The sequence below is a fragment of the Sardina pilchardus genome, chromosome 18 (assembly GCF_963854185.1).
Source record: "Sardina pilchardus chromosome 18, fSarPil1.1, whole genome shotgun sequence".
Taxonomy (NCBI): Eukaryota; Metazoa; Chordata; class Actinopteri; order Clupeiformes; family Clupeidae; genus Sardina; species Sardina pilchardus.
This window is the reverse complement of record NC_085011.1, coordinates 19,763,256-19,891,849: the sequence shown is the minus strand read 5'-3', so window position 1 is coordinate 19,891,849 and position 128,594 is coordinate 19,763,256. Positions and strand designations below refer to the sequence as shown.

General features: G+C 45.6%; 1 protein-coding gene across 1 annotated transcript; it reads right to left on the bottom strand.

Moving 5' to 3' along the window:
• Positions 1 to 8,866: 8,866 nt before the first annotated feature.
• On the bottom strand, positions 8,867 to 104,500 carry dst (dystonin). Its single transcript, XM_062519954.1, has 92 exons — positions 103,231 to 104,500; positions 100,909 to 101,075; positions 98,361 to 98,473; positions 97,873 to 97,979; positions 96,797 to 96,916; positions 96,143 to 96,238; positions 95,852 to 95,979; positions 93,882 to 93,975; positions 93,544 to 93,698; positions 92,841 to 93,297; positions 92,330 to 92,458; positions 92,165 to 92,242; positions 91,812 to 91,973; positions 91,212 to 91,316; positions 90,778 to 90,873; positions 90,511 to 90,636; positions 90,057 to 90,209; positions 89,610 to 89,764; positions 89,227 to 89,353; positions 88,469 to 88,652; positions 87,447 to 87,604; positions 87,088 to 87,260; positions 86,568 to 86,706; positions 86,256 to 86,449; positions 85,761 to 85,923; positions 85,486 to 85,569; positions 85,196 to 85,303; positions 84,861 to 84,959; positions 84,196 to 84,297; positions 77,731 to 77,871; positions 75,499 to 75,587; positions 74,969 to 75,086; positions 65,382 to 65,543; positions 64,035 to 64,268; positions 63,392 to 63,658; positions 61,721 to 62,269; positions 61,238 to 61,414; positions 59,934 to 60,057; positions 58,963 to 59,171; positions 58,254 to 58,571; positions 57,835 to 58,001; positions 57,411 to 57,567; positions 56,235 to 56,361; positions 55,956 to 56,012; positions 55,206 to 55,444; positions 54,614 to 54,743; positions 53,864 to 54,063; positions 52,324 to 52,819; positions 50,203 to 51,671; positions 42,588 to 42,749; positions 42,130 to 42,300; positions 41,722 to 41,888; positions 41,053 to 41,212; positions 40,493 to 40,819; positions 40,200 to 40,284; positions 39,832 to 40,073; positions 39,211 to 39,417; positions 38,365 to 38,484; positions 38,003 to 38,110; positions 37,251 to 37,469; positions 36,507 to 36,710; positions 35,233 to 35,464; positions 34,584 to 34,810; positions 33,640 to 33,762; positions 33,122 to 33,223; positions 32,123 to 32,224; positions 31,196 to 31,369; positions 30,657 to 30,812; positions 29,832 to 30,029; positions 28,680 to 28,808; positions 27,828 to 27,998; positions 26,596 to 26,751; positions 25,919 to 26,125; positions 25,403 to 25,522; positions 24,103 to 24,272; positions 23,272 to 23,431; positions 21,858 to 22,052; positions 21,230 to 21,358; positions 20,017 to 20,160; positions 19,354 to 19,542; positions 18,928 to 19,069; positions 18,535 to 18,698; positions 17,954 to 18,116; positions 17,599 to 17,753; positions 17,415 to 17,489; positions 16,427 to 16,444; positions 13,577 to 13,694; positions 13,036 to 13,143; positions 11,600 to 11,793; positions 11,197 to 11,301; positions 10,318 to 10,441; positions 8,867 to 10,081 (listed from the first exon to the last, which is right to left on the bottom strand). The coding sequence occupies exons 1-92, from the start codon at positions 104,020 to 104,022 to the stop codon at positions 9,819 to 9,821; spliced, it is 17,079 nt and encodes a 5,692-aa protein (XP_062375938.1). The 5' UTR covers positions 104,023 to 104,500; the 3' UTR covers positions 8,867 to 9,818.
• Between the last annotated feature and the right edge of the window lie 24,094 nt (positions 104,501 to 128,594).

Here is a 128,594-nt window from a genome sequence, read left to right as displayed (position 1 = left end):
ACTCTGGAGTGGAAAGACTCATGTCTGCTGCCCAGGGGTGGCATACAAACATGGCCGTGTTCGCCGAGTCATATGTACACAAGTAATTGCATCCCGATGTTGCGTGCCACGCTTTTTTAATGAGGATGATCGGTTGGGACATACTGACTGTACCTAATGCCACTTCTCAACCTCCTGGGGACCGTCTGGTGTTTTACGGGGTTTCAGTCCATCCTATTTATGTGGTACACACACAAGTGTGTTCTTTCCTTTTTCTCCCCTTTTGTTCAAAACCTCAACAACACCCAGGCTACTGGAGAGGCTCAACGTGAGGTTACAGGACTGTGAAATATGAAATCCCTTGGCTGTCCATTAGAATTACACACTAAAAATGAAAAATGCTGTTTTCGTTAGTGCATCATCGAGAATGCTAACCGTTCCCAACAATGTTCAAGGTTTGCCATTCAAAATTCATTCCTGAGTGGTTCAAGCATAATTGAGTGGTTACCCCAGCATGAGTTCAGTGTGTGTGTGTGTGTGTGTGTGTGTGTGAGAGAGAGAGCACGCGTGTTGGGACACTGAGCAAATGGGAGTGAGAGACAGAGAATGTTTTGGAGAGAAAAACGTGCAACCAAAGAATCTCTTGGTGACGAGAATATTCATTTCACGTTCCTGGAAGTCCGCTTCTAAGTGTTTTATATAATACCCACCAAAAAAGGTGCGCCCTGCATAAAGCAGTTGGAAACGTCTGTTATATGGGAAAAGCCTGTTTATGGGTTTCACAATCGGTGACTTCCATTTCAATTGAGTCAATTAAGGTTCTGTATCCTATCCTGACAGAGGCACTTCAGACAGTTCTGTTGCTGCAGTGCACCAGCACAACGACAGAGAGAGGGAGAAGGAGGGAGAGAGAGAGAGAGAGTGATAGAGAGAGATAGAAAGAAAAGTAGAGAGAAAGAGAGTCCAGAGTGTTTACCATCTCAAGACGGCCCTGCCTGCAGCCCTGTTTCCATCATGCTGTCTCACAGTTATGCGTCCACTGCCATTTTCCACAACTTCACTTCTCTCTCTAAAAAAGGGGGCTTTTCCAGTTTCATCCCCACACACACACACACACACACGCACACACACACACACACACACACACACACACTTTAACTCTTCACTCTGGTCTGAGTCTGGGCCTGTTTCATTTGAAATAGGCCATGGAGGGGGACCCTTTCTCCCAAACCAGCCACAGCTCTGTTCCCTCCGCTCCGCTCCGCTCTGTTCCGTTCGTCTCTCTGCCTCATTCCTGCCGTTACCATAATCACTTTAAATTAGTGCACCAATTACCCTTAACAACTGTGTACAAGTCTGCCTGTGACAAACATCACTCCAGCCAACAAGGAAGAAAGACTTTGGTGTATGTGATTATGCGTGTTTGTGTATGTGTGCGTTTCTGTGTGTGTGTGTGTGTGTGTGTGTGTGTGTGTGTGTGTGTGTGTGTGTGTGTGTGTGTGTGTGTGTGTGTGTGTGTGTGTGTGTGCGCGCGTGTGTGCGCGTGTGTGTGTGTGTGTGTGTGTGTGTGTGTGTGTGTTTTGGCTTTACCCAGTTTCCCACTCTTCCTGGATCTCCCGTATTTCCTTGGAAACCTCTGTGTCCCTATGGATGTACAGATGAGATAAACAGCGTGACCACCAGAGCACATGCATGTGAGCGGTTACTGTACGATACTGTCTGCTCTTGTGGGTGTGACTATGAATGCTGTGTGGCTATCATGCGTCTGCTTGTTTTTCATCCTGCCTTAGTGTGAGTGTGTGATTGAGCATATGCGTGTCAAGTCTTCTTATACGAGCATTTGTGTACTCGTCGACTATATGAGATTGTTTTTTGAATGAGCATGCATGTGTGTGAGTGTGTGTGTGTGTGTAAGAGAGAGAGAAGAGAGAAGAGAGAAAGAGAAGACAGAAAGAGAGAGAGAGAGTGTGTGTAAGAATGTGAGTGTGTATAATGGTAGTAATAGTGAAGAATGCCCTACTCAGGCATGGTGAGGATGTTACCTTTGGACCTGGTTTCCCCTGAACACCTGGTTGTCCATGAACACACTTGCATGTGGCCCTGCCTGCGGTCAGGCCAATCTCTGCATACCCACCACACTAGGAGAAGAGTTGAAGGTACAGAGGTCAGTCTATGTAACATAACACACGCATGCTATACCACATCATAATATTCACTTTAATTCACATTTGATACTATTTCCATTATTTCCATTATTCCACTGTTCTGTGTGATTTCTGGCAGATAACAGACAGAGAGCTGGACAAACAGATCCAACTGGATTAGTACAGTCATCCTGGCGGTCATTCAGACCACACTGGCTACATGTTCTTCTGGCGCTCAACGGTCACTATGGCAGACTGAGCCCAGCAGGGGCTGTCCACTGCTCACCACACTGGAGAGCTCGCAGCAGCCCTCGGAGTAGGCCTCGTCCGCGTCACACGACACCTGCATCTTCTGAACGTCCACCTGTGGTCAGATAGAACACTGTGAGCTGGACCACAGTCGTGCTACCTCGTAGGGTTTAAACACCTTCATACGAATGTATCATAGACAATGGCAGAGGTGGAAAAGTCCAGCTTCAGAAACTAAAAATCCAACCATGCATTGGTTCTTCCTGAGCCGTAACACAGATGATCTCACTAATTAAGTGCTCTACCTAGCTGGTTTAAATGAATGGTTGGCAAAGATATGTGGTAGGACAGTCTAGGACTTTCACTCTCTGAAGCTGGACTTTTCCACCTCTGGACAATGCTTCTTATCCATATGCCCAATGTGCTGTCTCACTTTCCCATACTTACTTGGACTTTGCGGTCCCTGGTGCGGTCCCTGGCGGCCCTCTTCACGATGGACGTGTACCCCTGACGGATGACGGGCCTCTCCTCGGCGATGGCCTCCGCGCTCACCTCCTCGCAGTCCACCAGCAGCTTGACCTCGCCGCCCTTCACGCTCATGGCCAGCTTGTGCCACTCGCCGTCGAACAGCTTGGCCACGCCGTCGAAGGTGCGTAGCATCTGCCCGCCGCCGCGCGGCCCCGCGTAGAAGAAGTCCAGCGTGCGCGAGTCGCCGTGGAAACGCAGGCCCACCTGCTCGCGGCCCTGCGGGTCGCTCACCTGCCACAGGTTCCAGGAGGAGCGGGCGGCGTCTTTGGTCATCTTGAACGTGGCGATGACGGAGTAGTCGGCGGGCAGGCCGTCGGGGTAGACGTCACTGCAGCCCCGCGGGATTATGGGAGGTGACGAGGTGTCGCATGTCGAGAACATAAAAAGACAGAATGGAGTCAAGCCCCCCTCATTAACTATCACAACCGTATGTCGAGCAGATCTCAGCACAGCCTCGAGTTGCGTAACAAATCTTCAATGACTCCGCGCACTAAGTGAAACCAAACTGCTTGACTGTTTACTGTTATGTTTTTTTTTTTGTTTTCAGCAGATCCTATTTGTGGATCAGAGGTCCTGTGTAGTTCCTTGCCCGTTTTTATGTGGAAATAAAAGCCCTTCCAGTTCAAACAAAAAGAGGCGCTCGCAAGAACAATATGCAACGTTGCTCAATCTAGCCCCTTCATTGTTTCCCATGTGTTGTTGCCCATCACAATTCTCCCCACAATTTGTCGTTGATTTATGACGGTGTGGTTCCCCCTGCTCCGTACACAAACACTGCCTCGTTGTCAGGCAGGGGGAGTTCAGTGAGGACAGCCTGGTTGGCCGAGGTACAAAAAGGAAAGACCCAACACATGGATTAACCACTCACAAGCCTCCCGAACAGAGACACACACGGCTACGTGCTCAGGCCACCCTCCAGCAGGAATCCATGCCGAAATTATACACACCCGTATGCCAGCCACTCTCTATGAAAAACATTAAGATGCTAAAGTATTCATGCTAACTTTAGCTTATCACTGTCTTGGTGGTAATAAAGCATTTTTGTTGGTAAAACATCTCGACAGTATGGTTTGATTTCCGTGGTGTGGTTCAGCTTTGTTTTATATGAAGGTACACAGAGCTTCTATTAAGCAGACCCATTCCCAACCTTCATATTAAATCTCTAAACAGCCAAAGGAAAAGAATATGCCCTGTCCAGAAAATGAGATGAAAGCTGTTGTTTAGAGGTGGGCATGATTGTTCTCAGATGAACAGCAGAGGTGGTGGAAAGCCTGAATCCTCTTAACAACACATTAATACGATGAGGGTTTGAGTGGTGAGTTAATTACTCTTCAAATAAGCACATTCGACTCTGAAGAGTCTGTCATCTTTAGTGTGGTCTGTGTAGTCAGTCAGTAGTTCCCTCACGTACTGATCTGTGTGCAGTTCTGTCAGTGACATAAGTCTGCATCTGTCTGTACAGCAGTCTGTGGAAGAACAACGTGCTTGAAGCATTACGCATGCTTAACAGGAGCTATTTTTTGGTGCGCGAGTTTTTTTTAATATATATATATATATATATATATAAATATTTTCTCTATCAGTGTCATCAAGCTGCTAGGGGATGTGGATGCACTTAAGCATGAGGCTGCCAAGCTATCTCTCAGCTCTGTTTCCTCTGGGAGTACAGTCTGGAAATGCTCGACAGGAATGAGTGTATTCCACGGAATTCTTGCACAGCTGACTTGGGTGATGATGACAAAAAGGAAATATTTTGTTTTGTGAAAGCACTCCAGCGCTGATTAGATTACAAGAAGATCATGGAAAACTGAACAGAGGATTATATCGGCCCTAATTGAGGGAGTTGGTATTATATAGCCCATGTCCCTGCTGAGCTGTGCCTCTAGTTAACCTGATGCTGCCTTGAGCAGCTCTTAATGTGGGATACAGGTTGATCCCATAACATTCCATATAGGAAAGACTTTAGTCTCGTTAGCTTCACCCTTACCCAATTAGATTCTAATGGAATGTCTCCAGACCACATTGAAGTGGAGTGAGTGTAAACAGGCTGCGCTAGGCTAAATGCGTTCCGCGCTGGGTTTTGGAGCGACAGGGCCGTGCCATACCTCATGGTCTTCCTGAGGTGGAGGGAGGGGTTGATCCTGTAGGCCACTGCATCTGGTTCGGATCCGTCCACCACCCTCACCCCCGTCGACTCAGACAAGCGGAACTCCTCCACAAGGTCAAAGCCTAAAAATAAACGGTCCAGGTGTTAGTGATCTGGGTGATGATGGCGTTGGCCTGTCTTGCTATCAAACAGTGCTCACACCTAATAGGGGGTGTTAGTCTACAAGGATTATGATAGAGATGTTGTAAACATAGAGATTTTTTTTAAGACTGGGCATCATAAAAGATCCTTAAAGTACAAGTCCAGGTCAAGGTCATTTATTTATATAACACATGTTAAACAATAAATGTTGAGCCAAGTGCTTTGACTATACTGAAGTAAAACAGAGGGGTAGGCCTACTAAATTAAGTGTTGACACCTTAGACAACAATTCTTACTTAATGTAGATCTACAGTACATTAGCTTTTCTGAAGTATTGCAAAAGTATAGCACCTATCATCACACCTTAGATTTTCAGAATGTAATGTGATTCCACATGACAGTTTGGTTAGGAACATATGTAGCCTACACTCTTTCATCTGTACAATAGAACACACTTTGGTATCTCAATGTAAAAATATGGATGGATAGGTGATCGATGAAATCATATCCAATTTATGACGTGTCAGTATACATCCCACAGTGAACATGGCTTTCCATAAGATGTTCCAGTAGTTAGTTCCATACTGCCACCTAGCGGCTATACATATAACTGCATGTTAAACCCATCCATGATCTCCCTATGGCTCCTCAAATGACCTCGGAGTGCCTGCTAGTTCGTCACAATCCTACCTGCTCGAGAAATTCAGATGTGTGTGCTTTGTTTTGAGATGCTAATAGCAGGGATCTTTGGTAATAGGCTACACAGGGATTGTGATCCACTCACTTGGCAAATCCTGGCACGTGATGTATCCAATGAGGACGAGAAGGACCTGAGCCACCAGCATTTTGTCAAAAGCTGGCATTTTCAAAATGTTGACAGTCAGGAATTAAATGTGCCTAGAAGAAACACCATGATTAGGGGTTGAGAAAACAACTTCCAGAAATGTTAGTTTTTTCAGAAATAACTCGTTTAGAAAGGTTTTGGCAATGTAGGCCTATTGCTGTATGGTTATTGAGCACTGCAGTGAAACCATTATGCATTTAGTCTGGAAATTGTGACCAGAGTAAAGGCCTTAAAAAAAGTAACTTTCCTTCTAAAAGGTCATCCATCGCATTGATTATGGCCACGGACCCAATAAACACTAATAACGTTTCCATGGAAAAAATAAAACACCAGCGAGCTTCTGTCAAATGGCAAAGTTATCCAGCAAAAGAGCAAATGTTTGTGACAAATAGGTAAACATAAACTAAATAGAGCTAAATCGATTCCGTGAAGTTTAAAGAATGTGTTCACATGGGACAAATCATTACCACACGACTGAATGACAAAAAAAACACCCAGAATGAAATTGCATAACCATAGCTTTCATAAGAAAATAAATGTTAATAGGCTATAATGTAGGCCTATATTGGATTTACTCATTCACTCACTTACTTACTTGAATTCCACCTATTATATTATTGTCAAATGAACTTTAGCCTACTAAATATAGGCCTACTACACCAAAATGATTTGATCATGTAACATATATCCTGTTCTCATATAGGCTACATGACTGGATGCACCCTGAAACAGTGCAATATAGGAATAGAACAAGTCGAGCAATGCGTTTGTGTTTCAGCTTTCAAAATAATGCATCACGGATCACAGTTGAAAATCAATCTGAAAATGAAACGGTAAGGGAACTGTAAATTAGCCTATTTAACCTTTTGCCTAAGATAATGTGAGTCGGTTTAACATGCAATCAAAGGGGGCACCCGCAAAATTTCCCATGCCTGGCATCTATCCACATTCTGATATTCATATCCATATTTGATACAAGCATGTGCAAAATGTTGCTTATAAATATTGCAAAGCACCAAATTATCACTTACATATTCTTGAGAAGGAGGAATCCAGTGCTGACTGCAGACAGTCCCTTAACAGTTCCCGCAGTGAGGATAGGATATTGCCAATTTTTAAAGTGCCATCCTTAGGCCGAGCATTCAACACCAAGCCTACTGTGTGAAGTGAAGGTAAGTCCCATGGGAACCTAACCCTTGCGCTCCACTCCACCTTCGGGCCCAAGGGATCTGCCCGCTCTCGAGGGTCTTCTTCACCAAAGAAATATGAGAGCTACCAACTTCAAACTGAATATACAAAACCCACGAAATGGAGTGACGTTTAACTGCACCTGCTACTCAAGTGGACCAAGTCTCGTCAGGTTTGGGCGGCAACGTTCCCGTTATTGGGAATTACATCGTTGTTTTTTTGTTTCATTATTTTGTTGTTGTTATTCTTGATGCCACTGTGTTCATGTGCAAATATTGTGCATATAGTCATAAACAATTATTTCAAATATTAGGCTACAGAGGTAGATTATTTCATCCATGCACCAATTCAATGAGAAGCTGTGCTCAGAAAGACTTCATACCAAGGAGGAAATAGTTACATTTTCATAGTCAATGTGAAAGTTGAAGGTTAAACTTTTAAGGCCAAATAGTTTCATATGGAATAGATATGTAGGCCAAGGCCAATTAATTACGTTTCTGTTAATCGTGAGCTAACACGATGCTTTCAGGTTGCTTTTAGCCGCTATGTCTGTATTTCTCCAAGACAGTCGCTTTCTGTTCAGGTATTCTGGGAGATAGATGCAGTATGTCACGGATAAGCTTGAGCTGGGTTATGTAAACATTCCTCCACCCAGAGAGCGTCTCTTCAGGGGTAATTGCCACATAAATGCATACAGCTCCTCTGCGTTGTTCTGGAGTAGTCGTTTGTTTATGCTTCTGAATCTAGATCATAAGACAATTATATCATTATTTTTTAAATACTTAAGACCATTTAGCAGCTGACCATACGGATTTCCTCTAAACATAATAGGCTAGTTTGTATGATGAAAAGCTGATTGTCTCAGTGATTTCACTCAAACGCTTAAACATGTTTAGCTTTTAAATATTGTGTATTAGCAATGAATGAAATGAAATCAAATGTCATGTTAACAAATTGTTATGAAACAGTCCTTATAGAGTTAGGGTACTATCTATTAGTGGTGCTGCGCGCTTCTTAGCGCTGCGCTTGCGCAGTAAAGTACAGTGAATGAAATGACAGTTAGCAGGTAAGAAGGCATTCTTTTTTCCCCTATCCGATTTAATGCAAAGAAAAATGCTGGTAACAATTCTTTGTAAACAAAAGAGTTTTTCGGTATTGTTTGGAGAGGATGTTAATGATCTTTGATTTGGTTCCATATGTGACCATCTCTATCTCTTGGGGATTAAAGTCTCTGACCTCTCTCATCTCTGCTGATTACTTTCCCCCTCATTCCCTGACATGCTGACATTAATCCATAGGGCAGTAAATCCCATCTGTCCCACCATGCCTGCAGTGCTGTGTGCACCTCTCATCACAACCCACAAACCCTCCCCTTTAATGCAAAACGGTCACATACACGATTCCATACACATCCCTTTAAAGAAATACAGCTATCAGATCTGACTTATTTATCGGGATGTGTCTCAAACCTCATACTTCCACCAGCACACTGCATTGAGCACTTACTTGCAATGTGGGGTGCCCACTTTTTGATAGTGAGGAAGGATTATCCCAATATCTGCACTATACTTAAACTCAGTATTTGAACTGTGGAAGTAGGCGGTTTAGTGGTCTCAGAGAAATGCTCGGTGTGGATCTGTACTGTGTGAATGAATGGAAAAGTACAATGGGCAGGTCACCCTCATATATACCACTGTGGCTTTCTCCAAGCAGATTTATTTATTACAAAAACAAGGTTTAAGGGTAATCCTTTCCACTCAGGCAAAATGAACCATACAGTACACCAACATGAATGCACTTATGAATGTCTACTTTTCAGAGTCTCGAGAGACCCCTGTCCAGAGGTTCATGGTGCGCACGCACGCACACACACACACACACGCACACACACACACACACACACGCACACACACACACACACACACGCATACACACTGCGGTAAGTTAATCAAAAGAAAATGTTAACTGCAGGTGCACAGAGTGAGTATGACAAGAGAGTAAAGGCCATAAGTTCAGGGTTACTGCTGTGTTTAGTAGCTTGCACAGTTTGCATTATTATTTTTTTTGTACGTTTTCAGAATGTATTTGCTGTGGTTATGATTTTTTTTGTACATTATATTACGTTTTGCCCTTTATATGTGTATCGGCAGCACTTCATTGCACTTTTAAATAGATGAATAAATAATAGTGTTGCCTTAGCAGAGTACAGTGACGCACTGCCTGTCCCGCGCATGTCAGCTTGAAAAAAAAAATACAGTACATTCAGCATCTCTTTCAGAGCACAACTCGTGTAAAATTGTTAGTTTAACTCACAATGTACAGTTTTTTGTTCATTTTTTGCCCCACCTTTACAGGAAAAGCGTCAATAAAATAATAACAATCAACATAATAATAATAACACAATAATCTGACAGGACATTATTCACATGAAATAAAATACAGTCAAATACACACAAGGCCATTGGCATTCCATTCACGCTCGACATGAAACCACATTCTTTTCTCCCATTGGAATATTTTACATCTTGCTACACTTTTTTTTTAAGTTACTAACTAGTACAGAGTCCTTTTTTAAGTGTCAGTCTACGTGTCTCCAGTCTGTGTGTTGATGCTGAGTGAGTGTGTGGGGAGGTCCTGACTATCTTTTGGAGGTCTTGGCCAGTTTGCTCGTGGTGGGGGTGGACCTCCGTGGTGTGGGGATTTTGGAGGGCTTGCCCCCGTGCGCTCTGGGGGCCGAGCGTGGTGTGGCCTGCCGGCTGCCGGAGTCGGGCACGGACTCGGACGCGTCCGAGCACACTGACTGGATGTCGGAGATGTCGAAGTCCGATGCGTCGCTCCCCCGGCGACTGCTGCCGCGGCTACCGGCTTTACTTCCGGGTCGGCTGAAGCCCTTTTTGGAATCTGAAGACACCACATGAGTTACAAATGTTATAAAAATATATTTACTTACTACAAAGGAGTTATAGACAACGCTACAAAGAAAATTACACGTCACAGAGAAATTATTAGAGATTATATTTCCAAGTAAATCACATAGTACACAGTAAGCACTATTCTCACATTCTCAAGTCATGTGAGTCATGTGAATAAGAGCAGTGTCAGTGGATTGTGTTTTAAGGGTCACTGAGTACACTCACCAAATCCCTGACCCCTTGCTTTCAGTACTGCAGCAGATATCAGGGTGCCTTCCTCTGCGGACTGGAAGCCCTTTCCTGAAAGGTACCCTGGGAGTCGGAGTTTACTGCCCTGGATGGGAGTACCCTGTAGACGTGATAAGTACATGTATGAACAAAGAGCATTTCTGAGAGCACACACAAACTCAAAACATACAAGTGAGTATGTGTTGAGAACCTTCATATATGCTTTATTACAAAGACTTCCACCGGGTGCAAAGATTCAGGAAGAATGCCAAAAGGAGCTGGTAATATATGACTATATAATATAGCTTGATGTTTATTATAGCATGTTAATTGTGAGTGGAAAAGTTATTTTTATATCATATAGTGACGTGCAATCATTGATAACCATGATTAGTTAAAAACCCAGAGTCCTGAGAGCAGACGTGATTGAACAAGATAAAATATTTGTTAGTGAAAGGACATATTAGGAAAGGAAGGAGAGCTGGCTGTAATCACTGGCTAGTTGTTTAAAAGTCGACTGGAACATTGAAAGAGAGCAGTATGGCTTAGAGTTGTTCGTTTTCCACAAAGATACTGTCTCACACACACACACACACACACACACACACACAAACATAAACAAACCGTGTGGTTAGTGTGTGGTATTCTGAGGCTCAATACCCAACTGAAATCAGTCTAGGACTGCACAGTCTAGGACTGCATTGTGTGCGCAGCAATCTTCTGTATGTACAGTATGAAGTATACACAGTAACATCAACAGTGACGACCGCTGACAGGGCATGCAAGAGTGAAGCTGATTTCAGTTGGAGAGCGTTCAGCTGGTTAGTTTGGCGTTGCTAAATCAGGCTTTTCTCCACGCTTGCTTATGCACTATACCTCTGAGGACGACCCCTGGCTTTCAAAGGAGTCGGATGATTTAAGAGGGGAGGGTTTGCTGTTTGTCAGCCAGGGTTTATCATAATTGCGGGTTATGTGTTGGGTCTGTGAGGAACAATGGAAAATCAAAAGAAGACACAGGCATGGACAGATCAAAGATACTAGGGGAGAGGAGGGGGGCTGGGGGACACAGAAACACAAATCATAAACTGAAGTAACGCTACTTGAGGAACAACAAGAACAGGTAAAAGAAATGACAAAATGACAAAAAAACACACACAACTACAGAAATGGCACAAATAAAAAAGAATGTTTCATGTCATGATGTACTTGTTTGGAATGTGCAGAGAAGACCGTACCAGAGAGAGTAGCCTGCGTAACAAACACGCCAGCGGTCACTCACCTTAGGGGTACTGCTCTGCGGTGGTTGGTTGTGCTGTGCAGGACAGCTGTGGCTGGAGTTTGACCTGTTAGGGGACGCGGCCCTGGACGACGGCCGCGACCTCCGACCCCTGTAGCGGAAGCTGGCCATCATCTGAGTGGTGCCCTCTGGGAGGATGAACTTCTCCCGAAGCTCCACATTCGTCCTGCCTTTCGCTACGGGACGAGATGCAGAACAATGAGCCCAGTGCAGGACAAGAACGGAGGGAAATCAAATGAAATATTTTGGGAAATATATAAGGAATTCATTTCCAGTGATTGAGAAATGAAATCAATGCAGGTACCAATGAACCGATGAAATCAAGTCAAACACAGTGATGGGTGTTGTGGTAATGTTTGGTGCTCATGAATAACATGCAGATGGCTCACAGAACTGGTGCACAGTTGGCTTAAAAATGCACACGACAAACCAGCAAATAAATATAATTCATTCACAGAATGAATCACAAGATTGGCAAAAATCACTTTTACTACATCATGGTGGAAACTACGAACACTGATGCCACTGCAAGCTAAATGCAATTAAACATTGTAATGCAATTTGACTGCTTGGGAACATTAATTTTGACAGAGGTTTGGCATTATGATGCAATATAAAAACATGATTGACACTGGGGAAATGGATTGTTAATTCTGCTCCTATCCACCCACTTCACCACAAGTCTTGTGTCTGTGCCTGTCCCAAGTGTATCTGTTTAAAGCTAGTGTCGTTATCAAGCTGTCCAAGATGTGTTGAGCTCAGCTTCACCAAGGGGGGTGCAGAAGAGGTAGGTGAGGATAAAGGAAAACTTCAGCAATTTTTCACATAGATCTCTGTTTCTCTAGAAGCTAGAGCGGTGCTGCCTATAGCTGTTGGCGGCAGCAACTTGAGCTTGGGAACATATCTTAGATTATCGTTTTTTTTCCCTACCAACAAAACCTGGAGAAACAGACATCTATGTGAGTCCTCCTTTAAGCCCATACAGATGAAAGATACTGAGGGTGTCTCGAGTGTAGTTATGTAGTTCTGCTTTCTACCCACCCTAACTAATGATATCTGCATATCTGAAGAGATTGTCAAGCAACACTTCACTGCACCGTAAGAGTAACAAAGAGGCACTCTAGCTCCATGGTGTAAGAACCAGAGAGACCACGGCCTGCAGCACATAGAGAGGTAAGCTGGCTGGAGAAAAGCGAAGAGAAAACAGCATGCCAACGAAAAGAAAAACAGATCAGACACACTGAGAGTGAGAATGCCAGCGTGACAGGAGGGGGGGTGATATCTTTAGGTTAGGATGGTACCGTTCAGCATGGACACTCCAGTGCATGTCCACCACACACACACGCACACACACGCGCACACACACGCATACACACATGTGCACGCGCAAGCACACGGAGATGCAGACTCACACATACCACTGGGATGGACCAAGGAGAGAAATTGTGAGAGGTGCCAACCTATAGGAGACTGAGTAATTGACGAGTTTGATTCCGAGCGCAACATTTTACTCCCGTGGTGATGAACTAGAAGAAACGACAGAGGGGGGGGGTCAGGTGACAGAGGAAGCAGGAGGAAATGTTTAGCAGGAGACAGCGCAGAAAAAACAAAGAAGAGACACACACACATACAGACACACACACAAATAAGAGCTGTCCAGGGCAGTACAGGGATACGAGCACTCAGAAACGGCCAACAGAGAGCACAGAGAAGAACATTATGCAACACTTCATGACAGGAGAATCAGAGACAGAACCAGACATTCATCTAATGTGAGGTTTCAGTTGCATATCTATTGCATCTGACTACAGGCTGTACGTTCTAATACAGTACATCTAGCAAGAAAAGAAAGTAAGGGAAAGAAAAAAAGTCATGTTTACAGTGAAGCAGTATAAGAAGAACAGACCGACGGCAAAAATTGAGAGAGGGAATAGACACGTTTGTCGACCGAGTTTGTACCTCGACACGGGTCGTTCTTGACCAGGAACTCGTCCAGCGCCATCCAGCCGCCTCCCACCCGGACCATGACAGTGCTGCGGAGGATTCGGACCAGTCGGAGCTGCTGGGAATCTCCAAACTGAGTGGAGGAGGGAGGGGGGGAGAGAGAGACCATGAGGATTCCAGGGGGTAAGACAGAACATCAGAATCAAAACAGCACCCAGCCCAAAGCCAAAAACTGAGACCGGAGAAACCAGAATTCTTAGAAACTGCAAGTATTACTATTAGACTAGAACTATATATACAGTATTAGACTATAACTAATATAGTTATAAATAACTTATTTAAATAAGGTTTTGTGTTTTGACGATTTTAACCAGATTCAGTGAGGAGACTTCAGTGTCTGTTGCCTGTATTATGCTTAAATCTGGATATTGGATGCATATCTTGAGTGTTCTGGTTCTGGTTTCTCTTTCCTGGTACTCAGCTAAGACCACTGACTAAGGCAGAGCAACAACGCATTCAGCGAATGCTTCATTCCCATGAACACAAGCAAAAGTGAATGGTCAATCCAACTGGTTGAACCACGTGATGTGAGCAAGTGTTTTCATTTGAGTTTAAGTGCCCAGCAAAAGTGATTTCACTGAATTGCTCTGATTAAGCTTGTGATCAATCAGTTGTGAGAGGTAATCAAAAACATCTGTTCAAGATTTTTTGGCTTCCTCATTGCAACTTATAATTAGACAGTGTCAAACCACTAGGGTGTGCTACAACATAGCCTGGCCCATCGCAGAGCCAGACTGTAGGCTCCCACTCCACAGAATGGCAGTAATAAAGCTGGTGCTGTACTAATGGTGTGAGACTGTATGGCTTGCCAGTTGGATATGGCCACGTGGCACTACGGTCACGAAACAACACGTAAGGCCTCATGCTCACTGTAATAATAATAATAAAGAACAAAACAGGGGTCAATAAGAAACCAACAGAAAGAAAAAGCAGACGCACACATATAATATGCCGCAAACCAACCAACAACAAGAACCAAGAACACAGTCGCACTCCTCTAGAACTACAGTCAAAGTGCACGCCACCAGATTTACAGAAGGATGTGTAGACACTGATGCAAACCAATGCAGCTAAAGCTCATTTGCACACACTAGGGGCAGGGAGGGGTCATGAGGGGGGGGGGGGGGGGGGGCACGTGGGGTGGGGAATGATTGGTATCCACTCTCGAGCCAACCACACGGTAACACTCAAGATGACCAGAAGGCTGAGAGCCCTCTGAATAGACTATATCTTTTTTTTTTTTTTTTTTTTTTTTTAAGTGTAGTTCCATCCATTCAAACATAGCTCTGAATGATATCCCATATAATGATTCAATGCCACTGGTGAATTTGGTGATCAGGTACAATTAAAAAACAGACATGATTTTTGAAGAATGATCAGGATAAAAAAAGTGACAACAAATGGCTTAAGAATGACCATTTACCAGGATACAGCTTTCCAACACTGCAACGTGTAGTTGGGAGTTTAGATTTTGATAGTCCCTGTTTGTTAAAGTCTCATCGGCGGAATAGGTGTCATGTAAGCATTGAACCAGACCAAACTGTTAAAAGAAGTGTTTCAGTTGATGTGTAATAGCAAGCTGAGCACAGACTCACGCACATGACAAAAGAAGCTTGAGTTAGAAAAGAAATAATAAAGAAAGGAAGTAAAAAATAAAAAAAACTTAAAAAACACTTTTTAAGCATGGATTTCGTAACAAACTCAGTCAGGCATGAGCAAATTGTACATTTTTTCTAGACAAAAAAAATGAGAATCAGAAATCATCTCACAGCCCATGAGATCATGTGACTTAATGACACCTGAAATGTGACTCATACGTTTCAATTCAAGCCAGACACAAAATAAACCAATAAATAAAATGAAAATAAATAAAAAGCTCATCCCACTGCCACAGCCAACCAAAACCAACTGAAAGGAATAAGAAGATAAACACATTCAACAGAAACCTTTAGCCGAGTTTAAGCGAGGGGGGTAACTGAGAAAGGCGATGGGATTGGGGGTGCACAAGCCGTAGTTAAATCATTCCAAGAGAAGTTAGGGAACGTAATAATAAAGGGGGGAACGTAAATCAACACGATGTGCACAGAAGCTGAGCACACACCACTATATATGGAACTGTTATCATTAGGGAGGGGAAACGTAAAGGAACTCAAAAGCAGATATGCCATTCCTGCACTAATGCTGTGTTGCTGTATATCTCCTCCTGATCAACTCCCTTCTACTGCATGTAACTAAAGTGTTCACGACTGTTATCTAACCACATTCCCCAGAATTCAATATAATATACTAGGGTGACATAAAGGGGTTTGGACACAAGGGACATATTATCTTCCTTCTGTTCAAACCCCTTTATGTTGCAGCCACATAGGGGCCCTGTTAGCCTATAGCACATACAGTAAGTGCGGTAAAACTGGGGGAAAATGCCAGAATAATGACTAATGTGGCTGCATTCACAATGAACACTTTCTCCACTACATGAAAGAGAAGACTGTGGCCTGGAGGGGGTGACACAGTCATCCATAACACATTCCCCCACCATCGTCTCTCTGCCCTGCCCTGAGCTCTTTCCCACACCGTTCAGACTGAGGCTGCTCTTTCCAGCACGGCGTGTACAGGGTTAGAACTCTAGTCCCCTGACTGACTCAGCCTGTCCCAGTGTCACTACGGATCTTTCCACCAGCCAATCCGCTTCTGAGCTCGAGATCAGGGTTAACTATTAGCGGATCTGAAAAACGGGATTAAGTTAAAAGGCACAAACAGAAAGACACAGGGAGCAGCGTTGTACCAGAGAGAGTGTGTATATACCTGATTTCCAAGGTAGAACTGATGAAGGAGGGAACAAAGAAATAAAAAAAAGATAAAAATTAGTCATCTGTTACAATACGCACTCAAGGCAGCACTTGACATTTCAATTTATGTACAATAGGCCTGGAGAACAACAAACATGTAAACATGTTTAAACAATTATATGTTCGCAGTGAATTCAATAAAGCTATTTATCATGATCACTAAATCCAATTGCATGGCAACAACATTAAAGAGCTCAATGGCTTGTTTGGAGGTCACCACATGTTGTATTGTTTCTGTTCACGTTCCTCTGGAACTACTGATACCAGTGAGAATGGCCTCTAGGATGAACCCAAAACAGCGTCATAAAAGAATAAATGTACTTTGTATCGCTATAAAGGTCTAATGCCAGAATTGAATGGCAAATAACTCGGTTAAAGTTCATGTATTTCATTTTTTCAGAGGCTATACAAGGTCGTCTTCTGATAAATCCCCCATATCCTATTTCTAAAAGGATGAACAAAAAAAAAAAAAAACAAAGCCCACATTCAGTTGTGCTGAAGTCACTGTTTTGGCAGCCTTTCCGTGTGGGGGCATACAGGTCCTGCTTCGTGAGATGGTTAACAGGGGTCAGTGGAAAAGTGCCAATTTTCCACACTTAGGGTTTTGCCTTCCCGCTTTCACTAAAAAACAACCCCCTTTTCATCACCGTACGAGTCAGCGTGAGACACGGCATGGCGTATTTGTGCTAGCCGCCCCCTGACACCCTGAATGAGGCAGGCGCCACATCCACCCCCACATTAATATGGCACTTCTCTTTGTAAAAAAAAAAAACGTGAAAAAAAAGAGCTGCGAGTTCTCATTTTGCGCTTTGCTGTTTGGCACTGACTTGTCTCTATTCTGGTAAACTCAGGTTGCAGAGGTTGAAAGCATTGTTGCTACGAGATCAAAACATATCTGAAACGCAAACCATGAGGTCATGACAGGTGTTTAGCAAGACACGTACCCGGTACTTGTTTGCTCCGATTTGTTCCACTTGGAATCGTTTAGGGCATTTACATTTCGCCACTTGACGAGTCACCTGCGCAAATTGAAGAGCAGAAACCACAGTGAAAAACAGATTCACTTGAAACGGGTAATGACGAGTCACTCTGTGTTGCCACTTGGCTGTGAGGGAAACCAGAACGTACTTCGTCTTCTATTTTGTCTGCGTCTGTGAGGGGTTTGTAGGCATCTTTGTTTGGATGAAGGGCGGCCACAAACTCATAATAGTCGATGTAGCCATCGCCGTCCCGGTCGAAGATGTCAGCTACGGCGCTCATCTCCAAGCGACTGGTTGGAAATTCTGAAAGATTTGGAAAGCAGTATTAGTCATTCAGTGGCTTTAGGAAAAACCTACTTGTTTGATTAACCTCTGCTGGCAAAAACCCTTAGCAAGGGATTTTCAAACTGAAAGCTGCTGTGTTGGAACCATTTTTACAGAGAGGGTCAGGAAGTTCATCATCATCATCATCATCTGCGTGCAGTGAGGCGTCACAGACTTACTGGAGGAGAGGATGCCTTCGATGAACTCCTGCCGGGTGACTTTGCCGTCCTGGTCTTTGTCGATGCGTCGGAAGAAATCCATCACCCGCGACTTCTTGTGGTTCATCCACCTCATGTAGCGTTTCCGCCACACGTCAAAGTCAAAGTTGGCAAACTCCTTCAGCTGAATGGAAAGCAGGAGAGAGACAGTCAGCTTTACAGAGCACACATCACTAAGGCCTTAGTCATGACTACTCACCCCTTACACACGGTTAGCCACCATAATAAGAACTTTAGAACTTGACAAATGTGTAAACACAGAAAACATTGTGCAGACAACACCAAGTGTACATAGTTAAAGCCTAACCTAATATGCACAGATAATGTATTCTATTATAAAATATCAGGTCCTGTCAAACTATTTCTTCATTTCTGATTGGACAAGAAGGCATTCCATGAGTGCCCAGACAGTTCCAGACATGCCCACATCAATGCCGATATCTGCTATGACAGCCACTGTCACTTGTGCATTAGAGCTTAAATAGTGTACTCTAAGTGGCAGAGGATGAAAAGGTCTGACACTGTGGATGTAGCTCACTGACCTCCTCCAGCCGGTCCAGAGCATCATTGAGTTTCCTCCTCCTGTCCAGAGCCAGGAGCCACACCTGCTGCCACTTGCTGACCAGAAGGTTGACCCGCGGGTTCTTGGTCTCCACCTGCGTCTGGGTCGCCGCAGTGTACATGGTTTGGGTGGGAGAGCGTTTCCCTAGAGAGAGAGAGAGAGAGAGAGAGAGAGAGAGAGAGAGAGAGAGAAACAAACAATAAACATCAAATCCCCATCACATACAACGTAAAATATCTACAGTAGCACTGACACCTCTCTCTGTAGCATACAGTAGCTAATACGGATAGGTCAGTCGATCACTGCTATATGTTGAGGACATGTACTAAATCTACATGCAGATGTATCAGGAGAGTACAGAGAGTAAACTTACTTCCTGGGGTGCGTCCTTTCTCCAGGACAGGTATATGGGACTGTATAGCTGCAGCAGCAGTCTCTGCTGTTGGCTTTCTCTTGTGGGTTTTGGTGACTTTATCCACATCAGGTTGCTTCCTGGTCATTTCCTCCATGAAGGCCTAAACATGCAGCAACATTGGAGTTTTTACCTCATGTATTCTCTTGACAACAACCTTCCAGATAGCAAGTGTTACTGCCAGAACTCAGATCAGTGTCAAAACTCAGGGTTGATCCTAGATCTGTCTCAGAATTAGTCGCAGTCTAAGTGTGAAGAACCACACTCCAGCCACTTCTACAGGTTCCACAACTGACACAATCAACACCAACTGACGCCGTTTTCATTGCGAACCCCCCAGCTGAAAGGTTCTTTGAGCTCCAGCAGCGGAGAACCATCCCACTGTACCTGATGTTCGGCGATGAGCGTTTTGACCTCGTCGATCTCCTGGGGCATGGGCTCCTTGTCCTTGGTGTTGAGCGTGGTCTCGGCCCACTGGAGCCAACCCAGCAGGTTCTCCACCAGCTCCTGGGTGCTCTGCAGCTCGGTGAGGGCGGCCGCCAGCCTCTGCTGGTGCTGCCGTGCCCAGGCCTGCACCTGGAACACGACGGCAGAGCAAACACAACAGGTCAACATCTGGAGGACAACACAGGACAACACTGCTGTCGCAACCGAAAACTGAATAGAAGGGACATAATAACGCAACCAACCAACCAATCAACCATCACAGTGATTTTGCATTCACAGAATGCAGCTCAGTTTGGCTGAACTGGCCGAACATGTACAGACTTGGAAAATGAACAAATTTACTATGTGGATCTCAACACAGTCTATTGAAGCCGATCAGTCAGGTGCAACAATACTGCTTTCATCCAGGTGAAAAGCCATGACAAAATAAATATTTCTGTCTCCCATCATATTTTTTTGAGACAAAAGTGGGCAGGAGTTCCAGCAACTTATGGCTAAGTGCAATTCTGCGAACCGATCTGACCGCTGCAGGTGCGGGCCGCACTGGAAACCATATGCCCAGCAGACAGCGTCACGAGCACGAGCACCCGAGCGTGCACTGACCTCCTCGAACCGGGCTTTAATGATGGTGTTCCAGTGTTTGATGGTGGTGATGGAGTCTGGATGGCAGATGGACAGGATGGCTTCCCCCATGCTCGTGGCTTTGGTCAGGGCGACACGCTTCTCCTCTTGCTTCTTCATGAACTCCTGCAGGGGGAAAGGAAAAGAAACCAAAGAGAGGGGAATGGTCTCCATTAGTCCTCTGGCAATACATACAGTAGAGGGAGGGGGGGAGGGAGGGGGCGGGGGGGTTACCCTCATCAGCCAGCGAGCTTTACTTCTGTCCGGCCCAATTACCCGCGCGCAGAGCAAAAACATACAATGTGCGATGACTAGTATGTGCAAAGCCGTGGCCGACTGGTTTTGATTCAAAATATGAGATCGTGCTTTGTGGAATGTAACATCTCGGAGTCCTGCTTTTTGGCAGGCAATAGTTAATATGCCTGGAGTCAGAGAGCCATGTATGGCATTTCAACTCGACTGGCAGGCAGGAGAGAAAGAGAGAGAGAGAGAAAGACAGAGAGAGAGAGTGAGTGAGAGAAAGAGAGAAAGAGATGGAGGCTGTCAGAATGTCTGCAGTTCATTCTGCATGGATCTAATCTCAAAAGAATGACACTCAGGGGAAACCGCACACAGATATTCTCTGTAAGTGCTATTTATGTAAAGGAATATAACGGCATGGTACAAAAGATACCCACTTTTATCATACTCGTGTCTTGGACAATGTTGCAATAACAGTACAATATACTTTACATTACAAGATAAATGAAACATAATCTTAACAGCATATAAGTTATCCTGACAGGAGCAGCAAAGTCCTATGGCCAAGCATGAGGTTAAACATACTATCTTGATTGCTTGTGATAGACTACATCTCCCCAAAGGGAGCAGATCGTCTCTGATAGTTCTTTTCGAATAGAAAAACGATGGAAGCCGACACCAGCACGTAAGTGCCTGTCATCAGAAAGATAGCGAGGGGGATCAGCTTGGCTTCACAACCACTGACGCTGACCGCTAAGTTCACCGAGGTTACACCCTCACTCTGTTAGCCTCACTTGAGGGCCTCTGGACTCCCCGGTGGAGAGCGCTTTTTCTGGAATCTTCTCCTGGCTCCTGCAACTACAGTATGTCCCCACCACCTCCCCGAGTCTCCAATCTATCCCCCCCCCCCCCCCCCCTCCTCTAGCCGTGGAGAGTCATGGACCGCTGCCCTTGCCTTGTGCTGCTCGATGAGAGCTTGCAGAGCCTCCTCGTCGTCGGGCAGGCTGCCATGGAAACGCAGACTCTGCTCAGCCTCGGCCAGCCACTCCAGCAGGATGTGGACACTGGAGTGGAACTCCTCGGCCTGCGGGGGGAGGCGCGCACGCACACACACACACACACACACACACACACACACACACGCACACACACACACACACACACACACACACACACACATACGCACACACGCACACACACACATTTTTGAGATGAAAAAGGATTGACTTCTACAGAAGAAATTAACTACCTTGGCTAAACAATAAAGGTTGAATAAATAGACAGAAATTGTGAATAGATCAACAGTGAACCAGACAACAGTGAACCAGTAGAGTACTACTGAACACACACACACACACACACACACACACACACACACACACACACACACACACACACACACACACACACACACACACACACACACACACACACACACACACACACACACACACACACACACACACACACACACACACACACACACCAGCTGACATACTCCTCTATATTATATCTAAAACTATGAAGTGACCCATCTGGTGCCATGTCTGGCCAGTTTGGGTGTTGAGGGAGGAGGGTGTTACCTGACACAGAGACTGCTCCAGCCGGGTCTGTTTAGACACAGAGAGGGCGCACACCGTGTCCCAGCGCGTGCCCAGCTCCTGCATTTGAACTTTGACCCAGGACGAGTCGTCGGTGCTGCTCTCCATGAGGTCGCGGGCCGAGCGCTTCAGGGCCTGCACGCTGCCCGTCCTCTTGCCCAGCTCCTTCTGAAAGACCTGCACACACACACACACACACACACACACACACGATATTACAAACGAGCTCACAAGAACTCACAAGCTGACTCACAAGACATTCACTCACTACGGTTCCTGTTATAGCCCTGGACAGTTTATGGGTCCGTGATAATAGCCGGGGGCCAGAAAGTTCCTTGTAAAAGATCTGCAGACAATCGATGTCATTACTGCAGTTGTGCAGTTAATCAAATGGCGACGAGGCGAGAAAGCCCTCCAAGAATCACATTCAGCTAGTTTCAGTACCGAGGACTATGCTCTGCCGCGGGAGTAGAAAAATGGCCTAAATCAACACTGATAGTAAAGAATTTGCATTAATAAGCTCAGACAGGCTGGAACGTGTTTCCCCCAGAACCCCCAACACAGAGCCAAAACTCCAACACACACCCCCCCCAGGGGTAGATGAGTTATGATACCCCATGAGGTCATCCTCACAGCTCAGCGAGGCTCTAGTGCCGGGTGACTAAGGCGAGGTCTGGTTTCGGCCGGTGACTAAGACATCCTGCCAGTGCGGCAAACACCTCTCCTCTCCCCCCTCTAATTGAAACCAGCATGTTTGTCACACTATCCACTCTCTATCTCTCTAACAGCCGGAGGGGAGCAAATGACCAATCTGGCCGATCTGTTTTTAGACCCGGTCACTCTGCAATTTTTTTATATGTCCGCTTTCCTCTTGCCTATGGACATCGTATGGAAGAACACAATAAAAACTAAATGGCTAGTCCAGGCCAGCATAGGTCTATTTGTGTGTATGGGGAAGGGCTGCAGGGGGGGAAATGCTTCCTGTGGTTGACTGGAATAGGAATGAGTCTGATCTGGCGTGGGTGGCCCTGATGTGGCCCTGAAGTGGCCTTGACCTGCTCAGTGGACAGCTGCTATCTGGCCATCCTGTCCGTCCATCCTGTGTCCTGTCTGCTTTGCGTAGCGGTTGTCATGGAAATGCGCATAATGCTTTCACAACGCACATAATTCTTTTTTATAGTCAGGATGGGATTGTTTGCGCAGGAAGTCACGTCAACATAAACAGTATTCTCTGCGGTACCGAGCTCCATCAGTGCAGTCAGCTGTGCTCTGCGCTGCGTTCAACTGGACCACAGAGACCCGAGCTGCCAAGTCCGACCATCAGTCCAACAGACTAGCAGTCCACTAGACTAATGTGACCGGAGATTCTCGGATTCCCGGCCGCCCCCCACCGTACCTTGTGGCTGTCGATGAGATTCAGGACCAGGTCGATGTCTCCGTGCACTGGTTGGTCTTCAGCGAGCTGGGGCTCCACTTTGTAGAGCCAGTCGATCAGAGCCTGCAGGGCATCCGTGAACTGACCAGAGAACAGCAACGCCTCCTCCAGCTTGTTTTGTCTGGAAGATAAGGGAACACAGCATTAACCCTACAGGGCTCCCACAGCGGTAATGAGATTTGAGGGGACGTCTTCTAACGCTATGCGGTGGCACCAAACTTGAATCTCATCTCAAGACAAAAATACATTCATATGTAGATTTTGTTAATCTGGGATCAGATTGACCATGCAGCCTGTGGTGAATTAGGTTAGGCGGAGTAATGAAAGAAGCCTGAACAACACCCTGCAGATCATCAGCACCCTGCCTGCGAGCTCGTGCGCTAATGTGGGTCAAATCACACTCGTGTGCAGGGCGCAGCTCAGTCTGCTCTGGTAAACAATGCCAGTGAAATGTCAGCTGACAATGGAGCGAAGGCCTGAACGAAGGCCACCAGTGTACACATTGGTGTATACATTATGTAGTTTAAAGAGAGAGGAACGTCGTGCAACTACTCTTCATTAGTAAACAGTGGCCAAACACCAGAGAAAAGCTACCGTGGGACACAACTGCATGATTGATGTGTAACTGTAATTTACTACTAAGGCCTTCTGTACATATGCCAGAGACTGTAGGGGGGGTATTTCAGTGATTCATTAAGATCCACAAACAGGAATCTAGCCAGGACCTGACACGGCTCTGCCAAACGCGGGAAATGGACCGGACCGGATCCGCTCTCACAGCCGTCTCCTCACCTCTCCACGGATTTGCCGCACACCGTGTCCCATTTGTCCCGCAGCTCGCTCAGCATGTCGTCCAGTTTGGTGAGGTCATCCTGCTGCGTCGTCTTGTCCTTGAGGGCGCGGCCCGTGCGGGTGGTGGTGTCGTACACCGAGTGCTTGCTGCCCACGGCCTTCTGGAACTCCTGTGGGACGGCACGTAAAGAGAAAAAACAAGATGGTCAGTCAGTTCACCTAGGAAGATGGCCAGTCAGTTCACATAAGAAGAAGGTTAGTCAGTTCACATAGGAAGGTGGTCAGTATATCTTTTTAATGCAACAATAGCGACAACAGGGGCGCAAACCACATTTTGCAACTGCGCAGGGAAAACAAGAAATCCATGTGTGTCATAAAAGGTTCATGTCGACTTCCTGCTGCCCTTGGATTCATATTCTAATGTCTGGGATAGTTCAATTCCTTTGTGTTAGAGGAGAACATTCCAGAGGACAAAGGCAGAGATGAATCTCAGAGAATTTGTTGATGGAGTCGCGAGTGAAAACCGTGGGGGGTGTAACGTTTTCGCCATCGCCTCTAATCTGCCCGGATTAGAGGTATCCGAAATCGGAAACGTCCATTACTCATTCTATACATGCGAGGGATTACAATACGGATTAGTGAAAGCGCCGCGCCAAGTGCTGAGACATCATTAGAGGAACTCCAACTCACTGCCGTCTCAAACATCACAAACACCGAACAGAGCGCTGAAGGCCCTAGCGGCCGTCCCAGAGGAGAGTAGGGGATAGAACCGGGGGCACCTGCTTTATAAATCAAACGCCAGCGGATAGGATCCCAAATGGCGTGGCTTCCAACAGCTGCTGCAGTCGTGATTCACAGCTCTGACAAATGACGGTGGTACGCGCAGCTGTCTTTCACATGCTCGCAAGGAGCTGCTGAGCCCAGCACATGAGCCAGCTTTCATCAGGACCTCAGGAGTCTGGATTTTATTTATCACCTTGGATGGGAAGATTGGGGGGGTGGATGTTTGTGTGTGTGTGTGTGTGTGTGTACATGTAAGTATGTGTGTGTGTGTGTGTGTGTGTGTGTGTGTGTGTGTGTACATGTAAGTATGTGTGTGTGTGTGTGTGTGTGTGCGCATATTTATGTAAGAGTGTGTGTGTGTGTGTGTGTGTGTGTGTGTGTGTGTGTCTGTGTCTGTGTGCGTGTGTGTGTGTATATGTGTGTGCGCATATTTATGTAAGAGTGTGTGTGTGTATGTGTGCTTGCGTGTGTGTGTTTTGGGAGGTGGATACGGATCTAATTGGGTGGCTTTGGTCACCTTGTGTTGGGCCAACTGCGTCTTGATCTTGTCGGGATCGTTGGCGATCTCCAGTTCCGAGTCCAGATTCTTCTCCGACTCCTCCAGCCACTCCGTCAGCTTGTTCCAGTTTTCATGGAACTGGAGGGGAAAGGGAAATGAGACTGTCAGGTTTATTTATTAACCGCCACATTATGCGGTATTCTGCTCTTTTCTGGCATATATACTGAGCTCCTTTCATTTTCTCTCTCTTTTTGTTTTTTAAATAACCCACAAAACTCCACGATTCTGATGAAATACCTTTAGCAAATCCACCGTCGCTCAACGCAACAAATAACAGCTGAGAAAAGCACTTCGGATTTTCACTGGCAATGAAAATGGGGTGTAACACAAAACCTACAGCTAGTGGAGGATGCTGTCTCCACCCTCCATGTGACAAGATTTGTACATTGATGGTGACCTTTGACCCCCCCCCCCCCCCCCCAACTACCCTGATGCCCCACGATGCCAATACCACCCCCATGCCCGCTACTCCACCTGTTTGGCGCGCTTCCTGGCCTCATCCAGTAGGCGTCCGCGCTCCACGGAACGCTGGACCACCTTCTCCCAGCGGCCCTGGACGCTGAGCAGGAGGTTCTTGATCAGCACCACGTCCTGCTTCTGGCTGAAGTACTTGAGGTGTGTGCCCGTCTTGTCCAGCTCGATGATCTGCTCGCGGTGGGAGTTCACCTCGGTCACAAACACCTGGTGGAAGACAAAAGGTCACGGTTGGCCATTCGACAGCCCACAGTGCAAATTTGGCAAGTGTTTAATCGAAAATAAATCCCAAACCAATTAGTTTACTACACTAGTAACTAAGAAACGGTTGTCATGGCACCCAATTGATGTGGAGGACATGGACAGCACGCAAATGGTGCGTGAGTGCTAATCATCAGGAGTGGGAGCGCTAATCCAATACGAAATGCCTCTGGAATATGATCAGGTCATTTACAGTTGCAGATTGCTAACCAAATTAGCCGACATAACCAAATCAAACAAGACAAACTCCAGAGGGAACACATCCGTCCACCCCTCTCCTCTGCAGCGCTTGCAGGACTGTATGATTAAACCCTGGTGGTGCAGTGTAGCTCTTATTAATCTATTTCTTTTTTTTCAGCGTTTCCCTCCTTGGCTGCTCCATATGATGCATGTGCATGTCAGGGGCGCATACATACTTTGTGCTCGTCGATCTGGAACATGATGGTCTCCAGGATGAGGGAGGCGGGGGAGGCCATGGTGAGGGTCTGCTCGGCCTGCGTCAGCCAGTTGATGAAGTCCTGCAGGGAGTTATGGAAGTCCGTGGCCATGACCAGAGCCTCCTCCAGTCTCACCTGCAACCAGAGAGAGAGAGGGAGAAAGAGAGAGTCAGAGAGAGTGAGACAATCAGAGAAGAGAGAGAAAGAGAAGAGAGAGAGAGTCACAAAAGAGAGAGAGAGTCAGAGAAGAGAGAGGGGGAGAGAAAGAGAGAGAGAGAGAGAGGGAGAGAAAGAGAGACAGAGGGAGAGAGAGACAGAGAGAGAGGGGGGAGAGAAAGAGAGACAGAAAGAGAGAGAGACAGTCAGAGAGAGAGAGAAAGAGAGAGAAAGAGACAGAGAGAGAGAGAGAAAGAGTCAGAGAAGAGAGAGAGAGAAGACAGAGAGAGAGACCCATCATGGTCTGGGCAAGGCTGGCCGCCACACGCTAGCGCTAGCGTCTCCTGCTGGCCGGCTGCTGACCCCGTGGCTCTGGCAGGGGAGCGGCGCGTCTGCTGCGTCCAGGCCCAGCGCATCCGCGGACGGGAACGAGGAGGAGCGACGGGCCCGCGAGGGGCACATCCCGTGCAGCTGCCATAATTGGATCTCGGCGCTTTGATTCAATATGCGAAACCGTAACTCATTCTCGTTTCGCGGGCCGTTGTCGGGGTAAACAGCGCAGGGTTCACTTGGAGCGCGAAGCGAAGAAGAAGAAGGGGGATTGCGTAGTAATCCCATCATTTTTAACTGACAAGGAAGGGAAAAAAGTCGCGCCGAAAGATGCAATCCAACATAAGCACTGCGCTGATGTATTTAGCCGACTCTAGGATTAGGTTTGGAGTGGGTCCCAAACCTCGGTAAGTACATGTTTTCCTTTACGTGCGGCGTCAAGTTCTCCTTCTAGGCCGCCCTGCTGTGGCGGACTCCAGGATGGCCATTGGAGAATGCACTGATTCACATCCCAGCACTCCCTAACACACACACCCACCCCCTCCACCCACCACCACCCTCCAGACCCAGCCCTTCAACTGAGCACTAATCCCCCGGGTGAACAGACGTAAGTGCCATCACCCCCTCACAAACCTCAACGACAGCTTAGAGGAGAGAGGCTGCATTAATAGCACGGGCAATGTGAGGGTCACTTTTCCTTTTCGGACCCTCCGGCCACTCCTCACCTTTTTCTCGGCCACTTTGGCCTGCACGGACTCCCACTTGTCCTGCAGGTTGCGGAGGTCCTGTTCCGTGTTGCTGTCCTGACACTCGGGCGCCATGGCGACCAGCTGCTTGCCTTTCAGCATGAGCTGCTGGTAGACTTCTTCCTTGGCCTCCAAAGTGCCGCACAGCTCCTATGGAAGACGATAAGAGCAAAGACCCCTGATTAGGTCGGACCGGCCTTTATGCGTAAACCAAACAGTTTCATCTCAGTCAAATCAGCGCTTGTAAACATGGGCACTGGACGTTGGACGGCAACTGCGTCCAACACTGAGTCTGTGATTTAAACAGTGATATCAGCAGCAAAATAAATAATCTCTGCTCTGAGGCTGGACCGTGATGTATTGTGTTTCAGCACGTAAGACAAGAGAGGACATGCTCGGAGTACTAACACTGGCAGGCCTGTCCACCCACACGCACGCAAACTGGGACTGTGAGACTTCCAATTCTGCGATAGCTGCTCCACTCGGTCCATAATTGGTGTTAAAATGGAATCTACCCATGACTGTCTTATATTACTGAGGCTATAGCGTGGGTGGAGGGGGGAGAGGTGTAAACACTGCAGTGTGCCAAGAAAATTTAACACCGAGAAGTTCAGCTCTAATCATCCATATCTGTGACTTTTTTTTCTTTTCTTTCTTTCTCTCATTCTTTTTTTTTTTTAACTCCTGACAGACTCATTAACGGGACCTGCTTTCGTTTGTGTAGACTGTGGTCGGTCATCATCAACCACAAACACAAACATAAACACAAACATAAACAGCGGCAGCGCCTGCCATCTGCACGCCGTCTTTCATATTCCTTAAAACCCGCACCAGATGGGCGGTAAGCTGCTCCCGCGCCGTCTCTGGTAAGCCTCCCACCGCCTTTGATGCTAACAGCTGACGCTCCGTGTCTTTCAGCCACTGCTGCATGTCTTCAATCTCTCCATGGAAACCCTGGGCCTGCAACACAGAGAAGGGGTGGGGGGGGGGGTGGAGAGGGGGGGGGGGATCAGTGAGGATGGGGGTGGTGAGTCACAACAATGGGCTTCGGTCTCTCATTGTGCAGCCTTGAGGGATGATGAAAAAGACTCTGCTCTTAAAAAAATGATGTATGTTCGAGGTGTTGGCTCTGCACGTCGAAGTCGAGGCCTAAAAAGGTTGGATATGTCTGAGTGGTGCTACATTAAACAATAAAGTCCGCTCGAGACTGTTTTCAATCAGAAAATGCACTCAAATTGCAAATGTTCTATGGCAGCGTGCATGCATGACAATGTTCTATTTTAACCCTGGGCTGGTTGCGTTATTGAATCTGTCTTCATTGAGAAACTATTTGTGCTGCAACATTCTCCATCAAGTGAACTACAGGACATTTTAAAATGGATCTGAAACTTGTAAATCATCTTCTGACTCAGTAATTATAATTTCTGGCAAACTCGCCACATAGATCAACATCCCTTGCAAGATTTTGATACTTCGATTTGGACTCTCATATGCTGTCAAAACTGTCCTGTTTTTTTTAAAAAAAAATAATAGCGGCACATTCTTGATAACAATCCCCTTTTAAGGTTTTTTTTTCTCAAATACCAGAAAATGTCTGAAAAAGAGCTAATATCGCTCATCAAGTTTACATCAAAAGCATTCCATTCATTGTCAAGGTAGTGAATCAACAGTTGGGAAGAGGCGTTAGGGTGCTGAGGGGAAAAACAGCCGGAGACAAACTCTTCTTTTCCCCCTAAGTATTCTTCATCATTTTGAGACCCAAATTCTTACGCTCCTGTGGTGAACAGCATCAATCACAGCTCGGTGAGTGTAAGTAAAAGCCATGCTGTCAGATTCCTCATGGTTTGCCAGCAGTGTGTGTGTGTGTGTGTGTGTGTGTGTGTGTGTGTGTGTGTGTGTGTGTGTGTGAGTGTGTGTGTATATATGTATAAGTGTGTGGGAGTGCAAGTTGGATGCTTGTGGGCTCACGGGAAGTTCACTGACCTGAAGTAAGGCACCGTCCAAGAGGTGCCTCCTCTGCTCCGTCTTTTCTAGAATGTTCTTCCAGCGCTGGTCGAGGTTGTCCAGTTTGCACTGGAGTCCCCGGGCTTCCTCACCTTCGCTGGAGGCCACCAGGTCGTTGCCAGCCTTGTTGACCGTCTCCACCGTGCTCTGGTGAGCCAGGACATCATTCTGCAGCACCTGAGATCAATAACGACAAAGGCGTCAATACAAACATCAGCCACAACCTCCATGACTTTAGCACTGTCCATAAGACACCATCATCACACTATGCATTACGTAGGTCTGGTGTCCATGGGATGGGCTACCACTTCAAAGGGTAAAAAAAAGCTTAGACTATATAATAAGCACACCAGCTAGTGTGCTACCAAGCTTTTAGCAGTGCTAAGTTGTTGGTTTTCTCATGACTTTATTAATTCAAAACAATTTACTGTTGCTTTTACTGAGTTTATAGGTTTTTAAAATGTTGAAATGATCCACTGCTGTATATGAGCATCACTATCTACATTCCGCATGGTTCAAATCCAAAGTCCTCATGCCAGTCAGATTGCTATCACTGTTTAATACTTAAACATGATCTACGGTATTTATAGAACTGAAGTTGATGACAGAAGCCATACATAATTGGTCTCAATTCATTCCTCGGGGACATCGTGCTATTAGCCGCTAAATTCAAGCCAACCACTCGAAAGCCCAAACCCCAAACCGTCTGTGAGCAGTAACAACATAATTGCCCCGAACGACATGAGGCCAGATAAGCTGCCGGTGATGGATGAGTGGTCCTGATGGCGGAGACGTGGTGCTTACGTGGTGCTTGGCGAGCTCGATCTCGATGGCCTTGGGGTCTCCGCTGGCCTGCCGCTGTTCGCCGAGCAGGCCCTCGGTGTGCGTCATCCAGGCCAGCAGCTCGTCCAGTGCGTGCTGGAACTGCCCCAGCGCCAACAGCCCCCCCTCCAGTTTGTGCTGCGGAACAGAAAAGGGACCAATAAACTCACGCTTTGGATCATTGGGTGGTTTGATTTATCGACAACTATTTGAAAAGCTAGCTGATGTCATGCAATGCGTTATACAGAAATAGAATGGAAACAAAAGTAAAATCCATAAAGCCCAGCGATGGCTGAAACATGTGATTTTCATCTATGACAAGCTTTTTTAAGAAACAAGACGTTTCTTGATATATTTAAGCAATAAGCCACATGACCTCAGCTGTGCTATAGTCACGATATAGAACGGCCTCTCGTGGCTCATTGCTTAAATATACAAAGGCATCGAACGTGATTCAACCAATCATTATCAAGGACCGGAACTATCCGTTTTATAGTTGGCTTGAGGGACTGAGCGCTAACCTGGCGGTTGATGACCTTCTTGTCCAGGTTCTCCCAGAGCATCTTGAGCTCCCCCATGGGCTCCTGGATGGCACTGCGGTCGGCCTCCTCCACCACCTTCTTCAGGAGCAGACCCGCCTGGTGGTTCAGCCGCTCCATCTCAATCTGGAGCTGGTACGCTTCGGACTTGAACTCCTGTGACACACACGCACACACACACAGACACAACACACACACACACACACACACACACACACACACACACACACACACACACACACACACACACACACACACACACACACACACACACACACACACACACACACACACACACACACACACACACACACACACACACACACACACACACACACACACACACACACACACACACACACACACACACACACACACATACACACAGAGAAGCACCCACACAGACATACATACACATTGTCATGCCAACATAATGACTGCAGACCACAAGGCTATGACCAGGTGGTAAAGTGTTCCGTGCAACCTGCCCACTGTTGTTAAGAGGCTCTTTTAAGCAACGCACAATAGCCTTCCCCCATACAGACATCAAAGGGCACAATATAAATGCATCTGCCTTTTATCGCTCTCCAAAAGGGTTCTGACACAGCCGCCCAGTTACGAGACCTTTCTGATATTCATCAGGTGCAGAACATGAATTGGATATTCCTCATATAAACACAGCCCACTTTTCATCTGCTAACTGCCTCTCCTAACCAAACAAGGGCACTCAAGCCAGTGCATTTCAGCTCACTAAAGCTATACAGTATGTCCTGTCACACTGGGCTAAATAACTCCAAAGTCCTCATGACATCCTGGTCAAGAACTACTGTGCAAAGACAGCTGTTAAGTATTAGGTTCCTCACGTATTCAGTAAACACGCACACAGACACAAGAATGATAATGATGTACCTTGAGCTCATTAATCTGCTGTTTCACTGTCTCCAGGTCAGTGCCCACTGGTGACATACTGTCCAGTTTGCTCTCCAGGATATCCACCCAGTCGAACATGCCCTGTGGAGGAGGTCAGAGGGGGGAGAGAGGAGATGAGGAGGAGAGAACACCGGCTTTACAAAACACTCACATGTGCTCTTCATGACCCTCAGAGCACACCTGTATGGCTAACAAAGGAGGACACACAGAGCTGAGACACACCTTGCGCTGTTTACACAATCAGATTGGTACTGCTGTTCCAATGGAGTGTATAGTATTTACTTAAGGCTTTTGTATGAATATGGTCAGCAAACAGCAGGTGATTAATAAAAAACACAAGAACTGAGCATGAGGGAAAAAGTAATAGGACTAATAACAGCAAAAGGCTCCCATCAGCTACAGCATAGAGCATAACAAGCACGTTTGGGGCTGTCAGCCTAACAGGCTGCACCCTCTTTATGATCAAAAGGGCCCATTCTGAGGCTATGACGACCTGTCTGTGACATTACAATATCAATGACATCAGTAGGCCAGTGGGGGGGCCAAAGCTTACAAAGAGACACACTTGCGTCCCTCCCTAAAGACCTCCATTTGTTCACATTATAAAAATGCAGACAAATTAGTAGCCATTTCCCTTTTCCGGTGACTAAGATTGAATCAGGACACTCTGACTAAGAGAAGTCAGCCGACATTACATCGTGGAACGTAAACATCATAGAACACCACGAGTGCTGACACAAGCACACACAAGCACACACAAGCACACACAAGCACACACACACACACACACACACACACACACACACACACACACACACACACAAGCACACACACACACACACACACACACACTCAAACACACACACACACACACACACACACACAGTAGCACTAATGGTGGAAAAACACCCCTCATCATGTCTGCTAATGGGCCCTTAATGTCTGCTGGATGACTGCTGGCGGGAGGGCGGGCCGTACCTGAAGACCGTCCTGGAACTGCACTGCAGCCTGCATGGCCTCCTCCAGTTGCTCCATGTGCTCTTTCCACGTCTTATTCAGAGTCTCCCACGCAGAGTTCACCTGCCACAGACACACACACACTCGTTAACTCGTTTACTGAGAAACCACTACCGTAATTTCCTGACCATTAGCCGCGGCTTGTACATTGAAATTTCTTCAGCTATGACATTACAGTAATACATGGGAGCAGTTAATATGGCATTAATATGGTTTTGTTTCTTTTAACTTGCATAAAATACTGTCCTGCCACTTATACACAATGCGGCTAATACACAGGAAATTACTGTAGAGAGCTTTCAGTGAAACGCTATCATTGATTCCTTAGAAAACGTGATACTCCAGTGAATACATTTTAAACACAACAGATACAGATACAAATATAAATCTTCTGCATAATGATAGGATTATAAGAATATCTGGATTCTATTTGCAAGCAATTGTCCGATGTCCTTTCCCAATATCCCAAGGATCCCTACCTCATCAATGCTCTTCTTGATCACAGGCTTGTCCGGTTCCCCACAAGCAGACATAAGTTCTGCCCCGAGGTTCCGAACAACATCAAGTTCTTCCTGCAGTGCATCTATTTCCTCTTTGAAACCCTGTAGACACACAAACACAATACCATGAACGTAAGAAATAACAGTATCATACCCTGCCTGGCCCAAAAAAGGTCACCACCTGGATTTCACTAAGCGAATAAGGTCTGGGGTTGCTGGAGTTGGTCATGTCTAGGTTCAATAATGTGCCCAAAGAATGAGGTCAGCTGACTATTGGAATATACTGAATGACCTGGTTATTCCATCAATGGATATTTTCTTCCCTGATGACACAGACATATTCCAAGATGTCAATGCCAGGATTCATCGGGCTCATCGAGGGGTTCAGGGAGCATGAGGCACCATTTCTACACATGGATTGGCCACCACAACCCCACTGAGAATCTTAGGGATGTGCTGGTCTAATCCCCCGTCATCAATTCAAGATCTTGCCGAAAAATTAATGCAATGCTGGATGGAAATACATGTTGTGACATTGCAGAAGCTTGTGGAAACGACGGTCCAACGAAATATTAGAGTGTGTGACCTTTTTTTTGGCCAGCCAGTGTATCATATCAGCAGGCACAGAATTATATGTGGACAATGGACATACTGTATTTGTTACATTCTGTACTTTTAAGTAAGGACATATTATGAACCTATTAACTGGTCACTAGGGACTATGGACTTGTCATCTAATCAACTTCTTCATTACACCAATATTGCGTACAACATTCATTCAGTTAAAAAATAATATCTATAACATATAATATAATAATAAAATAATCTGCAAGACAAGTGCCATCGCTCAACAGAGGACCACAGTACTCCAAAGAGAGACCAGGTGTGACCGAAACACTCCGTAGGTGAGGTGTTTTTCTCACCTCCACTGACTCCTGCTGCTGTTTGACGATGGACGGGTCGACCCCCGGCTCCTCCTGCTCCCGCAGCAGGTCCTGGGTGTCCTTGATGGTGACAATGAGGGCGCAGTGGTCGCACCAGAACTTCTCGGCCAGGTCCATGACGTCCAGGAGCTTGGCCTCCCTCTCCTCCACCAGGGCTTGGATGTCGTTCCAAAGGAACACCATCTGGTCCAGCTTGTCTTGCACCGCTTCAAAAGGACGACCACAAAAACCACAAGCATTTCACTCCCGAGCTCACGTTCGGGGACACATAATCGGTGAAATTGAATTTAGCCCCCCTCTCCGATTACACATCATTTGATCTGGGTCTGTGAGCCGGCCAGAGCCAAGACACTGTATGAATGAAAGGCACCCAAATAACGTTTGCAGACTAATATGAACGGACACTAGCTGCGGAGTTAAGAGTGTTCCAAGTTAACTGAGGGACCCTTTTATCCAGAAGGGAGTATAACTTTCATCAGCTCTACCGTTCACTCAGAATCAAAGCCAAGGCCCCAGCACTTTCTACAAATGATCACAATAAGCCAGCCAGACAGAATCCACACACACACACACAGAGTAAGTTGTTTTGACACATTCTGTAAGAGGCAGCAAACACACTCGGACGTACCTTTGGCGGAGATGTCCTTGTCGGCGCCCTCGGAGCGAGCGATCATCTCCTCGCCGCGCTCCTTGAGCGTGTCATAGGACGGCTGCAGCTTCTCCAGGTCCACCGTCAGCGTCTTGTTCTCGCCGAGCTGCTCGCGGATCTTCTCCACCTCCACCGAGATGGACGGCGGCTGCCGCAGGCGCTCGGCGATGCGCTGCAGCGACTCCAGCATGGGGTCGATCTTGTCGTGGAACTGGAGGGACGAGCGAGGACAACGTGTCACAGGTCAGTCGACGGCAAGAGACAGGACAGTGGACGGGACACAATGCAGTCACGGTTCCACATGCATTGTATATGTTTATATTTTAAATGCATTATGTTAACAAGGCCATATGTCTCTACAGGCTAACCTTTGTCTTTCACATATCTGCACTTGAAGTCATGAATTATCTAACATCCTTTCACAAACACAAGAAGGCAAAGCAAGCACTAACCATCTAATTTGTACAATTCATTCAAACACACCATGACCATAAAGATTTAACTGATCACATTGTATGGACAATTATTTTTCTATAGAGTCTATAGTCTACAGACTATAAAGCTTCACTGCTCTATTGGGTTAAGGTTTTATACAGAACCCAAGAGCAAGTTGGAGCGAAACCTACAAAGTTGGCATGCACTGCTGAAGGCCAGGGTTTTTCTTCACTCTTTTCAAAGGAAGGATATGACAGATATTTCCTTTTTGCACTCAAGCAAGAATCTGAGAGTCAATGGTCTATGATAAGGACACTCCATCAGGGGTTTTTTTTTGGCAGCGGTTATCACAAGGTGTTGTCATTATGTTGGGTGGTCATCAAACAATCCCACCAAAAACTTGAATGGAAACTTTTTAACTTCACTCAGCTGTCCTACGATAAAGCGCACTGCCCTTTGAGATGTGAGCTCGCGGACTTGGAGGAAAAGCAAGACTTGATAAGAATCCATGAACACACCGCATGCCAGAGACAAGACTAAACAGCTCTCTAGCCAAATGCCCAAATCTCACCTGTTTGGTCTTATGTTGGACATTAATCCCAAACAAATTTACAGGAGATGGACCAAAAAAAAAAAAGAATAAAAGTCAGATAAATGACAAAAGCCAAAAAGTCAATAAAACATATGTGATGAGCAAAGATCACGCCATCAAGTGTCCTAAAATGAACTCAAAAGTAAAATGGCTGTGACTGCAGTTAAGTTCAAGTTAAAGTTACATTAAGGACAACTTAAGGACAGGTCGGCGGAGGTGTGGGCACCTGTGTGGACTTGGAGATGGCCTCGTCCAAGGCTCCGGCCCTGTGCTTGACGTCGGCCTTCAGCTGGGCGTACAGCTTGTCCGTGGCCGTGTACTTCTCCCTGATGGGGACGCCCTCCACTGGACTGAGCTCCAGCAGCTGCGGGCCGGTCTTGTTCATCTTGTCGATGTGAGGCTTGTGCTCGGCGATCAGCTCACGCATTTGCTGAGGAGCAGGTGACCGTCGTTATCATCATCGTCATTACCGCCATTACCATAACCACAAACGCTGTCATCAACATGTTGCCATTTCAACAAACACTGGCTTACCCACCCTCCCTATACATTCAAACACACAATGGCACACAAATTCCCACACAAGAATTACCTACAATAACATTAATTATCCCCATCTTATTTTTCCTTTGTATCTCCATAATGCTCAGTGTGCATACTATAATTGTACTGTCTATACTGACAAATAGGGAAAAAAAAGATCTGTATGTACAGTAGATCTGATGTCCATCAAAATTATTTGTAAGCTCATGGGACCATGTCTGATCACTGGATCTCCCTTGAGTTTCTTTCATTCCCAGCACCACCTGTTCACTACCCTCTACCGTATCATTAAATTAAAGTGTTACCTTAGCGTATAATGTCTACCTTCATATACTGTCTGCATGATGCCATGCTATTCTCAACCCTGGCTTGCTTCCCTCTGTGTCTTAAGCCTGAGGCTGTTGACCCTTCCGGCGGGTTCTCTTACCCTCAGCTCCTCCTGCTGCTGCCGCAGGGCCTCGTACTCGATGGCGGGCGCGGGCAGCTGGGTGAAGCTGGCGCGCGTCTCCTGGAGCCAGGGCCACAGCTCCTCGTAGGTCTCCCAGAACTGGCTGGCCAGCGACTGGGCGCGCTCCAGCTGCAGACACCTCTCCGAGTTCAGCTGGCTCACCGCGCCGTACTGGTCCAGCAGCGTCTGGATTCTGGCCTGTCGGGACAGCGGACAGGAAGACCGTGGCTGGAACCGTCATCATTTCTCACATTTTTTACGCTCTTCGTAAAGAGTCGAGGCAGGAAACGGAGCGCGGCGCAGACCTAATAAAAGCCCCCAGACTACTGTTACACTGTACACTCTGAAACCTTGAGCATCTGTTTGGATCCATAGGTTAAACGGTGGACATGTCATGTATGCTTTTGAGTTTCATCCTTGAGTGTACAAAGGCACCTTTCTTGTGGAGCCTTTCAAGTGCAGTCCTTGTAAAAAAGTCCTCAGGCAACTGTCTGTATGTGTATGAATATGCATATGAACAGTATATTCATGTCCTGGAACCTTTTTGTGTTTGATCGGATCTACTCTCACTTTGTCTTCATACAGTAAAACCAAACAGGTGAATAGGAGAGGTATAATCTGTGAAGTCTAAAGTCTAAACTGAAACACCTCTCTACAGGCTGTTGGTTGAGAAGAGTGGGCTTTTATTCTCAGTCTGGCTTTGTCCGTTTATGTGACAGGGTGAAGCGTACCTTCAGGGCTTGCTTTTCCATCTCATCCTTGCTGCTCATAATGGCCTCTCCTGTTTTGACAATGTCGTCCACGGAATCTTTGTGTCTCATAATGTCCATGGAAAAACCCTGGAGAATCGGAGAAGGGAGATCAGGCGAGGGAGTGAAAGGAGGATCGGGGGAGAAAGAGAGAGAGAGAGAAAGTAAGAAAGATGGCGAGACTGATACATCAGCTGCGCTGCAGACCACACACATCTGCGGCTCACACTTATTTACGGTCTGGCTTGTTTGTGCTTGCAGCGGAGCCGGTGATATGTCAGAGTAGACGCAGAGAGCCGATGTGGCGTACTGCAGGGTAACGTGGCGCGGGGCGGCTGACTGACCTTCTGTGCCTGGAGCTGCGCTGTGGTCTGGTCCTGTTCCAGCCGGATCTCGCCCAGAGACAGCAGCTTCTTCTCCGCCTCGTTCAGCCAGGTGAGCTCACTCTCCGCCGCCTGCTCAAACTACAACCCAGGTTACCCCCAGGAGGGGGAGGGAGGGAGGGAGGGAGGAAAGAGAGAGGGGGAGGGGGAGGGGGAGGGGGTGGAAAATGATACTTTAGACACAGCTAAATTCAAAACAATACAGGAAAATATAATAGGCTTGACAGCCTGAGTACAATGTGTGTAACAACAAATTAAAAAAATTAAATGGGAGCCTTGCAAGGACTTCTTTAGTTCTCTTATTTTACATAGCAAAACCCTAATCTGAACTTTCAACCTTCACCCAAATTCTTCACTGTGCCATTTATACACTTTGTCACTGTGTTTATGTGCAAACACTGTTCCTGTGTATGCACATACATTAACTCGTACACAAAGGCTGCTTCACAAAGGCCCCAAATTAAGCCCTGGAGAGTGAATAATGCCATGCAAATTGAGTTTCGCTTTGCACTGAACTGCGTCCCATACGCAAACTCACTACAGAAACCTCTCAGACACTGCACTCCCCCACCCTGTGTCATTAACAGCTAAACTACAGCTAGCTCCCAGGGGGGCTAACCAGGCACAGCACTCCTCAAAAGCAGATGGAATTATCATCATAATAGCTCCTATTAGCCACAACAGCAATTAGCATGCTGCTCCGAGGAGCCCTTTTGTTTTGGTGCTTGTGAATGAATGGGGGTGCCATTTTGTTTGGGAGGCCTATGTTTATAACAGTGGCCAAACAGGAGCTTCATGAGAACATACTTGCTGGGACTTCAGTATGGCGGCGCCGACGGCGTCGACGTGCTGAGCGATGGCGTCGCCGGCCGCCTTGTAGCGCTCGTTGACCTCGGTGACCATCTTGTCCAGGCCCTCGCGGGCGCGCCAGGGCACGAGCTCCAGCAGCGAGCTGCTCACCTCGTTCAGGCTCTCCAGCCGAGGCTTGTGGTCTCGGATCTCCTTCAGCAGACCCTGGGAGAAGAGAGAGAGAGGGGAAATCATTAGCTTCTGGCAGCTTTCAACGTCATTGTTTGTGATGAGAGACCATTTCCTCAGCTTGCCGTAGATTGTTGTTGGTGATTACTGATTGCACTATCTCTGCTAATTGGAGTATAGCTTTGAGTTATTGTCATGTAATCACTTGCATTGCTTTGTTATGAAAAGCAATTTCACAGAAGTTGTTTTTGGCATAGATATGGATTTAATGAGAAGTTTAGGCCACAGGACGTGATGCACATGTGATCCCGATCCCCTTGCGAAATGTTTCAGGCCTTCGCGTTACACCCAACAGTGCAAGTCACGTGTATCGGATGGATAGGACATGAAAAATCTAGCTGTGTTGCGGTCGAAATCAAATGACAGGGTAGCTGCCCAGTGCCCACTTACTTTTCTGCTCTCTTGCACCTGAGTCAGCTGCTCGCCCACTGGCTCCTGGGTCCCAATGACCTCCAGTTCAGCCTCCACCTTGTCCAGCCAGCTTGTGAGATCCTCGTGCGTGTGTTCCAGTTTGGACGCCAGAGAGAGAGCCTGCTCCAGGGTTTTCGTCACGTTGCTACTCATGGTGTTAATCTCGGCGTATCTCATCTTAATTCCGTCCAGCTTGCCTTGGATGACAACCACCTCGTCCCCTGTAGCAAAAATATTTATCTCTTGTTAAGACTTCTCGAGTGATGATTCACTCGGTGGATGAAACTGTAATCTATTTGCATACAGACTTCGTAAACAGATTCTCGGTTTTTAACTGGATGCCTTACCTGTGGTCTGTTTCAGAAGTTCCATGCCGTTGGAAATGGCCTGATCAACATTCTGTTTCCTAAGTTGAATGTCCTCATGGAGAGCCTAACGAAGAAACAACTCTCAGTACAAACATTTGAAAACAGCTCCAACAACTGCCCCATTATCAGCGCAGATCACACTCAACAAACAAACCAACGGATAAATAAACAACGAAATAAGATGTATAAGCAAACTCAAGTTCAAATGGAATAACTGAATGTGGGGTGGGGAAGGGGGCGCCGGGGTGGGGGGGGGTTTACGGCTACCCTACCAGCTGTTCGTCGTGCTGAGTCTGGAGCACATCTGCGCTGCTGTCCTGCACGGCGACCTCGCTGAGCCGCCCGTGCACCTCGCTCAGCCAGTTCATGAGCGCCACTTCGTCCTCGCCGAAGAGCTGCGCGTTGGCCAGGGCCTGCTGCAGGAGCTGGGCCTTGCGGCGGCAGCGCTCCTGCAGCTCGATGAAGCCCGTCTGCGTGGCGTCCAGCCGCGCCTGCACCAGCTCCTTGTCGTCCGCGCTGCTGACCGCGCGCAGGCTCTGGCCCAGGCTGATGGCCTGGTACAGGTCTTTACTGTGACCCAGGACCTCCTCCTCCAGGGCCTGAGTGCCCAGGGCGGACAAGGGAGGGTCCGCAAACAAGGAAGGGTGGAGAGGTGGGGGGTGGGAGTGGGTAGCAAGTGAAAACAACAACAACAAAAATAAACATAAAACTGAAAATGAGGTGATGATCGAGGCATGACTCGAAATAATATGAAATCATAAGAAGACAACAACATAAGGAAATTCAACATAAAACGAACAACATGATGGGTTTGAGTGACGTTCCCCTGTACCTTATGCTGGGAGATCTGCTCCTCCAGTTTGGTGGTCTGGGTACCGATGGGCTCGGAGTTGGCCAGGCGCTTCTCTGTGGCCGTCAGCCACTCAGACAGGGGCTCCAGCGTCTCGTGGAACTGCTGAGCAACCACCAGGATGCTCTCCAGCTGCTTGTGTCTGTATGGGGGGAGAACAGAAGGGTGTTTACCTGTAGTATAAGTAACATTTTTATGAATTGAGTTGATAATTACTCCTAAATTCCAATTCAATTCATGAATTTGAGTTGAATTTGAATTTAGGTCAAAAACAGCATTATAAAATTACAAATCAAATTTTAATTAAAGGAAGTAGAGTTGAAATTCAATGACATGTAAAGAAATGTATAGACATAGTTTAAGTGTAGAGTAACAATGAAGCTTTACAGTAAAAATGATAAACAATTTTAAATTGTTTACTGTTATATTTAACTATTGCATTGTTGCTATTTGTATGCCGCTTTGGACAAAAGTGTCTGCCAAATCCCATAACCATATACATATCTACATAGATTTATGAGTGATAGTGTATATCTACTGTATATATCTCTATCTGATCTCTCTCTCTCTCTCTCTCTCTCTCTCTCTCTCTGTCTATCTATCTGTATAAAACAGCTCTGTTTCTGAAGAGCAGAGTGAGTGTAGTGTTACCTGCTCTCGGCCTTCTTCAGCAGGCTGTCCCAGCGCTGCCCCAGGCCCTCCACCTCCCGGCTGACCTTCTCCTTGTCCTCCGTCTCCGCCAGCTCCGTCACCTTCCCCGCCTCCTTCTTAATCAGTTCCACTGTGGGCCTGCGGTCGTCCAGCAGCCTCTGCAAGAGCTGACCCGGGGGAAAAAGCATACAGATATTCAGCAATGTTCCCAAGTGCATATTTCATGCACTGTCATGTCAAACTGTCTGTGAGTTAAAATGAACATTCACGCAATGTAAACAGGCTGTCAACAGTTTGTAGACAAAAAAAAAGCAGATGTCTATACAATTCACAAATATACAAATGAATGGGCTTACATGTTGCATGTACAGTACACTTTCAAACAAAAAACAACATTTAGGCACTCACTTTCTGCTCTTGTATTTGGGCCTTGACCACTTTAAATTCGGCAGATGGAGGCTTCTGGTTGGCCACCAGCTCCTCCGTGTCTGTTAGCCAGCTGAGAAGAGACTCCAGGGCGTCCTGGAACCTCCCACAGTGCAACAGGGCCTCGTGCAGCTGGGCCGAGCGCTCCGCCACCTGAGAACAAGTTTGCACGCTCAGATTTTTTTTCATCTCACTAACACGACTGATACGTCACTGACCAAAAGGCTGCAGCAACACCTGTCTCAATTGTGCTTAAAGCAGAACGGCTGCTCAACGTAGATTTAGACAATTCAGTGACCAGAGGTAAGAAAAATCTCGAGTTGAACATAAATCAAGAAGTGCAATGAAAACGGCCTTGACAAGTAGTTCCAAAAACCTCATCTGTATTTGGACTGTGATGTACATCCAAGTAATCAGTGGAAAGGTTAATCATATCTCACCTTCTTGTTAAGCGAGTTCCATCTGGTGTTGACATCCTCTAGGTCCTGCTCCAAGGCCTTGGTACTGGTCCCTTTGGCAGCATTTTGAATAAGTCCCTGGCCAATCCAGTTCAGGTCTTGTAACTGGGCCTGTAACGTCTCAATTGCATCTTTCTGGAAGACCTGCAATTAACAAACATCCCTTTTACTAGATGCTGCTTTCTTAAATGCTGATAAACAAACGAATAACTGGATTAGAACCGAATGTTCCGATCAGCTTGAAGTCATGCCTATGGGCCAACAGTCTGGTTTTATGTCTAAAAAAGGAATCATTTGTCTCCAAACCTACTTTCCCTTACACCCAAGTCCAGGCCAAGAAGTATTACGTTATAAATAATAGGCAAAGTAGAACAAAATACACGCCATTTCATAAACAACTCGCCCATTTCCCCTCCATTAGATATGGCCTTCCTTGTTGGTTATGGAACAGTTTGTATTTGCCAGCCTGTGTCCTGCTTATGAATCATGTTAACATCTCCATACCCTTTTAACCATTCAAATGGCACACCTCGTCAAAAATTACTCCCTTGTCTAGTATTGCAAATTGTCCCTGTGCTACTCCCTGATTAAAAGACTGTGTGGACACTGCTGGTCTCCAGTCCTCTGTTATTTTCACCCTTGCCTAAATATAGCCCATTGTCATTACACCATGTTAGCGTGTGGTCATAACAAGCGGTATATCACAGGTCAGCAGAATCCAGGCGGAGACTGCTGCCATCGGCCGGAGCACAGCTGCACAGGATCACTGAGTCAGAGGCCCGGCAAGTGGCCCAAACCCAATTCAGCCGGCTGATAATCTGATCTAGGCGGGGCAGCCGGAGACCCCTTCTCCCAGGAAGCACTAATCAGACGTGCCACATGTATCCAGAGAAATGTGTGATTGCTGCTGTCAGGGAGGCGGCTGTCCGGGCCGTGCTATTTCTGGGTACCTGCGGGGGACAGAGGCCCGTGAGGTCCAGCTGGGATGTATCCATGGCAGCGATGGCAGCCAGCATGCTGGCGATCTCCTCCTCCCCCATGCGTTTGTAAATGGGGTGGACGCCGTTGGCCAGGGCCAACAGGAAGTCCTCGATGTCGGCGATGTTGTACTCCAGGGAACTTTGCTCGATGTCGTACGAATTCTCGTCCGGTTCCATGAGCCCGCCGTCCGTGCACGTCTCCGGTTGCGTCACGAGGACGCTGGTCAACTCGCACTCGTCCTGAGGCGACGTGTCCTCCAGTAGTTCCGCGGTGGGCAACTCCTCGTAACCCGCAAACGTCCGCGAGCGCCTCTCCTTACGCATCCTCCTGGACGAGCCCGACCCAGAGCCCGACCCCGAGGGCAGCGAAGGTATGGAAGGTATCGATCCCTTTGAGTCTGTGCGGTCCCCATTGGTAAGCCCATGCTCCACTCCGCTAAGGTCAACAACGCACGAATCCCTGGCGCGGGCATCCGGCAGCGGACTGTTGCTGTAGAGGCGTGACGCGGGCAGCGGCTCCTTGACGGGCGAGAAGGGGAACTCCTCTTGGCCGGAGCTGAGGGACCGCCCTGGCCGGAGGTCGCTGGACACGTGGACGGCCTCGGTGGAGGAGAGGCTGCGGGTGCCGGGTCCGGCCCGACGCTGGGCGCGCTGCCGCCGCTTGTCCCTCTCGGCCGTGGGGCTGCACAGGCCCGAGTCGTCCTCGGAGGTCAGCGAGTTGGCCATGCTGCGGCCCCGGCCGTCGTGGTTGAGCGGGCAGCGCGGGTCGCGTCGGTCGCCGCTCCCGCCGCCGTCGGTGGACAGGGTGCCGCTGCGGCTGGCGTACTCGGTCATGTGCGTGGGCGCGAACGTCCGCCAGGAGCGCCGGTGCTGCGGCTGCTCCTTGCCCGCGCGCTCGCCCCCCGACGCCCGGCTCTTGGGCACCATGGTGCCCGCCCCCCGGATCACGTCGCCGTTCAGCTTCAGCCCGTCGAACACCGCCCGCTCGTCGAAGCGGCCCACCTCCCTGGCGCGGAGCTCGAAGGCGCTGGACGACGCCAGGACGCCGTTCCCGCACAGGGTGCTCAGATCCAGCGTCCGGTGGGTGTAGGGCAAGGTGCCCACAAAGTGCCTCGAACTCAAGCTGCCCTTGGAGCCGGAGTCTATCTGCTCGTTCAGTCGCACAGTGTCATATATGGACCTCTGAGGGACGTAGCAGTCGTCGATGTTTAGGTCTTCCTCGTCGCCCTTGCCCACGCAGGACGGGTTCTGGCGCAAGCAGTCCGGTCTGCTCAGAGGCTTACCCATCCTGACAAGTCCAATCTAACTCGACTAAATGCTAAGGTTTCAATCTGATCAATTATTTGTATAAAAATAAGTACATGAGGTATCAATTTTCAGTGCATACTCATTCAGTAATACTCAGTAAAAAAATGTTTCAAAACGTTAAGGTGCTTATAAGAATGTAGTATATCCAGACATTTATCATAACATGCTATGCTTTTGATAATTTATTAAAAACAAAAAGTAACAGTACGAAAATAAATAGAGCAAAAATACTTTATAACACTTCGTCACAAAAAATGGCTAAACACTTAAGAAAATAGACTCAGTAGAAAAAATAAGCTAGACTACAAAAACAATATTTCCATATATAGCAAAAGCACAGCTGACTTATTCTCTTACTGCTGCTATGCTTGTGAACAACAGCATGGTATTCCTCTGAGCAGCACGTCCACACAGAGAGCCAGACTTAGTCCATTCCCATTCGGTCCCATTGTCACAACTTGCTCATTGTTGCCTGTTCCGCCGGCAGCAGGTTCCACACTTCCAACATCCCGTAGACAGACACACGCAACAAAAAAATAAAACAGCAATAAAAAAAAAAGTGCTTCGTTCTTCCAAATCCCTGAATCCTCACAGAGGCTGACAAACTCCTTCAGTGCAAAAGAGGCATATCCTGAAACAAATCCACTGATCCACCAAAAACAAAAGGCAATCAAAGAGAGAGTCAGTGCTCCTGGATGAACAAAAAGCCTCTGCTGCCTCTCTCTCTCTCTCTCCCTCTCTCTCTCTGTCTCTCTTTCACGCTCTCCGTCTCTCTCTCTCGTGGCTTGCCCCAGCAATGACAGACACCCTCCTGGCAGTGGACTAATGGCCCCGCCCCCCTCTGCTCATTATTCAGGCAACATCTGCCACGGCTCTGTGCGTGGAGCCGCTCCAGCACATGTTGATTGGTGGACGCTTGACCCTTTTCTCTCTCTCTCTAGCTCTCGCTCTCTCTCTCTCTCTAGCTCTCTCTCTCTCTCTCTCTCTCTCTCTCTCTCTCGCTCTCACTCTCTCTCTCTCTCTCCCTCTCTCTCTAATTCTCCCCTTCTGTCTCTATGGGCCACATGACTTAACTTCTTAGTCATCCATTGCGAGCCAGTACTATTAGTACTCACTAACTCTAGGGGCAAGCACCCCCCCCCCGCAAAAAAAAGAGAAAGACACACGCGCACACACACACACACACACACACATTTCCAAAAGCTCCAACTGTGATGACATCACACCGGGCAGAAATAGATTCTCTCCCTTCATCTCTCTCTCTCCCTGTCTCCCCCTCATTCTCTCTCTCTCTCTCGCTCTCTCTCTCTCACTCCTTTCTCTGTCCGCTGTTTTCAGTACCGGGTTGTTGCGGACCCCGCCGATCCTCCTAATTGGAGTGGAATTCTGAGGGAGGCAGAGGTCCCAGGTAATTTAACACCGGCAACTCTGCCACTACTATGCTGGGGCTTTTTTTTTCTCCCCTTCCATTTGTTCACCATTTTTGATGATATCAAGACAAACAGCAGGAGAAGAATGGCGTAGGGGAGAGACATGATATATAAAGAAAAGTCATTTGTGTTCTGTTACAGTTCGTGTTGCGATAACACAGAGAGAGTTCAGACAGACCCTGGCACCATTCTCACCCCCTCAGTTGAGAGAAAGGGCAGAAGAAAGCAAATGAGGAATACGTAGTTAAAGAGATCTCTTGGATTTAGGAAAGGGATATTTTATATCTGAATCTCTTTCTTTCTGGCGTAAGCCAGGCACTGCATTAAAGAGAAGTTGGATATTTGTCTACTTTCACCCCAGGACACAGGCTCCCAGTTCAAGATGTCTTATGACTTCAGAATTAACTTATTTGTTATACAACAGCTCATTTGAATAGCACAGAAGAGGGACAAACAAGTTCAAACACTGCAAACAAACTCCAACAAAACACAACTTAGTGTCAAATATTAAAATGAAGTACTGCGATAACTCAGAAAGTCTTTTCAAACTACAAGGGTGTGTCGTGGTTAGGCCACCAACCATACAAGCCTGCTTGAGGCTCACACACACACACACACACACACACACACACACACACACACAACAGATGACACCACTTGGTTTCAATGAAAGAAAAGAAAAGAAATCTCCTCATTGTAATGCACCAGGGGCTTTCACAGCTCTGGGTCATTCACCTAGGCTCTCCACTTCACCCTGAGATCGCACGCAACCTGAGCACTGGTGAAATGTTAACTGCGTCAGCGCACAATAACGCGTGTCAGCTCAGAAGTTTCAGGGCCGGTGGTTTCACATGTCCCTTTTCCTTGCGGTGTGAGCAGCTCGGAGAGGAGACCGTGAGTAAGCGCCACTCTAGGGGCCTACCTATAAAATACAGGCTGTTTTCAAAGCCCTGCGCCCCCCCCCCCCCCCCAAACCCCAACCAACAGAGGACGGGACTCACACTGACTCACGGAACGGATATGTCGCAGGCATCATGGGAGGTTCCGATCTAAGTTCGCACTACCCCCCCTACACACACACACACATACACACACACACACACACTGCACCACCCATATCTCTATCGACCCAGAGGTCTCCGCTTCTTATGTGGCCTACAATGCCAGTCGCCGTGTTAGCGAGAGCCCTCAGAAGTGGCAAAGGCGTGACTGCCAGAATGAAGACGCTGCCACAGAGGCATGGCACGACCCGAGACAGAAGCGGGGGCTTCAAAGGGGGGAGTTCGTTCTCACCACACCGCGCCGACGCCACTCTGCCAGGGCAGTAATGAACCTCGCTGTGGCGAGACAATGAGAAGCTGTAAATGTGATTAGCAATGCTGGCTTCATGAGCTCCACTGATAAGCACTTAAGAATCATGGGACTGCAGCAAAAATCCATTTCAACGAAACAAAACCAAAACCAAACAAAAAAACGAGAAATCCTCGGTCTGACGCCTTAAACACAAAAGGGGAAGAAAAATCCAATGGCACAAAATCAAGAGGCACAAAAGGCTCTTTTTTAATGGATAAATGATCAGGGTGATTCTCTTGAGGAGAATGGAGTCCCCCGTGAGAACAATGGTGATCTGTTTCACTGCAGCTGAGGTAGGAACAAGGGCCCTGCCTATAAGGCCCTCGTGGGGCCCAGGGACAATGACAGCAAGACCAGCCAGTATGGGGGCCCGGCGCTCAGTCACAGATGAGGCCTTTCAACCCCACAGACGAATGCCTTTCAATCCCCCTCTCTGCTGACAAGACTGGCACCGATAAAAAAACAAAAAAACAAGACAACATAAATGATGAAACAACACTGATTTGATTTGTAGGAGCTTGAAATCTATTGTTGAGTCCCTTTATCGGCTCATTGTGACTGAAAAGGCTCTGCCCTTTGTTATGCGTGTGACATAAATAAAGCATTTTAATATCCCAAAACCAGAAATAGGTTAAGCCTCTTTCATCAACTCCAAAGGCATTTAAGGGCTTTTAAAGCATTTTTATCCTAGTATATTGTAAGTCTTGATAATGGTTATCCTCCCTTTATCTGGTAATGATATAGTAAACAGATTTAGTCTCTCAGCTGTACCCCATTTTATAGCAAGCATAGTGCTGTCTGAGCAAGCATAGTGTTTGTCTTTTAAGGGTTCCTTCAGTGAGACTGGAGGTGTTATACAAGAGGATGTATTCAAATCGCACAGCCAGATCAACTCGGAGAACACACACTGGTCTTACATGATTCAATATCAGCCTAACACGACTTCATGACAAGGGATTTAGAGTTCAGAGGACCAGAGGCAGATGTGCTTGTCTCTGTCCTTTAGTGGAGCAGAGAGCTATAATAATGCTGCATCAACTTTTCCACACAGGCAAGGGTGGGAGGGGCCAGCTTCTCACAGCTGACCGGAGCAACCCTCTCGCCCTGAAGCCAGTACACGGGCATCAGCGTGGGCATGGACAGGTGGTTTTGCTGTTTACTGATGTGGAGGGAATTAAAGCGACCATAACCCTGCTGTGACCAGCAATATGGCAATACGGCAGCTGGTGGCAGAGAAGTTGGACGAGCGGTCGGTCTGACGTTCACTGTGGCTGCATTTTGCCGGTTCTCTCATTTTGGATAATTTAGTTTTGGCTGATTCAGTTACAGCCAAATTAAAATGCTGCACAAAAGATCTGGGCCTGTGCAATTAAGGATGCAAAATGCAATGTTTGCAGTCAGTTCTGCTATAATTGCATAACTATAAGAGGCGTTCTTAACATGCTTATGCATTTCATAAATGTGACCTCTTACTTTTAGAACATTTATTGCATTTATGCTTTTTCATCACAAATGCAAACAAAAAAGAAACAACTCTTTGAGGAGCTTAACTTTTGACTTTTTCTTTCTCTATGAACATCATAGCTGTTGGTCTAGGGGTATTTTTATTTTTCACAACACAAACTACATATTGTACCTCATATAACAAAAAACAATCACACTTTGTCAGTTTATATAAGCAATACCAAATACAACTGACTTTCATTGGCTTTCATTAAGCAAAAATGCCATTAAAACTTTCTCTTTAAAGGCACTGGGGTTGTAAGCTCTCAAGGAGATAACAAGAACAGATGCTTTGGGCAGCCACCAAATTAGCTGGTGGGTTAAATAATGAAACAGTCAGCCTTTTCACCCCTCAGAGCACTGCGAGTGGACGGCCTGCCATACCCCAGTAGCCTTCAACAGAGGGCCGGGCAGAACCCCTGCCCCTCCCCTGCACCCCCAACCTTTCACGGGGGCGGGCGGGCGGAACACACGACACCCCGCTGGCCCCCAGCTGGCTTCTTGGTCACCCACAACAAAGGGCTCATGGGCCGGGTCTCTTTTGTTAACGCCAGCTGCTCTCCAAAGCAACACACTCAACATGCAATCCCCCAACCAACCACACACATACACACACACACACACACACACACACTCGGCAATATTCTGCTGAGTAATTTTAGACGGGTCAAAGTGACATAAGCACAGAAAGAGGAAGTATGTGGGGTGTGGCCACTCAACTACACGACCTTTTGAAAGCAAAAAAATGTGAAGCTGAGACTGAAGTATTCTATCCACTTATAAGGAAGGAATAAAACTTTTCAATTTTTTTACGATAAATATACACTACTGTCTACTACTACTAATAAAAAGCCAAAACAGCAAGTTTTGAGAGTTTGAGAGGGCATATTTTTCCATCTATTTCATAATGGCTACTTGCCATATTCTACTCTATCCCTTTAAAAACACAAGACTGAACTTTCCCAGTAATCTAGCATGCCCCTGCCCTTTCACCAGAAGATCTTGTACCCTTAGCCGTCTTACCTTGAATGACTCCAGCTGCTGGTTTATGACGTCCATCTCCATGCCGACGGGGCCCTGGGACTCGTCCTGTTCCTCCGCCTTCTTGAGGCCGGCGGTGAAGTCCTGCAGCTTCTGCTGGAGCTCCTCCATGCGGCCCAGGGTGCCGTCCACCTGCTCCTGCCGGCCACGGGCGCGGTCCATCAGCTTGCCGCTCTGCTTGGCCAGGGCCTCCAGGTCCCTCTTGGCGCCCAGCAGGTCCGGCGAGGCCTCGGTCTCCAGCATCTTCCGGCAGGTGTCCTTGGCGTTGGCCGCGTTGGCCGTCAGCTCGGTCAGCCGCTCCACGAAGCCCCGGACGTCGTCCCTCTGCGCTCGGAGGGCCTCGGCGTCGCGGGCCACCGGCGGCATGCCGTCCAGCTCGTCGTCCAGGTCGGCGAAGCTGGCGAACATCTCGCGGACGCTGCTCTGGAACTTACCGATGCCCTGCAGCTTGCCCTCCAGGGCCGAGCAGACGCCCTCCACCTCCTTCCGGACGGCGCCGTGCTCTTTCTCCAGGCTGTCGGCCTGCAGCAGGAGGTCGGTGACGCCGTCGGCCTCGGGCATGTCCACCACCAGGCCCTGGGCGAGGCTGGTCAGCTGCCGGACCTGCTGCTCCACCTCGGCCAGCGTCTTCTGCTGGGCCTTCATGCCGCTCAGGTTCTTGTTGCTGTAGGCCTGCACGCCCAGAGCCGACTGGCCGTCCAGCTGCTTCCTGGCCCCGTCCAGCTTGTCCTTGGCTTGCTTCTGGGTGTCGCCGAACTCCTTCAGCTTCTGCGCCAGCTTCTCCAGCGACTCCTTCTTGTCCTGCAGCCGCTCGCTCAGCTTCTCCACGCCCTTCTCGATGGCCGCCCGCTCCTCCCGGACCGCCTCGCCGTCGGCCGTGCTGGCCTCCAGGAGGCTGTCGGCGGCCGTCTTGAGCAGCTCCACCTGGCCGCGGTGCTTGTCCACGTCCTTCTGGATGGCCTTGACCTGCGCCAGGGCGCTCTCCACCTCCGCCGGGCTGGCGCTGACCTTGACGCCGCCGCCGCGGCCCTCGCTCTCCTGCAGCCAGGCGCTCAGCTTGTCGGCCTGCTCGCCGTAGCGCCGCGCCAGCTGCAGCGCCCCCTGGAGCTTCTCGCCGCGCTCGGCCGACGCCCGCCTCACGTCCTCCCAGTTGGACTTGAGCGCGGCCAGCTGGCCCTGCAGCGCCGCCTTCTCCGCGCCCTCCGTGCTCTGCAGGAGGGCCTCGCCCTCGCGCACGATGGTGCCGTACGACTCCTCGTGCTCGCCGAGCGCCTTCTGCGCGGCCGCGTGCTCGCTCAGGCTCCGCCGCAGGACCTCGGCCTTGGCCGAGACGGGCTGCGGCCCCGTCTGTTCCAGAAGCTTCTCGTCCAGCCAGTCCTGGAAGTCTTTGGACGTCTGGTGGAACTGCTGCGAGCTGGCAAAGGCCGAGTTGAGCTGCTGAATACGTTTCCCTAGGAAAAACAATTCCAGAATAATAAAAATGCCCATTGTTAGTTTAACTCAAATAAAACTGCTACAATTAAAGTATCAGTTTGGAGGTTATGAGGTTACAGTACAGTACATGTATACAGCTTTGAGACAAACATAGACAGCTTTGAGAAGAGAACCATTTATAAGGGAACACAAGTTTAGACAATAAGGCATATACAACTGATATACAATACAAAAAGCTACTACATGGAACAGCGTTTGGAAGCTTTCAAGCCATGTGGCAGAACATGAAGTCAAACTAAACTCACTAGACATGGAAAACCATTCAGACGTGTCCAGACAATGAAGCATATGCTTCTGTGTGCTCAAAAGCAAAATGTCATTACTATCATAACAATTATGGCATTAGCCACTGGCAGTGAGGTAAGAAAGCACACATTGTGACAGAATATTAATGACTAGTTGACCTGGGGGGCTTTTTAAACATAACTGAGCTCTATTGTTTACGTGTCTGGAATCAATCAGTGAAAACTTAAATAATGTTTTGATCACTCCAAAAAAACAAGAGTGTCTAGTCACTAACACTTCCTGGGAAGAAGTCCAAAAAAAAAAAGAGAAAAAAAGCGTGGGGATGAGTTCAGCGGAGTTGAGATGAGGTGAGAGTCGACTCACCTGCTTTGTCCTCCAACACCTTGAACGGCTTGGTGACGGCGTCCAGCTGCTTGGCGAGGTCAGCGCGGAGGTACTCCTCGGCCACGAGGGCCGACAGCTCGCCGCACAGCGCCTCGGCCTCTTTGAGCCGCTTCCGCTCGTCCCTCAGCTGGGCCAGGGTGGCGTTGGTGGCCTCCAGCTGCTTCTTGACGGCGTCGGGCTGCGAGCTCAGCGCCTGCTGACCCTCCAGCTGGAGCTCCAGGGCGGCCGAGCTCTCGGCGAGGCCGCGGAGCAGCTCCTGGAACTGGGCCGTCTTGCCCGCGGCCTGGTCGATGAGGCCGGCCCGCTGGCCCAGCTGCCCGGTCAGGTCTTGCCATTTCTGGGTGACGGAGGCCAGCTGCTCCTTCACCGCCCCGGCAGACGGGTCCTGTGCACCCGACGAACTCAAGATGGCCGCCGCAGCCTCGTTCAGCTGGTCATACTGGGGCTTGCGGCTGTCAAACTCCTTGAGGAGAATCTAAAGCAACACAGAGTGGGATATTCAGATCTTTGCATGCCTGATCACAAAAGTGAGGCACACCAGAATACCATCTTTGATTTTGACAGAAAGCTAAGCTTCAATTTTCTATACAATTATTATAAATCATGTTTATTACATAATGGCTTCTGATTTTCACTTTGAAATTAGGTCTGGGAAGTCTTCAGACTCATACGCATAACTTAAAAAGCCAAGCATAGATTCCACGGCATTAATATTAAGGGTTATGCCATTAATGGAATTAATATTAACGGTTATAATGTATTTTTGTGACCAACAAAGTAGTTATAGTTGTTTATTCCACTGCTCGGTTGAGTTCCCCATTGTCCTGCGTTCTATAAGGGTGTGCATTAACTTTAGATATACGCACGGCTATGAAGTAGTTCCATTGTTTTTGACCGTATCACACTTGAATATTAATTCGCCAAATTTGTTGTGAAGTTTAATGCACTGTCACGTTACATACAAGCTGTAAAATACAGACGTTCGTATCATAGTAACGTTTAGCATATGACAGAGGCGTCATTTAGCTAGTTAGGTGGCAGTAGGCTAAGAAAAATAGCAATCTTTCAAAGTTAACGTTCATCAGAATCTTGGGATATGCCAGCTTGACAACGGGAGATTAGAACTAACGACTGGCTTTTGGCCATAGCAACCATCCATTTAGAACTAGTAACCGCAGTTTGAGAAATTAGTTTAAATGTGTCTGGGAAAAGTAGTTCTACAAATAACACAGTTCTAGCGATAAAACATTTAAATTAGCACTGGAAACGAACACAACGCAGTGGCAACAGTGGAATAAGCGGGATAATGGACTTCACGCCGTGCGGTTATTCAAAGTTAATGCACTTTTCTAGACGGAACGTCCCTCCGCTTCGCGTCGGGCCGTATCACCGTCTAGAACGTGCATTAACTTTGAATAACCGCACGGCGTGTCGTCCATTATCCCGTACATAGCTGTATGTAGCTATCCCATTTCTATCTAACTCTTGGCATCCATGAGTCATCTGGGCCGATCATCACCTGGACTTGCTGCTTCTGCATCTTGAGCATGTTGGGGTCCACAGACAGGGGCCCCAGCACGCCGGCCATCAGCTCCTTCTCCTGCAGCCACTGGCGCAGCTGCGGCTCGGCCGTCTGGAAGAGCTCCAGCATGCGGGACGACGCCTCCAGGTGCTGCTTCCTGTCCGCCACCGAGCCGCTCACCTCTTCCCACGCTGCGTCTGGGGTGTCGGAAACACAATAAACACCTCTCAGTAACACTCTCTCTCTCCATCTCTCTCTCTCTCTCTCTCTTTCTCTCTCTCTCTCTCTATGAGCACAATCAGCTGACTGATAAACACAGCAACCCAGACGAGGACAAACTGAATGAGTGGGGGAGAGAGCAAACCTCAAAAATAACAGTACTGAAACGCTCATATAACACCTCGGTAATCAAAACAGCGTCAGTGATGCACTGTGCCAAAGCACCAATAAGGTTGTGTTGTAGAGTTACTTTTTTGTTTGTGGCTGAGCCTAGTAAACGTCTTCATTTGTAACACCCACCATTTTCCCAAGAGTGCTTAGATAAGACTGACACTTAAGGAAGACGCACAGCGTCAGACAAGGCCTGGAGGAGGGTTGACTCCTTAGACACGCCGGCCAATCTCGCCGTGTCGTGTCCTCCCGATTTCCTCGGGAGTTCTTGCCGACGCAGCGCTGCCTGCGGAGTGATATCTACGAGCTGGTAGTGCCTGACAACCGATGATGGATCGGGAGACGAGCAGCACATACCTATCTCGGCCAGCATCTGTTTCCACTTGGCCGCTTCGGGTGAGTCCGGGTTCTGCTCGATCAGCTGAAGAAGCTTCTCTCTCAGCTGCTGCAGCTCGGTCTGCTTTTGTTTCAAGCCGTCTTCAAAGGCCTGAGGGATGAGAGGCGCACTCCAGAAATCAGGGATGCGTAGCACAGTGGTATTTGTCTCTTTCTCGAGTTGCTTTAAACTTTGATTGAATTGGGTCATACAGAGGACACTGACTGCACACTCGCTCCAGGACAACAGGTTGAAAAGTAGAGCCCTTACAATGAAACAATGATCATTTTATATGGCTAATTAACCTTTCCATTAATCACACTAAGGACCACTGGCAGTGGACATGCATAGACAGTGCTATTCCTTATGTTGTGGGCTTACTCATCAGGGAGGCTCTTGGTATATTAACATCATAGCTGAAGAAATTTTGCAAAATCAATATAGGGTACTGTATACTACTCACAAAAAGTCAGGGATATTTCAAGATGAACCTAAAATCCATTAAATTTCACCCGAAATCCAGATATCCATAACTTGTTGCGAGTAGTGTATAAACCGCAGCTAATGGTATACCTTCTGTTGCTCCATCTGTGCTTTGACGGAGTCTTTCCCAGCAGCCCCGGCGGCGCTCCAAGACGCCGCCGTCTTCTTCATGTCTGCCAGCCAGGTCTTCATGGCTCCACCCTGCTCGCGCGCCTCCTTTATGTCCCCGCGTCGGCGGCTCAGCTCGGCCTCCCGAGCCCTCAGCAGCTCCCCCAGGGTCCTGTAACCCTCGTCCACCTGGGCCATGCTCTGCTGGACCACCATCAACTCTGTGGGTGGTTTCAGTCAGACACCAGACAGAAGCCCGTCAAACATCTCCCCCAAAACCTCAAGCTCAACCCGCCAGCCACTGTGGAGAGCTCTGCTGTAAACAGTTGGCCCAGGCTGGGGGTGGTGGGGTCCAAACACTCTGTATGCAAACTTCCTGCTGGTTTACCTCTCAGTGGGGCTTACAGAGAATGGGGGGGGGGGTGTAGAGACAGAGAGGAAAGCCACAGAACCCCCACACATCTACAGTATGCACCATGCCGACAACGCTTCAGGATGGTGAGAAGATATTATCAGTAGCGTACCCAAACGTTGTGCATTAGCTATAATCATTTATTATTAAATGATTTATTAATTCACTATAATTCAAAGAAACTTACTTCACAGCACACCACCAACACATGGACTCCACGGGTGCGAGTGCTCCCTGAGAATGGAGCCCATGATCTTGGTGGTGTTGCTCTGCCAGCTGTGAGAGTTGCGTGTTTTCGCTCCGCAAAAGAATGCATTTACCTTTATTGGTTAAATAAGCATGCGATCCTGGTCCAGAGCCATTAGTAACAGCTGACCCTAGAGAAGACAGAACAAAACCAGAACAGCCCATGCCTCCACCATGAGAAAAGAAGCAGACACGTCAACACCAAAAAGCTGTATTAAGACTTCTACACACTCCCCAAGGTGCTGGCAACCCACACCAAGCTCTAGGAGACCACTGCAGACCAGGTCGTAAAAGCACGTACAAGACTGCTATTCAAAAGCATTCGAGCTATTTCAAATACACGTTGGCAGTACCTGATTTCGGATGGATTTTGGCCTTGGCAGGAGATGTCAAAACACTGATTAGGCTACACAGAGCAGAGCCTTTGCTATTTATATCCTGAACCATGGGAGCCTTGGAGGTCCATTCTTCCAGCAGTGCCTGAGAAGGGAATAATGAGTGTTATAAAGCACTTTACACAAAAAAACTAAGTCTGAAATATGTGTGCTACGTTGATAACTAAAAAATGATTCAACAGAGAGAGCTTGGACGACAGTGTGTAAGAGGAACAGCCAACTACAGCTCAGAGAGCGGAGAACAGAATTCTTGGAGATCAGACTCTCGCCCAATTAGAGCAATTTCAGATTCTTTTGAAAGCATTATTCAAATAACTTACAGTTTGATTCCTTTCAAGATACTGAAAGCAATCATTATTTCTTGCATATTTCTCAATATGCAAAATGCCCTGTAGAGAGAGAGAAAGAAAGAAAGAGAGAGAGAGAGAGAGAGAGAGAGAGATAGAGAGAGAGAGGTAGGCTCTTCCTCCTATCTTTGATATACGACCTAGATATTTTTGGTTCATTACTACAACGCCTTTAATCTTCTTGCGTTTTGGGGTCGTGTAACAGTTCATCATCGCGTGGGGAATTCTGAAGGTTGGGAGTAGCTGCTATTTTGTCCTTCCCCCCTCTGATGGAAAACACCTTTTCTCATTTCGCTGGCACGAGACCTCTAAACAACCACAACCATGAGGTTAACTACTGTACTGAGATCTCTGCTCTATGTCTCTAGGCTATCTGCTGAGGTAGACATACAGAGATTATTCCACAAAATTCATCATTTTAATGAATAAATACATCATTTTAAATGTAAATCATAATGAAGATGGTTAAGCCAAAATGTATGCTGGGCTATTTGTTCTAGTGAATGAATGAATGAATGAATGAATGAAAACGTGCATTACTACATTATCTCTTCTATCATTTTATACTAAGAACAAAAAATACTATATTATGTTTGTACTTTGCTTTGTTTGAATGGATTCTCATGAATACAGATATTCATGAAAATCCATGCAAACAAAGTAAAACATCTACCATGGACGAATGAACGGTAAGTGTTAAAAGCGTCATCCAATGTTGAGAGGCACTAGTAGCAACTCTGACGTGTCCGAAAGGGCAGACTGGACATCAGTCTCCAGCTCCACTCACGTTGACCGTCTTCAGGGCCTTTCCCAGGCCCTTGTCGCCGCAGTTGGGCTGAACCACTGGCACTTTCCCTGTCTTCTCCTCCAGCCACTTCACCAGGGCCCCTGCTGCTGCTTTGAACTCTCCCAGCTGGTCTTGGCATGACGTAACCTCCTCTCTCCTGCACAAAGAAATGGTGTTTACTGCCACATACAGTACACACACACACACACACACACACACACATATAATGACATGGTCTGCACCTCAGACTCCAAACAAACCAACACTTTTCAACCCAAAGGGCTATCTGAGGTCAGCAGGCAGACGTCTGAAATTACACACTGCTGTACTTTACGACAGAAATTCAGTCGAAAAGAGAACATTCTGTGAACACGGCAGTTTGTTTTTCAGCCGTTTCAACTGTACATCGATTTGTGCCACTTACTTTTCTCTCACTGTGTCTTTGAAGGCGTTAAAGGTGCTGGACAGAGTGTCCATCTTGCCCTGGATCTGGGCTTTACTGGCCTCTGTGCCCAGTTGGGACAGCTCCTTTGAAAGTCTCTGTAGAGTCTCCACATCCTTGGCATGTTCTGCTAGCTCCTCATTGGTGTCCTGACATATAATATAATATATAATATAAGATAATAATTAATTTAATTTAAAATAATATAATATAATACAATACAATAGTATATAACATATATAACATAATATATAATATATAACATACAGCAATCACTATGAAAAGCTCTGATTCAATCACATTTAGAAAAACTAATAAAACACTACTTGAAATATGATATTTATCAAATATGATATTGTAACATGATAACACAAGAACATTGCCGTTGCAGTCTATCGCACCTGCACCAGCTGGGAGAGCTCGTTGACGTTCTTGCCCGGCCCGTCCGTCTCCGACAGCTCCTGAGACCTCTTCAGCACAAACTGCTGCACCTTCTCGGAGGTCTTCTCAAACTCCTCCACCTTGTCCTTCAGCTGCTCCAGGTCGGACACCTTCTGCTTGTGCTTGTTGCAGGCGTCGCTGAAACGCTGCGAGAGGGCGGCCATCTTGGACTGAAGCTGGGCGGCAGCAGCTGGCTCAGCCGTCTCTCCGAACTTCTTCACTTTGGCCTGCATGGCTGAGATGCTGCTCTGACGACTTGACATGTCCTGCTCCAGAGCCTTCAGACCAAGATAAAAACAACGTACAGATAATCAATACTGCATTAATCAATAACAGTCACAGTTGCTCAATTGATGTCATTATAAACACTGATCAATGTTTTTTAACTGAAGAAATATATTGATCACAGAGGTCAATTATCATTATAAACACTAATCAGTGTCTTCCAAAACTGATTAATCAATCCAGCAGTTTGACCCAAGATACAATTAAGACATAGTGTAGTTCAGAACATGGATTGAACTTTTTGCCATCACTAGTGAACAAACTACTAGCCTAGCTAAGCCATACAACCCATCTGCAACAACACCTCAACTAAAAGCACAGCAGCTCTGTAATACTATACAGTGAGCCATGTAGAAACAAAGTCCATGTAGAACGGTGACGTACTGCCTCTTTGCTGAGGGCGTCTCCGAGGCTGGCCGAGTCCAGGGGCACGCGATCCTTCTTCCCCAGGGTCTCCTCTACCCGCCCCATCCAGCCCACCATCTCCTCCAGGCCGTCCTGCACACTCAGCGAGCGCGTCAGCGTCACCTGGAGCTTCTCGTTGCGGTCGCTGACCGACTTGGACAGGTTGTCATATCTCTCCACGATGTCATCTGGGGCAAAGAAAGGACATGGTTAATAGAGATTGAGAACGTGACGTAAAACGCAACGCATTTTGGGAATAGGTGGCCCAAAACTTAAGTTGTTTTACTGACGTGCGGGAATAACGAAGTGCAGTTGTTGAAATGCCGTTTACCTGCTGTGTTATAAAATTCAATAGAGTAACATGAAGCTTATCTTTTATCATTTTCCAGCGTGGAAAAATAATAGTACACGCCATGTTTCAGAGGTGACAAAAAGGCGAGGAATGGCATGGATAGCAGCAGTAAGGAAGCGCAAGATTATGTTCTGTTTTTCACACAATTTTTTCACGCTTAGTTTTCATTATTATCATGCCAGATCATAGACCCAGAACACTAGTTTACATGGGCTGGCATCTGGCGAGCCAAACCTACCCATAATTCTTTGTGTTTTGATGACATTGGTCACATGTCTTAGCGATCTCTATAACAAGCCTGTGCAAATTAAGTCATGATTTCAGAAGTGAATTGATTCTAGATTTATACTGAGTATTAGAATGAAATTAATAGGCATTATAATTCCACTTCAGAAATTAAATAAAAAATAACAATCACACATAATCGAATAGCAGAGAATCAATTGACTTATTTGTGTCAAGTATGATTCAGATAAGCGTCGACATTCCATATAGACACTACTGTAGCTTATAGTGAAGTTTTATCTCATTTCAGCATTTTGGCTCTTCTGGGATTCAGTAGTTGGCTCCTGACTGAAAAGGTGACTGTCCCACTCACCCACTGTTTCTTGGATCTCATCCTGATTGGTCAGCAGGTCCCCCTCGGCTGTGATAAGGGCATCAGCTGTTTTGCGCAGCGTTTCCACGGCAGCCTGTCGCCCGGTCGTCTGACCTTGCAGAGCCTGCGGAATGACAAACGCCAATGACATCACCGTCTCTGGGGTGACCCGACTGTCACCACTCGCCAAAGCCTGTTCGCTTCATAGAACAACAGGGACTTTTGGAACTTTATTCAATTTATTTACAATCAATCCAATTCAGTCTGGAAGCAGTGCAGATAAACAGCTTATGTTTGTATCACTTATGCTGGAAAAACAAATAACAAAATGTCACATTCTCGTAACACCAAAGACAACATGGCTAAACACAGAAAAGAATGTAAACTTATATGTTTGTTTATAATAGGACTAAATGAGAATGCAGATACAGTACACTCTACGCCGAGGGAATTTTGGTGTGTCCGAGGCGCCCCTAATCTTTCTTTCAGTATCCCAAAGCCCACAGAGTAGCCAGCAGCCTCCACACACGTAAGACACCATGAATGCATTTACCCCCTTGGGGGGCAAACTGAGAGACAAGTGGGGCCAAACCGAACTGCGATGTATCACAGAGATGTAATCTATTTAGGGCAGAACAGAGGCGGGCGGTGCGCCTCTGACAGAATTTGCCTCTCCCTCTCTCAGCCGCACAGCAAATGTCATTAAATCTCCACAAAGCTATTTGTGCCTTGGAACAGCGGCGTGTTTTGAAACGAGGAGCTATAAATAGCTGTGTTGTTTTAAACTGAGTGGAAACTCTGTATATGGAGAAGGGCTGAGATCGGGCTTGATGACCTCTCAACTTGTTCGGTGCCAAGAGAGGCATGAACACGCTGGAACACGGCATCTTGTTAGAGCCGCTCAAGCACTTACACCACGCAAATGAGCGGACGCTTTTGTTAAGTGTGTAATTTCATGTTTTCCCGGAGATGAGAAAGTTGTGTAAGATTTTCTCAAGGTACTAGTTTATTTGATCTCTCTTCAACCGCATACATTCTCATTCCATTCAGTACCAAGCAATTTAACACTGGCAGGTCACCATTATCAATGCCAGCAGACAGATCGCAATTATTTTTTGCCGCAACATCTTATCAATTTATCTCTATGAATTCAGACAATAAATGACCGATAATGGTGAAACTATAGTGTCACACTATGGGGCAAATGTTTGTTGAACAGATACAGTATTTGCTACGTGCTGACCTTCATGACAAGGGTCTGCCACTGTGGGGTGCGTTTCATTTATGTTAGCAGTGACCAGTACCTTGGTGTCTTCCAGCTGTTTCTGTAGGGTCTGTGGGTCAGCAGCGATGGGCTCCGACTGCTGCTTGCGAGCCTCTTCCTCTGAGGTGTCCAGCCACTTCTGCAGCCCGCCGCTGGCCTCCTCGTACTTCTTAAACTTCTCAACCACGTCTTTGAGGTTGCAGCCCAACTGATTGCACTGGAATGCATAAATAGACATGCACTCAGCTTCTTTCATGTATTCAACTTACTGGGGTAATTCATGTTATTTTGATTTTTGATAAACTCAATTAAACAATCACTTGAATGGTTTTTTTTGTTAAATATGGGCTAAACATTGCATATAAAAATGCTGTGTATATTTTCCTCAAGAATTACTGGGATAAACTAAACATAGAGTGTGCAGTCCTCTTGTCAAGCAGAGAGCTGATTTTTGAAATAGAAACGGCTCCACCAAGTGGTAGAAATAAGATATCACAGGCTTCACTAATCCGTTTGCACATACCTGAGAGTGCAGAGCCTTGTATTCACTAGCGGCTGCATCCAGCTTCTCCTGCACTTCTGCACAGGTTCCTGACATGTCCACCTCCGGGAGTGCGTCCTTGCTCCCGTGGTCGCCGTGGCTGCAGGCCTTGGCCGCGTCCAGCACCTTCTGCCCGGAGATGGTGATGAAGCGCAGGTCCCCTTTTCGCGAGATGACGTCCTCGGCGAAGCCGCGCTGCCTCTGGAGCTTGTCGTCCAGCACGTCCAGTTGGCCGGCCGGCTCCCCCAGCTCCTCGGCCTCCCCCTGGGCCTGCCCCAGCCAGGCCTGGAAGTCGGCGCAGTCGCCCTGGAACTTGGCCAGCTCCTCCTGGACGGCCTGCACCTGCTTCATCTGCTGCTCGGCCTGCGTCAGCGAGGCCTCGTAACGGCCGCGCAACTCCTGGATGTCCCGCTGGAGCTTGTCCTTCTCGGCCGGCGACAGCACGTGGGCCTGCTTGTCCAGCAGTGCCTGGGCAGACTGGGTGGCGATGATCAGGTCCTGCTGCTGGGATAGGATCTCCTGATGATGGGCCTAGGGCACAAACGAATGCACAATGTAATAATACGTTTGTACAATTACAGATCACAACCATGTAACATTCATTTTATCATTCATGTGTATCATTGTTTTATCTTTCTCTTTTTAAACCCCATCTGTGCATTATATTATCTATTTTTCAATGGTATCCTGTTTTTCCCCTGTCTGCTCTATTTCATTATGTCCGTGTGAAGTATTCTGTTTGGTACAAATCAAAGGGGTTATTGAAATCCTCATTCCTTCATTATACAGTAATATTAGTGGGGGGGGGGGGGGGCAATGAGAACAAAGGAACAATACAGAGGTATCAGAGTAACCCAGATTCTTTTCATTGTTCTGGTGAAACATACCAGGCCTCATTAGTGCATTCCATTGTTTCGGTCGTTTGTTTGCTTGGGGACGAGACAAACTCATTCATTCATGACCAGACACTTTTAGTTCACTTGTGATATGCAGTGTTGGGTGGGTAGACTGGTCAGGGTGAATACTACAGTCATTTTGCTACAGGAGCTGAGGTCTAACACTACCGTGGGGCATTGGGGGTCAAAGATGGCTCTGGGCACTAGGGCACATACCACAACTGAGTGATTTTATCAGCGAGAGGGACACATCTCTAAACAGAACTTCTATAAATGCCATCTACTACAATACAGCAACTTTGGGGAAAATTAGCTTATTTGCCATCTAGAGAAGAGGACACATACCCTTCACTTCTCTGTGCCATGACCCAGTCTATCAGTCTATTTTGTTTTCTTAATGTATGGTGCAAAAGCTGTATCATATAAAAAAGGGTAAAATAAAATCAATCAATCACTATTAGCCTAGCTTAGCATAATTCACTAGAAGCGGGCTATACCAGTTAGCCTACAGCTAGAAGGAAGCTAAAGGGGAGGTGTGTTCCTCAAAAGATTTTACAACTTTTTCTCTTCTGACATTGAGGAACACAAATATACTTGACCAACTGATTCCTGCTGGTGCGAACCTCATGGTTCGGTTATAAGATAAAAGACAATGATTAATAAAACACAGAGTTGGGCGTCAAAATGTGTAATTCTACAAGTTTAAATCAAAAAACAATATCTTAAACTGTTTTGTCGTGTCCTTTGCTGTATTTACCTTCACTTTATCAAACTGCCCGTCCAAATCCGAACTATCTGAGTCCTTGTCTTTGCTGGAGATAATGGGCAGGCCGTCAGTGGTGTCCACTGCATTTCCATTGGGATCGTCCACTGCGGTTTCCATGGGCAAGTTGCCATTCTCTGTGCCGGTCTGCTCCTTCTGTGCACTGTCCCCGGCCCCCTTCTCCTTCCCTACGTGCGAGATCCAGTCCAGCAGGCCCTCGATTTTGGTTTTGCTCTCCTCTAGTTGCTCCACAGCAGCGACCTACCCATGAGCACACACACACACACACATACACAGAGAGAGAGAGAAAGAGAGAGAGGAGAGTATACAAATGTAGCATTTTTATGAGAAAATAACAATAGATACAAATGACTTAATTCAAAAACGACCACAGATAATTATCTACAGTTTTAATATTACGAGCAAAGCTAAAACACATTTTGACACGTTCTTTAAAGGATGCACTCATGATAACACAGAAACCATTTATTTCAACAAAACCTTATCTTATACTATCTCATCTCCTGAAAGAACGCAGACCAGCTCTGCAGTCAGTCAATATCAGGGAGAAAATATTTACAACCTTTTAATACCACTTTTATCAGTCCCAAATGGCTTTTACAGAATGTGCTCCAACCTTTTCTGTTTCCTGTTTGATTGCTGTGGTCACAACCTTTTCCAGGTCTTTCCTGGACTCCTCGGCTTTTTCGTTGAGCATGTTGGCCTTGCTCTTGGCCTCCTCCAGTTTGTTCTCAACATCAGCTATCTGCTCTGGCGAGAGGTTGCTGCGATTTTCCTCTAAGAACTTCTTAGAACTGCTTATGACTTCATTTAAAGCTCTGGCATTCGTCTGAATCTCTTTTTGCAGCGCCTGTTGGATTAAGACACCAAGAGAGAAAAGATAATTACACTTTTATATTGCTTTGGCTTTAACCTACACGCAGAAACAGCTCTAAATCACTGCATGCAAAAAAAACCATCTCATAATGTGGTTGGGAAGCATGACACACTGATCCTTACTTGAACATGTGATATGCACGTTGATTTGCATAGCATACTGTATATCAAACAGCTATGCACAACCTTGTACTCTGCTTGAGATCATGTACACAAACTGTGTGACAGCCTATTTCACCAACATTGTACAAATTAATGTTCATGGTTCTCTGATTCACAGCTCTACTTATTCTTATAAGCCCACTCTATACACAACATGTCAATGTATAGCCACTTTGCACTGAATGCTGGCTACTGTATCTCCATGTAACCATTAACAATCTTGTATGTAATCTTGAGAGTGACCTCCTCCCTTCCCCTTCCTTCCTTCCTTTCTGTCTCTACAGTACTTTCTGGCCTTCTTCCTTGCTCTGGAGAGCCACGTAGATCAAGTAGTTCAAGTAGTAATTTAATTGATTTAATTCATTTTCGTATAAAATACTACTACTACTACTAATAATAGTAATAATAATAATAAGCTTTGTATAGCACCATTCATACACAGAATGCAGCTCAAAGTGCTTTACATTTCAAACATGCAACACAATAATAAAGAAGAATCATTCCTCTTCGTTGTTGAGGCCGTTTATGATCCAATCAGCAACATAGCTATTAATTCCGTTCGAAAGTAGGCCTGGTACAACAGACTGAACAGGCTGGCCTCTTTTCAGTTTTTAACTCTGTGTTCCCTTTGTACCTATTGCCTGTGAGTGGCAGCCAGGGTATAAGCAGGATAAAGGCCTTCAAGGTGTCCTATACAAAATTCTTGAACATGGCAGCGGAAACTCCACTCTGTTTCATGCTGTGGAGTTCTTTGCCTCTGCCTTGTGCATTAATTCTGCATATTATCGGGACACCTTGGTGACCATTGTTGCTTACTCTAGAGAGGTGGCATTCAATTATTATTTCCCTAAAATACAGAAGACTCAGGGGGGCTGTGAAACACGCTTTTTATAAAAAAATAAAAAATAAACAACTAAGACTGGACCTGCTGTTCTTGTCGGTACTGCTGCAGGTCCTCCATGTTGTTGGTGGCAATAGTCTGCGTCTGCTGATGGTGCCCGATGAGCCGGTTCTCTGTCTGAGTGAGGTTCTCACAAAGATCCTGCAGCTTCCCCGAAAACTCCATCTGCTTGTCCGCCACATCCTTCTAGAGAGTTCAAAGGACAGTCATATGGACCACGTTCTATGGACAATTCAAGGCAAAGGGCACACACACCAAGCACACAATGCAACTAGTTCCTTCCTACTCTGAACTTCTACAACAGTTGAGTATGCCGTAAACATGCCAGCCATTGAAAGGATTTCAGGGTTTGAACATTTCGACAGAAGAAGTTAGTTAGGTACATTCAGGTACATTCAGGACTTTTAGTGTTGACATTTGTGTGGCATAAAAAGTCAAGAGTGGAGAAGTCATTGGTCTACCAGAAGTTACTGCAGTGCAGTAGACCAGTGCTGTCTTGAAACCTGTAGGACCATGAAAGATGTTAGTTGTTTGGCAGTGAACAAGCCGTGGACTCTCTACAGGTGGTGATGTTATAGACATGCCATGCTTTCAGTGTTTTTCAGATAAAGAACACAATCTGTTGCACCTCAAATCACTTGCACATGTCAATAAAAACAATTCAGCAAACGTGGTAGAGAAACCACCCACTGTTGTTATGAGATGTACCGCTGTAGTGTGTGTACATTTCACAACAACACAGGGATGGAAATTAGCACCAACCACCACCAGCCAAATTCTGGTCAAATATGAAAATGGCTGGTGAATTTAGCCACTTATTTGCCAGTGACTGGTAGATGTTCACATTTTAATTCACAAGTTAATTTCCACCCCTGTAAGTAAAACTGGCAGTGTGAAAACGCAAGCCGTCCACGTCCGTCCTGCCGAACCTCCTGCTGCTGGCTCTCGTCCTCTCGGACCTCCAGTTGAAGGTCCAGCGTGCGACGCTGGGCGGCGAGCTTGTCCTGCAGCTCTCGATACGCCCTCTGAGCAACGCTGAGGCTCTTCAGCAGCCTCCTGCTCTGCGCCGGGCTCAGGAACTGAGCGTGCTCGGAGATGAAGTGATGAGTGCGAGAAGTGGCCTCTTCCAGCTCCCGTTGAGTGGCCGCCAAGCTCTGCTCCATATCCTGGGAGATTAAGGATACATGTTTGATTAACCACTCAGACTATGTGATAACCCACATGACTAGCTGCATTAATGATGTAAGATTTCTTTTAGAAACTTTAAGATAAAAAAAATATATATATGAATATTATTGCTGTATTGCATCACCACACACTTCATTCTTCAAGACATAATGATTGCAGGAATGGAAATAGATAAATACCTTATTTTGCTGAATTCTGTTTTTAATTGCCTCCAAGTTATCTATGTCCATGATGTCTAGTTTGCAGATGACCTCACAGTTGTCATGAATACTCCCTGATAGCTTATCCAGGGATGAAAGGAGGTCCTTGTAAGATGTGGCTAATTGGGACTGCAGAGGAGGGGAGTGAATGGTTATCTTAAAGTTCAATTTCAGGAGGGATAGTACAAATACCTTTATATAAGATGAACACTATTCACTGAGACATTTAAATGCTCAATAAATAAAAATGTATTATGCTTTTTTCCCTTAGTTTTTTTTGTGTTGACAAAAACAGCAATGACCCTCCACACTAAATCACACACAAACTTTACTGACCTTCTCTGTCTCAATTGCTTGCAATATAAGACTACTCCTTTCTGCAGACATTTGGCAGATGTCTGCGAAAGCAGGCTGTAAATATGTGAAGGCCGAAGCCAAATCTTGTTGGAATTGTGTGGGAACGTGTCCGTTAGCAGAATTGAGCAGCTGTGCGGCTATCTCCAGGTCTGCTGTTAGAATGCCGGCGAGAGCAGCAAGCTGTGACTCCAGGGACTAGAGAGAGAGAGGGTGGGCTGCATTAAGGGAGCTGAAGGGGCCAGTGGGATCAAGAAAGATCTGGACATGCTGACAGATTCATGCAAAGGGTGAGGCTTTGAGGGAAAGGGTGCATATAACATGTGTGGGCTAGATTTCAGAGACAGGAAAAAAAGAAAGAAATTAATTAATAAGGTGGTGCTCGGAAAGTGAAAATGTGGAAAGTGGTGATTAAAAGAAATTGGACTGATAGTAGAAGGTGAACTAGCTTGGAGACTGACAAGTTGGAAGATCACTGTAGCTTTCCCATAGCCTGCCTTCAATCATGTGTACGCACCGCAGAGTAGTGCAAACCCACCTGAGACTCCTCCAGCTGGGAGTGTAAGCCATCAATGGTGCCACTGAGAGGCCCTTGCTCCTCAAAGTCACTTTTAATGTCCTCCAGGACATCAACATGGTCCTGAAGCCTTCCCATAGACTCCAAGTAACTCTGAATGGGGTATATCTGCAGTGTCCAAAAAGGCAGAGCGTTCAGTCACTCCAAAATCAAATCAAATTGATAAAGAGCAAACAAGGTCTTAGCCTTTGGCTCTATCAGTTGAGATACTATATATCAATAATGAAACCTGCAAACTGCAACTCACCTTACAAGTGACCATTTCATCCAAGTCTGTGCCTTGGTCGACTTCTGCACATGGCTGAGAGCTGAGATCATCTGTGTGTGGATTCACATCAGTCTTGGCCTTACTCTCATCTGTGGAGCAAGCTGGTGGCTTTTCCCTACTGGTACCAGTGTTTTGGCTCTGCTTCTCCTCAGCACTGTTTCCCACAAGCGTGTGTAAATCTCCTTGGACATCCTCCAGTGTAGCAGCTTCTTTGTTCGATGACACATCTTTAACAGTCTGCAGCGGCTGGCTTTGAAGCTTAGCAACATCAAGAGGAAGCTGCTCTGCACTCTCACCACCATCCTCTTCCCTCTCCACGTCTTTGCCCTTAGACAACTCCGGACGGCGATCAGGGATGGCGGCCTGTCTCTCGGTATCCTGAAGGTCGCCTGGGGTCAGTTTCTGAATGATCTCAAGGATATCATTAACGGTTTGGCTTTCAGCCTTCTCTGACTCATCAGCGTCCACTCCCTCCGCCCGCTGTTTAACGAGCTCATTCAAAGACGACCTCAGGGCACTAAGGAGCCCTGACTGGGGAGGCATGACTGTCCCTGCGGCCACAGGGTGTGGTTGGGCAGCAGATGCCCGCTGTTCACTTTCTTGAGGCAATAGGCCCGGAGGCAGAGAACACTTAGTGCGACTGTCCGCTGTGGCAGGTGGTGATTCCTCAGTCAGCAACATGGATTGTGAACAATGCCTGTCATCGTTGTTGCTGTCTAGCTCAACATTGGCAGGCGTTGGCGCGATTGTAGAATCTGTTTTAACAGAGGAATGTGTAGCACCATCAGCCTGCACTGTCTCTTGCCTAGAGTGTTTGGCAGTAACTGATTCATGTTGATTGAGATCACTGACTGTATGACTGTCTGGCCTTTGTTCAAATGCCAGCGAGGCTTCTGCAGACGTCTCTGCAGTGGATCCTGGCAATGCCTTTCCAAACAGACTATTGGTACTTGTTGACATGTTTTGAGAACCACATTCCAGAGCAGACTGAGATCCTGAGGCACTTGAAGCCTTCTGGGCTGTGTGGTCCAGGGGACCTTCATTTCCACCACCATAACAGAGTCCCTGCATTTCTCCTGCACAGCGTTCTGAGTCACTTTCATGTTCATATTCTGTTGAACCTGAGGCACTACCTGATTGGGACTGCATTTTTTTGGAGTCAACAGACTTCACCGCCTCTACACACATGTCTCCAGGTTTTCCCCTTATGTTACAACTTGATTGGTCAAATATAGACGAGGGCAAGACAGTCTGATTCTTTCGGTCCTTCTGACCATCACTTTGTACCTGACACTGACTTGTCTGAAAAGGCAAAGATCTGTTGGCATCATCTGTATTCATCTCCAAACCAGTCGAGTCTGTGGTTTTATGTGATTTGACATTTTCCTGAGAGGTCATGGCTGCTGATTCTGAATGATCGGACAATCCTTTAGGTGAAGATGGGCTCAACTCAGTGTCTTGACACTGACGTTTGTGAAAAGGCAAAGACCTGTTGGCATCATCAGTATTTTTCTCCACTTCAGTTGAATCTGTGGTTTTATGTGATTTGGCATTTGTTTGAGGAGTCATTGCTGCTGTTTCTGAATGATTGGACAGCCCTCTAGGTGAAGGCGAGCTCTGCTCGTTATCTTGACACTGATGTTTGAGAAAAGGCAAAGACCTGTTGGCATCATCAGTATTTTTCTCCACATCAGTCAAGTTTGTACTTTTATGTGATTTGGCATTAACCTGAGGTGTCATGACTGCTGATTGTGAATGATCGGACAGCCCTTTAGGTGAAGATGAGCTCCGCTCATTGACTTGACACTGAGGTGTCTGCAAAGGCCTATTGGCATTATCAGAATATATTTCCACATCAGTCAAATCTGTGGTTTTATGTGACTTGGCATCTTCCTGCAGTGTCCTGACCGCTGGTTGTGAGTGATCTGGCAGTCCTTTATGTGAAGATGAGCGAAGATCAGCATCGTCCGACCCCTTCACTGATTCCGAATGAACAGACAGACCTTTAGGTGAAGATGAGCTTCTCTCAGCGTCTTGACACTGACGTGTCTGAAACGGCAAAGGCCTGTTGGCATTATCAGAATTAATTTCCACATCAGTCGAGTCTGTGGTTTTATGTGATTTGACATTTTCCTGCGGTGTCATGGCTGCTGACAGATCAGCATCTTGCAACCCTTTCACTGATTCTGAATGATTGGACAGCCCTTTAGGTGAAGATGAGCTCAGCTCAGCATCTTGCGACCCCTCTCTGTCAGTACTGCTTTGCTGGTCAACAGTCTGAAGGGTGTCTGTCTTTTTGTCATCCACACAGACATCGCTCTGGGAAGAACATGATATGCCTGAATCGCTCTGAACAGGACTCACGGTCAGATTCAATGCAATTTCATGGTATTGTAGCTGCCTTGCACTTGTAATCAAGTTGACTGCTTCAGAGGGCTGATCAGAGTTGTTGATCTGTGGGTCTCTGTCATCTTCTGCAGCATCATTCTCTATCTCAAATGAATCCCTGTCACTCTTGTTTTGACTACGTAACCTGCTTTGAGGGCAGCTGTTATTTTTGGAGAAGCATGGAAATCCAGTCTCTTCAGAAAGAGTGTGTGGCAAAAGATTTTGGGAGCTTTGGCAGGGTGGATATTCCTCTATTGTCTGAGTTACAGGAAGAGGTGAGTTTCTGAGATGTGATACAACAGTAATCTTAGCCCTGTCTTTGGGAAGTAAAGCCTCACAAGGAGAACTTTTCTTTCCAGAGCATGGAACAGATTCCTCCATTCTGTTGCTCAGTTTTTCAGGACGTACATCGTGACTCATGTGGTCATCAGAAAGGTCTAACATCAAAATGGCCACCTTCTTCTTGTCATCTTTCTGGTCTAACATATTTTCTGCTTCTTCCTCATCTATCATACCCATAGCCTGTGCATCAGAAACACTGTGGAGACAGCTGCCATCTGGATCAATGATGGCTTTATGGATGGGTTGTGAGTGAAGTATTTTATGGGCCATGTCATCCGTTACCATGTCATTTTCAAGAGCCTCACATATACTGATGGTGTGATGGGATTCTGAGTCATAGAAACCCCCAAGAAGGTTCTGTTGCTCCATGATCTGCAGAGCCACTTGGGAGGATATCAGACCTTGTGAAACGGCCTCTTGCAAGGTCGACATGGTTCCAGATGGATTCCCGGCAACCCTGCCTTTACGAAACTGCAAAGCTAGGACTTCCAGCACCGTCTCCTCATCAACAATGCCCTTGTCTAGAGCAGCATCCAGGTCATACCGCTTGCCTGATGTGACATCTAAAATGCCTCCTTCTTCCACCTGAGCTCTCAGAAGATGGACGGCAAACTCCCTCTCATTCTTTTCATCCCAGGCAAGATCTGTGTAAGGGCATTCCGTCATCATGTCCATTGATTTGGTCAATTCACTGGTGAACGTGTGGCTATCTGTGCCATCGTCCTCTTGTATTTGCAAGATGGATGTTTCTGTGATGTGCAAGACATCTTTGTCAGTCTCAATGTCAGTCTTAGAACAGGAAATCCCCTTTGAAGACTTGGATGCATGAATGATAGTGTGAGTAGTTGCACTAGATAATTCTCTAACTTCACAAACATCATCTTCATCATCTTCCATTTCATCTCCTTCCTCTAGTGATTCTGATTCACCACTCTCTTCAATTATCCTGTCTAAAGTTCTGTTGATGAATGACCCATCTGAAATGTCTGAGTATGAAAACAGTTGTGTAGTCAAAAGCGCACTATCATTGTCTTTAGTTTGGCTTCCTTCACCTTCATATGCAGATTTGGATAACATTTTGATGGACATCTGGGCAATTTGAGAGGTCTCTTTGAATTGTTGGCATGCACCATCCATCTTTTTCTCAGCCTCGCCTGAGTCAAAGCCTTTGTTTGCTAAAACGCTTGAATTCCTATCGCATGGTCCCTTTGTAATTTCTGGGAAAGTACTACTTGAACTGTTTGCATCTGTACACCGCATTTCATCTTCATCATCCAAAGTGATATCAATACATTCTGATGATCCCCCAGACCCCGTCGAATTTTCCATGAACACTTTGGCCATTTTGTTCAGTTGCCCATCAAACACTAGTAGCCTCTGTCTTGTATTGGGGTCCATATAGCTGTTCATCATTAGATAGGAGACGAATAACTGGTGGGCCTCTGCAGGAGATGGTATGTCCATGTTCTTCTCATCCACTCCTGAATCCTGAGAAGATCCATGGACTCCTTCCAGTTGCAGCTTACGCCAAACCAACCAAGATGAGAACCTCTTGTTGAGGTAATCAATGTCAGGAAGTGAGTTTGGTAGCTCCACTGTTTTTAAGATATCTGCAGTGTACTCATCAATAAGACCATGTCTGGTGGCAGAGTCAATGTCAACTAACTCAGAACTCTCTGGTATGTAAAAAGCAGCAATTTTTTCTTGGTTGCAGAGCAGTTTGGATGCTAGGTGATCATTAATAATTTCATGCTCTAGGGATGTTGTAACAGTCAGGACTTCACCAGAGTCTGAGTCAAAATCTTTGGCCGCTAAAACTTTTGAATTCCTATCGTTTGGTCCCTTTGAAATTTCTGGGAAAGCATCACATGAGCTGTCTGCATCTTGACACTGCATCTCATCTTCATTATCCAAGACAATATCAGTAAATTTTGATGATGACACATGGATCTTCTTCTCAGATCTCCCAAGCCCAGATGAATTTTCCATGAACACTTTGGCCATTTTGTTCAGTTGCCCATCAAACACTAGTAGCCTCTGTCCTGTTTTGGGGTCCATGTAGCTGTTCATCATTAGATAGGAGACGAATAACTGGTGGGCCTCTGCAGGAGATGGTATGTCCATGTTCTTCTCATCCACTCCTGAGTCCTGAGAGGATCCATGGACTCCTTCCAATTGTAGCTTACGCCAAACCAACCAAGATGAGAACCTCTTGTTGAGGTCATCAATGTCAGGAAACGAGTCTGGTAGTTCCACTGTTTTTAAGATCTCTGCAGTGTACTCATCAATTAGGCCATGTTTGGTAGCAGAGTCAATGTCAACAACCTCACAACTCTCTGGTATGTAAAAAGCTGCAATTTTTTCTCGGTTGCAGAGCAGTTTGGATGCTAGGTGATTGTTAATGATTTCATGCTCTAGGGATGTCGTTACAGTAAGAATTTCACCAGAGTGAGGCCACAGAAGACCCATAAAACCCTTTTGTTTCTCCAACACTAAAAGTGCACTTGTAGAGCTCATTAAATCGCAATGAACAGCCTCATCGACTGATAGTCTTTTACCATTATGAGGGTCAACAATGCCACCATTTTGGACCTGAAGATTAAGCACTGCACTAGCAGTCTCTTGATCAATTAGGCCTTCTGACAAAGCCTCTTCTACAGTGTGTTTAGTCCCCGTTTTGGGATCCACAATGCCCCCAGCACACAACTGAGACCCCAACAGGCGAAGCATGGTCTCTTGATCGATGGCCCCCTCGTGGACTGCCCTCAGAATACCAAATTCTTTTCCTGATTTAAGCCAGATGTTTCCATCTGTTCTGGGTTTCACTGGTAGCAGACGCAGGCCTGTCTCTTCATGAAAAACACTCCTCTGCATAAGCTGATTGAGGGATACCTTCTCAGATGTATTAGGGTCAATCAGGAGCTTTGAGATGCTCTGATCCTCACCAAGTTTGCTGAGGAGATCTGCGGGGATCAAGCCATGCTGGACTGCTCTATCGAGATTGAAGACCTCCCTAGAGGAGGTTGTTCTGAGACCCCCAGTAGCCAACTGAATCTCCAAAATCTTTATTGCAAGGTTCTCTGAGACAGCTCCTTCCTTCAGTCCAGCTATAATAGGGAGGGGTTCAGAGGCGTAACTGGGGCTTGAGAGGCACTTGTTAGCTTCGTTCAAGTCTTTCAGTTGCATGTAGGTGGATTCGTCGACAAGTCCTTGCTTAAGAGCATCCTCCAAGTCCAGGCACGTCCTGACCTCTGGAGAAATGAGTCCAGATGTTATCAGCTGTGCCTCCAGGAGACTCAGCCCAGTGGTGTGGTCAATCAGGCCCCTCTGCACGGAGCAGTAGATGGATAACATCTCCCCACTTCCCATCACCAGAATCCCTCCAATGGTCTGAAACCTCTGTAATAAAAAAGAAACAATTGCAGTTCGATAGGTTGTTTTTTTTTACTGTACATGCCAAATGAGGGCTATGTTGTTTATATCAAACGTTATGTTAAATATTAAATGTCAATTTTTATTTTATTATAGTGTCTGTGCTTGTGAGGAAAAAAACATGAAGACATCTACTCACCCGTAACATGTCTATGAATGCTATCAGTACATGTGCAACAGTGAAAGTCAGTATTTCAACAGCAAGAGGAGGCACACTGAAACACACTGAAAGCTGGCATGCATCTGTGGATAGAATATTTGGCATCTTGCACAACAAGAGAGTTGGTTAGAGACAACACAGAGGTAAGCATTACTGATGCTCGGTGAATACCTGTATGGAGGGAAAAAGAGGTCTCCTGGGTTGGCTGTGAAAAGAAGCTGTGAAGCTGGGTGATATTAAACACTCCATGCTGGGCATGTTTACAGGATACTCACTCCACACTCTTAGCGTGGTGACACTTCAGGCATTTTGGGCAGCACCATTGGGGAATTTTGCCAACAGAACTTCACAAAGGGCATTTAGAATTGCTCACTAATATCTGAATACATCTGGATGGTTAAATTATATTGTTTGGTTCTCTGTGTCCAAATGGTGTTGCCCAAAATGTTATCCTGTATGTCAGTACTGTTTGAACTAACACCTGTCCACAACCCTATCCAAGCACACACACAGCATTGGGTCGTTTAATCGCAAGGGATGTGATTTTGTGATTTTAGCAAAGTGGTGACACCGAAAGATGCCATTACCATGCTGTGGATATGGTGAATAGAAACATTGGTTAGTCATGCAGTCTGGGACAGGAGTGCATTTTCACATAGGGGAACTGATCTTCCTCTCTAAAGGTTGCAGAGGATTCAGTACCTTTGCCTTGTCAGTAGAGGGAGCCTGTGCATCAGTGCACTGTTGGGAGAGATCATTGTAGGCCTGCTGCAGAGCCTTCAGCTGCTCTTCGGCCTCCTGTTTCTCCTCTTCAGTCATCCTAAAGGGAGGAGTGTAGCATAGTTAAACAGATGATTAACATTATGGGCACAGATAGATAAGCGCAGCCCTTTTTATTTGAATGGACTTGTTTTATACCCTTAATAAAATTTCCATGCATTATATGTGGACAGATAATGTGACAGAAATAGTAACAAACCACTCCATAAATAGACAACAGACTTGAAAATAGCAGAGATTTCATTTTGAGTTCCTTTGAGCATGTACAGCATTCACTTGAATTCAGACACGCTTATACGTTATGCTTATAGCTCTTAACAGCTGCTTTTGTCCAAAGTGACTTACAATGAATGATATCAATAAACATTACATTGACATTAAAATTAACAGTTTAAAGTAAAGTCATAAAGCCACGATTTGAAAAAGAAAGCACAAAATGTATCAAGGCATACTTGTCACTGTGTTTAGTGAGCATCAGCTGTGTCATCCTCAGTGCTTCTGCAATCTGTTCCTTCTTCGTCACCATTTCCTCCATAGATGCCTAGAAATACACACACACAGAATGGAGACCAGTGAACAGACGTCATTGTCTGGACATATTGTGCCGAACACCATAATGTACAGACAAGTTAAAACTATCTGCACAAAAGAGAAGATTTCCAAGACAATAACGTGACTCATTTCAAACAACAAGGATCCAAAAAGGACCTCCCATATATCTTTTCTTTCATTTTGTAATTTCATCATGATATCATCATTGGGGATGTATAATTGCAAATGTTTGTTTGCTTTCCTACTTGTCTGAAAGCCAATGCAACCTCTATTAAAGTAAATTTTGCAATATAAAGTTTTTTTTCAAATATAAAAATGCCATCAATAAAGAAGCTAAAATAATAGAATGAACTGATATATGAAATGTTATCTTTTTTGGTGTTTTATGTCAAAATACAGTGATGGGGATAAAGAGCGACATTTCATCAATGACTGAACTATTAATTCTACATCGTGCCAAGACATTCTGTTATATCTAGCAGAATATAGCACTGAATATATTTTAGGCCTAAATAGTATGTATTTCTACAATTCTGTTTAAAGACAAGCTATATTATAAGATGTATATGTGATGACGTTCCTATTTGGAAGTTTGGTGGGGACGTGTAGCAGTGTTAGCATACAGTGGTGGCATGGTTTACTACCAGCACAAGCTGTGACATGTTGTGGACAATAATGGGAGAGGCAGTGAGTGGATGCATGTCACATGTATATGGGCGTTACAGAGACCCACAGCTGTAAAATTAAAGCTAGTGGTTACTTTTATTGATGTGAAGATTGTATATCTTATTTATTTGAGAGCTATATTTGAATCTAACCAAACAAATATGTGAGCTCAAAATGCCTCCGATGGGGCACCATGATGATAGCGCTTTTTTATTTAGATCTTCTGTATTATCATTTGACTTTATAAACCATAACAACCTATATCTGTATTATTACCAAAGACTGACAGTCCCAGTAGATGGTAATACAGACTGTGCTCATAATATGCAGAGAGCATGTGAGTGACGAGCTCATTTGCAAAAAAAGATTAGCTCCATTTTCGTGAATTTTCATAGATCGTCCACATAATACGAATAAAAATAAAGTTATATTGTTTTGATTAGATTTATTGCTACTTAATAATAAAAAAAAACAACTGCTGTTTGACTAATATGACCTGGAATGCTTATTACAATATCATGTTTTTCTAATATTTGTATAATAATGAATATATCTGTTTTTGCAAATTATTATTTGTATATGTATTTAGACATTTGCAGTGTTCATTCAGTCATTGTGGGAGGAGTGGAGGATGGATCATATCTTTATGGGGGAAACTGTCTTTTGGGGCTTTCATTGTGCTTGTGTACTTATTGCAACCCTACCGAAAGAGAACCATGGGAATCGTATAGTATTTTGGGACAAAATATTTCAGTAGTCTTATGGGAATACTACAAATAATATAGGAATCTTATTATGTTTTGGGGCATTCCATAGTACTATGACTGTACAGGTACAATAGGAACACTACAGAGGGCAAGTATACTATAGAGGATACAATATAAATAGTATACACTGTGAGAGAAACACTATAGAAATCTTATAGTAATATTATGGTTCTTTTTCGTAAAAGGAGTGCATAAAGCCCCTCATGAACTCCACATTTTATAAAATGTGTGTGTCTCACTGCTAAAATAAATGTATGGTGTGTACAGCTTTATACTAGATTATTACCTTAAATGGCACATGTCTTACTAGAAGCATGTCAAATGTATTGTGTGAAATGTCTGGGCATTAAATGACGGACTTACAGACTTACTTATGTGCTTACAGATTGTGATTACATGTTTATAGACACAGTATGGCAAAAGTGAAAGAAAGCAAAGTGTGGTCTCATTTTTATTGAGAATAAAAAATATATAAAATACACCATTATCCTATATAAAACAGTCATGCTGTGTCAGATTATTTACTCTGCAATTAACCATCACAATAACTGTGCTACTGCATCAAGGTGATTCATTATCTGCCTTATTAATTCCTTGCAACCAGCACAGTTGGCAATTTATGGTCTTGAGTGCAACCTATAAAAACAATTCAAAAGTCAGCATTTAATGAAGAAGATATTTACGATGCCTATTATTTACCTTGGGCATACTAGAGCTCTCTGAGACGGCTTTACCATCTTTTCCAACGTTCTCGTCTTTGCTCGAGTTCACACTGGACACCCAGTTTAAAAGCTTGCTAACTTTATCACCGTGCTCTTTTTTCTCCTCCTCAACAGTTTTCTGGAATTCAGGGACAGAAATGAACAAGAGTGATTAAGTAACAATACAACTGATTATTAGACATTCATGGTTTTTGATAAAGGTCCATGGTATAATTTTACAGTAAATAAAATAGAGGTACTGTTTTTTTTATATTTAGCAATTCAAGAATAGCATAATCTACCCGTTGAAAACCACTGAGATTCATAAAATATTTACATAACATAAAAAACATGTAGCTTATATGGAAAGACACAGGTGGAACAGGAAAGTTAATAAAGAAGTCACAACCCTTGCACATTCTGAATAAGAGTTGACAATAAAAGCAAAAGATGGCTGTTATATAATGTTCTTTGTGGCACTAAAGCAATAAGTTACATATGTCGATAGGTCCAGATGTACTGGAATGTTCCTGTGGTCCCCGTGCTTTGTGGTTTGGTAGCTTCAAGCAACATGAAACCTGTGTGGCCATCAAAGACACCTTTTTCCAGGGATTCACCGAAAGAAATCCTCTTCTTGGTCTTTGGGCAGGTAAGGGATTTGGAAAAGGACTTTTCATCTTTGAGCTGGGAAGCTGTAGCCTTGTCTATCAGGCAGCCCAGGAGAGCTTCATCCACCGTCATCCTCTCATGGGTTTCTGGGTTGATCAGTCCTCCAGTAAAGAGTTGGTATTCCAAACATCTCATCCCAACATCTTTCGATAACAGGTTTTCTTGCATGGCTTGGGCCACTGAAAGGGTCTTTCCTGTTTGGGGATGTGTGAGACCATTGTAAGCTTGCTCAAACTGCTTGAGTGAGTGTTCAAAGCTGTCATTCAGAAGACCTTTCTGAATTGCCTCAGCAATCCCAACACGCTCCCCAAGTGCTGGGTCACAGATGCCTCCAGTGCATGCTTGAGCTTCTAGGAGCCGAAGGGCGGTCAATCTATCCACAAGGTTCAGTTGGTGACCTTTAAAGACAGAAAATCTCTTCCTCGAAGCAACGTCCCACAGTCCAGCGGTGGGACAATGTGTGATTCTGAAAACAACCTTTCTGGAGTTCAAGAGATCTGCAAGCTCATATATACTAAGGAGGCCATTCCGGTATTTGGCGAGTTCAGACGATTCGAGGATTCTAAGTCTAAGAGCCGTTTCAATGCAAAGCTGTCGACCACTTCTAAGGTCTGTTAGTATGTGTAGGAGGCTTCCGTTAGAGTCTGTGACAGAAGTTTCCTGCCATTCAGTTTCTTGCTGAGAGAGGAAGAGGTATGTTTTCTTATCAATATGGTTGCCTTTGAAGGCCTCATACACTGGCATCTCAACTCCACTTGAGGTGTTGATAACAGACTTTCTGCCTTGCACACTGTCGGGGGTAGGGTTAGCTTCCTGCTTACCACCTACTGGCAAAAGATACACGCCACTCACTGTGTCAAAAACACACATTTTCAACAGCTCACAATAATAATCTCTCTGGCCAGTCTCAGGGTTATAAAAGCCCTTAGGATTGCTGACTGGATCATAGATGGTCTGATAGGTGAACTGGTTCAAGAGGCCATTTTCAAAAGCAGAGCTAAGAGGCACCCTCACACCAACCACTGGATGAATGAGGCCACCTGTGGCTATCTGAGCTTCAATCATCTTCTTTCCCCTGTGTCTGTCAAGTATTCTTTCTTCCATGGCCTGAAAGACCGAAAGTATTTTTCCTGCATGAGCATAACCACAGACGGCTTTTTCAGCCTCTATAAGCTTCTCCTTGAGGTCTTCTCTTATGATACCTTTTTCAAACGCATCCTCTGCAGAGTAGGCTTCACCTGTTGATGGATCAATAATACACCCAGTAGCCGCTTGAGCTTCAAGGAAGTCAACAGCGTAAGTCTTTGTAATGATCCCTTTCTCTGAGGCCTCAGTGAAGGACATATTCTTCTTGCTAGACTGATCGTAAACCCCAGCGATTGACGGTGGCTTGCTAACAAACTGAGCGACGCATGCTTGTACTTCTTCCATGGACATCTGCCCTGTCTCTAACTTCAGGGCAGTGTCACTATCCAGCAAATTCACTTTGATCAATTTCTTGATACTGATGCGTCTTCTAAGGCCTTGAACTTTGCGTGATAGAGTTGAGGGGGAAGCTGTGATTTTGCTAGTGAGTCCAGAAACATCTGAGTTGGAGATGTTAAACGTAACAGACTGCCCTTTGCTAGACTTGCCTTTCTCAGACAGAGAGCTTTTGCGCATGGTGGCTGTCTGCTCTGTTGTTATATTCTGGCTGTTAGACTCTTTTGTATGTGTCTGTACCACAGCTGAATTAAGCAGTGAGACTGAATTGGACATTGTCTTCGTGATATTTTCCTGAGTGTTGTTTTGATAGACTTCCATTTTGCCTTGCTTCATTATTCTCAGCTCCGCCAGAACTTTATCCTTCTCCAGAGTTGCTATCTGTTGACATGAGATTATTGATACTATTAAATAAAATATTTCGATATAAAAAATAAAATTAGTTAATTAAAATGTTTGACTGTCTCTGTATACATACATACTCATACAAGTTAAACAAGGAAATAATCCTCAATAGTAAATTGTAGTTATGAATACTAATATTGCTCATTCAAGTCTATTAATTCACTAGAAATAAATTCAATATTAAAGTACATATTAGTAAATAAGTACTCATTTGTACCTCTGAAGAAACTTTCATCTTCTTGAGTTCATCCTCCAAACTTCGCTTTGCCTCTTCATATGATGATACAATATTCTTTGTTAATCGCAGTTCTGTCTGCAGCTTTGCAATTTCATGGTCTTTGAAACACTGATGATTTGACATTGATGGTTTATCTGATTCCAGTTCCTTAACTCTCTTGCTCTCAGAGTTGATCTTCACCTCAAGCTTCAAGACCTTCTCTTGAAGGTTTTTCACTTCCTCCATGTAGGTAACAACTTTTTGTTTCAGGGACTTTACCTCCCTCTCAGAAGCCTGTAGCTTCCGTTCTGATTCTCCCAATGTCTGCTTGAGTCGTGGAACCTCTTTGGAATTTTCTTTGCGAAGATTGTCCAGTTGACTTATGCTTGACGCCAGCTTGATTTTTTCATTCTGCAGATCAGATAACTTGGATTTTGTTTTAAGCAATTCGAGTTCCATGGCTCCTTTGTCCTTCACTGCTTGCTCCAGTTCAATGCGAAGAGAGTCTAGCTGTTGTTGAGTCTCTTGCTTTGAAATCTGGGAATTGTGAAGCAGCACCCGGAGCTTCTCAATCTCCTGCTGGAGATGTTTCTGGTCCCTTTCGACTGACTCTATGTTCTGGGAGCGCTCTGTGGATTTTTTCTCCAACTCCACCTTCAAGCGAGATTCTCTCACTGTGATTTTCTGCTCCATCTCGGTCTGGACTAACAGCAGTTGTTTTTCATAGCCAGACTTCTGTTTCTCCAGTTTATCCTTCAATTCATCCAACATGCCTTTGCAGCTTTCAAGTTGATCTTCCAGAAGTTTGGACCTCACCTGGGCATCAGAAGCTTCTTTTTGCTTCTTTGCAATGTCCTGTTGGGCTTGCTCTAACTGTATTTTCAATTGAGAGAGCTCCAAAATCGGACCCTGGACACTGGATGATTGTGTCTGACTCTTCTTGATGCTCTCTTGGGCTTGTTCCAGCTGCATTTTCACTTGCGAGAGCTCCAAACTCAAAGCCTGGGCACTAGATGTTTGTGTTTGACTCTTCTTGATGCTCTCTTGGGCTTGTTCCAGCTGCATTTTCACTTGCGAGAGCTCCAAAATCAGAGCCTGGGCACTGGATGTTTGTGTTTGACTCTTCTTGATGCTCTCTTGGGCTTGTTCCAGCTGCATTTTCACTTGCGAGAGCTCCAAACTCAAAGCCTGGGCACTAGATGTTTGTGTTTGACTCTTCTTGATGCTCTCTTGGGCTTGTTCCAGCTGCATTTTCACTTGCGAGAGCTCCAAACTCAGAGCCTGGGCACTAGATGTTTGTATTTGACTCTTCTTGATGCTCTCTTGGGCTTGTTCCAGCTGCATTTTCACTTGCGAGAGCTCCAAACTCAGAGTCTGGGCACTAGATGTTTGTGTTTGACTCTTCTTGATGCTCTCTTGGGTTTGCTCTAATTGCATTTTCACTTGAGACATCTGCAAATTCAAATTCTGATTCTTTTCAAGCACCATGTTTCTGTCCTTTTGAAGAGTGGACATTTCTGATGTAATTTGCTGTATTTTCTCATGTGCTGTGGTTTTCTCTTTCTGAAGAACCATGATTTCCTGTTTGAATTTAAGTGTGTCTTTGTCTACAGTGGAGCTCATGTCTTTAACGACCACTCTGCTTTTTTGGAGCTCCACTTCAAGGTTCTTCACTTTAGACTGACTGATGTTTGCTTCCTGGGTTACCTTAGTAAGTTCATCTTTGGTTCCTCTCAACGTGGCACTCAGATTATCAAACTCACCCTTGAGTGTCAACAGTTTCTGGTCAGCAATATGCTTCTCCTTTTGCATAGAGAGGATGTCCTGTTGAAGATTTAATGTGATCTTTTCAGAGCTTCCAGTAATTCCTTTCATGGACAGTTTACACTTCAAAAGTTCATTTTCCAGATCATTCACTTTGGTAGCATATTTTTGCACCTCACCATTTCCCCTCTGCAGCTCTCCCATGGTTTTCTTCAAGCTAAGATTCAACTCATTGATTTCCATCTTCTGTTCTTGGACTTTCTGTTTCACGGTAGTTCTCTCATTTGAAATGGAGTTCAGCTCAGATTTGAGCATTCTGATGTCTTTTTCATATGTGGCTATGTTTGCTGACAGGGTTTTGTTTTTCAGCTCCAATTCGGCCGTTTTCTTGACCTCTTCATTGTAACCCCTTAGTTTCACCTGGAACTCATGTGCTGTTTGAGTCACCTTGAGCAGTTCCTCCTCAATGATCTTCACCTGACCTTTTGTGCTCTCCGCTTGGGTCCTGTAAATGCTGATCTGCTGATCTTTGCTGCCCAGCTCAATGTTCACTTTGTCAAGTTCTCCTCTCATACTCTTCAGGGAGTGCTCTGTCTCCATATTGATTTTCTTGAGCTCCTCAACCATTTTGGTCAGTTGGGTAACCTGTTGCCCACCTTTCTGCAGTTCCAGCTCAAGGTTTCTGGCTTTGAGGTGAATTTCCTTCTCAGACCTCGACTTTGAGGACATGCTCTCTTTAGCCTTCTGCAGGTGTTCCTTAAAAGTGTCGGCTTCGGTCTTCAGTGCTTTGAATCTCTGTTCGGCGAAAGATTTCTCTTGCTGAAGTGATTCAATACATACCTTGAGATTTCTTACATCGTTTTCTAAAGAACCATTTACTCGTGTAATTTCATTAATCTTATACTTCAGCTGGTTGCCTTCTAACTGTGATGTGCTAAACTCATCTTCTAAGCATCTAATTTTGTGCATGAATTCCTGTTCTACTGAGTTCTTCTGAAGAAGTTTCTCTTGGCTTATTTTCAGTTGTTCTTTTATGCCGTCCACCTCTGTCTTGTGGAAAATGGCTCTCTGCTCCATGGTGGTTTTGTCTCGCTGCAATGACTTGACTTGTTCTTGGTAAACGTAGATAGATTTTTTCAGTTCAGAGCTTTCCTGTCTTATTTCGTCTACTTTCTGCCTCACACCATTTCTGTCTGTTTCCATGTCCGCCTGAAGTTTTGCGAGCCTGTTATTTGAGTCATCCAGTAGCTCTTTGAACCGCTGTGCTTTTTCCTCTGACATATTCTTCTGCATCAGCATGCCGTTCACCTCTGAATTCAGGGTCTTGATCTCTGATTCGGCTCTCTTCTTGTCCATCGTGAGCTCCTCCATCTTGTGCTGCATGACCTCAGCCTCAACCTCAGCTTGGATCTTCTGGATGCTACTCGACAAAGTGGATGATTTCTGCACTTTGGTGACCGTCACATGCGACTCACTCTGTTGCCCCTTGGTACCCGACTTGGCCAGGTCTAACTCCATACTGCGGACGTGACTCAGGAGTTCAGCCTCTGCCCCCTCTTTGGTCTTCAGCGTCCGTTCCAGGTCCTGCACATCACTCTCCCTTCGTTTCAGGTGTACCTCCAGCGACCGGCGAGCAGTGGTGCTCTCCTCAATGTTCTTCCTCAGCACCTGGAGGCTTTCCTCCAGGGAGGATCGCCTGGCCTCGGCCTGCTGAACGAGCAGCTGTGTCTGACTCAACTCTTGCTCCATAGCTGCTTTGGCCTTCACCACACCTTCCAGTTCCACCTGAAACTGTCTTGCATCGGTTTCAGCCTTTGTTTTCTGCTCAGTTACTTCCTCTATAGTTGTTTTCTGCATCTCAAGCTCTCGGCCTAAGATCTCCAGCTGCTGCTGTCTGTCAGACAGCGAGGCCTCCAGCTCCTGTACCTGCCGCTGTAGCCGGGAGATCTCCCCCTGGCTTGTCTCTTTCTGCAGCTCTGTGGTCTCTGTCCAGGTGATGTACTCAGCTCTCTCTGAGGCCTTCCTCCTCTACAACGAAAAACAGGATCATCCACTTTGTCCGAGGAAGAGAGTGTTGGGCAGTAACATTCCAAGAATTGCCCACTTACCAGAATGAAGACAGATGAAGCTTTATAGAGATGTCACCAACAGCAGCACCCAAAATGTCGTGCCAGAGTAAAAGGAAACGTTTTCCCCAAAGATTATTGCCAAACAAGATACAAAAGAGTGCTTCTTTTGTATCGATTTGAGCTTGCATGCTGCTCGCAATAGCTTTATGTAGAAATGCAGATGTTATTGATACTTCAAAATAACATCCTTTCATGACAGGGTAAGAACCGAAGAGCATAAACCTGCAGACACATCTTCACCAAAAAGAACTAGACTCTAAATTAAAATGACCATATGAAAATGCACTGGAATCACAATTCAACAAGACAGAAGATGTATAAAGCACAGTAAAATCATACTACCATACGATGTGTATTGACCAGTATGCTAAAGATGTACTACTATGTTAAGATATGAATGCATTATTATTATTAACATTAGGTCTTAGATCATGACTTTCTACTCTTTCATCATGTTCATACCTCTTCTTCCTCTGTCCTTTTCAATGTCTCACTGGCAAACTTCACATACTGCGTCATCATCGTCACTAGCGTGGTGTAGCGGGTACGTAGATCCATAAACTGTGGACAATCCAAATGATCAGTCAGTGGCATAGAATGTTTCATACAACACTGTGAATTCTAGAATCCAGAAAAGTGTAAAATCACTGTCAGACTGTGAATTCTAGATTCGTAAAGCATGGCAATGCTCTGAATCAAATCTATACTAGATCACAAAAGTGTGTCACCTAAATGATGTAATGTGGGTATGGACACACCATACCAAAGATTCGTGGGTGAGCTTTGGAATAACTAACCTCCTGCAGGATAGTGTCCGAAGAGCTCTGGAGTCTTCTCCGCTTAACAGGAGACTTGTGTTGGGAGTCCACCATCGCTCTATAGGTCATCATCTGTAGCTCATAGTCCTTAAGAAGCAAAGCAAAAATATTGACACCATAATAATCACCTTTGGACCAAATGTAAGGCCAACACCAACTCTCCAAAACTCCAATTAATTGCATCTTATACACCAATGTATTGGCACTTCATTCAAATTAAATTTGAATAATACTGTTCACGAAAACTATGAGAGAAATTAATAGCTTACCTTAACTCCAGCGGAGTATTGTTCAGAGTATTTCTGACATTCATCAATCTTACTCTGTTTCTGCTCCATTTCAGATACAAGCAACTGAAACACATTCAAGCAAAATATGCTTAATGCCATACTTTCATACACTCATATTTAAACACTATAAAAAGGAGCATGAATTAAAAGTATTCTGATGTATTTTATTTAGTTAATTTATTACCCAGTGGCAATTACTGGTATATTTTGTAAAGGCTTATGATGTGTGAAGTAAGGGGTGTACTGTAGTTTACCTTCTGTTTGTTTAGAAGCTCCGCCAGGGCTTTGCTATCCTCTGGCTGGTTCTCCTGCATCTTCATCTGAACAGTCTCCAGCTCAGTGGCCCACTCATCCAAACTTCCGTACGCATCTTTGTAGTACTTCAGAGACTTGCTAATACCCTCCAAGTCGCGAAGCCTATGAGGCAAGCCATGAATATTGAATTGTCATTGAATATACAGTAAGTGTAAACAACATACTGACATAACTATGTATAACAACACATTTGCTTTACAGTTTTAATGCTACCCAAGGATTAACCTATCTGCTCGCTACTGATACCTAAAAATCCCCTAACCTTCTCTTTATGTGTGTATGGACATGTGGTAAATGTGAATATTAGAATAAACAAAGATCACTCACATCTGTCGCAATATGTAAAATATGCCTTATCACAACATGTAGTTACTGTATGCCACAGCTTTTCGTGCTACTTTAAACATGGAGAATGTACTTCAGGTCAAACCAACCTGCTCTCGATCTGTGAATGGACACTACTCCATCTCTCTCCCAGCTGGTCGGCTTTCTCCTTATGCCAGTCGAGGTCAAAGTCTCGTTCATTGTGTGTTTTGAACATGCGGTCACTTATGACACGGGCTTTCTGCAGCTCGTCCTCAAGGTCATGGAAAACTTCTCTCTTTTCGTCAATTTCTGAGCGCCACAGCTAAAGGAAATAAAGTAGAAATATTTTGGATTCACAGAGAAAACCAAAAAATGAAGTAAAAAAATAATAAAATGCAGTTTGAAATCAGGGATTGTGGGAGAATGGGAGTCTACCCTACCTTCAGAGTGCTCACTATGTTTTCAATGGACTTCATGTCTGCGTTGAGTGCATCTTCCTCACACAGTTTGGCCTCGTAAAGTTTCACTAACGACTCAGCAGTCTGGCTGTGCTTCACCACCAGACTGATGGACTTCAGCCTGCAAGGCAAACAAAAACAACTCTTACTTTATACTCAATCAACAATAATAACAACAGGAACAACAACAACAACAACTTGCATTTGTTTAGCCCTTTATCAAGGCCCAACGCCCATGGAAAGCCCAGGATATCCAGTTGAGTTTTAAATTGATTACTGACAAATTGAGATCTTCTATTCAGTGACGCAGTCAATACTACTTAATACAAATAATACAAACGTTTGCTTAGCAGCTGTACATACAGGGCTAAAGTCAGTTGGATAAATTCACTCAGTTCAGTTCAGTTCAACACTCAAGCAAGACTCTTATTCTAGCAGCTAAACAAGCAGGTGCACTTAATTCAGGCATATACAGTAGCACAGTCCTGAGGGCGGAACATACTTCTCCAGGTAGATGCAGCACATGGAGTGGACAAGACCAGTAGCCTGGACAAGGTTCTGCAGCTCCGCGGAGAGAGAGGGAGGGGAGGAGGTGGCCTGTCTGAGGAACAGCTCACACTTCTCCCTCATCACCTCGATCTCCTCCTTCAGCTGGTCCAGGTCCGCTTTCTTCTTCTGAGACAGAAAGAAAGTGCAAGAAAGAGTGAGACAACAACAAGTGACAGGTGGAGTGGAGGGCAGGTTTATCATCAATTATGTGCAAGTATGACTTTGATCTTCAGAATTGTTTATTTAAAACATTAAGATATGGAATTGAAAGCATTATCGATTGAACAACCTTGAACAAGGCAGATACTGTACCTCCTGCTCAGTGATGCGCATGATGCTCTGCTGGAGGTCGTCTCTGTCCAGAGGCGTGCGGATCTGACGGATGAGCTGCTCTTCCTGGCCCTCCAGACGCATGCGGAAGTTGCGGATCTCTGAGATGAAGGAGTTGTACACAGACTCCTCGTGTTCCTCTGTAAACCACAAGGAGGAAGCAGTGAGCCACATTACTTATGGGTCAGTGACAGTTACAGGGAGGATACTGGAGGAAGGGTAGGGTTTATTTGGTTCTGAGCACAAACTATGATAGATGTTTAATTGATACATTCACAGTAAATCAACGCCCTAAACTGGGCGTGAAACTTCTGTGTAATCCCTTCATATGCATTAATCCACTGCTTGCCACTAATTGCCTAATTGTTTGCAAACAAATAGATTACATATAAATTAAAGTCCTCCAACAAACAGATTATCAACATCCCCAAATAAGTCAAGTTCATGATAAACTCGACATGCTCAGTAGTTCAACCCTAATCTGCCCTCTCTGAGACTTAAATGGGGCACCTTTAGAGTGGGATGGGGTGTGAAGCAAAGAATAAAACACAGACTCTTTCATATAACTTAATCTAGTCACACCCACATCCTTACACACACACACACACACACACACACACACACACACACACACACACACACACACACACACACACACACACACACACACACACACACACACACACACACACACACACACACACACACACACACACACACACACACACACACACACACACACACACACACACACACACACACACACACACACACACACCCTGGCTTCACCCACCACAGATATTCATGCCCTGGCACAATTGAGTATAATTCCAAAAAGTATTAACTTTCTGTCTAATAGGATTAAGGAAGCATGTGTTTGCCTCGAGGTGTGGGCCCCGTCCCATTCTCTACCGCCCAGCGAGAGGAGAAAAAAGGAGAAGAAGAAGGAGAAGAAAGGAAGAAAGCATTTAGCTCAAGCTCTTAAGAGCCAGGCTGAGCCTTGCCTCTCTCCGCAGACTTCAGCAGCTCCTCGTAGTACTCCTTGCAGGCCAGGACGTCTCGCTCCAGCTGAGTCCGGTCGGACATGGTGAAGACCTCGGACTCCTCGCTGTCCTCCAGGAACTCGTCGAAGTGAGCCTGGAGGCTGCTCAGCACCTGCTGGTGCTCTCCTGGCAGCATGGTCTTAATCTGGGAGTCGGAGACAGCAACACGGTTACAACTAAATAATAAACTTATCACAGATCATTATAAATGTATAAAAGGATTTAAACAGGGTCAATATGGTTGAAATGACCATAACTGTCTACCATAGGATAAGGTCAGAAGCCATATAAATGTACTGTATACATGTCTATGTAAGGATATACTGAGATGTGGTTTATTACTGTAATACAAAAGTAAACCAATGCAGTATGGCTTAATGGCGGTTTATATTTTGTGACATGAAAAAGAATATGACTGCATCTGACTCAGTACAGATGGTGACTGTGACTCATGATGGTAACACTGACTGGTAGTTCCAGCCAATACTATTGGCTGTTTCTAGAATTCCGTGTTTTGGTTTGAAGTTGATTTATTTTTCCATTGCAATGACTGACTGAATTTCTGAGGTAAATTCTGAGCTCTTAGGCACCACCGTGACGTGACAGACAGACACATGCCACTGACTGCCAGTTCTCCTTGGGGTCCTCCTAGACTTTGAAAGAACTCTCCTTCTGCCAAAGACTGTCAAGACATGTGGATGCAAAGACCAGTAGCATACCGAGGCAACATTGCTGTTCCGGATGGCATGGATGTCTGCCATCAGGTAGTGCCAGGACACCACACTCTTCATGTTGACATGGGACCGGTGCCAGAGTGCTAGAACATTTTGATAGGTCTGCTCAATCCTAGGAAGCAAAAAAAAAACAACAACATTTATATCACACCTGGAATTTCCACACCCCTGTTCAAACATGTTCTTTAATGCATAGTGTTTTATTTGACTGACATGGCGTAAACTGTGCATAATCCGCATGCCTCCCCGAATTCTTCCAGCGGCTGACTCAATCGTCAGCCATGTGTTATGACTGTTTTGTTTTTATTGTGCATATTCCACTTGCTAATTAACTACACCTCCCAGAATTCCTGTTGTGGTCGGCTCACCTGCTGGCCATGTCCGCCGCCTCCTTATTGGGCGGTGGGATGGTGAAGCACACGGAGGGCACCATTGCCTCATTTCCTGCTGGACTGATCACCTTCCACTTTGCCCGGTGAGAGTTACTGGCCAGCACGCACTCGTCGTCTTTATAGATGGTGATCTGTAAACACGCCATCAAAACACACAAGAGAATGTTAATGACCAGATATAAACAGGGCAAAATCTAACCTCATGACGGTGGTTAAACATTTTAATGGGCTTAAAATGTTAATAAATCACTTTTATACGTTTATACTACTATTAGAACTACACTATCTCTGATCACATATTAACTATCCCTATCATCAGAGTCCTGTCCTGTCCAGGCTAAGGCCCTGTGAGTGCTATGAAAAGCCGGAGTGTACAGTAGTGTCCAGCAGCTGTGAGTGAGTGCGGTGTAAGCGATACTGTACCTCTATCTGGCGGTAGTCACAGATGGCTTTGACGGGCAGGGACGTTCGGATGGGGCTGTCGGGGCTCCGCGGCTTCAGCTGGATCACGTCCTTGGCCCTCCGCACCAGGCCCGCCACCGTGCTGCGGTACTGCAGGAGCTGCTCCTTCTCATCCTGAGGGAGAGAGGGGGGGCAGAAAGAGAGAGAGAGAGAGAGAGAGAGAGAGAGAAAGGGATAAAGGAGGAACGTTTAAATTAGGATAAGAACACTTGTTTTTTTTCTCTCTGCATCCATTTTCTTTCCTCTCTATCCATTTTCTCTCTTTCCGTCTATCTACCTATCAGCGAGATATCTGAGACATCTCCATCACCTTAACCTTTACAGTCATAATAGGCTGCCAAACAGACGGATGTCTGCTATAATAGCCTCACTGACAGATCATAAGAAATGAGGATAAAGAGAGGCATGCTCTCACCATGGACTCCTGGATTAGATCTTCAAGCCTGTGCAGGCTGCTTGTCCGATCACACCCATATTTCCTTTGAATGGCATCCTGCAGGCCCTTCAGGTAGTCAAGGGACTCTTTGGCTTCGCTGAAAAACTGTTGGAGGGCATACAATTTGATTATGTCACAGTCGTAGTCTGTCTTTTTTTTTCCAAGACATATTTCAATGTTACATAACAGCTGGAGATCCACCTGGAGGGCACAGTATTATCGAGAAGTGAACTGAGATTTATTCACCTCGAAGTAGACGCTGTTCTCCTTCAGGTGCTCCTCCACACACGAGCACAGCTGGAGGATCCAGCTCCACTGGGTGTGCATGGCAGCCTTATACGCCTGAACACACACCCAACACAAACACACACACGTTAAACACATTAGAGAAATACCACTACGCCAATTTTATGCCACTACTAGTGGAAAAAAACTAGAAAAAAAATAACTGTGTAATTGTAGTATAACGTATTTAAATGTTGTATGATTATAATTATAGTATAACATATTTAAAAAACACTGACTTTTGTCTGACTGTAAAGCACTTTGTGTTTTTAAATGTACTTCAGTTAAAATAACTTGACTTGATTAATATTTTGCATGTGCTAGCTTTTGGTGAGTATGAAGTGTTGGGTGAAAATGAAGTCTACTGCTTGGCAAGGTTGCTGTGTGCCTCTTACTTCAATGGTGAGTCTTGCAGGATGGTTTTCAGCCAGCAGCATTTCAGCCTTGTCCTGCACAAACTTGATCACCTCCTCCTTCTCGTCAAGTTCTCTCATCAGGTCCTGCAAAAGGAAGCAAGCAACACTTGATACATCCCAAAACACTTACTCATACCACTGTGAAATTAACACGACGCTGGTGCTAACATGCAGATAGAAAGTGCTTATCTATGCATCCCGAAAGAGAACCTCATCTTATGTCATATGTCCACTTGACAGAGCAACACACATGTGGTTCCTGTTTGGTTCCTGAGTCAAGTAAACACTCTAGGAAGCTATGAGAACTGTTTGAAAAGTGCTCTTGATGTAAAGTTCAATTCCAAACGTTCATAACGACATTAAAAAAGGATCTCTGAAGACCTGAGGTCGTTGTATGTGAAACGCATTGTTCGCTCCGAATAAAAGCGAATAAAAGTCAACAGTGTGCGGTAGAGCGTTCCTTTTTATTGCCATTTAAATGTTCCTGCAATCTATCTGCACCTAATCAGGCTGTGCCCTAGTACCGGAGTGATTTGGTCTATAACGCCATATTTGGAAGGTCATGAGTCAGGAACTCACAGCATGGTACTCTTTCTTCTTATTGACGTTGCTGTTGCGGTCACTCCAGTCGAAGGCCACTTCCTCTTCCTCCTTCTCATTGAGCCAGATGAGCTCCTGGGTCGCCCGGGAGACAAAGTCACGGAGACTCTCCAGGTGCCTCTTTCTCTCCCGCGAACAGTTCTGATGGGCAATAGCAAGGTCACAACAAGGTCACTTTTAATTGTGTTCTCGTGTTTTTACATGTTTTGTTGTTTGTTGTTTTGTTGTTTTTGTTTTTCAGTTATCTAGGTATATAGGTATCTCTTGAGGGTCATTATTCATAAAATATAGTGATAGAAGATACCAATGAAGAAAGAATGGAAATGACTTACCAGCAATTTCCCATACTGGTTCTCCAATATGCCCAGTTTCTCAGAGTAACTGGCTTTAAATGGTTGGTTCATCTGGATCTGTGAAAAACACACATGCTAATTCACACATCTTAAATCACTCCAAGGGAACTAGAAGAGAAGGGGACATGTTGCGCCATGTTGTACCTCGCTAAGCTTGGCTTCCTTCAGGCTCATCTGAAATTCCTCTATCACTTGGTGGACACTCTTGTGATTTTCCAGATGTGATTCAACACTTGGTAGGTCAGATCCCCATTCTGCTTTATCCAGTTGGACCTTCAGAGAAAAATGCACAGAGGAATATTCATCTTATACGCATAAATAATATTTTAAGGAGCAATCTTTTATATTTACAACTAAATATACACTGTGTGTGTGTGCTATTGAACATCAACAAAAAATGTGAAAGTTGAATATTTGATCTGAAGAATTAAGATGCTGATGCATATTAAACCTTTTAATATGTAGAGGCCTTTAATTGCACACAAAAGTAAAACAGGAGTAAACTACAAACTAAAGAAATTAGAATTAGAGTATTAAAATTAAGAGACAGGATGGTGTCAGGATCGAACAGGATCAAAGGTTTGCTAAGAAGAGGTCTGCATATATCCCACAACATACTCCCTCACTGTTTCTATGTGAGCAGCCATGTCCGTACCTGCATCTCCTCCACCCAGTTGATGAGGTCCTGCACGTAGCTCATGTTGACCTCCTCTTCGCTCAGGTTGGGGTCGGCCGACTTCACCATGGGCTTGCGGATCTGCATCTGTTTGAGGTGCTGAAGAGTCCCCATGTCCATCCCTCCAACACCACCAAGACCACCACCACCGCCACCGCCTCCTCCTCCACTAACGTACGTCTGCAGGCCTGGGGTCATGGCTGGGGTCATGGCGGGGGTTAGGCACGGCGTCAGGCCAGAGGCGAGGCCCCCGGGGGTGAGGGTGGCGGGGGTGAGGGCCGGGGTGAGTCCAGCGCTGGAGAAACCTGAGTTTAAGCTCTGCGTGATGCCCGAGATCATCATCTTGGTCTGCTCCGTGGTGAGCGTGCGGCCTTGACTGTAGACCGACGAGCACTCTGACCTGAGGGTCAACAGGTCATCCCGAAGCTTGGAGACCCTGGAGAACATCAGAGATTTTTCAGGTCAAATATTTACTAAATCTATCTAAAACGCACACCCAAAGTATAAAAACATGTGCAATATGTTTTGTGTGTTAGTACATAACATACACCAATATATACAATATACAATCTAATCTCAGGACATTTGCTTGTAAATATGATGTAATAACAATGCTGTTCCACAAATAAAAAATAAAAAAAATAATTAATAAAGGTAGCAAAACTTGAGCTGGCGTACAAACCTTTGAACAAGTTGATCAGCCAAGTAAAATTTGCCATCCAGGAGAATCTGGATGTCCACCACCTGTTGCCGCAGAAGGTTCTCACACTCCAGGAGATACCCTGCAATCTCCGCCTCATTCTGGAACTGGATCCCCGATTCCAACCGCTTGGCATCCTGTGACACATATGAATCATCAGAACACATCAGAAACCGAAAACACACACACAAATCCCCACGCAGTGTGAATGAGCATGTTGAATGAGCACCAGCTCAAGCCAAAAGCTTCAACTTCAGACATCAGCTGCTATTGGGATATGCAGTTTTACTGACAAGTGCATGTTATTGTGCGCTACTTACAGACTGCAGAGCTATGCGTGCCAACGCTAGCTTGTCTTCGCCGGCCACACAGTCCCGCTGCACTCTGTTTGCGATCTGTTGCAGCATCTCAAGTCTGAAAAACAATAAAATCAACATAACATGCATTAGGGTTGTGCATTTAAAAGCTGTGACACATACTTAAGCCAACCTCACAGTTTTCGCCATTAGAGCATAGTGTCCTTCGCAGGTGTATTGGGAGCCCTTTAGATCTCACCTGGGCCCGTACACAGAGTTGTTGTTGAGATAAACGGGGGTGCTCGAATGACCCTCCAGTGTCCCACACAGCAGGTTCTCCGAAGAACCAATGCTGGCCAACGTGCTATTGCTCACGGACGAGATGCTCCCACAGTACACCAGGTTGCTGCTCATGGTAGCCGACCGCGGTACCTAAACGGAACGTGTGTGCCCTAACACCGACGAATCACCCGCGCCAGCACCTCCGTCCGACACCGGCCCGCCTGAACAGCGGGTCCCCACGGTAACGCAAACCCAGGCGCCTATGGTGGCGAGCTCCAGCAGCACCTCTCCTTTATAGGCACACTCCCCCTCAGACATGTCCCAACGGATGCTCCCGCAGGAGCAGATGCATCCAGGTCCAACCCACTCACTCACTCACTCACTCACACACACACACACACACACACACACACACACACACACACACACACACACACACACACACACACACACACACACACACACACACACACACACACACACACACACACACACACACACACACACACACACACACACACACACAAACACACACACACACACACACACACTCACACACACACACACACGCCTACATAAGAAAGCTTGCCTTAGGGTGATGCCGATATGTCGCCTTTTCTGAAGATAATTCCCTACAGGTTGGGGCATTTACAGTCTGTGCAGGGGGGCTGGGAGGAGGGGAAGGGAGGGGAGGGGAGGGGAGGAGTGCCCCCTCTAACTGTCATCCATCACTGCCAGCCCAGCTGGTATTTAACCCTTTTCAGGGGCAATGCCTATGTTAATGGTGATTATAGATAGTTATACGTACAGTACAAAATACTGGGTGATTTCCAGACATAACAAAGTCCCAAAGTCTGTCACAACATCTATCCATGTGCACTTTCTGTATGTAAACACTGCAAAGCCATTGCAGAATTTTAAGAAAATCCCAACACCAACGGCTTTGCAAAATACAGCATTTAAATACTGGTACCTACATGCTACTTGGAAATCACTTAATGGCAATTGCTAAGAGACTGATCTGACTGTCTTTAGCTATTCCTCAACAATGTCCAGTGTTATACTGTAAGGTGCGACAAATCCCAATGAATCAGCTGAATACAGTAAGTAGCAGTGTTCAGGCATTTCTGTTTTGCTTTCTGTTGTTGTCAAGAGTTTTCTACATTAAATACTTTTTCAAAATAGCTTTTTTGAATGAAAATAAAATGCTATAGGTGTTCCAAAGCTTTTCTTTAGTTTGAAAACAATCTGGTAGGCTACTGCACAAAGCCTAAATAAAACAGTCACTTCAACTAATTCACAAGTTCAAAGGGACTACTTAGGTGCAATAACACTGTCAAAATGACATAACACTCGTCTCAGGTACATTCCAGAAGCATCCGAATACCTCCACCTCTGTCCCATCTATCATATTAATGTCCAAGCACCACAAAGACTTCAACATGATTGTCATAAGCATGGAAATATACGAACCCCACAAAAATCACATGAGCAGGACAACAAAAAGGACCATTCCGACCGGCGATCTTACAGTACCAGGCGCTTCACCACCAAGACAGCTGCTGAATCTGCATTTCTAATCAACGCGGGCTTAAGGCTGAGGGGGGATTGCGGGGGCTGATATCGCTACTGCGAGTCATAAATCAGACTGGACGAGGTGGGCAGGCAGGCACCGGCGACGGCGGCCACAGGAGGAGCGGAGAGCCTCATACCTGTCCACCTCTGGCCGCAGGCTCTTCTCCCGCTCAAGCATGGCCACGATCAGCTTCCCCCACTCCTTCTCCACGTCGTTGGGATGGTAGCCTTGGGGAAGGTGGATACGACCAAATTCAATCCACACCTGTCGCAAAAGAAAAGGGAGTGAGAGAGAGTGAGAGAGTGAGAGAGAGAGTTTGAGAACAGCTGGTCTACAAAAATGCTCTCACTTTGAAGAAGCTATGAAGAGAAAAGCTCTAGAAAAATCTTTAATGAAAAGCTTGAGGAAAAACTTGCGTTCTACCTACCTCCAGCATTTTATACAGGTGCTTGATCCTTGACTTCTCATTCTCCTTTAGTGGGATTTCACTCTCCTTAAACTGCAGATACTGTGTATAAAGTGCCTGGAAAACATATATATATAAAAACAATGATTAGATCACTCCAATTTAAAAGCATACTCACATGATTATGATTCTCAGTTCATGTAGCTAGTTAATTTGTCAGACAAGGAGACTCTAGAGACTCTATTGCTCCAGCACAACTGCAACAATCCAGCAGTAGTCACTCTTATACCTTCTCATTTTATGGACAGCATTTAGACCCTGGCAAGTGTGCCTTCTCATCTGATGGACAGCATGTAGACCCACACAAGTCTAGACAAACTGATATTCAACATGTACTCAATAGATATTCAATTAAAGATAAGATTTAAATGTAGGGTCCAAAACTCTAATTAATATAACTGAAATTCTAACATATACATCCACATTTAAATAACATATACATAAACATTTAACAACTTAAACATCCAACTTTTATTCTGAAATAAAAGTAAGAAAAGTACTAAGATCACCAGATGACTTGTTTACTTGCAATGTTGCCACGTCACTGCACCTGACTGATATACTGAACTTGAAGGCATACAGTATATAGGATACATCTAACTGCTCTTCTCTCACCTTGAGCTCCACAGGGTTGTTGGGGAACGTTCTGTCTGACATGACAGCCACGTGATGTTTGATCCATTGGCTGAGGTAATTGACCATGTTCTGGTATTCCACCCATTTAATGTCGACATCCTGTTTTGAGGTGAAAACAACAAAAAATAAATCATTGTAAAAGACACACACATCTTGTACGACTGAACGGTAGGAGGTATGACTGTAAAACAGCAGCTATTTGGTGAGATGACAGTTCCATAATAAAATGTGATTTATGCAGGCTTGTTGGAATAGACCACCCTGTGGTTTTATAGACAATGAGAACAATGTAAATGTTACCATAACATGATATCACATATCATTACCGAGAATCAGGAGTCTGTGGGAAGTTTTCACTGCTATCAAAACAGACACATTCCTCGACGTTCCTAAACACGCTTACATTTACATCTGCCTCGTGTGCTACACACCTAAACTCTATCCACAACATGACAGCGTGCCTTCAGGAAACATTCTTTTTGTTCTAGGATTGAGTCCAACAAAACAGACCTTTAAAAACTGCACCTCTTCCCACCAAAACTACTATACGGTGTGCCAAAAATGCCAGCCAACATCCACACAAGGCATTCACTCTCCATTGGTCACATAATGGTGTGATGCAGTATGCAAATAACACACTGCACATGGTGTTATTTGAAAACAGTCCGCTGTGCAATAGTGCTTCTAATATCGCATCATGGATCCCTGTTGACAAAGTTGTAGAGACGTGCTAGTGTTCCGCTAGCTCTTTCACAGGCAGTGTCACTACACAAAGACTGTGGTTTACGTCCTCACACGGCCCCTCATAAAAAGTTAGACTTATCAGCTTGTTCCCTCGACTACTGACTAAACAGCACAGCTAAGAGCAGCCAGACCATAGGTCTCCTACCATTCTTCCACCAAATTCAGTGTAAACAGTCTTTTCTCATGACCAGCAAACCACATGATTATATAGCTGCATTCCAGCTGAACATTGTGGTCTTAAAAGAGTCAATGAAGTTCATTATGCTGTACACGTGTGATATAGTCAAATGGCAAGAAATCAATGTACTTACATTTGCACTGACACCTTCAGCCCCCTCAGGTACTTTTGGGAAGACATCATACAGTGTTGAAACGTAGGTAATGACAGATTTCTCGTCTGGAGTTTGCACATCCACATCTGAAAGACACCAACACACACGTCACACACACACACACACAGTTTTACCCAAACGTTCAGAAGTTTTTATTGCGAACATATTTGAATACAGTCATGCATTGCAACTTTTTTAAATACAATTTATGTCATGCAATCAATTCTTGGGACAATTCGCTATTGATGATAGATACTGTAGATAGATAGATAGATAGATAAATAGATAGACAGATACTGTGTAGATAGACAGACAGATAGATAGATAGATAGATAGATAGATAGATAGATAGATAGATAGATAGATAGATAGACAGACAGATAGATAGATAGATACTGTAGATAGTTACTTTATTGATCCCCAAGGGGAAATTCAAGAATGGATGAGTTATTCCCAATGCCACTTACCCTCTGGGTCCAGTAACCTGGCAACACCGAGCCGCTCGGCCACGCCAAACGCTTGTTCCAGATTCGACCTGCTGGTCTGCCCTGACACTCTGCTCATGTCTACCAGGTCGGGCCTAGCGCAAGAGAGATAAATAAGTCATCTAGCGGTAGTTACTGAGGGGCCACAACAAACAAAGCACTGGAGTTTCAGCATCATCACAGGAACATCATAGGAACACACAGTGGTGCTAGAGAGCATGAGCCCTGAAGAGATTTCTGAAAATTCTGCTTCAAAACAACTTGATCTAGGTCTTTATCTAGATATGACAAAATATATGGAAGATTTTCAGAAATATCTCATAAGGAGCTCATACAGTACATTTCCTAAAATCATAACACCTAGAATCATAACACCACAGCCTTTAATGGCCACCATATGTATACAATGTGTATATTTTTCCCAATGATGCACTGCAGTAAATAGCAGCTGTGCATGATTCATCTACTGAATACATTATATCATACAATATACTGCTGTATGTACAATGATGCCGTTCTGATTGTGGTTAGTGCACGCTTTCTCATCTAGAACAGCGACTCCATGCGACTGAAACATCACGTCACTCGTCATTCATCATTCATCTATAGCTGCTTTTAATTCTCACACACAATTGTCTCACAAAGATGACCGAAAAAAACTGGGGCAAGGAAATAATGACAAGGCACCCCAGGGGACTGTAAATACAGAGAGGAAATGCCTGATGTGTTCCTGATGCCCCAGCCGAGCCGAGTCAATGTGTGTTTGCTTTGGAGGTCAGCTAGTCCGACTCCGACAACAGGGTTTAAGGGTCAGTGGAAACTTTCCACAGCAAACCCCAAGCTGTTTGCAGACTAAAGCGCTTGCTTATGCATACTTGAGATTATGTGTCGGTATAATAACACAGCCTCCTGAAGAGAACCAGCACAGGTTGTGTAGGGAGAGAGAGAGGGAGAAAAGAGAGTGAGCGAGAGAGAGAGAGAGAAGAGAGAGAGAGAGAGAGAGAGAGAGAGAGAGAGAGAGAGAGAGAGAGAGAGAGAAGAGACAGAGGGGAACAGAAGGCCTCATTTTTTGTCTCTCGTTTTTAGGGTAGCTGGGATACAAAGTCATTTCCAATTATATCGAAGTTTAACCCAACCTACTGCTCACAACACTCCTGGTACAGAGTGACATTAAAATGGGGTACAAGGGGGACGATCTGCCGAATCACAAATAGAGCAGCGAAAACGAGGGCACAAAAAACTCACTGACACATTCCTTCATCCTCCATTATACAACATAAGCATTTAACATGAGATAGTGGGGCGGGCCACAGCCCATAGAGCATAGCCCATAGCCATATTCCGATAGCTTTAAATGGCATGACAGTTCTTATTGAGTGATGAAGATAGGTATCATTACCTACATCTGTAATCATAGCTATTGCTGAAATGACATATGTTGAAATGAGATGTATGTTGAAATAAATTATGTGATAACCGTCAGTAATGATACAATGATCATAAACTTCATTGTGGTGGTATGTGAGTGCGTGTGCGCGTGTGTGCGTGTGTGTGGGCAACATAACGGGCTCAGCATAATAACAGATACAATGGGCCTAACCATAGTGTTAATATGACAGAAAAGTACAGTAGGCCTATAGATAACCAATATAAATACCGTAATTAGTCCGGCTTACATATTGATTTAGCAAAATTTCTTCAGCTATGAGGTTAATACAGGGGGGCAGTAAATATGGTTTTGTTTCTTTTAACTTGCATAAAACACTATCCTGCGGCTTATATGCTATGCAGGAAATTACTATAACCAATACAGTATGTTTTGTACCAGACTAGTAGGTCACAGTTTAGAACTTCATTAATGACTGTGGTAAACCGTGCCACAGCAGGACAAAAAAATGAAACTGTATTGACTGACCATATCAATGAATGGTAGTCCAACGCAATGTCATGGTCAATGATAGCTCATCTGATTAGCCATAATAGCCTAGCAGCTACATGAAACTTATTCTGAAGTATTGGCATGAGTAGCTATGTGGTAGGGTGTGTAATCACACCTAAAAATCACTTTATTACTGTATGTTCGACCACTGATTGAGCGACGATTTACTTAAATTGGTAAAAGCCAACTATCTTGCAAAGCAAAGCAAACCCGTCCCATAAAAGTTTGTGTGACTAATTGCATTTCATTTGACAAAGGATTGATGCTCTACTAAACACTTAGCACATATTGCTACACACCCTCACATGCTCATGCTAATCATTCTCCTCCAGTGTTGTTGTTGTGTGTGTGTATGCATAAGCTACCTGCAATTGTGAACTTTGGATTATACCATTACCCTACCATAAGGAAACGACTGGAACATGGTGTGTGACATCTGAGGAATGGATTATGACATATTACGACTGACTATAAAATAATGGGAACAATGTGACTGACCTAATCGGAAAGAAAATCAAGATAAGAAAATAATTGGCCACCTGCCCCCTAATCTTGTGGCATGAGACTGCTGCCTCTGGCCATGACAGTTACCTGTATTTGTGAATGATGGCGTTGAACAGTCTTCCATCCCTCCAAGAGGTAGTGAAGTTGTCACAGCGGACGCCCACGTAGCCCTCGGTCATCTGCTGCGACCAGAGCAGCAGACGCTCCTTGGCTGTCATGTCCTCGGACTCTCCCGTCACGTGGATGTCCGAGATCTGTGGAGGGGGCAAGACAAGGACACACTTAATGAATAGAATAGAATAGAATAGAATAGAATAGAATAGAATAGCCTTTATTGTCATTGTATGTTGTACAACGAGATTTGAATGCCACTCCTCTGGTGCAATCTGCATGCAATATAAATATAACATTTTGAACAGAAGATGAAGAAATACTTTTAAAGCTATATACAAAGAAAGATACTATCTATATATCCATAACTATAAAACTATAACTATATACCTATAAAAAGGAAACTTTATATTTATCTATAACTGCATAAATAACACAATCTGCAGCAAACCTATGTAACAAAAAAAAAAAAAACAAATAACAAGATAACAAAGTGGCAAATGATGACTTAATTAATGACTTAATGATGATAAGATGAGATCAGATATGAAGAGGAATTTCAGATATACACAAGAGATATGTTAAATTCATCGTGCTATATGCAGCAGCCAACCGACAACCAGGCTTATTGACCATCACAAACAAAATCACCAACAAAGCAACATTTGTGGACAAAAAACATAACCAACATTTCACTGGAGTTATCAAGCAAGCACCTTCCTTCATCAGTGTTTCACTGAATTAGGCCATCATCACCTCCAGAAAGCTCAACAGCAGCATCCCAGAAACCCACCCCTCCACACTCTACCCACAAAAACACACTTTCACATGTTCACATTTTCAGCCAATAGGATGAAGAAGAACAACAACACTGTTTTGATCGGCATAGTTTTGTACTTTTGCTGTCTTGGCAATAAACTGACAGAGGAGGCTGACACGCCAGAGTGAGTGCCGATTTTATATTTTTGCCAAATTCATTTATTCATTCAGTCTTTCATTAAATCAGTCAGTGGGTCAATACAATTGAAGCTCATTACCAACTCACATTTTTTGATCAGTTTAAAAAAAAAAAAAGCATCCGCAAGTGGTTTTCATAATATGCATAACTATGTGAAAAATTACAAAACCGACATTATATGGCACTTAATGCTGCCTCAATCCAACAAAAACAGGAAAATGGGCCATGCAACGCCCTCCATGAAATGACAGACAAAGAATAGAAGCTAAAACCTCAGCTTCTCAGCCTACTTTTCCTCTGATCAAGGTCATTGGGTGCATTGCAATGGGTGTTTTTCCCTTTCAAAGACCCCTTCATCACTCCCCTAAAGAAACTCTTACGGCCTCCCATCTATCAGAGCTGAGGCAGGGAAAATGCAACCGGTCAGGCCTGCACCCTCCAAACCAGAGAAAATATCACATTTCACAGGGATTGTTGAGCATCAAACAAACACGATCCCGCAGAAATCTTGGCGGATGACGTGACACTCATCGCGTTCATTGCAGGACCCATATGAGGGCTTAAACCATGAGGCATAAGGATTTCATTACATCTCTATCACCAGACACTGTGCAGGACAATGCTCACGGCTGCCACTAGGAAGCAACCATCCGAGGGCAAATTGCTCAAATTAGCCGTGCGACGAACAAAACGCTGGCCAAGCAGATTCGGCGGGGAAATAACCGCTTAACCTAATGCCTTTTCCATTCCACTCTGGTCTGTAACATCAGGGGCCTGGCCTACACCACATTTAAAGAAACAGCACAGATCCAGGTGACGTCATTCATTTACAAAAAATAAATCGTTTTACTGTAATTACAAACCTTAGAGAGATAATTACCGTCCTGTGGTAAGCCGGCCTTTAAAAATGAACATCTGACAATGAGAACGTTTTCACCACTCACTGTGTTATTAGGCTGCAAACCGAGCTACCATTTGACTGGATCTAAACCCAGCTCTGTTTGCAATTATAGAAGGCCTTTCCTTTTGCATGGTCTCAGGGAAAGCTGGGCAATTGAGACAATAGACATGGAAAGAAGACAGAAGCAGATCAACACTCAGTGACTTCAAAACGAAACTCATTCCTCATTCACATACATGAGGAGCAGAACAGGCTATATTCTCACTTTCATCTAGTCAAGATGTGACTGCTATTTCACTGCTCACGGAGTAGCCCAACGACAGCAAGCACAGCAAGACGGCGCTCATGGTGCACATGGACGATTAGAAATTCTAGACGCGTAGTTAAGCACTAATCAGGTCCCGATGCTGAACATATGGACGCCTGGTGCTTACATTACCTCAGAGGGTTTGACGGTCGTGTACTTGACCGGTTTTTGGATGCCGTCCAGGGAACCCTGGGAAGCGGAAGCCTCCGAGCATGTGTGCGCCCGCCTCCGCTTCCGGTGCACTTGCGTGCTGCACATGAGCCTGCGGAGCCCCTTGACGTCCTCCAGCATGCGGTCCTCTGCGTCCCGCTGGCCGGCGCGCAGCGTCCGCAGCATGTGCTCCACGGCCCCGAAGCTGACCGCCCGCCGCAGCTGCCTCTGCAGGAGCCGGCGTTCCAGCAGGCCGTCCTTGGCCTGGGCCAGGCGCCGCGAGGTGCGGGTCACGCCGCGAAGGCTCCGCTCCGCCGCGGCGGGTTCACCGCCCAGTTCCCGGTCCGCATCGTCATCGTCGTCGCTCGCCCGCCGTGCTCCGTGCGCCGACGCGAGCTTTTTCCGACACGCGGCCGAAGCCCCTCCGCGGGACCTGGACGCCACGGGAACCTCGCCGACGTAAACGCCCTCGCTGAGGCTGCCCAGTTTGGGCCTCGCCGCCTCCGTCTCGCGGCACCCGGCGGCCCCGTCACGGCTCTCGCCAGCCCCGTCCGGGGGAGGCTCCTGCTGGGCTCCGCTCTGGACGCTCTCCCCTCCGCGGCTTTTCAGAGAGTCCCCGGGCTGGAAGTCGCCCGACTTGCGCTTCTTCCTCCGCTGGAAGTAGCGGCGGCCGCCGCCGCGGAGGTCCTTGACGCCCGGCGTGAGCGGAGCCTTGTTGGGGTCCACGTAGCACTCCTCCTTCGGCCCGCGCACGCAGCCGCACATGTTCCCCATGGCGGACTCCTCTCACATGCCCCGCTATTTCCCACCGGACAAACCGCACACGGCACCGCTCGCTCTCGCCCCAGCGGAACTCCGATCTCGCATTGCCCGCCCGCCCTGCCGCTCAGTTTCTCCGGTTCTTGCCGCAAGCGGACTCCTTATTCCACAGGGAGATGGACATTTTTCCTTTACTCAGTCAGCGGGTGGGGAGAGACAGAGAGAAAAGAGAAAGAAAGAGAGAGAGAGAGAGAGAGAGGGAGAGGGAGAGGGAGAGGTGGCAGCCAGCCCGGTCAACCTCACCGCCCAGCACACTCTCGTCAGTCGCTGACGTCCTCTTGGCTGTCGCTCCGTGTGCTAACTCCCTCTGGGAGAGCTGTTGAGGCGCCCCAGGCAAACCCCCTTTGCCCTCTCCTTTTCCTCTTTCTGCCCTTTCTCTCTCACTCTTTCACAGTGTTTGTCTCTATCACTCTCTCTTTGCTCTCTTCGCGTCAAAACTCCACTGCGACTGCTCTGGCTCTCAGGCTGGCCAGCTCTGCGCCATCAGCCGGACGTCTGGAATCTCAGCTGACCTTTGAAACTGTTCCCTTTGCCCTGCTAATCCAAAACTAACGTCATAAACGTGGGCCGTGCGAAAGAGAAACAGATCGAGTCGGAGAGAGGGAGCGTGAGCCCGAGAGCGCCTAGTAGTCCACGCCTTTAGCCTCGCCGGGCTTTTTTCTGCTTCTCTGACGGAAAACAAAATTGCGACCGAGCCGGTCGGTGTTCTTCAGCTGAAGCATAAACATGGGCACCGCTGCGCTGCACAGTGCCTGGTGTTGGGTTTCCCCCCCCCCGAATGTGCGTGTCTGTAACTAAACAGTCTGGAGCATGAAAGAGAACAGACAGGAAAAGAGAAAGAGGGATGAGGCGGGGGGGCTGGGACAGTAATGCACTCTCTCTCTTTCCCTCCCCTCTCTCTCTCTCTCTCTCTCTCTCTCTCTCTCTCTGCCGCCCACTGTCCGATCGCTACGGTCCAGTGTGTGTGAAACCTTTGCTCAGCAAGTTATGGGAACGGGGGGGAACGGGGGGGACGGGGCGACATGAGACGTGCCAGTCACCGGCGACCGTGGCCTATCATGGGCTCTTTAAAAATAACGGGAGCAACAGTAGCGTGGGCCGAGTAAGCATGTCACAGGTTACAGCGCCCCAGCCAAAAGGCGCCTCTAATCAGGAATAATGAAGCCCACAAGGCACAGTGCAGGGCTCAAGTCCGGAGGTTTAAACTAAACAAACACAGATTATCATCAAGCGCAACTGACTTTCATCAGAAGCCAGTGACGCAGAAGCCAGTGACTCGCTTGACCTTTCCCAGAAGTAAACATGGACAATATCACCCAGGATTATTATGATCTATGTCTACAATAAGATTAATATCACAGACAAATAAAAAATGACACATAAAAATGATCAACATCATGAGGTTGTAATGTATGCAATAAACTTTGGAAGAAGCATATCACATGCTTGGCAAATGATGGTATATTGCATGTTGAATTCATTGAAGAATCGCAAATCACCAATCGCAAAAGCCTCAAATGAACCTACAGTTTGGTATCAGCTGTAGACGGACTGGTTATTGAAGGTGTAGAAATTACTTCACTGCGTAGCCAAGCTATAAATAAACTCGTCACAGGGCTGTGCTACTATTCTGAAGCCGGTGACATTTCCTCTGAAGGTTACCGGCTACGGGAGCGTCCAGTTCAATACTACCTGAGGCCTGCCGCAATACAGGGAGGGGAAAAAAACCGAGTGAAGTACGTGAGGAGGAGATGGATTGGACAGAGGGAGAGGGAGACGTGGCAGAAGATGGATTCTCTAATGACTTCATTTTGGCCAAGCACGGCAGATGTAATAAGCGAGAAATGAAATCCTCATATGACTGTCACATTCGGTCAAGATGACGTTTCTATTTATGTCCCGGCAGGCGAACGCAAGCTGGCGCTGCCGAATCAGCCGGTGTGCCGCGCGGTTTCTCCAGGTTCACAACTCCAGGCAGACATGACATGACGGCATTCCACAGGTGTGCAGGAGTAAGAAAAAGGGTGAGCCATAAAACCAGTCACTCAGACCTACTGTAACAGTAGTGACTTACGAGTTATTTCTCCGTCTCCTTACCAAGACCTACTCACTGCTCATTGGCTTTGCATGCTTACTGTACCTCTAAATCTAGAATTAGGGTAAAATGACACAGCACTTGATGCTTTATAGAGTAAACGACAACAAACATGAAACCTGACACTTGCCAGTTGCCACTGCATATGGCTGCAGCTACAGTAGGAGGCCACGCCCCTTCCTCAGTTTTAGCTTGTGTACATATAAAACAATATGATACCAACCCTGTCAAGGAATTATTTTGACTTGTGCTCCACAGCCTACAGTACCATTTTCTTGACTCTGAACTGAAACAAATTCACTAAAGTTCCAAAGTAAGTCAACCCAGAAATTGAACTCTAGTCTTCACACAAATAAGAGCACAGTTCATTGAGACAGGGCTGCACTGGGCCCAAAAACGAATTAGCCGTTAGCCTCTACAAATCGCATCCATATTCACAAAGTATGTAACTAGAATATATGGGGGGGGGGGGGGAGTCCAGAAAAAGGGTAATCATTGAGTCAACCATTTGTCAAAAATGGCCTTGAAAAATGATTTCTCCTGGTGCTGGAAGCAGGCCAGAGTGGGAGCAAAACAACTCCCAGAGTGCCCTGCAACCCTGAGTGAGTCAAGAGGCAACAGGCCCCCTCTCTCTCTCTCTCTCTCTCTCTCTCTCTCTCTCTCTCTCTCTCTCTCTCTCTCTCTCTCTCTCTCTCTCTCTCTCTCTCTCTCTCTCTCTCTCTCTCTCTCTCTCTCTACGCTCATGCCCGACGGCTTGCGTGAGTGACAGGGGCAGGTGCTGGCACACGTCACCCAAGCTACCTGTCAATCTGTTTTATGAGTCCATGCATTATAAAACACACTTTCTCCTCACTATCTCTGGTTTGCTCTCTCTCTCTCTCTCTCTCTCTATCTCTCTCTGCCTCTTTTTTTTCTTTTTTGGTTTGTCCTGCAGCATCAAATTCTTTATGCCATGATTGCCATCGTTTCTGTTTTTTTCTTCTTCTTGCTGGCTCGCTTTTATGGAGGACAGTGTGGGGAGAGTAGGTCGTTCCAGTGTCACAGCAGATGCCTGCGGAGGAGTTGAGACATGCTGGTTGGACAGACTCCCTACATTCCTGCTCACTCACTGCACTGGGCGTTGCAGGCCCTCGCACCCTGTCTCTCAATAAGGCGCTATTCAATCAAACTGCACTGATATCACCCCACCCCACCCCACCCCAGCCTCTCATCTCTTCTCCTCTCCTTTTCTCTCCTCTCCTCTCCTCTCCTCTCTTCTCCTCTCCTCTCCTGCCCTCTCTTCTCTTCTCCTCTCCTCTCCTCTCCTCTCCTCCCCTCTCTTCTCCTCTCCTCTACTCCTCTCCTCTCCTCTCCTCTCCTCTCCTCTTCTCCTCTCAGGGTCCCAGCAGCAGTAAGCTGAGAGAGTTTAAGCACTGCCGCAAGCATTCTTGCCTCATAGTGCAGCCTGCAGACAATGATATTAATAATCCATTGCAGAGAGATGAGTGGGACGCAGTGTGTGTGTGTGTGTGTGTGTGTGTGTGTGTGTGTGTGTGTGTGTGTGTGTGTGCGCGCGTGTGTGTGTGTGTGAGTGTGTGTGTGTGTGTGTGTGTGTGAGTGTGAGTGTGCGTGTGTGTGTGTGTGTGTGTGTGTGTGTGTGTGTGTGTGTGTGTGTGTGTGTGTGTGTGTGTGTGTGTGTGTGTGTCTGTGTGTGTCCGTGTGTGGTGCGTGTGTGTACAGAGGGAGTCAGAGTACAGGCATGCAACGCTGATATGTTAGAGGAACTGATGCCTCTCTGAAGCACAGGCCGTCCAAAGATAACGTGGGCTTGTCTGGGATTAGGGAGGAGAGTGGTGACATTGGCGCAAAAATGCAGACCTGTATCAGGATAGAATTGCAACTGCGGCAACACAATAAGCACTGCATGCCTGTGTGTGTGTGATGAGAGATTAGGGGAGTGTGTGTGTGTGTGTGTGTGTGTGTGCATGTGCGTGTGTGCGTGTATGTGTGTGTCTGTATGTGTGGAAATGAACAAGACAGACTGTGTACGTGGTACAACAACAGCAGAAATGGCTACCTTTCATTGCAGACAGACAAAACACAGCTAATGGATGACAGCATAGGGTAAAAATAGACTCACTGCAGCAAAAAAGACAAAAAGCCTCTGTCTGCATCAGGTCTGAAAGCTAACTATTCACATTAAGTATGTAGCAGACCGAATGCATTCACAACCCATAGTTATGCCTAATAAAGCAAAAAAACAGAATCAGTTTGTCCTTGTATCAAAGTGCTATCACAGCTAATCGACTTTCCAATCAAGATATCAAAGCAGACTAGCCATAAAAATGACTTCAGCCAGCCAGTAAATTACCAGTAAATGTTCAAAGTGTAGTGCATTTAATGTAGTGTGATAACATCGTAAACACTACACTTGAACATCAGTTAATGTTCAAGTGTAATAATCATTCCCAGCTCCTTCGCTCCTCCTTAGTCACCATTCTCAACCCTTCCGGTTCCACCCTTCCATCCTTCTGCAGTGTCCTTCTGAGTCAGACACACCCTAATCAAGGGGCACCATTTGGATCTGCTTAACTACAGGGCTATAAACTACTGCTGTGTAATGATCTGAGGTGTTTCTGCCAGCCACCACATCAAAGCTAAGACCAGAAAGTGGACAACACCCAGACGATTTACCTCAGTAATTCACAGGACACACAGTGAAGGTGATATAATAACACTGATTTCTATGGAACTTACACTTGAAAGACTTAATAGTGTTATAAAACCATTACTACAAACACTCCTTTCTCCATCATTAAGACGTTTAATTGTGTGACTCTGTCCATGACACCCATGCAATGTTTCGACATGCAGATTTAGGCATGGAGTGTTATTGTTTTTTTCCCCAGCAGCAGGAGCTCTCTATCAAATGCCTACACGGCTCTGCTCTCTATTGGATTACTCTGACCTCTTGTGGTGGGAGGATGCAATGCAGTTGATTTTTTTTTTTTTTTTTTTAAATGTATGAAGTGCTCCCACAGTGTAATACAGGCTAATCCTGATTCACAAGCAGCTTAAGCCACACGCAAGCTTTCCAGGCCTGCCAGCATAGCAGAGCCAAGCAGTGTCACACTAAAAAATCATGTAATTCACTTGTCTGTAGGCCAAGCATTCCCTCCACCTTAAAAAGTCAGCCCATCATTTTGGTGAGCAACCACGACACAATCATACAATCCATTAAAAAAATGAACAGTTAAATATATCATTAATATCATCACTTTTTCATCCATATACATGGTGGCAGATAAACAGAAAGATAGATATATTGATGTTAACTTGTAGAGTGTCAAATATTTCATCACCATTTTTATAATATGACTCCTCAAGAAACAACTTGCCTCCACTGTCTCTTAAAATACCAGCCATAGCAAATGTGTCATAACCCTGACCTACCTGAAAGTGCAGAATTATGGTCCATATTAACCCCAACGTCAGTTTGGGATTTCCGTCTGTGATGTCATCATTCCTGATGTTCACCAGCTTCACCTGTGTCAGCAGAAGAGCAAGTGTTAGGAAGACTTGACTTGACCACTCAACACAACATGCATAGCCAAGACCCTGAGAACACGCTGGTGCTAATAGTGTGCAATATAATACTGAGCAATTTAAAGATTACATTTCTCACTTACTAAAATTCTCGACCTATTCAAGGCCACATATGTAAAGCATCATCAGTATTTTAAATATCTCATTACATTGATATGATATTTAGTAATAGCAGTTTAGCAGGCTTTCTGAACTCTTAATGTTAACATTCTTTAATCAATGTCTGCCTAAGATCACTTACATCACTCACTAACATCAACATTATTGGAATTGTCTACGTTCTACCACAAGGGGGCAGTAAAAGACAGCTCATTAAATCAAGTCAGAATTGTTAAATGCATAACAGAAAGGAGACTGTGGTCCTTTTACTGACATAGATACATTTCAGTAGAGGAAAAACAACTGTAAGAGACATCCTGCAAAGCATCCATTCCTCAACACATAACTGGTTAAAGAACATCCTGTAATCTAAACATGACTTTATCAAACGTGATTGTTAAAGCATCTACAGCTGCTTACACACACAGGATAATGAGACACAGGATACAATCAGTCAGTGTTGAAATCAAGATCAAGTTTTGTGCTATTAGGCCAAGTGTTAATTGCAGAACACTAATGCAGATCAAACTCCGCTGAAAGAATGACACTGGGTGTTAACAGTGTGTCTTTGTGCACTCATACCCATTCTCTGGCTCTGCATGGACTTGGCAAAAAAAACCCTAATGTCCCTTTTGCCCAGTCATGTGACCATTTACAGCCTTTCACTATCAGCAAGTGAAAAAGAAAGTGAAAGTGCTGTCCAGTTGGTTAATGAATATGAATGGCCGCGGTGAACTGCCAGCAAAGCTACAAAAGGGGCAGGCAACAATGGGATAAAGGGGCGGTTTGTATTGGAATGTGAGAATCCTTTGTCTGCGCGCCGGGACCACTGTCAGTGATGTAATCTCCCAGAGGGCCTGCCTGCCTGCATACAGAGGCGAAAGCAGGGACTCCATTTCCCATCATTCTCTGATTAAACTGCCGGGAAGTACATCTGACTGGGTGAAAAAGCCACTCCGGAGGATTGGTGACTACATCACAGTGATATTCTGATGCAATTACGCCCCAGCTCTCGGCTATTAGCAGTGAGGAATTGAGCGCCTCACTGACATCTGATCTGCCCACTGCATTCATGATTCAGCCCATACATCACAAAGATATCTGACAGGAATGTAATACATGTTTCACTGAAACCTTTAAGAATAGGTGAGACAAATATTTTTGGTCAAACAAACATGTATGGCCTTAGTGTGATATATGAAGAATTCAGATGCAAAACCTTCTAAATCCGTCTGACCACTTTTCTTTTAAATGAACATTATTATCAGGCTCTCAGTGGTATTTTGCCTATACAAATTGATTTTGCAAAATTATAATTTTTGACAGGTGGCATTTAGAGGATTTTGCATGTGAACACTTTCCATATAACTCACAATATATTGCATTAGCTAGCCTATACCTGTACATTAGCTAAAATGCAGTGCAGACAGAGTGCTCAGTACTGCATGAACTATATTTATACGGGAGTGCTGTCTGAACTGTATTAAATGTAATAGCTGCCTTATCATTGTCCATACATGGCTGATAGTCAAACAAGCCCTCTGACTGGTGTGCTGTAACTGGTCTTACCTGTCTCCTCTTTAAGTAGTCCAGTGCTATCTGTACATTCTGGAGTCTGTGGAAGCGCATTCGGCCTTTCTCCCGAGGCTGTGGGAAGAGACAAAAGAAGAAGCCAGGAGGCGTCAGACTGCATGTGATGATGAAGAAAAGCAACAAAAAACCTCCCTCTCCTTACCACTGGCTCCTTACCAGCGGGATTGGAGACACGCCACATCACACGTGTGTTTGTGTGTGTGTGTGTGTGTGTGTGTGTGTTGGAAGGGGGGGGGGGGTCATATATAGGGGTCTACCCACTGGCACCTACTCCATACCAGATAGACGGGAGCCTGCACACCTTGATAGGTTGCAGGTGCAAGTGCAGCTACGGCAATTTCGCAAAGAGCTTAAGAGCAAGAAAAAGTAAAGCAAAAACACTGCTTACTCAACAGATCAACCAGTGTTTCGGTCAGACAGGCCTTTATCAACAGAGTTGTACTTTTCTTTTTCCTGCTCTTTTAATCCAGTCCTTACCAAAAGCAGAATGGGAGGAATAAGGTCTCAATTAAGTGTGCAATGAGGCGCATCTTCAACTTCTAGCGCCCTCTAGTGACAGTCCTCCAAAACCATGTGATTATTTCAGGCTACGTTACTATGTTATCCTACGCAATACACCATCAGTGGTGGGGTAGTATCAAACAAAATCAGTTGTGTTAAGCTCACCAAGGGGGGAATCCTACAGCCTTGCAGCTCTGAAGTCTACAGGGGAGAGGGAGGAGGGGCGGAGGGAGGTAGGGAGGAGCTCTGGTGGCAGGATGGCCGAACACCACACGAGCTGAAGGGAGAACTGGGAGGAAGGCCTTGAGGAAGCAAGGAGGCAGCCGAGCCAACGGAGACAGGGAAAAAAAAAAAAAAAGGAAAAACACGTGGACAATGCCTGTGCCCGAGTGTGAGGCAGTGAGATGGAAAAATGGCGTGGCTGCCCACTGACTGGCTGACTTGTTGGCTGGCTGGCTGGTTGGCAGGCAGGCGACGGGATAAAAGCCTCCGAGCGGGAAGCACCTCACTGAGGAAAACCCTCCACTCAGTCACCGCCCTCCACCACCCTCCACCGCCCTCAGGGAAGAGCCCTTTTCCATCCCTACTTCACAGTTCTGTGAGATCACTCTGGACAACTGAGAGTCCTACCAGCACTTCTGCATGTGAGAGCACATTTACTGTACATTGTGATGATAGAGATGACTGGTGAATTGTCAAGCCATTACATAAAGAGGTCCTCATACACCATCAGAGCGTGGATGTGAGTTTGCGTGCATGTATGAGTGTGTGAGAGTGTGTGTGTGGCTGCATGATGCAACAAGCGCTCACAAGTGGAAATAAAGGCCAAGGCTTAACTCCCAAGCAGCAAGTGCAACTTGACTTCTGAGCCTCCATGCAAACCATAATGAGGAAAAATGGTTGAATCATGTGTTCATCAATAAGTACTTTCTTGTTTCTGAAATAAATTCAAAAATAAAATGAAAGCAAAATCAGACCTGCAGGTGTCACCTGAGCCTTGGAACTGCCTTGGCTTAGATAGCAGAAGCTTAATGGAAGCGCAGTACAAAAACCAACCACTCCCGGCCTGCGGTGTGAAGCACCAGCATGATCCAGGCTGTGACTCTCCCTCACGGTCATGATGCTCTAATGCTCGTGGGCATCAGCCTATTCTGGTAAAGGTGGCCACTGCTGGGAATGACTAACCTAATTACTGCACATCACCAGAGGATGAGATGGAGGAGGAGGAGGAGGAGGAGGAGAGGAGAAGAAGAAGAGGAGAGGGAAGAAGAAGAAAAACAAGATGAAATGAAGGAGAAGGAAGAAGCAGAGAAATAGAAAGAAGGAGAGGATGACAAGAAGATGTGGAAGAAGATGAAGAGGAAAATAACATCAAATGGGGGAGAAAGAAGAGACAGGAGAAGAAAGAGAGAGTTAGACGAGAGGGAGAAGATGAAAAAGAGGAGGATGGGAAGAAAAACAAGCTGAAATAGAGGAGGAGAAAGAGAGAGAGACAGGGGAAGAGATAGAAGTAGAGGAGAAGGAAGAAAGGAGGAAGAAGAAGAGGAAGAAAAAGGAGAGGATATCATCCAGAGGGGAGCTGACATTGGAGTGGGGGGACGGGGCCAGATCATTTCCAGCATCAGCTGCTTTGTTTGCTTTGTTTGCTTTGTTTGTTTGTTTGTTTGTCACTCTGGTTAAATGGCACGCCACTCAGCTACACATTAGTGGTGTTAGGGAGGGGGTGGAGGGGCAGGCTCCGAGGCCCACACCTACCCCCTTGTCTTCATCATCAACCTCTCGCGCATCTCCATGCTGCAAAACTGCGCATGCGTCAGCCGCACTCACCAACCGCAACGTCTTCAGAAAATCACGCTCCCGCGGCTTACCCCAGTAAACGTGAGCACGGGGGGGGGAGAGACAGCACACACGCACAAACACAAACACACACACAGACACACACACAAACACACACACGTATACACGTCAGACATAAGGGGGACATGGGGACACCAACACAGGCATATAGACGAGGAAGAGGATGAGGAGGAGGAAGAGTGAACAGAGTGATCGAGGAGAAATAAAGAGGGAGAGAAAGACAGAAGAAAAGAGGAATAAACAAAAAGAAAAAAGTCCTTGCAAAGTCTTCTACCTCTACTATTCAAGTCTATTCATTCATCTTGGCAGTTCTTATTGTGCTTTATTATTACACACATTTCACACTATATCTGAGACCTCACAGAAAAATAACTGAAATTACAGTCAAAATAGCTAAATTAACACTTACAACGGAGTGGGTGCACCCACTCACTGATCTCACTGACTCCCTAGAAACCAGCAGCTAGCGCTGCTTCTACATCTCTAGAATTCCCATTATTCACAGCTCATTGAGTCATCCCTCATGACTATAATCATTTGTTCATTAAAACTCCTCAGCAAGAACAAAGAGAACAATACACTACACAAAGGCATCTTTTACATAATCTCAAATCGCTGCTATAGCCCCAGAAAATCACATCTCTACATTCTATGCCCACGTCCTGTTGAAAAGTAGCATAGGGAATTTCACATGCATTTTTCCCAAATATTTGAAGCAGTGCAGTGCAAACTTAACTGCACACTAGCCTTTCAGCCGAAACCTATCAGAATTAATTGTGTTACTGGGCTCACGAGTAGTAAATTAAGGATTAATAACACCTGGCTATTTTACTTAGCTACTGTTGGACCTTGCCATACCAATGCAAACCCAAAAAAATAACACAAGTGTTATTCTCGACAGAGCAACTTGCCAGGCTAAACGAAGAGAGCTAGTTAAAAACTGCAATACAATCAGACACCAGATAACAAGGGAGAGGTGGGTCGCACATGTCACAACACACACAGGATAGAGACTAGAGGAAGAACGCTACTCACCAGTGATTCTCCAGACAACACCTCCAACAACGAGATCAGGTTATGTCCATCTCTCAGGTCTTCGTATAAGTCATTTACATGTTTCCGTACCTGCAAAGAAGAGAGGGATAGATTCAGTTAGATACACAGCAAAACAACCTTTAACAAAAATTGAAGAGGATAAAAAAAATAATAATAATATAAATAAATAAAAATAAATAAATAATATTTATTATATATATTATTATAATTCAAATTATATATATATAAAACCATAATATGACCATAATTCCCACTGTGTAATGCAAGGCAAAACCACAACTGGTAGGCTCATCATAACAATTAACCCACTTCAGATAAGGAACACAATTACAGTAAACAAAACCTGCAAATGAATCATCAGACCCAAATTAAGGGAACCATTTACACCACTTCAAAACATTCATCTGTCTCCTCAAATTCCATTAGCAGTCTGAAACAAATGCATTTGTCTACTTTGATGTGGTCATAAAAACACCAAGAAGCTGCTTGCCAACCACACTAATTATAAGGGAGTCCCAAGCAGGGGTCAGAGAGAAGGCCTGACACTAAACCATTAGTGGCTCTAAAAAGTGAGGAGGAGCGTTGAGGACCACGGAAACACCTCCAGGCTTTGCTTTCCCCCACGGCAAACGTATCGCGACTCCTTAAGCATTTCCTCCCTGTCAAAAACAATGGATAGCCGTCCCACCCCTCCAGCCTGTTCAAACACAGTCTGATGTTTCCGATAGGGCTCTCTGCCTGTGCTTGTGAAACCTGCAAGACAGGGCCCCGTCACTAATGTGAAGTAATGAGTTCCTCAGAGCAGAGGGTTAGTCGCCAGCTTTATGCCTATACATGTATTGTCTCCAAGGGCCATGAGAGATAGGGGGTATAATCCTTCCTAATGACTCTTTTAACATTCCTTACACTAGCCTGCTTCTGTATGATAGAACTTCTCATTTAACTTTGAGAACTAATGTTTGTTTCCTTGCATGGCCAGTGCATGGGCAAAGCCGGCCTAGCTGGTCTAATTAGCTAAGCATGCACACCTGGTGAAGGTGTGTGGGTGTTTAAGGGTGTTTTCTTTCTTGATTTGGGCACTTTTTGGTTAGGACACATTCTGTTGCAGGCACCTTTGGGTTATCTCTTTCCCACTGGCACCTTCTAATTTCTATCTTTGAACATCATGCTGACTTTGGTACACACCCCCACATGAACACTTGCATACGTGCTTTTACTTTCCCCTAGACATCTTTTGGTAATGCTTATGCTTTCGGTTACTTTTAAATAAACACTTTACTGGTTAAAGCTATCGCTGTTGTCCCGACTCCCTTTTTTAGAGCCGGTGATGTTGGTACATGTTGTAGTGGTGGCCAACGATCATATCAATACCTACCGGTATGCTACCCACAGCACAATCACTCACACTCAATTAAAAAATGACTCCTAAGCTAAATATGTACAAGGAGCACATGACCTACATGTGGAATCATCACTCAGTGGGGTGATCGCTATACTGTACTGAGGTTATAGCATGTGCCCTGAGAACTGGAGGTGCTGACAAAGAGATAAAAAACTGCTTGTGTAAGCATGTAAGCTTACTTAATGCATTTACTTGAGCATGTTATACACACACACAAAAAAAACACAAAACACGGGCCAGAGCGTGCGCCTGTGTTGTATCTTGTATCGAGTTTATGTTAAGTATTATGCTGCTTATGTCTGCTAATTTTCATCTGGAGAAAGTTGGGTTTTTTTATTGAGGACTCTGCACCTTTGATGTGTGTAGTATGGTTTATACAGTATGAGCCACGCCTACCTTTTTTTCCTACAATGCTTTGCGGCTCTGTTTACCTTGCACAGAGTGCTCCTTGGGCCATGCAAGTGCACCGTCGCCTTAAACCCGTCTCTCTCATTCTATTACCACACCACCCAGCTCCTCTCCTCTCCCCTCCCTCTCCATCTCTGGTTTTGTGCCCTTGGCGAGCCCTGGCGGAGGCTTATCTAACCAACCGTCATCACCCCCCCCCCCCCCCCCCCCCCTCCCCAACCTGACACTCTGCAGCCTCGGAGCCAGAGCCCTGAGCAGGCCCTGTGCACTTCCCACTCGCGCCGCTGCCCTGAATACCAGCCTGCTTAAATCAGCCCTCTGCCTCAGTGACCTGCTTTTACCCAGGCTCCTAACCGCCATAATCCCGGCGCTGCACAGCTGCGGGGCCGAAATAGACTGCTGCCCCTACGACCAGGCCGGCCGGCAGGGCCCCCCTCCCTTTTCTGGGCCACACAGATACCCCCTCCGAGGCTTTACTCAGCACCTTTGCTTCCCCTGACACTAGCCGGGGTTATGGTGACCCAGACATTAAAGAGAGACAGGGCAAAGGGGGGGGGGGGGGCTGCAGGGTGAGTGAAGGGGGAACAGGGTGGACGAGGGGGGGTGGGGGGTTGGGTGCTTGGTCAGTCATATGACAGCATGGCAGCAGCTTGCATTCAAAAGGCAGAGGGGCAGAGAGCCGTTATCGGAGATCTGGCAGCCAGCAGCGTCCCAGTAGATTAAACAGCGAGTTGAGATAGTTAAACAGTGTTTAGGCCAAGTCACACATGGCAGCTATAACAAAGCTCCCATGAGGTTTATCTGAGGTTCCCACAGGCTGCAGTCATTTCCTCTGAATTAAGTCAAATACGGCTAGTTGCGCCAGATAGCCACTTAATTTTTGATACCAAATCTCCTAAAACTGTGTCAAAACTAGGATTATGACCCCTTCCATAAGCTCATTAAACGATAAAAATAAAGGCAGATTTCGGAGCACGACAAGCTATCCCTTCTAATCAGTCACCCTGAACCATCCTGCATTCTGATGGCGTACTTGATGGCGTACTTGATACTACACAAGTAGCGACATGTTCCCACTAATGGGTGGATGCTGGTATCAAAAATGGCTTATAAAAACACTCTTGCTGAAGATGGGAATCACCCTGAGTAAACACTGGCAGCTTCTGCTCAATATCCGTCACACTTGCCCAAGATTAAAGCTGGCAAAGCATGCACGTCGCTGCCAAATCTGTCAGGAGCTAATTCATTCCAGCCATTATATATTTTAATGGTCTTGGAAACTGTTGGGGGTAAAAAATCTTAAAGCTGCCCGTCATTCCACAGCGTATTTGCGCTGAATGGGATTTGTTGATGGGCCGAGATAAAACACAAGAGAATTTTAGACTTGTCTGGAGTTGAAGAAGTCCCAGCAACGTAGTGAACAGGCCAACATTTCACTGATTGGCATGAATGACTGAGAAGAGTGACTAGGCATGAAGGTTCTGCTTCTGTTGCTTCTTAAGACAGAGCTTTGCAGTCTGACAGCTGTGAGTGTAACTTCACATCACTCAGAGATTAGGGGTGATGACAGCCCCCCAGCAGAATGGGCTGTGCAGCAAAAAAGGTCTAGCATATAGAAAAATAATATAGAGGGAAACAGCACATTCAAATGAATGAATGAATGAATCAATTAATTAATATTTTCTTTGTGCTGTATTTAGTAAAACGGTTGTGCTGTATAAAGTCGGTAAATGCGTTTAGGTATTTTGACCCACAGGTCTTTGCATTCAATGAAAGTTAAGAAAGCAAGATGGTGGGGTGGTACCTAATCAACAGTGTTTGTGTTGCTCGTTTCTAGGAGAATGTCATACCGGCAGACTGAAAACAAAACTGTATCTAGACACTTATCACTTCTTCATCTTTTCCCAGCTTGGAGTAATATGAATGTGCAAGACTCCCATGGTAACATCTACAGTACGTGACACAACACTGAGATACACCATGGTACTTAAGGGCTCTCACATCAAATAGAAGTAAATTGAGTGGGCGGTGGTAGTGTAGTGGTTAAGGAGCTGGGCTATCGTGCAGCTTGGAACTTCCTCGAGGCACTTTACCCCAAGTTGCATATAGTTGACATATACAGTACTGTATAAGTCACTTTGGACAACAGTGACTGCTAAATTAATGTGTGAATTCTTTATTTAGAGTGGATCTCTAAGCGGAAAGAATAAGAAATGTGAAAAAGAGAGGCAACATACCTTTAGTAGATGCTGGTTTATCCATTTAGTAAATGTCTTTTTCTGCACTCTGTCTCTTTCATCTGTAAGATAAGGAGATGTAGACAATGTCAAAACACAAATATACCAAAGTTGAAACAACGAAGAGTCATTCCTTTCTAGCAGTCTTTCAGATGAGAAAGGTAGATTGAGGGGCTTTGAGTTCAAGTATATTTTGCTGAAGCACAAAACATGCAAACAAAAAGAGTAACTGAAACGTGTTCTTCTCACTGATTCCAAGGACGACCTGACCTAAGTGATCCTTCTGGCGGTGAAAAATGCTTTGTCTTTCAAAACCTAAGGCCACCAAACCACCTACAGTGCATCAGTGCAGTAAAAATCCACAACAGACAACTTAATGTCTGTACAGTACAGCAAGAGGATGAACCTCTCTATGTGAGGCCTCTTAAAATAACACATTTGATGATTCTCTTGAAAGGTGACAATTATGTGGTATTTCAAAAAGACAAAATGCCACATTGATGTCAGGGGGGAAAAAACATTACAGATACATCACTATGAAACATGTATTCACAACATCTAGCCTAGAGTTATACTGTAAAGCTGTCTCAAACACAGTTTGAATGGCATCCTAAAAATCACAGCACCTCACTGACAGACTTTAGTTGTGTGCTGCTGTATCCAGTTGTGTATTTTGACGTGTACAGGAGGGAAAGGAGACGGTATTTTTAGACTCTTAATTTGAAAAGACAGAGCAGAGCATAGCTTCCATTACTCAGAGCTCCTCGCTGTGAGCTGAGCTGACCACAGTATTTTTTGTTTTCAGTAGCCATGGCAACAGGCTCAACCAGACCATTCAGACAGTCTCTCGATGATGTTACAAGGACGTAGGCTACCATAAAAAGCAAACACGTGTATGCTGCTAAGAAATAAATGTGCTTTAGATGAACAACTGTGACCACTACAAATAATAACTACAAATAATCACAAGAAATTAAAAAACAAAACAAAATTGTGTAGTAAACGGCAAGTTGCATTCAACTGAACTTTCAAATCTGCTTCAATGTTTTGGTTGTTCCCATTTGTCAGTATCCTTTTATAGAGCAATTCAAAGCTCACAGTCCGCCACTCAATGAATGACAAAAGTGCCCTCTCCGCATTATTTTGGACTTTGGTACCACAAACACAACAAAACCCCACGTTCTAAACACCGTTACACAATCAGCTTTGCTCACTGCAGGATTTTCTCAAATCTGCCACAGTAAACGCAGGGGGCAGGATGGCATGTAATGTAGAACTAACTACGGTAAGAAAAAATAAATCAATAACAGCTCAGTTTAATGACAAGGAGAAAAGAAGAGAAGGCACAGCGGCTGTTGGCAGAGCGAGGAGGACAGAGAGGAAGGAAGGAAGCTGAGGAGAGCTACTGACCCATGCAGCACATCAGCGACACCAGGTGAGCGCTGCGCTCGCTGCCGCTCCCGAGAAGCAGCAACATGGCCCCCCCTGACAGACGGACTCCACGTGTGTGTGTGTGAGAGAGAGAGAGGGAGAGAGGACGCTACAGTCGGCACCCCACAGTCGGCGAGCGCGTTTTGTCAACTCCTGCTGCCTAAACCCGCTGAGGGAGTGACTTCAGTGGTACTGCTGGTCAGCCTCTTCTCTCTCGCTCACTCTCTCTCTCTCTCTCTCTCTCTCTCTCTTACTCACTCTCGGTCCTTCACTTTCTCTCTCTGTATTTTGCTTTCCTCCTCCTCCCTCACTTACAGTACTCTCTCTTTCTCTCTGTCTATGTCTCTCTTTCTCTCTCTTTCTCTCTCTTTCTCTGTCAGCCAGTCTCTGCTTGCCTAAAGGGCAGCAGACACCTCCTCGCTCGTGGATTCAGAACGAGTTCAGTCAGGTTTTCCAAAGACGCACGCTGACTACAAAGCTCCCTCTTATGCTCAATTCTGTACTGAAGGGCAGCGCCACTCCAACCAGTGGGCTGCTGGGACTCGACTGGTGCTGGACCTCAGCCTTGGGTGGGTGAGCCCTGACCAGGAAGTGTCATTGAATGGCTGATCCTATTGAGTCTTCCAAAGGCAATGATTAAACAACTACTGTGATAATAGGGACATAGATGTACGGTGTCTCATACTGTACATTGAGTCCTTGGTAAAGTAATCAAACAATAAAGTGATAAATCTCAATCATGTGGGCGTGGTTAATCGTTAACATCAGCATGTAGGCCTACAATTAAGTATTGTTTTACTTAGGTACTTTAAGGTGTGAGTAGCCAGTCTATGTTTTCATTGCTGAAAACAATTCCTTTGATCATGTCATTTAAAAAAAGCAACTGGACGTGCCAATCAAAAGAGTTACTACTGTGTCAGTACACAGTGCCGATAGTGTGGCATATATCCCTTAAAGCCATCTGGTTACCTAACGCAATATGATATTTGCATTCAGTATTAAAATCAGGAATGTGACATTAAAAACACACTGTGCAACACAACACTAAGGGCGTAAGTAGACGCACACACCTAACTGGTTTGATCAGACTACTGTAAGCTTATGTCTGTATGTCATTAGAGCAGTTTCACACACAGCCTACACACAATGAGAAACAATAGCACTGAACAGAGTTCTTTGTAAACATTGGTTATGGTAATCACATATAAATACAATCACTGCTGCCCACCCAACCAGTTTCAGTCTAAGTATAGACTGCCATTGAATGTCAATGCCAGTTAAGACATCCTAAGAAGCCTGTGCACTTCTAGCATCTCCAGCAGACGTGCTGCACCTGTTAGCATGAAGCACCTTGGCACGATAATGCATAACAACATGCATGCATGTTAAGTCTACAGTTCCAGCTGGTAGCTACTCATGCACCAGGTGGACTCTACACAGATGGGCAGCTCGACGTTGCAGCGAAACATAAACATTTGTCAGGGACATTTGCCTAAACGCTCGTAGAGAGAGGGGGGCCAGCGGTGCTGCATTGCGGTCATTTGTCTCTTTCTAACCTTGTCCCCTTCACGCTCTCCAAAGGCTATAACTCACGCTGACTGCAGCGAGAGATGACCTCAAGGAAAGTGCTCGGTTCACGGCCACGTATTGAATAAGTCATGAATATCCTTTGTGAACAGGGGGGACTGTTACGGCAGGCAACCTTGACTGATGCTAAGAGAACATGTTAATCTATTGAGGCTTTAATCACAGACAAATCCATGGCCTGAATTATCTTCATACATGGCTGGTGTTACCACCAAATTTTTTTTTACAAAGCTGTTCATATATCTGACATTATGATGAAGACACTAAAGGCCACTAAGTAGGTCAAAAGGGCATTAGGTTCTTAAAAGGTCGAGAGAAGGTTAGCTTCGTAGATGTGCCACACAGTTAGGCTAGTGCTGCATGAAACCTTGATCCATTAAAAACAAACACTACACGTTTGTATTCATCTAGTCGCCTGGCAAACTTTTCCGTTCAGCTGTCTGTCTGTTGACGGAGCTGACGTGGCTCATCATTTGCGTACGGTGATGGCTCAGGAGGTGGAGCAGTAAAAAGGACAAAAAAATGTGGTGAATAAAAAGAAATAATATTGGAGCCTTAGTGTGCAGACTTTTTTGTCCTTTTTACTGTTGCTTTTTTGAGTCCAGCACCTACTTTTAAATATTCAGATGTGCACACCCGCTTCTACACTCAGGAGGTGGAGCAACCCGTATGTTGCCAGTCGGAGCCCAGACCCTCCTGACCCTGTCAACGTGTGCTTGAGCAAGACTCTGAACCCCAAACTGCTCCCACATGTGCAAGTTGGTGCTCTTGCATGGCAAGTTGGTGAATGAATACTTGAGGGAATGGGTGAACGGGAGGCATGAAATTGTAAAGCACTTTGAGTGCTTGGAGGAGGAGAAAAGTGCTGTATAAATGCAGTCCATTTACCATTTACCATTAAGGAATACAAATACTGAGGCAGCCGCTGAATCTGTAACCTCACTGGCCCTGTTCTGTTCAGGTCAGCTCATGATGTCTACATGGGGTGCCTCTCATTCGCCTTTTTATACTGTACATCCTCCCTTCCAATCCTCAGCCCTCGTTCCCACTGATCTAGATAAAGAATGATGGGGTGGCAACAATGGGATAGTCTATCCAGTGTTAGTTATAGATCAGTGGGAACGAGCCTAGAGGACCGAGCATCGAGGAGAGAGGAGAGAGGTTGAGAGGCACTCATGGTTACACCCACTGTAGAGTAAGACACTTGCGTTTGGAATGGCAGCTACAGAATGCTCCCAGGTGTCTGACGTGAAGAGAGTGGTGCCCTCTTGAGGAGTAACCTGGTGGGCACTCAGCCCCTACAGTGCTCACACACTCAACTCATGTCTAATAAGCCACGGGTCATGAGAGCTAATGAGTGACCATCAAAAGTGTGTGTGCAGAGTCATTCACAACATTAGTCTAGTAAAAGTCAATGAACCTTTAATGATAGAGAGCGGAGTTATGTGGACACAGATTTATTACGGGAAACTGGAATGTTTGAGGAGAAACGGCACAGAAGATTTCCTTCCACAGTACAAATCATGGAAAATGATTTAGGCTGAATACAGGAAACATGAGAATGGCTTATCTTGGCATGGTCTAAAGGCCACTCTACTTACAAACACATTATACCCCATAAAGATCAAGGACCCGTACATCATGTGGGATCCATCGCTTATCTGAGGGATCCTTTAAACTCCGGACTTCTCTGACTTCTGCTTATAAAAATTGCAATAAAAGCTGTAAACTTTCAAATGCTGTGTGTCATCACCTCACAAGGAGCAGTGCTTCCTTTTGATGCTGAAGTGCATACTCACAGAGCCTACTACTACCATATACACAGCCTATGTGCTCCCTGACACAGCAGAAAAGTGCACACTGAAAACTCAGTAGGGTATGCTATGTATCATGTGCATGTTGTTTATGGAGACCTTAGCTCTGACAGACTTTTACTTCCCTGCAATTTCATGAAAAAAGACACAGCTTCATAAAAAATGGCCCAAGCCTGAACCACAGTTCTTTCAAATTATAGCCTAGTGTGTGTACTTAGTGATTATGTGTCTTTGAAACAAGTCAGAATTTTGTCTTAAAATGTACAAAAATGACTGGGCTGAAATACATCCAACTGAACTTGATGGAACCACGACTTACTGTACGTACAATTACAATTTACAATTTGAATATAATTCCCCTCCACTGACCAACCAAGAACATTCATTAGCATCTCCACAACTAACTACACACTCTATAGCCTACACTAAAACCAATGGACTGACCATTACAAAATACCAGCACTCTGTTTATTTCCTATTACTGTAACAGCTTGGAGTTAACCCCACTGTCACTGCTGAGAGGTCCTGCCTCACTCAGGCCCTCTGGGGGAGATATGAGGGTGCTAGTCACCAGTCCTTGACCTATGGCTGTGCTAAGCTGCTGTCTGAAGTACTGACATGCCCTCGGTATGCACAGCTCTCTTGCTTTTGCCAAGAGCCACAACAAAACTTGCTTCAGGAACAGGCATGCAGGCAGTCTCTCTCTCTCTCTCTCTCTCTCTCTCTCTCTCTCACTTTGCATACATGTATATTCACAACTAGACAATAACCATCTCAGATGCTGAACAGTTTTAGCTGCTCACTGTGCGCCTTATTTTCAAATGACTGAAACTTGAGTGACCATACAGTACCAAAGGCTTACCCGGGAGAGCTGAGAAACATGATCTAAAGCACAGACTGTAAACAGCTCAGTTAAGATTATTTGCTTGACCACCAAATGCCCTTAGTTAAGTGTGTCACATTCAAAGGTTATTCCCATGTACAGATTGTATACAGTATATCTTTTGATGAAGCACGAGTTCAGCTTTCTATTTTGTCAAGTTATTTAACACCACTGTTTACCCGCTTTGAAAGGAAAAACACTGCCTTTAGCCACGTTAATTCCAAACAGAGATTACTGAGGCTGGTGTAAGGTCTCAGGACTACTGTGTGTGTGTGTGTGTGTGTGTGTGTGTGTGTGTGTGTGTGTGTGTGTGTGTGTGTGTGTGTGTGTGTGTGTGTGTGTGTGTGCATGTTTTTGTATGCCTTTGTGTGTGTGTGTGTGTGTGTGTGTGTGTGTGTGTGCATGTCTTTGTATGTGTGTGTGTGTGTGTGTGTGTGTGTGTGTGTGTGTGTGTGTGTGTGTGTGTGTGTGTGTGTGTGTGTGTGTGTGTGCATGTTTTTGTATGCCTTTGTGTGTGTGTGTGTGTGTGTGTGCATGTCTTTGTATGTGTGTGTGTGTGTGTGTGTGTGTGTGTGTGTGTGTGTATGTATGTACAAACGAACAGCACTTTAAGGGGAAAGGATCAGCAAACAACAGCAATGGCACTGCCACAAACACACCCCATGAATCTGCGGCATGCTCTAGCCATCTGTGTCTGAACGGAGCCATCGCGTGGCCCTCCCCGTCAGATGGCACGCTCTGCAGCGGGGTGTGTTTCTAGTGCCTCCGCGTGAACGTGAGAAAAATGTGCTCATGGAGCAAAAGCAGGATCCACGCGGCCCGCAAGCCACGACGCGCCTCACGACAGCACGGCCGATCCCTGTGTCTAGTGACTCATTCTGCAAATACCGGATATGAATCGATTAACCAAATGAACTGCGAAGAGCCAGATAAACGTATTCCACAACTGAGCTTACACAAGCGCATGATAAAGGCCTCAGGAGCCTGGCCAGCCTCTGACCCTCAGGCTCACGATACCGGAGTTCGGAGTTCTAAGGGAAATTTAAGAAAATATTTCTTGATTTGTGTTGGTCTAGTGCCTCTGGATTAATATGTAACTCTATGGAAAGAACATTTTCCTTAAGCATTGCACATTAATGCCCATATTTCCTGCCCTCGACTGAGAACAGCTGAGAGAGAGTTAAATAACTAACTGGGGGGGTAGCATGATCATTAAGGACGGTATGACTTTCCCAAGTGAGACAGCAACCGAGACCATGGGCCAGCAGTAGTTGTGTCCTCACTGACTGTTGGTCACTGTACATGACTGTGTAAAAATAGCCAGCGGAGAAAGATCAACATGTGTCCCTTACAGAGACACCAGGCTTATCTGATTATCGGTCTACTGTGAGAATCAGACAAAGTGTTCAGAGATGATCTCTCCGAATACACCCCCATTCGCTCATAATAACCCTATGTAACAGGTCTACAGCAGGAGAAAAGACCACAAGCCTCAACTAAAACAAAACTTAAGGTTTAAAACAAAACAAACGATGAAACAAAATCAAATCCACACTAGAAGGGGCAGGCTAGTATGCACCAGTGCTTCTTCGTTCTAAGACAGGTGGAAAGATCACCATATTCTCCTTAATACCAGACCTAGCCTAGACCGCGGGCATAATTATCCGTTAACTTAGTGTGGGAAAAGCAAGCAAAGCCTGGTTTATGTCTAACGCCGGCCCACCACTCCTGCTCCACTTTCTGACCTTTCTGCCCGGCGCAGGGAAGTGGGTAAATGCCAGCCGAGCGTTTCCTATGCACTCAGCCTGGCATGCACTCAAGCTTGGCGCCCGGGCCTGGCATCCACCAACGCGCGGCCTCCCCCCGAACATAAATCAGCGCTCTCCGCAGTGCTGCAAACAGCACCCAGACAGGAACCGCACCAGGTACAGTCTGCATCGAGGACAGACCCAAGCTCCCCCATAGTCATGCCCCATTCACATATACAGCAGTTCTGATGACTTTTATTCTGTATTTTATGAATTTGAATTTTAAGACTTTTGTTTGGTTTCTTTTTTTAACCATGTCTCTATGTCTGGAGCACTGTTGCCACTGTTATGTCACTGTTTTCTTGTTGTCAGCCAATGTCATTAATGTCGTCTATGTGTGTGTAAGCAGCCTACTCTCTTTTTACCTGCAATCAAATCTACCCTTGGGTACAATAAAGTTACCTTACCTTACCTTACAGTGATTCACTCATCACCTTAAAATTATTATCATTATTATTATTATTATTATTATTATTATCGTCAGTGGTTATTTCACCTGTTATCACTCAACTACATTAACATTGCAGAGTCTCTTGTCGCTAGTCGGCGTATACTGTATGTGAAATAGGGCTTCAGTTCCCCGATCTGGGCCGTCGCCAGTTTCTCCCCAGGGTAACATAGGTAGGTATCTATGTGTCGATGATCAGTCATCTCCCCTCAAGAGCAGGCAGAGCCGGTATGAGCTCACAGCCGTCAGACGTGTTGTCAGAAGGCGAGTACTCTCATAGCCTGATGAGGAAAAAACGCTGTCGCAACACTGGGAGTGATTCACAAACAAGCGCTTTGTTGTTTAGCGCTAAGTGACGCGTTACGCACACTGGTCATGCTGTCAGTCACCGGCGTGAAGGGAGGAAAAACCTGAATTTAAAATTGAGGTGGACTGGACCAGCACATAAAAAGAGAGACACAGAGGGGGGAAAACAAAACACTTGAGGTGACATTCCTGCCGTTCTTCCTGTCTGAGGCAGCCATGTCTTCTCCTTAGGGAAGGGTAGCATCTGAAATATGGCCCCACAACAGTCACAGAGCCTGGAGCACCGACTTCAAAAGAGCATAAACAGATAGTCCTGCTTTTAGCCTGCAGGTTCAATCCTAACCTACTAGCACAATGGTCTGGTATGTGTGTGTCTGTCTGTGTGTGTCTCTCTCTCTCTCTCTCTGTGTGTGTGTGTTCTCAACTGTGAGTAAAAGCATACTTTTCCTGTGGCATCCCTTCAGACTGTTTACAGAAGAAAGGCACAACAAGCATCACACAGCATAAATAAACAAATACTCATTAACCTATTCAGCACACTGTATTCCAGACATTGTGAAGAAAACAGGAGAGCCTTACAGTATATGAGCTCTAGGCTAAAATCAACACAGATAAACAGCTTTTCACAAATACAGACGGAGCCATCCAATGCAGGCCAGTGAAGCCACTGTCACTAATAAATGTCAGGAGGGTCTGGAGAGGCGCTGGCTAATGTAACGCGTGTTTGGTGGGCCGTCCCCTAACACCCACCTGCGTAAGGTCAGCAGCAGCTGCCGGGGTCACCGGGGTGACCGCCGCCACATGCCTGTGCCGGCACGGGGTAATCAGAGCCACGCCAGCGGACAGTCAGAAAGCCCCTCTCTCAACCCCATCCCCATCCCCCTCCACACACACACACACACACACACACACACACACACACACACACACACACACACACACACACATAAACACACACACACACACACACACACACACACAGTCAGCTGCTCAAGAGCACACAGTCCTTATCAGGACGGACATCTGACTGGGAAGGACAGAGCTTCTGGGCCTCAGAGTCTTAAAGGCCTACCTACCGAAAAGGTTGACTGTGTGTGTTCTAGTGTTATGCCAGGCTGTTTTATAATAATTAGGCATTATAAAACAGCCTAGCATAACACTACAACACTCCAGTCAACCTTGACGTAGGTACTACGTCAAACTGGCTCCACTTAGAAAGAATACAACAACGTCACACCACTGTGCGACTGTGCACCTTGAAGATCCAGCCTGTGGTCAACACTACTGGCTCTCCGTTCCTCGCACCATTTAACGCAACGGCCTTTTAAAGGGTGGGGCCTGCATGCAGAGTGGACTGGACCCCTGATGGGTACTGATTTGAAGTTGGCCGTATTTTAAGTAAACCATTACTGTTCAG

Excerpts from the sequence above, each read along its gene's own strand:
- dst (XM_062519954.1), bottom strand. The coding sequence starts at position 104,022 with ATGGGGAACATGTGCGGCTGCGTGCGCGGGCCGAAGGAGGAGTGCTAC. Across the intron at positions 56,362-57,410 it reads AGGCCCTGAAGACGGTCAAC|GCACTGCTGGAAGAATGGAC; the intron begins GTGAGTGGAGCT and ends TTCCCTTCTCAG. Across the intron at positions 40,074-40,199 it reads ACTTCTGAAACAGACCACAG|GGGACGAGGTGGTTGTCATC; the intron begins GTAAGGCATCCA and ends TTTTTGCTACAG.